Source organism: Erinaceus europaeus, chromosome 15 (assembly GCF_950295315.1).
Source record: "Erinaceus europaeus chromosome 15, mEriEur2.1, whole genome shotgun sequence".
NCBI classification, from domain to species: domain Eukaryota; kingdom Metazoa; phylum Chordata; class Mammalia; order Eulipotyphla; family Erinaceidae; genus Erinaceus; species Erinaceus europaeus.
This window is the reverse complement of record NC_080176.1, coordinates 54037913-54182091: the sequence shown is the minus strand read 5'-3', so window position 1 is coordinate 54182091 and position 144179 is coordinate 54037913.

Genomic DNA, 144179 nt, shown 5'->3' with positions numbered 1-144179 from the left:
CACTTTGTACTATGTGCACTTAACCAGGTGCACCACCACCCAGACCCCAGAAGTAGATATTTTCTTTTTTAAAAATACTTATTTATTCCCTTTTGTTGCCCTTGTTGTTTTATTGTTGTAGTAATTATTGATGTCGTTGTTGGATAGGACAGAGAGAAATGTAGAGAGGAGGGAGAGACAGAGAGGGGGATGGAAAGATAAACACCTACAGCTCTGCTTCATCCCTTGTGAAGCAACGCCTCTGCGGGTGGGGAGCCAGGGAGTCGAACCGGGATCCTTATGCCAGTCCTTGCGTTTTGTGCCACCTGCGCTTAACCCGCTGTGCTACCGCCGGACTCCCAGATGTAGATATTTTCTAAAAAAAATTCACACTTGGAGAAATTTGTAGAGTAATATTAATTATCCAAATATATGAACTATTGAAATAGATGAGCATAGGACTTAACAAGCACAAGGGCATGGAGTTAAATCCATGATAGACATTAGTGAGAGCAAACTGGTACTTTCAACTTTCACTTTTCCTTTTTAGGGCAGGAAGAATAGATGAGTAAATTGAACCCCAAGTTGACCAAATACATACTACAGGTAAGCCTTTGAAAAGGAAAACTAACAATAAGGCAAATTGGCAGATAAAAGAGAGTTTTTTGAACACATAAATATAAAGAATAAATTGTTGTGAAAATGGATTAGAAAAGAAGGGGGAAATGTATTATTACTACGGAAGTGAAAGAACACTATCAGTGTAAGTAACACAAATGTCCAAAAGATCAATAAAGAACTGATTTCTGTGAACAAGTTTAAGCCATTAAATTTAACATGAAATGAACAAATCCTTGCAGTTACAGCAGTTTCATGAATAAGATCGTTTCACTCAGAGTTCAAAGCTGTTTACTTAAACTGTTGATGACAAAACACAATCCAGTTCTGTTGTAGAAGGCAATAATGACATCCAAGGACCTAACACTGATAAATGAGTGAGTACTTAACAAAGTCTGTTTCTGAGTTGGAATTAGAGTAGCGTTTTAGATAGCATTCATTCCCATTTTTTTCGTTTAAAGAAATGGAAAAATGGAGTCATTTCTTTAAATGTTTCAGGGTCATCCTGGGAGTTGGGTCACAAAGTAGAATAAATTTCTTGCAAGCTTAATTAAAGTCTTTGGCTAGAGGACTTACAACACTAGCACAACAAAGAGTTATGCTCTGAGGTCTCTCTTTTTGTTAATGTAAATACATATGTCTTTTTTTTTTAAGTCATTCATTAGGAAAATAAATGCATGTGAATTCACCATTAAAGCTATCTGGAGTCCATCCCATTATAGAAAGTTATGAATAATCTTTTTTTTTTCTGATAAATGACACATTGATACTTTGACTTCTCTGTCTCAAAGTAAATCTAAAAATAAAATCAGTATAGGATTTTCAGGTACTATATTTCTCCTCTGTAAATTTTAGTTGACTGGGGCAGGGGCAGATAGCATAGTAGTTGTGCAAACAAGTTGTCATGCCTGAGGCTCTGAATTCACAAGTTCAATTTGCCCTACCACCATAAGTCAGAGCTTAGTAATGCTCTGGTAAAAATAAATAAATAAATAAATAAATAAGTTGATTGTATCATTTAAATAATTTATGTAAGTCATCAAATTTGTGAATATAAATTTCTTCATAATGTACATTTATCATTCTTTTAATGTCCACAGGAACTGTAGTTATAGCCCCTCCATTATTACAGATACTAGTATTTTGTATCTAGTTCTCCTTTTCTCTGATTTTCAACTAGAATGTTCTAGTTTCTTGTGGTTCCACACTACCTTTGGTCAAATTGTACATATAGAAATGGAAGATTATTCCTTGTTACTGGACTGGAAAAATAACCATTATTAAAAATGGTCATTCTACCAAAGGCAATCTATCATTTCAATGCAATCCCCATTAGGTGTCCAATGGCATTTTTCTAGCAAATTGTACAACTTGTACAAAGATTAGTGTGAAACCACAAGAAACTATGAATATCCAAAGCACTTCTGAGAAAAAAAGGAAAAAAAATGGAGATATCACCCCCCCAACTTCAGTTTATACTACAAAGCAATAGTGATCAAACAGCATGGTTCTAGAATAAAAATGGGCACTTGTATTAGTGGAGCAGAATCTAAAGTCCAGAAATGAGCCCACACATATACAACCAGATAATATATTACAAAAGGGCCAAAATCATTCAATAGGTTAAAGATAGTCTCTTTAACAAATGGTTCTGGGAAACTTGGATAACCAGGTTGTTTAAAAAACTGAGACTAGACCTAAAAAGTCATGTGTAAAAGTCAAATCAAAATGGATCAAAGGCATGGACATTAGACCAGAGATCCTAAAATGTATAGAAGAAAATATCAGTGAATCTGCAAGATCTTCACATTAAATATGTATTTGGAGACTCAACCTCATGGGCATGAGAAATGAAAAAAGAGAGTAAGTAAATGGGATTACATTAAATCAAATAACTTTTACATACTGAAGCCAAACTAGGTTAGGTTAACCAGGTAACCCAGTAAATGGGAGAATATATTTGCACATCACACATCCCATCCAATAAGTAACACAGACTTGGTACAGATATACAAAAGAAGCAAAAATAACCCAGTAAAAATGGATCAACACCCATGTTCAGTGAGGAAGCAATTGCAAAAGCCAGACCTTCCACCTTCTGCATCCCACAATGACCTTGGGTCCATACTCCCAGAGGGATAAAGAATAGGAAAGCTATCAGGAGAAGGGATGGGATATGGAGTTTTGGTGGTAGAAATTTTGTGGAGTCGTACCCCTCTTATCCTATGGTTTTGTCAATGTTTCTTTTTTATAAATAATAAAAAAGTGCGTCAAAGAATTAAACAGTTTTCTCAAGAAGAGATACACATGACCCACAGACACAAGAAGAAATACTCTAGTTCACTTATCATTAGAGAAATGCAGAGGGCTGGGGAATGAAACACCCAGTTAAGTGCACATATTGCCAAGCTCAAGAACCCAGGTTTGAGTCCCCACTCCCCACCTGCAGGGGATCTGCTTCATAAACAGTGAAGGAGGTCTGCAGTTGTCTATCTTTCCTCCTCTATCTCCATGTCCTTTGTCAATTTTTCCGTCATATATAATTAAGGAGAGAGAGAGAGAGAGAGAGAGAGAGAGGAAGAGAAAGAGAAAGAAAATAAGTGGGAGAGAGAGGGGGGAAGAGAAAGAGAAAGAAAATAAGTGTGAAAAATAGGCTCTGGAAGCAGTGGTTTTGTAGTGCTGGCACTGAGCCTCAGCAATAACTGCTGAAGAGGAGAGAAAGAGAGAGAGAGAGAGAGAAAGAGAGAGAGAGAGAAGATATAGATGGATGTAAAGTAAACAGATAGATGGATGTAAAGTAAAGCTGTACCCAGATACCATTTCACATCTGAGAGAATGGCTTACATCAACAAACCAGGAAATGACAGATATTGGAGAGGTTGCTACACTGCTGTTGGGAATGCAAACTTGAGCAGTGCCTTTGGAAGACTGAATGGAGAGTCCTTAAACCTTAAACAAAATAAAATAGGATAACTGTATAATCTATTGATACCACTCTTAGGTCTTAATCCAAAGGACACTGAAACATTAATTTGCAACCCTGTTTTCTCAACAACTGTCAAAGCAGTTTAAATTCCTATTGGCAGATGGCTAACTAAAGAATTTATGGGGCATGCATTTCATGGAATGCTATTCTGCAATGAAAAAAGATGCTATGTTCTTTGAGGTAAACAGGATGAAACTGGGGGATTATTGTTGAGAGAAGTAAGTAAACAGATGAAAGAAAATTACCAGGGAATCTCACTAACATGTAGGTAGGTAGATTCTAGATATCTGATGCATATTAACTTTTGAAAAAAATCAGAAAGAAACAAACTATTGTAAGATTTGTGAGAACTATGGTGGTTATCTTAGGTGGTATGAAACTATACACTGTAATCTCACAATCTGTAACCTACTTATGAAACTGTACACTGTAATCTCACAATCTGTAACCTACTATTAATCACAAAAAAGAAACTTTAAAAAGTTACTAAAACAAAGGAGATGAAATTCTTAGTCTCCAGGCTTGGTAACACAAAGTAAATATTTAAGAGAAAATAAAGCAATGCACAGAAACAAATTCTGCTGAAATATGAAATTAAAACTGAACTGAGAAGCCACACTTCCAATGGTAGCACCAACATCTCCATTTATAACACTGAACAGTCACACTGGACAGTATGTCTGGTTGTTGCTGTGGGTGACCTTTTGTTGAACCTTCTTCTGGTGGCTCATCACTAAGTTGGAGGTGGGCACTGACCAGGAGAGAGGATTTCTGTGCTGAGCTGCAGGTGGTGAGTGTAGACCAGGGCAGCAGCCTCTGCAGGTGAGGCCACTTGTCTTGTCAGACACACTCAGAATAGTAAGGACCACCCACTGTCTGAGGCTGGGTCTTCTTATTACAGAGAACTTCAGAACTGAGACTCAGCTGTTTGGTCTTTACAATTCAGCATTACAAAAGTATCAGCAGACCAAGAAGCAATGCAGGCAGAGGCTAAGTGTCCTTCCTGTCTGTTCTGGCAACATGAGAGACCCTATCACTATTGAATGTGGACACAACTTCTGCTGTTTCTTCTTCCAACAATGCTGGAAGGATCATAAGGACAGTTTCTCTTGCCCTATCTGCCATGATAAATGCAGCAGGACTGAGGTAAGGCTGAAGGACGAGCACATGTATGTGAGGCATGGCCAGGCATTGAGCCTCTTCTGTGAGAGGACCTGGAGTTGCTGTGTTCTCAGTGTACTCAGAACCCTGACCACCAGGACCATGGCTCAAGGCCTGTGGAGGAGGCTGTCTCTCATTACAAGAGATGGTTCTTCTCTCTTTTTTGTTTGGTGAGTCTGGCTAGGGGGTTGTCAATTTTGTTTAATTTTTCAAAGAACCAACATTTGGCTTCATTGATCTTTTGTATGGTTCTTTTATTTTCGATGTTGTTTATTTCTGCTCGAACTTTAGTGATTTCTGTCCTTCTGGTTGCTTTAGGGTTCCTTTGTTCCTCTTCCTCTAAGTCCTTGAGGTGTGCAGTAAAGTCGTTCATTTGAGCTTCTTCTTGGTGTTTAATATGTGATTGTATGGCTATAAGTTTCCCTCTCAGTACTGCTTTAGCTGTGTCCCAAATATTTTGATAGGTTGTGTCTTCATTTTCATTATTTTCCAGGAACATTTGAATTTCCTGCTTGAGTGAGTCTCTGACCCAGTGGTTCTTAAGGAGCATGTTGTTTAGTTTCCAAATTCTGTGTCTTTTAATAATTTTCTGTTTGTTGTTAAATGTTAGTTTTACTCCACTGTGGTCTGAGAAGATACTTGGGATGATTTCAATGCTCTTGAATTTATTGATGCTGTCTTTGTGGTCTCCCAATCCATACCAAATAATATTGCATCCGCTGATCACAACCTAACCAACGCAACGATTGCCACCTCAACATGCTTCACCTCAGACTGTGTCCAGAGACTTCACATGTGGAATGACAACCCTTCAGCTTCATTACTCGGGTGAGACCTTTCCTTTAATAGTACACTCTAATTTCATCTCAGGTGGTTCACTTTCTAACAAAGTTCCATAACCTAGATATACACCAGTTTCTGTGAGAGAGAGCTTATGTTCACACGTATCCATAAACTACTGCAAAATAGATACCTGAAAGCAGAAGTACACTAGGGTTTGCAGTGAGTACCTCCCTAACACTTCCTCTCCACTATTCCAAGCTTGGGATCCATGATTGCTCAACAAATTGTTTAGCTTCATATGTTAACTCTCTTTTCAATCACCAGGTTCCAGATGCCACCAGGATGCTGGCCAGGCTTCCCTGGATTGAAGACCCCACCAATATGTCCTGGATCTCAGCTTCCCCAGAGACCCACCTTACTAGGGAAAGAAAGAGGCAGACTGGGAGTATGGACCGACCAGTCAACGCTCATGTTCAGCGGGGAAGCAATTACAGAAGCCAGACCTTCTACCTTCTGCAACCCTCAACGACCCTGGGTCCATGCTCCCAGAGGGCTAGAGAATGGGAAAGCTATCATGGGAGGGGGTGGGTTATGGAGATTGGGTGGTGGGAATTGTGTGGAGTTGTACCCCTCCTACCTTATGGTTTTGTTCATTAATCCTTTCTTAAATACAAAAATTAAAAAAAAAAAAAGAAATGGTTGTGACTGGAATGAGACCTTGAGGAAGAAGGTGGCGGGGGTTAAGGAACTTGAAGCCACACAAGACACCAAAGCCCAGGAAATGCACAGACTGATGGCCAACCGCAGGGAGATATTTAGTCTCTAGTTTTGAGCACCTGGATGAAGTTGTGGAAACTGGGCAAGAGGCAGCTCTCTCCAGGATGAGGAGAAAGAGAGACATTCTGCAGGAAAAGAGCACAAACATCACACTGCCTTGGAAAACCACATCTCTATCATCAAGGCTCTAATCAAGGAGGTGACACTACAAGAGATTATCCTCAGAGCAGAATGTGCTGAAGGAAGTTGGGAGGGTTCATCACATGTATGAGATTGTGGAGCCCCCAGCTCTGAGCTCCTGCCAGCTGAGGAACTAGGTTTACAACTTTCCAGCACTGTACTCTATGCTGAACACCATGCAAAGGTTTAGCAAATGTGTGACTTTGAATCCAAACCTGCTTCTCCTGAACTGAAAGTGTATGACCAGAGGCAGGCTGTGATCTAAGTGAGGAAAAGGCATAAAATTCTTTGAAGGCCTAAGAGGTTTCCCCTTGATCTAGAAGTCCTGGGTTGTCAAGCCTTCAAGTGGGGCTGCCATTACTGGGAGGTGCAGGTAGAGGACTAGTCTAGCTTGGTTGAGGGGGGTGTTTGTTTACAACGAATGTCCATAGTGATAAAAAAAAAATGCTGGACTATTCAGCTGAAGGGTCGGAAGTGTGAGGTAGCTCATAATGTTGTTTCTCTTTCTTTGGAGGAAAAACCTAAAAGGACTGGGATTTACCTGGACTGTGTACTGGGTCTGATTTCCTTCTACAATTTGAATGATAGGTCTCATACCTATTATGTCTATGAAAAAAATTATCATCCACTGAAAGCTTATTTCTGTGTGGGACGAGGCCCCAGTCCTCTTAAAAATCTGTGACCTAGAAAGTTCTGATGAATGAACTGTGATTTTACTTCTTTTGCTGCCTAGAATATACTGAGAACAGATAGACAATTCTAGGGCTCACACTGTACTATCAAATTTTAAAATAATTTAATTTGAACTGGAATAACACACTCTGTCTTTCTCCCTCTCTACCCACCCCCCTCAATTTACAGCTGTCTCTAGCCATTAAATAAATAAATAAGTGAATTTAATTTAAAAAATTTAAAAAGTTAACTGAAAAGTGAATGGATAAATGTATCAACTAAGAATAAAAATTACATATTTTATAATAGTTTGATCTCTAAGGAGAAAGAATTTGAGAAATATATGGGATAGAGAACTAGGAAATGGGATTAGTCACTTACTCATTTTATTTTATTATTTGTGAAGTATCTATTTTAAGCTAGATGCTGTTCATGACTCCATAGTTGCAATGATAAACAGAATAAAGACTAGCTTTCATGAATATTTTATTCTGTTAATCAAATATCACACTCAAGGTCTCAGTTCTACATTACTACATAATATACATGGATTATATAGAAACTACAACTGATGTGTCTGGGTGGTGGCGTACCTGGTTAAGTGCACATGTTATAATGTACAAGGACCTGGGTTCGAGTCTTTGGTCCCCACCTGCAAAGGGAAAGCGAGCGTTGAAGCAATGCTGTGTGTCTCTCTGTCTCCCCCCCATCTCCCCTTTCTCTCTTGATTTCTGGGTGTCTTTATCCAATAAATAAATAAAATAAAAAAGAAAAAAGAAAGTACAACTATTTTTTTTTCCAGAACTGACTTGGAAATGATAGAATATTTCTGGATTTTATATTGTTAAGATGGAAGTCTTGCTTCTGACTATCTTTCCAACACTTGGTATAGTTTCAGTAACAATATATATTCAATAAGTTTTAATGAAATAAAATATAGGTTTTGGAGCCAATAGATTTTCTCAGATTTCATGCAACTAAACAGGGGATATGTATATATACACACATTTGGGGGGCTTGGAGGCACTGGAGAGATATATTTCCAAATTACTGCCTTTCTTAAGTCAGTTACTCTAAGGTAATTAGGTCCCATCAAATAGGAATAGAGTTAGAAAACTCCGTGATATGCAAATTGTCTTTTCTTTCCAATACTCTTTATCCAAGCTAATAGATTAAGGTGAAACGTTTGCCTCAGTTTCTGTCACATAATAATGTTTTTATTTGTTTTCATTTTTCTTGTTGAGCTAGGGCCTAGTATATGAACAATTTAATCTCTCTTTCTATGGCTGGCATTCTCATTCAGAGAGCAAAAGAAAAAGAAAGATACCATAGCATCAGAAATAAATACACTACACATATAATTAAAAGGCATCAAATGCTATTTCATCTCAAGCTACACTAGCATGAGTCCAATATAAGGATCAGAAACATTGACACATTAAGGCTGTACTAGAGGGGGTGTACTGAGTAGACCTCTGGTCTTCAAGGCATGATGTCTTGAAATTCAGTTCCTGACATGCTATGTATAAGAGTGACTCTTTTGTTTTCTCTAGTCTCCCCATCTTGTTGTAATATATATTTTTATAATGCAACAACAAAAAACAAAAAAAAGGAAAAAAAATGGCCTGGAGGCAAAAAAAACCCAAACAATGGACTGGTTCCTGCTTTCTCATCTCATATTTAGGATTACAGTTATAGACGTTGAATTTGCAAGGTACAAGCAATTTGATAATGCTTCTAATTAACATTTATTGTCATCATCATATTTGTCATTGTTAGAAGCACTTATTAAAATAGATTGCTGAATTTAATTAAAAAAGAAAATTTTCAGAGCATCCTGCTTCCTGAAACTCTACTTTTGCTTGAAAGGTGGGAAAATGGTACATAACTGATGTATGTATTATATAACAAGGTATTTTTCAGTCCCAGGCCTCATATGACATCCACGTAGATAAATATGAAGATATGAATTGGATTATTTTGGAACTTAATTATCATTAGCTGCTTACATGTTTATTATAGTGACAATTTCAGCTTGATTTTTCCTAATTTTTTAAAGTGTGTTTCAGAGCTCTATGTTAGATACTAGCCTTTTTAGGTTTACCTTAATGTGAAAAAAGAATCAGTTCAGAGATAGTTAAAATTTGGAAGGAAAGAGAAAGGGAGAGAGAGAAAGAGAAGAGAGGAGAAGAGAGGAGAGGAGAGGAGGGGAGAGGGGAGAGGGGAGAGGGGAGAGGGGAGAGGGGAGGGGAGGGGTGGGGAGGGGAGGGGAGGGGAGAGGACGGGAGAGGAGAGGAGAGGAGAGGAGAGGAGAGGAGAGGAGAGGAGAGGAGAGGAGAGGAGAGGAGAGGAGAGGAGAGGAGAGGAGAGGAGAGGAGAGGAGAGGAGAGGAGAGGAGAGGAGAGAAGTTTTGGCAAGATAACTCTTTACAGTAGTATGTTTATGCATGTGAACCAGTATCTCTGTTGTACTGAAGGAAGTTTCTCTGTGATGTTGTCTTTCCCTCATTCTCCTTTTTATCTCAACATGTCAGCTCAGAAAGATGAAGTCTTGGAGATGATAAACGAGCAACCAGACAAAGGCTTAACAAAAGGTACAAGGTAAAAGAGCTTTCGGGGGAGAGTAGCAAAGGTGAGAATCCAGTAGTACAGGAAAACGTCCTTTGGTAATGGTAGTAGTGTCAGGCGCCTATCACTGGGAAGCAAGGGACTACCTCATTAACTCTTGTAAATCACTATTTTCCCAAATAAAATGAAAGAAAAAAAAAACTATCATGTTCTCTTTGAAAAGAATAACCATTTAAATTATAGGTTTTTTACATGTACTATTAGTCAACTAGAATTAGGATAATTTATGTCTTTGATTATTCTGTTTCAGGGCAAGTATTTAATAATAAATAATATCAAATTAATAAAATCAATAATATTGGAGAAGTCGGGGATGGGAGGTAGCATATCCACTTAAGCACACATATTACCAAGTGCAAGAGCCTGGGTTTGAACCCCCACTCTGCACCTGCAGGAGGTCTGCTTCACAAAGAGTGAAGCAGGTCTGCAGGTTTCCATATTTCTCTCCCTCTCTAGTCTCCATTTTTTTCTATTTCTCTTTGTCCCATCTAATAAAGAAAATTAGAAGAGAAAAAAAAATGGTTGCCAATAAGGGCGCCAAGCCTTAGCAATAACTCTGGTGGCAATAAAAGTAAAAAAAAAATGTTGGAGATGTCAAAATACTGCATGTCACGATAATATTAATGGAGGCAGGTTGCTAATACTTTAGAATCAATGTTTAAGAAGCGTTTTTTTAAATTTTTTAAAATTTATTTATTAGATAAAGACAGAGATAAATTGAGAGGGGAGGGGAAGATAGAGAGGGAGAGACAGAGAAGCACCTGAAGTCCTGTTTTACCATTCATGGAGCTTTCCCCCTGCAGGTGGGGACCACAGGCTTGAACCTGGGTCCTTGCACACTGTGATATATGCACTTAACCATGTGTGGCTCCTTTTAAGGAGTGTTTTGTGGGACCTACAAATACTTGTAGATGAATATTTGTACATACTCACATAGATGAAATATAACTTTTATAGTCATATTTATGGTTGATGAGTTAGAATCACAACAGAAATGTGATTTTGTTCCAGTAATATAGGAAAACTACTCAATTATTAACTTCTTAAATAAAATTAGCATTGCATTTCTACCAGTTAATGTGATAGGTTGCCACAATAACACAGTGTATCCCAAGATCATATAACATTCCCATTTTATAAAAAATGGAAAGAAATCGAGCTGACTTGTTAAAAACTAATGAAACAGATGAGCAGAGACTGAACCAGGAATTAAATTTTCTTTAATTGAATCAGTAGTTTCTGTAATTCTGTTTTTCTCATACAGTCTGTCTTGACTCCATTACTTTGAAACTGACAATGTAGAACAAAGTGACTAAACAATTTCTCCAAAGTCCTTTAAACTTGTATTCTGTCAAGGTTGGACTTTTATTTCTAGTCTAAAGAACACATTTTCATGAATTGCCTATATAATTTCCTTAATTCAGAATGATTATCAAGTAACTAAAAAGGTAGTTTATATGATCTTTTACCCTTAATACAATCCCATTCAAATATAGATTGCATACAATGCTGAAAAGAAAATCACCAGGAAACACTGATAACTTATCTAGTTGTCATGAAATATGGAGTGAATTCTACAATTACTAATGTGGGTGTTTATCTTTGTGATAATTCTATACAATGCCAGGTTCTATTGACCATTTGTATCTTGATTCCATTATACTATGTTAACAGATGTTAAATTAGTTTGTAAGAATATATAGGAACAACAGTAGCAGCAGGTTAGTTATAAACAATAGATACGATTATAAAATTTAGATAACATGAAGTGCAATAGGTTTATATTAAGACAAAGAAAAAAATCCATATAAATACTAGTGACAAAGTATTGGATGGACCAATTTAAGATACAACCAAAACAAGTAGATTCACTATCAACTATTAACATTCATAATAAGGGCATTTCACCATGTATTCTCCTACCAGAAAACATTTATACTTCTCTTGGTATTTATTTTATTGTTATTATTTTATAGTTGCTTGTTTTTTAATTTTCTGGACTGACTTTTTCAGATAAAAAGAGACAGACACACAAGGGGGGAAGGCCACATTAGGGATGAGGTCTTCTACCGTGCAGTGGGGCAAAGCTGGAAGCTGTATTGCAAACATGGGTAAATCAGGTGCACTACCCACGTGATTCATTTTTCCTGTTTTCATACACTTTTGAAATGCTCACTACATAGGCTATCAAGATTGCTAATCCAGGTAGCATTTGTAGTCTATTATGCACACTATGCAGGCTTCAATCTGGTCACCATCACACTGGAAGCAACTTTGATGCATTGAAAAGCCTCTCTCTCTCTCTCTCTCTCTCTCTCTCTCTCTCTCCCCTCTCTCTGTCTCCTCTCTGAAATATCTACCTCAGAGCATACTGACAACAAAAGACACATGTTTACTACAACATAAAGATTTGAATTTATCGATGCCACATATACTTGTCTTTGTCTTAATAGAGAAAAATAATAGTTCATATGCATAATCTTGAATTATTAGTCAATCAAATTAGGACCTTTCAATCATAATTCATGAAGAAATCATTTCTACCTTCTCACAAACTACACTTTTATATAATAGTGTTGAACTTGATTTAATTTCTTACTAAATATTATATAATACAGTAAGACAATAATTCATCAAATTTTTATAATCAAAATAAAAATTACCAACAAAAAACTGATGCTTCTACACTGAGGAAGTTGTTCTAATTCACATTAGTATTAACAGGATTAAATTTTCTCAACCATAAATACAGATAAGTATTGGTATGAATAAAGGTATTTTTGAGATGTTATACTAGAGGGATTTCACTGTAAAAATATGCCAGATATTTTGGTGAGAAAGGTACCATCACTGAAACCCATTAATTACTATAAAATTTGATACCTGGATTCATAAGGGATGATAACAAGATCTTTTCGGTGAGAAATTTGAAAAACATGTATAGAGTAGGTTTTAAACAGCATTTTAATTCAGTTCAGTAAAACCGTTTATTAATCCTGCTACAAAAGAGCCAGCCCTGTTGATTTTCATTGCTTTTTAATGCATTGTGACTAGCATTACAATGACTGACGCAACACAATGAGTGGAGGAAAAAGTTCTCTCTCTCCCCCACTCTCTCTCAGATCAATATGCTGGAAGAAAATGTCACAGACTCCATTGAAGGTAATAGGTTTAGATCACCATTACACTTTCTATTCAGTGAGCTGAGGCTGTTTGGGCCATTTCTGTTGGAAAATTCACCTGTTTGAAAAGATTCATTTTATTCAATGCAGTAGAACAAACCTCAGAGCAGTGAGCCTGCTACACCTCCGGCTTTTGTCGTTCCTTCTTTCTGTTGAAGAGGTATTTTACTGCTGCCAGTGTCGTTATACAGTAGATCTAATTGAAATATATGGAAACCACTAAGCAGGTCTATTGAACAAAGCTGTAGACAAAGCAAGCATACATTTCCCTTTGCGGCATTTTCCATACTTTTCAGCATTTCTTCCTCCCATTCTGTCCTGTATATGATACCTTTCTTTTCTCTCATCTAGATTTTTCTGAACCCTGTGTTATAATGCTCACACTAGGCTGATTTTCACGAGAAGCCCTTGCTTAGGGTCATTCTGCTCCTTCTGCAGTCCTTATCCTGGGACTAATCCCATTGATCAGTGGTTCTGAAAATGGGTAAAACAACACTGTGTTTATGAACAGCTGGAATACTAATTTATGCTTTTCAGACATTCCTATACATTATTAGACATTTATTTATTTATTTATTTTGCCAAGTTTCAGAGACTCAGGTATAAATACTCCCAGAGTGTTAAAGAATAGGGAAGGCTATCAAGGGAGGGGGTGGGACACACAGTTCTGGTGGTGGGAATGGTGTGGAGTTGTACCCCTCTTATCCTATGGTTTTGTCAGTGTTTCCTTTTTATAAATAAAATAATAAGAAAATAAAACATTTTTAAAAAGGCATTAAGAGTTTTAACATGATCGCTTGCCAAATAAATGTGGAAAATGCCACGTTAAACCAATATAAGACTCTCTTGTTTACTGCAGCATTTCTCATTGCTTTCTAAAGTTTACAAGGAAACAACAGTATGTGCACATGCTTTTATGTGGTCTGTTGTATTTCCCAATAAATCTAATTATAAAAAAAAACCCTTTGCACAATTAGTATTTAATCCCCCAGCCCTGAGAAAATTATCTTTAGCAAGTACCTATTCTACAGACGCTAAGGAAGAAGAACCATTATACTCCATCTTTCATTGTGACTGACTTTAAGATGTTTGGCATAGAAATTGTGGTTCATTCTCTTCTTTACTAGGAAGGGGTGATGACAAGGGGGCATCATAGGTACTTGAGTATTGGTTTCTTCCTCCTTTTCTTTCTTCCCTTCTTTCTTTCTTTTTTAAAGATTTTATTTATTTATTGAGGAGAAAGGAGAGAGAGAAAGAACCAGGAGTCACTGTGGTACATGTGCTGCTAGGGATCAAATACAGGACCTCATGCTTGATAACCACCACCTTCTGGACCACTTGAGAATCAGTTTCTGAACTCCCTTGTTCTATTTCCACAAGTTTAGCTGGCATTAAGTAGACATATGTTTAAGTACAAATACAGTCTCAAATCTTTCTTTTAAATAAATTTTTGTCCTTAAAGATTATTAATCTACACCTGAAATTTATATGATGATGTAATATAAAGTCACTTCAATTAAAATTTAAAAAAAACAAAATGAACTGTAAGAACTCTAATGGAAAAAATGAATTAGTTTTACTATTATTGTTATGTTAGAACACAATCAGTGACAAATATTGAGAAATAAATTGTAAATGCATAAGTAAATAATAATAATTGTGCAGCTAATACTGGAACTGTGTAGCAGTTTTCCTTTTAGAACATGAAAATACAGGAATTACTGACTTGGTTATATGCATTTTATAATTTTGCATATTTTATGAGAGACACAGAAGAGAACACAAATACATCTTGGTGCCAGGATTCAAACAGAGGACCTCACACATGGTGTCTACTCAATTTTCGACCTCAATTCTGTGGCTATAAAAACAAAAGTAGGGCAGAGGGTAGACAGCATAATGGTTATGCAAACAGACTCTCATGCCTGAGGCTACAAAGTCCTAGGTTTTAGCCTCCCTTACCCTCCCCCCATCACATCACCATAAGCCAGAGTTGAACAGTGGTCTGGCAAAAAACAAAAGCAAAAGTGACCAAAGCCTTCCACAGTGTGCTGGTGGCCATGCTCAAAACTGTCATACACAGCAAAGGAAGTGTATAATCCACATGACTTATTATGCTGATTCTTCTCTTAAATATTTTCATTCAAATTATATTGAATAATAACATTATATTAAGTTTCAGATGTGTGTCCTTGTAAGTCAACATCTGTAATTTCTGGCTTTAAGATCACTACCGAAATCCCACTTCTAGCCCTCAAAAAGGACAAAAAGTAAAAGTGAGGGGTGGTTAACACTTGATTTCATTCGACATGGAAGTTTTGAGTTTCAGCTAGGTAACTTAATAGACCCTGGCGTAGCAGCCTTGAAGGTTAGCTGCTCCATGGACCACAGCTATTGATATTTGTATTTTGGATAAAATGCTTGGTTTCAGAGTTACTTGGAGTTTCACAGAGGTATGAATGCACTTCAAGTAATCATTTTAAAAAAATGTGTTGAAAATAGCCACTTTTGATTTAAAGAAAATTTAAATAAACTCATTTAAATTATAATTCTACTACTATCATGAATGAAATAATTAAAATGATCAAGTCCTTAATGTTGACATGACTGAGTTTGCCAGAGTGATTTTATCTGATGAACAGTGAGTGGTTACTTTGGCATTTTTTTATTTTTAATTTTTTTTCTTTTTTAATATTTATTTTTTTATTTATTCCCTTTTGTTGCCCTTGCTTTATTATTGTTGTAGTTATTGTTGTTGTTCTTGATGTCATCCTTGTTGGATAGGACAGAGAGAAATGGAGAAAAGAGAAGACAGAGAGGGGGAGAGAAAGATAGACACCTGCAGACCTGCTTCACTGCTTATGAAAGGACTCCCCTACATGTGGGGAGCAGGGGGCTTGAACCAGGATCCTTATGCCAGTCCTTGAGCTTTGTGCTACCATCCAACTCCCATACTTTGGCATTTTTATTACTCATAAATAAGGGGGGGTGGGAAATATGAACACCCCCTGACACATTCTTCCAAGACAGACATTGATAGAAGGATGCACAAAACTTAGTTATTAAAAAAAAAACAAACACTGACATCATCATACTTGAGTGATGTTTGTGCTGGGTAAGAGATCATTAAAGTTCAAATTGTAAAGCTCTAGATGTCCTTAGGTCCTCAAATCATTTAACCAAGCAAAGAGAATTCTCATGCTAATGAGGGCAAAAAATTGGATTCTCCAGTTTACAGAGTATACCAAACTGAACAAAATTGTCAGCATAACATTCAAATTACTTTTTTGATAAGCTTGGCTATTTACAAATCATCAGACAATTACATCTTCCAAAAACTATTTAGCATCAATTCACTCTGCCTTTTCAATAGTGCACTTGACTAATTCCAAATAAATAGAAAAAAATTACCTTGCAGATTGCAAGAAACTGACCAAAAACAATCGCTAAGGTTTTAAATGATATATATTTTAGCAAAAGAGGTTTCCTTTGCTTCATTGGCCATGTTCCTACATTACCTCTAGCACAAAAATGACAATAAATAAGTAAATAAATACATTGTCTAAGATAAAGCTCCATCTAAATAATCCATATTAAATTCTCATGGTCATTTGAATGTTCATATTCTGTGGAATGGCTTAAAGTTAGTTCTCAATGTGTCCCTGGTTCTTCAATTTCTAAGTATTAGTCAGGATCATTTTAGTAGTGGAAATTAGAACTCTCAAAACTATGCTTCCATGCTATCTAAATCTTGGTCTTAAGAATCATGGTATTCTCCAGCAAGACAAATCCTAGCCACAAATACTTTCAAAGGTTCCCAGAAGTTCATTCTTTAAAAACATATAGTGTGGGGGTCAGGAGATAGGCAGTGGGTTAAGCGCACATGGAGTGAAGGGCAAGGACTGGCATAAGGATTCTGGTTCCAGCCCCAGGGGCCCCCACCTGCAGGAAGGTCTCTTCACAAGCAGTGAAGTAGGTCTGCAAGTGGCTTTCTCTCCCCTTCTCTGTCTTTCCCTTCTTTCTCGATTTCTCTCTGTCCTCTCCAATAACGACAGCAACAACAACAATAATAATGACTATGATAAACAACCAGGGCAACAAAGAGGAAAATATAGCAACCAGGAGCAGTGGATTTGTAGTGCAGGCACAGAGCCCCAGCAATAACCCTGGAGGCAAAAAAAAAAAAAAAAAGTATAGTGAACTCTCTTAACCTAAGGCCTTTTGGAAGGGACAGACAAAATTTCTCCTGAAACTCTCAGGGTTTGAAAAATAACTCTAGATAAGGAAGTCCTGATGTCAAAAGGAAGTACTGATTTCAGGAGTCAGGCATGGCAAACACAGTTTTCTTGTACACAAAGCTCAGATTTGTGTAAAAGAGTTTGATAATGAATATTGTATTTTCAGATATGGGCTATAATTTTTATCAAATATATGCTGTTGTCATCCTTTCAATCAGTTGACAATAAAAAGATGTTACCTATCATTTCTTAACCTATGCATTTCTTTTCTTTATTTTGTTTACAGATAGAGATAAATTTAAAAAAAGAATTAGAAGAGAGACAGCACTGCTTTACCACTTAGGAAGATTTCCCCCAGTAGGTAACTACCTACAGGTACTGAGCTTGAATCCTGCTCATCTGCATGGTGGCATGTGAGCTCAAGAGGTGCATGACCACCTGGCTTTATCTTCAGCATTACTTTTAATTTTTTTGTATTATCTTCATATATTTATTAGATATAAAAAGCCAGAAATCCAGAGAAAGGGGAAGGTAGAGAGGAAGAGTGACAGAGATACCTCCAGCCCTGTTTCATCACTCACAAAGCTTTCCCTCTGCAGACAGGGAAAAGGTCTTAAACCCAGGTCCTTGAGCTTTGTAAGATGTGCGCTTAACCAGGTGTACCACCACCTATCCCCAACCTCAGCATTTATTAATAGAAAAAGTTCACTTTAGGGGTACCAGGTAGTGGTGACCCTGGTAGGGCACACATGGTACAATGTGAAAGGACCCAGGTTCAAATCCCTGGTCCCAAAAGGGGAAAGCTTCCCAAGCAGTGAAGAAATGCTGTAGGTGTTTCTTTGTATCTCTCTCTGTACCTCATGCTTCCTCTTAATTTCTCTCTGTCTCTATCCAATAAATAAATAAAATGTATGTTAAAGTTCCCTTAGAAAATAAAAAGAATAGTATATTAGCTAAATTATCAGTAATAATACATAATTTATTTATTTATTGTTTAGGTCATCATTGTACATTTTCTATTTATCTTTGCAAGTCACAGCCTTCCTATATAGAGACTGAACATGTCTTTATGGGCAAGTTACAACCAGACATTTTCTCTGATTCAGTGCATTGCCTTTCAGGAAGCCTTGTCCTTGAGTACGCATGTCCTTGTGAGCCGGACTAATCTGGTGTTGTGTCTGATATAAGCCATTGAGATGATAAATTCTTCTTGATCAAAGAGATAGAGATGTCAAAAGTCTTGTAAGTATAATGAACATCAAAGATGTTTAGAAATCCAGTCAAATAGAGGTATTCACAAGGTGTTGAAAGCATAAATACAGTTATGAGAAATAAAACTAAATAAATAAAGCTATCATCTTCATCAACTTCTTCAGCTTCTATTCTACTCCTAAAGGAAGAAGTGGGCTACAGAGGGATAGGCAGAAGCCTTCATCATTTGGCCAAACACTTATTTTAACCTTTTAAATCCTAAGTCTGAGGTGACTTAAGAATTATGAAAAGATTATTATTGCTTAGTTATCCCTTCTATAGGGAGAAAAACATTATAGGACAATATTAAATGAAGAGGTATTAATTATCCAGCATTGAGAAATCTTCTAAAGGAAAATTTTGGGCAAAAGTAATGGACAGTTTTGGGCAAAAGTAATTAATTTGATTTACAACAGTTACTAGCTCTAGGATACACTTGAGCCTAGGAAAAAAGCAGATAAACAAAAAAGAATAGAAAGAGAAAGACAATGAGCAATAATGATTCAAAAACAGATGGCTTGGTTTTAACCCTTTCTATTTATCACACAGTTGTCATTCTGAGTTGTGTTATTCATGGTGCCAGGTTTCATTTCATTCAGAAGTCATAATAATTTCTTAGTTGAAATACTGCAACTTATCATTAACTTGACTTCAGGGCAGGAGTACTTAAAAAAAAAGACTTCAATTAAATTTCAATTGGCTATTTTTAAAGCGGCAAACAGCAGAATACCCATTTCAATTTAATTAACTGGGAGAGGGCATTAAAGAAACAACAAGAAAAACTCCTTGGACTTATATTTTCATACTTTTCAAAGAAATTTCTCTGCTAAATAAATAGAAATTGAACACCAAAATCCAATAAGAAAACATTACTGACAATACAAAACTATTTCCATTAGTACGTACTTGTACTATCTTTTTGCCACAAACACTAACAATGGCTTCTTTGATAGCAAAACATACTTTTTTTGGTTTTTTTTTTTTTTTTAGTTTTGATGGCACCTTGAAAAACAAAAGTCTGTGCCTCCTCTATAGTCCAAAAATTTGTCAACCTATCCCAAAAAGAAACTCAAAGTTGACATTTTTTTAATGTATGAAAGAAATTACTCCTTATAGAGAAAAGAAAATTGCTGTATTGATAAAAAAGAAAATGAATGCAGGAAATTATTTTCCTTTAAGCCGTACAACTCATTTTATTCCTTTCTGTTCACATTCGTTTTCCTGCCAGGCCAAAGCCAGCTTTATGTTTAGGCAGATTATTCAGACCAGCAAAATAACATGATATGAGGGTTCTAAGTCTCTTATTTGACCTACAATAGCACGGTAATTTCTACTTTTACTTCTGTCTCTCCAAGAACTCTCTAAATAGAAAAGTCTTTCCAGAAATCTGAAATTGTTATAACTTAATGTGAATTTATTTACTGAGTACCTACAGAATAGTAAGGATAGTAAGTTTAAGTGGATAGATACTAGGAAGTGTGTTTTTTATTTTTTTTATTTTTTCTCCTTGGTGGGCAGGTACTAGAGTGTGTTATGGAAAAACTTTAGTTTAGAGAGGAGGAAGTCAGTATAAACAGAGATGGAAGATTCTGTCTGTCTGCCTAACTCACATGCTTATCATATATAACTACATGTCCCTCTGAAGAATGGAAAAGGAGGGAGTGTCTGCACTTCTAGGCAGTAAACACATATAGCACGTATGGCAGATAAAATGATCTATTTTTTCACTAACAATTCAAAACATGTAAATCCACTTGTAATAACCCCATTCACATTCCTCTAAATTTAGTTTAAAATAGAGTTCAGGGTAAGAAGAGAACCAGCTTGGATAGTACACTTACTTTGTAATCTTAGCACGTCCAACTTGAGTTAGGTGACTGGCCACTGAGTTTGGAGATACGGGAGGATGGGAGACGGGAGGGGGTTGGCTACCGGCACCCAGTCTGTGAAGAAGCTTCCAGGCCTTCCTACTTGAGTGGGTGAAGTTCAGACTTTCCGTGAGTTGTTGCCAGCGGGCTTGGCGTGCTGCATCCAGGGAGGCAATGAGATGGTCAGCCACATCTGGGTCGCCCGACTCATCATACTGCTTTAGTAGTTGCTCGCATTCAGCATCAAGACAAGGCGTATAGTTAGCACGTCTCCCACGAGGAATGGCTTGGGAAGCTGCTTTGAAGATGGCTTGGCGGAAGCGCCTGTAGGAATCTTCAGAGGGGATAGAGTTAATTGGAATTGCAGGAATAGATTTGTTGGTAAGATCACTGAACAGACGCCAGTTTGCTTTCTGAAAGTTCCATCTTAGTTTCTCCGAGCACAGAATCAGTGGGAGCTGGAGACCAATGTGGATGATAGCTGGGCGGTGATGACTGTGCGGGAAGATCTTGAGAACTTGTCTCGTAGCAGGAAAGGCTTGGCCTTTGCTAAGATCGACCCAGTCTGGAAAAGAGAAATTTCCCATGAATGGTCATCCCACTTCCGGTTATCTTGTCCATCTCCAAAAATCTCTCCCTTTACACTGTCTTAACTGGAAGACACTTTGAAGAGGGTTAAACCGGGAACAGCTGCTGGCTATGATAACATCACCCCAGAACTCATTCTTAACCTGGGTCCTGCAGCAAAGAAGTGGCTCGCTTCATTCCTGTCCCACATCTTGGAATCTGAGTCTATGCCCAAAGTTTGGCATTGTGCGAAGATTATAGCGGTTTTGAAACCAAAGAAAGACCCAACACTGGCCGCCAGCTATAGACCAATTTCTCTCCTCTCCATGTGTTACAAACTCCTTGAGAGGCTGCTTCTGTCACGTATTTCTCATCTTACAGAGAAATTCCTATCACCCGCCCAGGCTGGTTTCCGCCCAGGAAGATCTACCTGCGAACAAGCCCTGACCCTCTCAACTTACATTGAAAATGGATTCCAGAAGAATTTAAAGACGGGTGCTGTCTTTGTTGATCTCACAGCAGCCTATGACACTGTCTGGCACCATGGTCTCCTAGTCAAGATCTCAAGATGCCTGCCTCCATGGGTGGCCAACACTATATCGTTTCTTCTCCAAAACAGAAGATTCCGGGTACATCTGGGTGACAAGTCTAGCAGATGGAGACTTGTCTCAAGTGGCCTCCCCCAGGGCTCTGTTCTGGCTCCTATGCTATTTAATATTTACATCAATGACCTCCCAGAAACTTCTTCAAGGAAGTTCATCTACGCCGATGACATCTGCTGTGCAACTCAGGCATCCAAGTTCGACATCCTCGAGGAAACACTCACGAAAGACATGTCTCTGATATCTGATTACTGTAAAAAATGGCGACTAATCCCTAGCACTGTAAACGGTATCATCTGTTGTCCATCTACACCATGCCTCGGCCTCACGTGAGCTTAATGTGTAGCTTGGCGATACGAGAATCCGGCATGAAGCCCAGCCAGTCTATCTTGGCGTTACTCTCGATCACACTCTGTCATTTCACAAACATCTCATAAAAACTGCAGCAAAGGTGGGCGCGAGGAATAACATCATTGCAAGACTGGCCAGCTCCTCATGGGGCGCGAGCACTTCCACACTACGATCATCCTCTCTGGCATTATGCTATTCCACTGCGGAATACTGTGCCCCAGTATGGTTCCGTAGCCCCCATGTCCACTTGGTCGATTCCAAATTATATTCCTCCATGAGGATAATTTCTGGAACCATCCGTTCCACCCCGGTTCCATGGCTGCCAGTTCTTAGCAACATCGCCCCGCCAGATATTCGTCGGGATGCGGCATCATCTAAGTTCATTTCCCAAGTCTACGCTTGACCGGACCTGCCAATATACGCGGATATCTTCGCCCACCCTGTCCAATGCTTGACGTCTCGTCACCCAATCTGGTCCCCTATGCCTACACTGAACTTCTCTGTTCCAGTCTCTTGGAAACAGAGCTGGCAGTCAGCTGAGGTAAAGAACAAACACCTCATCACAGACCCCTGGAAGCGTCAACCCGGCTTTGACCTAGCACGTTATGATTGGGCCCTCCTCAATCGCTATCGAACAGGCCATGGCTGGTGCGCTGCTATGTTCCACCGCTGGGGAGCCAGAGACGACCCGAACTGCCCCTGCGGCTACAGACAGACTATGACCCACATAGTCAAAGACTGCCACCTCTCCAGATTCAAAGGAGGTCTCGAAACTTTACATCAGGCTCAAGCTGATGCTGTTGACTGGCTACGGAAGAAGGGCAAACGCTAGAAGAAGAAGAACTTTGTAATGTGCACAAATCAGACCACTACTGCACTAGGTAAAGTTTCTGTACTGTGTCTTATCCTCTCTTTGTGTCTTCACATCTCTATTTTAAACAAGCTGAACTGGTTTGGTGAATGTTCTTATAATGACGTAAGCAAACTCTACTATCTCTACATTTCTGTGTTAAGAAGTTGTATTTTTAGTATCCACAGCCTGAAGTCCTTCCTTCCTTCCTTCTTTCCTTCCTTCCTTCCTTCCTTCCTTCCTTCCTTCCTTCCTCCCTCCCTCCCTCCCTCCCTCTCTCTCTCTCTCTCTCTTTCTTTCTTTCTTTCTTTCTTTCTTTCTTCCTTTCACAACTCAGATTAAGTATTAGAAGATATGGGAGTCCTGCCCATTTCAGTCACACAGCTGTGGCTGGGGCAATTCTCTTGAAGTGATGCTCAGAATATCTCAAGGATTCTGAAAATAAATATTGAGCCCCTTTCTGTGTAAATTATCATATTAGATATGAGTCATCAAAGCTTCTTTGATCAAAGTGAAGTCCTTAATAGTTGAGGTAGATATCTGACACATGTAATTATCCATCAATATTAGGTTTTTTTTTTTTTAAATTATTATTGACTAGAGACAGAGACATTGAGGGGAGGGGGAGTTATAGAGGGAAAGAGAGAGGCACCTGCAGGTTTACTTGCCTCCTGTTGGTGGAGACCAGTGAACTCCTCTGTCTTTGCACATTGTGGTGTGTAGGCTAAACACCACATGGACCCAATATGACACCGCATGGACCCAATATGAGATGGTTTTACAGAAAAGGTGGATGAGGGATAGCCTCACTTTGAAGAAAAAGCTCACCAGATAGGGGTTCTGTATTACCATGTGAGAGCCTGGTTAGAATCTTGACACCAAATGGGAGGTGCTATGATAAAGGAAGAAACTTCAAAGTTTGGTTTAATTCATTTTTCATATCTTTTTTTTTCAATGTATTTTCTTGTCTGAATGGGAATGTAATAAAATCATACCTACACAAGTTATAATCTCCATACATACAACACAGGTTAGGTGAAGGGACAAGCTGTTTCAGATTTACTTTAAGGAAGTATTATAGGCCATTCTCAAAATCTTTGGTGTGAGAAGAGACCTAATTGATATATATATATATATATATATTAAAAAAAGGAAAATGAGGGCCAGCAAGGGAATTCATCTGAATAGCATGCCCATTTTTGCCATGCATATAACCTAGGGTCAAGTTAGGCCCTGAGCACATGGGAGGAAGGTTTTTTGTTGTAGTATCTTTCCTTCTGTCTCTACCACTTTTCACATAAAAATGTCACAGTGAGGCCCCAGCAATAGCAACAACAGTAAAAACTAAACAGGCAGTAAGTACTGTAAGCACCAAGTCCTATAGACAGAACAAGTACAAAGAGGAAGCAGTTGTGTCCAGAACACAAGGGCAGAGAGATAAATCTGAGATGAGGACCAAGAGAGAGACTTAGGATGTGGGAATATAAAACTGTATCTCATCAGTGTAGCCACTGCAAGAACTCTGTTATTACCAAGCATGGGAAGTAATTGAGCTGGAGATTTTGGAGTGATGGGTGAAATTGATTGTATTCACATGTGATGTGAATGTAAGTGATCATCATAGTTAAGTGTTGGGCCATTTTGGTAATAAAATAAGACAAGGCCTTAGAAATAAACACATAAATTTTGCCTTGACTTGATCAGTATCTGCTAAGTCTAAATACACAATGGTGAAACATGTTCTTTAGAGTCATTTGTTTGTTTTTGCTACCAGAATTATCCCTGGGGTTCAGTATCTGCATGTCAAATTCACTGCTCCTGGTGGACATTTTCCCCATTTTTATCTGATAGAAACAAAAAGAAAGGGAAAGGGAGAAGAGAGGAGAGAGAGAAAGAAACTTGCAGCGTAGTTCTACCACTCATGAAGCTTCCCCACTTGGGGTGGGGACTGGTTCACCTGCTTTTTTCAGTGTTCTCTATGTGAATTCTACTTTCTCACTAACCTGAAATCTTCTTCAAAGCAGAGTGTGTGCTATGTTTTTCTGTCTTTCAAATATGCTAAATTGCCATGTAGTGCAAGTGTTTCAAGTGTGCATTCAGTGCTTAGTGAGGTACCAGATAATCATACTAAGGATTATCGAAATATTTTTCCTAATTTAGAAGGAGTAACTTCTAATTAAATTTTGTAACTCTGAAATGAAGAATATTTTTTTCTATGTTTTTAAAGGTATAAGTATATACTACAGGCTACTTTCTTTTCATTCTAAGTCACATTAGAAACATGAAATCACTTTGAAGAAAATTTAGAAGAAAAGACTTTTAGGAAATATGGGCTTAAATGAATAATTACCAAGGGGTTATTTCCTATGTCTTTTCTCCCAAATTGTCCTCAAAGTACCTCCCGAAGTGTCCTCAAAGCACTTAAATATAATTTTAAATAATGTGGCTTAAGACTGTTAAAAAAACTACAATGAAAAGAAATGACCCTACTGTACATAGCTATCATTTTACAAACAGTGAAACTTTTTCTCCTACTCCATTTCAGAAAAAAAAAAACAAAAAAAAAAAACTCAGTCTAATTTGAAGATGCTACTTCTGAATTCACTCAGACTATGTGCTGTTGGGCTGTACTATACTTATCTGGGCACAAAAGCAGGGATATTAGACACACCCTGTCCTAGTGCCACACATCATAATGGAAAGCATCGCATCAGGGAAAGCAGGCTTTAGGCTGACTTGAGATACCTTGGGCAACAAGACTGAACTTCCTTGCCCCTTCTGTTTAGCTGCAAGAACATTTTCTGATACATACTACATGAATCATCACCATCATTACCACAGAATGTAGCTTGTAGGAGAGAGCATAATGGTTACACAAAAATAAACAGATTAAAAAGGATTTTTTTTTTTGCCTGAGGCTGCATGTGCCAGGTTCAATCTCCCAGCTCCACTGTAAACCAGAGTTGAGCAATGAATGCTCTGGTTAAAATAATGTACAAGAAAAAGTACAGGGGTTAGTGATAACCAAACTGGAAATGTATAAAGTCTTATCATAAATTTATCTCAAGGAATAAACTGTCTTATCACACAAATAAAGCATACACAGGGATATTTGTAATTAGACAAACACATACACAGGTAGTTAATATGGCAGTGACTTCTGCCCAGGAAAGATCAGTATGCACTTTATAATCAGAAAATTTCATATGAAGCAGGTAATCTTTTAGATAGACTGAAAAATACTTATTTTCCTTTTAATTCAATGGTAGATATTTGGCAATGCAATTCTTCAACTTAATATTCTTACTTACTATATCTAAGAAATTTAGATGTAAGTTGAAATTCTGCTTTTTTTTTTTCCAATTTGGTTTAAAGAAGAATATTTCATTTGTTATTTTTTTTTATTTCAGATATTCACAGATTTTTTTTTTCTTTTTAATTTTCACCTCCTCACTTTGTTTCCTGAATCATATCTATTCAAGGCTGTACCTCCAGCCATGCCTTCCCTGAGAAACTGCCAGAAATCCTAGTTTATAGGTGCACTACCTCAAGCAGCCATTTTGCACTTCATGTTCCCCTCATTAATATGCTATAAATGTAGCTGATTGCCTCTGTGGCCCCTTAATTAAAGGCAATTAAAAGTTGCTGGGTTACCATGGGGATGACTGATTACCCAGTGGAGTTCACATTTGAGAAGATGAGCCCTCAATAGTCCTCTTGCATGAGAAACAAGGACTAGCCCTCAGGCCCCTTCACTTCATTCCCACAACAACAGAAAGTTACCTCAGATTTTATTAAGGCTGGAACTCCAGGTCCCTTCTCAAATGGAGTCACATGGCAAAACAATTTCTCAAGTGTCTTTTTATTCCCCTCTTCAGGCCCCTTCTTGAAAGTGCCATCACAGAATATTAGCAATAAAATGGTATTTTAAATGTTAGTTAAAATATTTAAATAGGTCAACCAGCTAGATGTCCTTCTAGTATGCCATAAGATGCAGAGTTAGAGAAGATATTTCTAGTGGAGCACAGATTCCTCTAGTTCTCATTTCATTATTTATTGACAGTTACACAAAATAATATAGACGGTACCTAAATCTTTACAGTAGTAAAGACAACGTCAAGCATCAACTACTCTTGGATTTCTTCCCCCTGACCTATTTTTACCTGGGGCATTGTACTGGCCTTGAAATTTGTCCTTAATAAGGAGAAGACATAGAAGCAGAAAAGCTAATTCTTCTGTTTAGTTTGATTCTTTAGAACATCAATAACTGATCCTATTGTTGTTCTTAGCTCCTATTTACCCTTCACAGTCATCTCATAAATCATTAGTGCATACACACAGTGTATCAATTCCAACTTGACTCAGTCCTTTGAACACAGTTCAACAGACAGGACTTTTTTTTTTAGTTTCTTTCTTTTTTTTTCAATTTTTTGCCTCCAGGGTTATTGCTGGGGCTTGGTGCCAGCACTTCAAATCCACCACTCCTGAAGGCCATGTTTTCCCCATTTTTGTTGCCCTTGTTGCTCTTGTTGTTGTTATGGTTGTTATTGTTGTTGGATAGGACAGAGAGAAATTGAGGGAGGAGGTGAAGACAGAGAGGGGGAGAGAAAGATAGATTCTTGCAGACCTGCTTCACTGCTTGTGGAAGTGACCCCTCTGCAGGTGGGGAGCCAGGGGCTCAAACCGGGATCCTCACGCAGGTCTTTGGGCTTCCAGCCATATGCACTTAACCCGCTGTGCTTTTCTATCTTACACATCTAAATCTTTTGGATGAGTTAATTCTACCCCTAAGTCCGCTTCTTAACCACTTCAGTATATAGAAGCCCTGAAGAGGAAGTATTACATGCTCAGATAGCTTCCAAAAGTTTCTCTTTATAAATACATAAAATGCTTTAGCTTCAGGGCTGGGTTGTGGTGCACCTGCCTGAGCTCACATGTTATAATGCACAAGGATCTGGTTTCCTGAAGGGGAAAAGCTTTCTGAGTGGTGAAGCAGTGTTGCAAGTTTCTCTCTGTCTCTATTCTTCTCTATCTCCCCTTTCCCTCTCAATTTCTGACTGTCTCTATGCAATAAATAAATAAAGATAATAGCATTTTTAAAAAGTGCTTTAGTCTCAAATAATAATTAGAGATCCTTTGGTTCTTCTTATATTTATGTTTAAAAAAAAAACAAACAAAATAAAACCTCATACTTCTTCCTCATTTATTTGACAGGACAACCAAACCTCTGGTCTTCATTTTTTTAGTGAATTCTCTCTTCAGCAGTGAAAAGTTGATTCTTATTGTGATTGTGACTGCCTAGAAAACTTATTGAACACCATATCTTCTTTCTTCTAAAATGTGTCTTTCCTTTCTTACAGCACACAGTAAACCCTGTGTGAAAGTCAAGATAGGGGAGTTGCGAGGTAGTGCAGAGGGTGAAGGGCACTTGGTGCAAAATGCAAGGACCAGAGTAAGGATCCTGGTTTGAGCCCCTGGCTCCCTATCTGCAGGGGAGTTGTTTCACAAGCAGTGAAGCAGGTCTGCAGGTGTCTATCTTTCTTTGTTGTTTTTTTTTTTAAACAGAGTTCTTTTTTTTAATATTTATTTTATTTATTTATTCCCTTTTGTTGCCCTTTTTTTTATTGTTGTAGTTATTATTGTTGTTGTCGTTGTTGGATAGGACAGAGAGAAATGGAGAGAGGAGGGGAAGATAGAGAGGAGGAGAGAAAGATAGACACCTGCAGACCTGCTTCACCGCCTGTGAAGTGACTCCCCTGCAGGTGGGGAGCCGGGGTTCGAACCGGGATCCTTATGCTGGTCCTTGTGCTTTGTGCCACCTGCGCTTAACCCGCTGCGCTACAGCCCGACTCCCAGGTGTCTATCTTTCTATCCCCTCTGTGTCCTCCCCTCCTCTCTCCATTTCTCTCTGTCCTATCCAACAAGGACAACATCAACAACAATTATAACTATAACAATAAAACAACAAGGACAACAAAAGGAAAAATAAATAAATAAATATTTTTTTAAAAGTTAAAAAAAAAAAGCCAGATAGAAAATTTTCTAGAGGCTACTAGCCCTGGAACTGAGAGCACAAGAAGATCAACATAATTAGAGAAAGACCTTGCATGATCTAAATGAACCCCACACAATATTTCATTTGCTAAATTTAGCCACCTAATAAAGCACTTTTAATAAACAGAATCCTCTGCAGTGATTATTATTGTTTTTTATTAAAACTTAACATTTCTACTTAATCTCAGTCATTTTTAAGTTCTAAAACATTGTTTTGTAGGGGTGAGAATGTTAAGCCACAAATTTCCCAAGGGAAATAATGGAAAGATGTATTCGACTTAATGCCTCTGTTTCTTTCCATCCTTCCCACAGCTGTGTAAGTTATTCATCAAAATATATCTCATTTGAATTCTAAAAAGAAGACATGTGATTATTATGACACTGAGATTCTCCCATGCCCCCTGCACGTAAAAACTCAGCAACCCATGATTGATTTGCTACCTTAAGAAATAAAATGGTCTTAATAATTTTGAAAACCAATAAGCAGAAACTAATTTCAAAAGCACACTTTGTGCATGTTAGAACCAGGGCATGGCACTTAGTATTTTCCACAGATAATGGAAGCATAATAGGTGTGAAAGGCTGACAATTTGGACTTCTTAGGTGGTAAAGAAAGGGTCACTTGCGGGGCCACCTGTCCTTTGTTCCTGTGCAGTACTGCCATGTTTCAAGTAGTCCTGGGGTAAGGTTCCCTCGCAGTGTGCTCTCAGCAGGAGGCTAGCCTGACCTGTAGAGACCACCCTGGAGAGCGTGTGTAGTTCACTTTCCAGGACCGGCTCTGTCCTTGATCTCCGTGCTGTGACTGACATCAAGGTGACCAATTAGTGGGCACCATGATGGTGTTTTCTGTGATGTTGTAAGGGCACAGAGGTCACCCTGATTCAAGCCGAGCTAAATCCCAGGAGGCTGCACAAAGCTATGTCTCTGAAGTCTGACTTCAACACAGTATCCCACAAATGAAGGTATGGCTCCTTTTTTTAACCTGACCAGGAACCTGCTAGCTGAGTAAGGGACTGAAATGCAGCTGTTACAGCAATTTTGAATAGTGAAGATATTTGCTGATTGCCAAAACTCAGCTGTAGCCCATGACAAGGTAAACCAGCTCATTCCTAAAAGCAGATGAAGGTAAGACAACCAGGAAGCTACACTCAGGAGCAAGGGGACTCGAAAAAAACATATGCTCCAGTGGAAGGAAACACATTTGAACATTTTTTTTTTCTCTGAACTTCCTCCTCTACTAAATAATCTGTCAATATTCATTTTACCGCAGCTTTATCATGATGGAATTTTATTTTATGTCTCTTATGATTTGTCAAGAAGTTGGTCATTTTGCCAGCTTAATGGTTTAAAGAGATAACCTTCAAGTGTCTGATGAAACACGTTAAGATGTCTAGAAGTTTCCAGTCTTTTCTCGCCACTCATTTCTACTCTTTGCTCCTATTAGTTGAACACAGGACAGGTTAAGTCCCATAAACCCAGGATAAGGAGTGGAATGATACCCTGGTAGGGATGGCAAAGGACCAGAAGAACAAGGAGCTCTGGGAGAATCAGATAAGAGGCAGGAGACAGGAGACAGCGCTGCTGATCAAATAATGGCATCTGAGAAATCAGAACATCTCAGCACACCTAAGTCAAAGAACAGTCCAAGGGCTAATTGTAACTCATAGACACACATCCTGTATTGTGTTTTTAATATACTGAGATGTGATGTTATAGGATTGACAGATTTTTCAAATAAAAATATAATTTTGGGTCTGATTGAGTGTGAGTCCAATATATGGCATTTTTTCACTTGCTGTTTGCTCTCCTTTGCCCCCCCCCCATTTCCAGAGCTTCCATAGTTTCTTTGAGGTCTCCTTTTCCTTCAGCCATGCTTTCTCATTCTTTCTCCATAGATGTGCAGACAAATTTGAGTTTCTGATTGCCCCCGATTTTCACATATTTCCATGAAGTAACTGCAAGAAATTCTATAGACTGAGCCACGCTAACTCTTCATGAATTGTGAGAGCTGAAATCCACAATGCAGATTAATAAAATCCTTCAGGGACTTATCTTCAAGTAATGGGTAAGATATGATTCTCTAGTGATTCTTAAAAAAAAACATTTTCAGAATAGAGAACCTTTCACTGTTTATCCTCAAATCATTTTAGAAGTTGGACCCACTCAGCCTTCAGATAATGAGGACTACTCTGGATTCTGTAGGTACAGTTGCTTAACTTCTAAATAACAGTGCCCTGGGGTGCCAGGCGGTGGCCCACCTGATTAAGCTTACACATTACAATGTGCAAGGACCTGAGTTCAAGCCCTGGTCTCTACCTGCAGGAGAAAGCCTCGCTAGTGGTGACATAAGGCTGCAGCTGTCTCTCTCCCTCTCTTCTCAATTTCTCTCTGTCTCTACCCAATGATAAATAAAACAAAATAATAGTAAAATAAAATAAATAAAAATGCCTCAGATACTCTAATCCTCTGACCTCTTCAAGAGCTCTGGTATCACGCATTTCCTCAAATGAAGAATCTACTTTTTTTAACAGAATATGTAAATATCTGAGTGACAATACTTCAAATACTTATACCTATCTTTCAAAGAAAAGAAAAGGAACACTTATTGGTATGTACTTCACTAGGACACATTGTAAACAGCTACAATATAATCACTCCATGCTTTTCAGATGATGAAGTCTACACAATTATCGATGTTAAGAGTCTTCAGATTCTCAGAGTTCATTCCCATAAGGAAGGACATAATATCTTGAACAGTCACATATCTCTGCCCCATAAACTCATAGATCATAAGGTATTGTCTCTGAACCAAACTCAAAGGGACAATGTACAAGAATATGCTGACACTTTATTTTTCTTTATCATGTGTGGCGACTGTATCTAAGAAGTTAGGCACTAAGCAGTACATGTCTTTGAAGACACTTTAACTAATTTTACTCTTTCTCTGATTATCATTTGTATAGAAAAAAATCATGAGTATCATTTCAACCCATATTTTCTTTCTTTTTTCATTGAATATTTACTCTTTCTCCCTCCCACTTTTGTTGATTTTCTTCTCATATCTGTCTTCCCTTCTTGTTTTCCTTTTCCTCTTAGCAGGTTTTTTGTGTTTTTTTGTTTTGTTTTTTTCTCTGTGACATCTCTCTACACCCTTCTTTTTCTTTTTCTGTGTTCTTGCTGTGACCCTCCTAGGTAATGCCAGAGGACATTTGTTCGCTAACTGACAACTGAATTGCTAGAGTGAGTTTCTAGTGCTCTGGTTTATTTTCAGTCTGGGTTGTTTTGGTAGGATTTCAAACTGTATTTACAAAAAGGGAGAAAGTGAGCCCATTAATCTCTTCTGTTTTCTCATTCTAGCTTGGTCTATTTCTTCAACTTTTTTTTTTCCCTTTCTCTGAAATAGACTTTAAAAAATAGACTTTGGGGCCAATAAAATTAACCTGGTCAAGTTGTGTCAAACGGAATCCCAAGATGTGCAGAGTCCAATTATCATCCCTCTCCATGTTATGTGAACACTCTGGCTTTCTTGTGCAGGTGAGAAACCCCGGGATGGTAAGAAGAGAGAAGATGAAAGTGGGCTCCCTCTCCCTTACTAGTTCTGACCTACATGTTTTTATGACTTTGGTTTGTGTTCTTATCACTAGGTCCCTCTCCTTCAAAGGCATTATTTTCTGTACCATCAACTTTCTCCTTGATATTTGGTCATGCTTGTCAATAGCAGTACCTTTTACTACTTAAAAGAAATCAACTGAATAACATCAAAAATAACTTTCTCTAAGCTTTCAGATAATTTTAACTACGGTCTGCTATCTCTCTCTTTTCTTTTCCTTTAGAATTAAGCTTCTTAGAATATTGTTTGTACAACCACTTTTTAAAAATTTATTTGTAAAATAAAAAATAGACAATATCAACAAAACCATAGAGTAAGAGGGGTACAGTTCCACACATTTCCCTCCACTAGAGTTCCACATCCCATTCCCACCACTGGAAATTTTCCTATTCTTTATCCCACTGGGAACATGGACGCAAGATCATTATGGGGTACAGAAGGTGGAAGATCTGGCTTCTGTAATTGCTTCTCCACTGAACATGAATGTCGACAGGTCAATCCACACTCCCAGTCTGTTTCTATGTTTTCCTAATGGGGCAGGGCTCTGGAGAGATGGAGTTCCAGGGTACATTGCTCGTGAGGTCCTCTGCCCTGCGAAGTCGAATTGGCATCATGGTGGCATCTGCAACTTGGTGTCTGAAAAATCATTAAAATATAAAGAACAACAAATTGCTTAATAGTTAGGGACCTAAAGGTAAAAATATAGCAGATGAGATTTGGTCTCCATTTTGGAAAAAGTTAGTAGGTCTATTTTAGGTATATTCCAGGGGGTCAATGACTTAACTAATTTTTGCCTGAGCCCAATAGCTAGCATGCAGTTGGGCTAAAGGCATTGTCTGGGGGAAATGGTGTCAGCATTGGAAATAGGACCAGAAAGCTGGATCAGGGAAGAAAGTATCTCCCAAATCTGGGAATATAAATATAAATATTGTTAATGGTAAACCCCATCAATTAGATCTGGAGCTTATATTCATTGCAGGAGCCTGTGTAGCCTCTGCATGCCTGTAGGTCTGAGCTCACATTCTATGGTCATAGGTAGGAACATTCTAGGCTGCACCCATTGCTGGCCCCATATTCCTCAAGTAGTAGTTTTTTGGCCCAACCACCCTTCCAAGAATGGGGCAGTCTCTACCATCATTGATCCACATTGAGGGAAAGGTCTTGTAGGGGTCCACAAAGGGGTCCATTATGTTGTTCCTGATGGAGATGACCAGTGACAATAGAGAGAGGTATCTGTTAGAGGTCTAGATCTATCATGTCTGTGTGGGAATCCCAGGACTCCCTAACTAGGTCCCCGAGAGATGAGGTGGCCTAGTAGTAAGCAAGAGTCCTCATTAAAGTATGCTGGTCTCTTGTGCCTTGCACTTTTATACATACTGCTGAGAAACTAACCATCCTAATACACTTAAATTTGTCTTTTTTGTTTTGCTTTTGCCACAGGGTTGTTGCTGGAGCTTAGTGCCTGCAGGACAAATCCATCACTCCCTGCAGAGATTTTTTTCATCCTTTCTCTCTTTATTTATAAATGTTATTTATAAAAAACATTTATTTTTTCATATTTTTTATTTAACAGGACAGAGAGAAATTGAGAGGGGAGGGGAGATTGAGAGGGAGAGATGTGGGGGCAGATAACATAATGGTTATTCAAAGAGACTCTCATGCCTGAGAGTACAATGTCTCAGATTCAAAATCACCAACACCATCATAAGCCAGAGCTGTGCTCTGGCGAAGAGAGAGAGAGAGAGAGAGAGAGAGAGAGAGAGAGACCTATAGACTTGCTTCACTGCTTGTGAAACATTCTCCCTACAGGTGGGGAGAGGGGACTTGAACCTGGGTCCTTCCACATGGTGATATATATACTTAACCAGTTGTGCTACAATCCACCCCCTTTAAATTTGTCTTTGTGAAAGTTGATAATGACTAAAAGTCACTCAACCCAAAGGAAAATCTTTATGTCTTTGTCCACCTTTAGAAATGTGGCCTAAAGCATGCAACTTGAGACTGACATCATATGGTTAGAAAGTCTTCCTGGAAAGAAAAACTTGATTCAGCATTTATGTGTCAGCACTGGAGGCATGACTTAATTTCTGGTTATGTTTTCAGCCTTAACGGCTACAAGAATATAAAGCTGGAAGACTAAATTGGCATGAGAGCTCACATAGTGGGTGTCTGCTTTTTCATGCATGTCACCCAGGTTTGAGCCCAGTTCCAGAATTAGAAGAACCATTTGTCTAAAATTACCATAAGGTATTGGGAATGCAAACGTGGGAAGGTGGAGTTAGAAATATGTGATACAGGTTAAGTGCACCTGGCGCAAAGTGCAAGGTTCGGCATAAGGATCCTGGTTCGAGCCCCTGACTCCCCACCTGCAGGGGAGTCACTTCACAGGTGGTGAAGCAGATCTGCAGGTGTCTATCTTTCTCTCCCCTTCTCTGTCTTTCCCTCCTCTCTCCATTTCTTTCTGTTCTATTAAAAAAAAAGAAATATGTGATATAAGTGACTGTATCAAGGAAAGTATCATTAGTGGTTAAACATAGCTTTGTAAGTGCTAGGAGATATCGGTTATTTTTCCATATTAGTTTCTAATTTCTTTATTTATTAATCAATAAAAAAAGAGATAAAGGGAGAACCAAAGAATCACTCTAGCACATGTGATGCCAGGGACTGAATTCAGGAACTGGTATTTAAGAGCTTAACCCTTGATCCACTTTGTTACCTTCTGGGTGTCATTTTCTAATCACTTTTTTACGCATTTCAATATGTATATTCTGTCTTCCAGTGGAACCATGATTTAGTACCACGTAAACCTCTTTATTGCAAAACCATGCACTGACATGTGAACGTCATGTTTAGTGTTGCTAGGCTCCAGGGTGTATTTGCCCACAGGCTGCTAAACTCAGGAGTCTGATCTCTGCTCTTTGCTGGATTTCCACCATACTTAGCAGGCTGTCACTTTGAATTGTCAGAGTTCCTATTGCAGATAATCTGCTGTAGACTGAAGAAACAAAAGGCAGCAAGCCGAAATTGTGTCTGAAGCCAAGACGGAAGAAAGTCTGGATACAGATCATGAGAAGGACATAAGAAATTTTGATTATTTGGAAAACTCTGCTTTCCTAGTCTGCCCAGAAATAAGCCCACTCTATTACTTATTTATGTCATATGCAGTTTTATGTCTGTGTGTTTCTGTCCCACTCAGTATCATGTAATTGACTAGAGATCTCGTATTTAGATTCCATCCCAAACTATTAATTTCCCCAGAGTCCTACAATACAGATTAATCCCCCATCTTCTCAGGTACTATTGCTTTCAATGTCTACAATGTATTGACACTTAGTATAGATCTCTTTATGTCTTTATCTTTCTCTAAATTTATACAGCCTCCACAAGTAAATATGGGCTCCTTGAGGTCAAAAACTGGTTTTGTTTTACTTTGCGTCACTTTATTTCTTTTCAGTATTTGTGTTTACATTGTTCCATAAAGGATTTTAAACACCTAGCACAATTACTCACATTTTTGCAAGACAGCGACATAAAGAAGGAAAAATTAGGAAGACATAAAATAAAGGGAGAAAATAAGATGAATTCTAAGGTGAGATTAATACAAATGAGAGTTTGCTTTCAAAATTTTTTGTCTTATTTTTCTAACAACCAGTCCAAAGATGGATTCATCTCAGGCACTTCGTTTATAGTAACTGCAACACAGTCACGTAAACAGACAATGACCAAAAAAAAAATCCAGTTGTTGATTTTCAGGTGAAATATGCCTCCAGGGATCTTCATAAACCTTAGTTGTGCCAAGTAGTAACAGCTTTTTAATTTAATGTGTACAGCATCTGCACATTAAATATCAGGAGGAAGAAAGAAAGGAAGGAAGGAAGGAAGGAAGGAAGGAGGGAGGGAGGGAGGGAGGGAGGGAAGGAAGGAAGGAAGGAAGGAAGGAAGGAAGGAAGGAAGGAAGGAAGAAAGGAAGGAAGGAAGGGAGAAAGGTTTCATCTGGTGATATTGTATAATGTCTATCAGCTCAGTCTGGCTCACGATCAAAGATTGGGTTTTCTACATTGTTACACTCACATTGATTCAAGCTATTGATATAAACAATATTCAAAGGAAAAACAAGCTGCCTTCTGCCCCTGGAAGAAGCCAGCACAAATTGAACACATACCCTGTGAATGTTCATTTTAGATTAGTTGTGCTTTTATTTGGCTCTGAGAGTAAATGGGACATTTCTAATGAGTGCTCATCATCTTGGCAGCCAAACTACGCACAGATGATATGAGCCGCTAACCACCAGGGACAATGTTTGCCCAGATGTGACTCTATCTTATGCTACAAAGCGTTGTAAATGTCAAACCCCTGGTTGGTATGCAATTCTCCATTTACCATGCACAAAGCCTGCTGGAGAACAAAAGGTGCCAGATATAGATGTGTAAATCATTATAATGGGACCAACAGATCAACAACATCACCCCTTAGAAATAGGATGGCCCGAGGTCACTCTTCTTAGATCACTGGCCCCTTTTCAAAATGTCCTTTTTTGTTTGTCCTGTTTTTCAAGAGGCACAGGTTCTTTTCGTAATTAAAGTTGTATTGATTTTGTATTTTTTTTTAAAAAAGGGATTATAAAAAACAGCATGTATCACAACAAAGGCAGATAATGGATTCTAAACATGAGGAATGAGAACAGTTCACAAATATGCTCATGACAGTTCCCATGAATTTGGTCCCCAAAGTTGATTAAGATGCCACTTTGTCTCATGTGCCTTCCTGTGTGTGGGCAGCTTTCATTAGAGAGCCCAGTCAATACCTTACATGGATTCTAGCAATTATAGGCATCAAATTTATACAACTTTTAATTTAACTTAAGTGATATGTTTGTTCAAACATCTCAGATATAATGGTTGATATCTAGACATGAGAAAAAAGACCCTTTAGTACTTTGAGAACTTCTTTTTTTCTAATACTGCTACCCAACAGCAGAATGGTCAGGTTATGATGTCCACAGAAAGCATATGATGGTATCAGAATTTTTTTTTTTAATATTTATTCCCTTTTGTTGCCCTTGTTGTTTTATTGTTGTTGTTGTGGGATAGGACAGAAAGAAATTGAGAGATGAAAGGAAGACAGAGACGGGGAGAGAAAGAGAGACATCTGCAGACCTGCTTCACTGCTTGCCTGCAAGAGGGGAGTCGGGGGCTGGAACCTGGATCCTTAAAGTCGGTCCTTGTACTTTGAGCCACCTGCGCTTAACCTGCTACGCTACCAGCGGACTCCCAAGGTAACAGCGAGTTTTCTAACAGTATTGAACTGAGAGCACTGAAGAGTAAAACCTAATGGACCTGGGAAATAACCTATTGGGTGTGGTGACTGTACACATCCAAGCTTTGATCTTTGGCCCTAGAATGAGTTATAGTAACAGATAACTGGCATAGTTTTCTCTCTCCTTCTCAATGAAAAAGTGACCAGCAATGTTCAAGTAGCATGTCCGTAAGGTCCAGATTCCACAAATAAAAATGTAAGCTCTGGCCACTTGTGCAGCTCTGTTCTCTCAGTGTTTCATGTAACTATATAGCTTTTTTTTTTTTTTAATATTGATCATTAGATAGAATACAAATTCCTCCCATGTCTTGAAACTGGAGATAAAAGAAGACAATCAGTCTAGATGCATCTGCAGTCCCCATTCAATCCTCTGTGAGTATCCCCTGAGTTGCATTTGTACTGTTCTTTTGAATGCATTTTTTTTCCTGGTCAGCTAAATTCTATCTCTTTTTTTAAATTTTTTTATATTTTATTTATTTATTTTCTCTTTTGTTGTCCTTGTTGTTTTTCATTGTTGTTGTAGTTATTATTGTTATTGATGTTGTCGTTGTTAGATAGGACAGAGAGAAATGGAGAGAGGAGGGGAAGCCAGAGAGGGGCAGAGAAAGATAGACACCTGCAGACCTGCTTCACCGCTTGTGAAGCGACTCCCCTGCAGGTGGGGAGCCGGGGGCTCGAACCGGGATCCGTATGCCGACCTTGTGCTTTGTACCACCTGCGCTTAACCCGCTGAGCTACAGCCTGACTCCCCAATTCTATTTCTACTCTGTTCTTTTCTGCTTTTCTTACTATTGCTCATAAAGGTTATGTTGCAAGTCTAGACAAGACAAGGGGGTCTTAGTTCTGTTTTGACCAGTATAGCAAAAGGTGATAATTACACATTTGTAATGGAAGGGGTAATTGATACAACATCCAGATTCATTAAATTCTAGTTTCTCACATGGACTATTTTCTATCTTTCTTTTTTAAATTTTCATTTATAAAATGGAAACACTGATAAGACCATATGATAAAAGGGTTCAATTCCCATCACCAGAACTCTGTATCCTATCCTCTCCCCTGAGAGCTTTCCTATTATTTAACCCTATGGGAATATGGACCAAGGGTCATTGTGGGATGCAGAAAGTGGAAGGTCTGGCTTCTTTAACTGGTTCCCTGCTGAACATGGATGTTGATAGGTCAATCTATACTCCCAGCCTGTCTCTCTCTTTCCCTACTGTGGCAGAGCTCTGTGGAAGCTCATACATTGTTGGGGCCATCTGCCCAGGAAAGCCCCACTGGCATCATATTAGTATCTGGAATCTAGTGGCTGAAAAAAGAGTTAACGTATAAAGCCACACAAATTATTGATTAATCAGGAATATAAAAGCTAGAATATTGCAGGTGAAGATTTGGGGTCTCCATTTTATAAATAGCTAGGAGGTCTATTTTATCCCCAAAGGGCCCATGGCTTTATTAGTTTTGCCTGAGCCTAACATCTGATATGCAGGTGGGCCCAAGTTATTGTCTGGGGAGATGATGTCATGGCTGGAAAAAGGGCTAGAAAGCTGGATGAGGGAAGAGAGTAGCTCCCAAATATGGGGAAAGTATATAAATATTGTTGACTGTAAACTCCATTGATTTGATCTGGGGCCCCTATTCAGCATTGGAGCCTATGTAACCTCTGCATCCCTGTTGGTCTGACCTAGCATTCTGTGGTCATGAGTAGGAACATTCTAAGTTGCATTCCATGTTGAGCTATTTTCTAATGAAAGTTGGAGATTTCTCCCCACACTCCATCACCCTTTCTCTTATTGACACCCATGTATTGCTAATTCCTCAGGTGATATCAATAATCTCAAGCATTAGGTCATAGAACTGAATCGAGTTCAGAGTTCAATGAGCTCCTTCTGTTTACCCTATTTCTCTTCCTACTCCTCTGAGGCTCACTTTCAAATTTTCCCCTCAGGCAAAACCAAGGACCTTTCGCAAATCAATTTGGATAGGTAAAATATTATTGTTTGTTTATCAGTTTGTGTAGGAGGTTGAAACTAAGGAGAAAATGACATGTCAGATTAGTAAAGGCTTCCATATATCTATTTGTTGCTTGCAACATGCGTGATGGGGATGTAACCGAGACAATCAGTTGGGTAGCTGGAAGAGCTCTGTGAAAATGATTGTTGTGATGTTGGTGAACATTACAAAAGGAAACTAACACTTACAGTCAGGAAACTCATGATCTGGTGATGACTTTGCTACTAACTAGTTATGGAACCTTGGGAAACATTATTTGAATTTCTGGGCACAATTTTTCTTTATTAAATGCAGAAAACTATAATATTTCAGTCACTTGAAGTTTTCTGGTTTTAGGAGCTTACATTCTGCTTCCTTGACACCAAGCAAATATTCAAGAGGCATTCTCAGAAATCCAGAGGGTCCTAAGTTTCCCCTTAGTTTCTTTTTTATTGTTATCTTCATTTATTTATTAGATATAGACTGCCAGAAATTAAGAGACATGGGGGAGGAAGAGAGGGAAACAGACAGAGAGACACCTGCAGCACTGTTTTACCACTTGCACCTGCAGATGGGGGTTAGGGGCTTAATCCTAGGTCCTTGCACACTGTAACGTGTGCTCAGTCTGGCGTGCTACCACCTAGCCCTTTCCTCTTAGTTTTCAAATAATTATTTAATGAATCTTTAAGGATTATCAACAAAGACCATACACACAACTCCATGGAAGATATACAGGATTTCAAGGCACAGGCTTTGCTAAGTTATTTTTAAGATACTAAGGAAAGAATCCATATATTAAAATGAAATCATCAAGTGATTTTTAAAGCAAAATGAGCAGACCACAGTCATCCGTGCTTTGATGTGAAATGGTAACAGAGATTCTGGAATTAGTAAATGGGACATGCAGAGGGAAAGAGTAAGCAAATCATTTAGTAGGGAAAGATCAATAGCATGAGCTTTTAGTATGTTAATAGGAGGTGGATTTTTAGAATAGAGTTCTGCTGGCTTGTGGCTGTCATAGAATTGCAAGAGAAGACATTTAGAGTTCATCCCATTCCACCTAACGAGCAACTGGAGATTTCTATTCTATCAGTGAGAAAGTACAACTGTATTCTCAAGATAAATATTTCCCTGTGAAGATAGAATGTTGATTCCTTATTAACCTTTAAAATGTGAGGTGAAGCTGAGAAAATCCAACATAAAAAATAATAATAATAAAGGAGTGACATCACCAGAATCTTTTCAAAACATCTATGAATGTCTGTAGGTTGAAAAAGCTCATGGGGGGCCTCTTATCTGGAAGGGAGAAATGAAGAAACAAACATGCACATAAACTCTACATTTGGCTTATGCCTTGAAGCCACTGGCATTAATTAAGATTCTATGGCTTCCAAACAATTATGACATAATTAAAGTAAGATTCTTTCTACAGTAAAACGATAAGAAATGACTTTTAGAAACCGTGGGAACCATTAAAACAGCACATCAGTATCAAAATGAGCAATATTTACTAGTATTAGCACTATTAAAATGCCTTTTGAAGACAAACTTGGGCAATTATTACTCAGAAAAACTCACATTTGGAGATATAGAGCAGTGATAATTAAATCCCACTCTCTATATATCTCTCTTTTTTTGTGTTTGACAGAACAGTCTTTAAGATAATCTGTTTTAATGGCATTGAATTAGCAAGAAATTCAAACAGAGAAAGGGCACTTAGCAGGAGGTTGGTTTTCAAGGAGACACCACTCTCATTATTATTATTGTTATTTTTTATTATCCTTCTTTCTCTTTTGGAGGTGCTAAAGCTCCACTTATAGATTGGTGCACACATAGATAAGTTCAGCCTCTGGCTCATAAACTTTCTTTAATGGGTGTAGCACACCCTTAATTAAAATGGACAATGTGCAGTGAGCTGGGTGATTATGCAAGTCTAATAGATGGAACACTTGAGACTTGGGTCATTGGTTTGAATCAAATGGTAAACCTGTGTCCAGCTGATCAAAAGCATCTTGCAAATAATAATAATAATAATAATAATAATAATAATAATAATAATAATAATGAAAAAGTCAGGCCTTCCAGTGAATTTTGAAGTTTTTTGAATGTTGGGCAGAAAAAAATGTGACTACAAGACATCTTGAAAATTATTTATTAGTAGTTTGGCATGTTTTCACAATATTTTAAAATGACGAGGATACAGTTCCATTCCTGTATGTGATGTGTGCAAGTTAACACACCATCCACCAAGATTCCATGCCATCAGATCCTTAGCAGAGACTAAGTGTGTTTTGTTTCTCTCTGGTACACGTGAGGCTGAGAATATGCACATGAGGCCAAATCAACTGATTATTAGAAGAGAGGTCATGATGAGCCAACTCCTTTAATAGTTGAACCTTATATTTAAATCATGCTTGCATCTAGAACAGTAACTTAAGAATAGTGAAGGAAATTCATCTAATTTATTTCTTTATCTTTTTAAGAATTTTGATTAGTGCTTTAATAATGATTCACAATATTGTAAGATATTAGGGTTACAATTCCATGCATTTTTCACCATCAGAGTTCTGTGTTCCATCCTCTTCATTGGAAGCTTCCCTATTCTTTATTCCCCTCTGGGATTATTGACCAAAATTCTTTATTGGGTGCAGAAGGTGGAAGGTCTGGGTTCTGTAATTGCTTCTCTATTTAAATTATAATTTATAAGTCTAAGCAACCATTCCATCTTTAAAAAAAAAAAGTAGAGATGTTCCAAAAGATGAAAAATAACAAAGTAATTAATTTTCTGCAATATATTAAAGACCTAAAACAAAATAAATGTATAAATATAAAATATGATAAGGAACAAATGTAATTTTTAATATTTATCTTATGAGTGAGAAAGTGAGAAGAGTACTGTCATTGTTCCATCATATGCTGTGGAGTAAAACAAATTTGTTTGCTAGGGAATCACTCTGCCTGTTGGGCTACCATCCCAGCCATCAATCTATCTACCTATCAACCATCTATCAGTCATCTATCTGAACACAGTTAAGAAGAGTCAGCATATATAATGGATTAAGTGCTCAGTTGAGAAATTTGTCACTGGGTCAAATTTTAATTTAAGTTTACCTCTAAGTAATTGGCCCAAAATATGTTGATAGCTGTAGTTTCCATCATACTAATCTAAATGAAAGAAAAGGCACAATTCTAAAACTTTTTTTTCATTTAATTTTATTAGTGAGTTAAGAATGACTAACAAGAAAGTAAAATAACAGGGGTACAGTTCCATACGGTTCCTGCCATCAGAGTTTCATGTCCCAACCCCTCCACTGGAAGCTTTACCATTCACTATTCCCCTGAAAATATGGACTTAAATTCTTTAGGTGGAAAGTCTGGCTTCTGTAACTGCTTCTTCATTGGACTTGGGCATTGGCAGGTCAGTCAATATCCCTATCATGTTTCTGTCATTCCCTAGTGGGGTAGGGCTCTGGGAAGGTGAGACTTTGGGAAAAATTGGTGATATCATCTCTCCAAGAAAGTTAGGATGGTATTATAGTAGCACCTGCAACCTGGTGACTGAAAGACAGTAAGATAAAAAGCATGACAAAATATTTAATAAACAGGAACTCAGAGATAGAAATTGAGCAGATAAGGTTAGGGGTCTTCAGGCAGGAAAAAGTTAGGAAGTCTAAACTGGTTTCTATAGGTATTCAATTGTTTTTGTTTTTCAAATCTCTTTATAGGAGGAAATCATGACTTATAAGGCAGATGTTGTCATAGTTGACAGGTGTCTTTCACCTCTTCCATCACCAATGTAATCTCCTACCATAATGCACAGGGTTCCCCACGTCCTTTGAGTCCATTTCTTCTTCAAATGTCCTTAGTTCTGATGTACTCATTTACAGTGGGAACTTAAGGGACAAGGAGGGAAAAGCAAAACGCCAACTTGGATTAGGTGTGTTCTGTTTCAGTAAGGCCAACAATTTGAAAACCAGGGAGCAGAGACTGAGAGAGCATTGGGGAACTAATGCATAAATTGGTGGTGGAATTGCTGTGTAGACACAGGTCACAGAATGATATGATACTGCACCCATGTAACAACTGTCTTGTAAACTGTTATTTCATTAATAAACCATTAAAAAGGAGAAAAAGGAAATATCTAAGTTTCATCCTGTGATTTCTTTCTTTGAGCACTTTTCAGTTCTTGCTATCAGTTATTTCAGCAATAGAACATAAATAGTTATGACTGAGAAGGTACTACTGACTGAAATACTTTTGTAAAATAATTGAGAATAGATGATCAATTAGTGTATGCAAGCCAGAATGTGCTGAAAACAACAGAAATGATCCAGTGAATTAATATCAGGAAGATTATTTTTTCTTGGCCGAAGTGTCTAGAAAATTCTTCTATGGCCATGACAACTGTCCTTTATGCACTAGACTATACCCAGAGCCGCCAATGCTGAGAGAGAATTATACAGAAACATCTTATACAGGAATTAGGTATTTCCACCACTACTTCCCTTTTCTTGATCAAAGTGAATCAGAAGGAGATGCTAAGACCAAGGGCTTAGGGAAAGTCATATCCCTTAAAGACTGAGGGTGAGGTCTAGAAATAGTGTTAAGCAGTTCTTATACTCGTAGTTTTAGAAACTATCAAGTCACCAAAATTAAAAGAAAAAGCACTCATATAAAGAGAATGAGAATCTGTGGAAATATGCTAATAATTGATAGGTAGGAATATGTATCATTTGTGCCTATATGTAAAGTGACAACTGGTTCTAAAGAAAATGCCACATTTGTGTTTTAGAAAACAAAACAAAATAGATTCTTACGTCTCAGTGATGAAATCATTTTGGTGAATCAAAAGTGATAAAAGGAATATAAAAGTATGAATAAAACTAACTAGTGTGTTAACAACTTAAATAAGAACAACATTTGAAAAAACTAGGCTGGTTGCAAATTAAACTCATGAAATAGAAGAAAGCCTTATGTAGAAAAACAAAGTTAAAAAGTGGTTAATTAGATGGTGACTTAGACTTGGGATGAGCAGCATCTGACAAGAAAAGATAAGCAAACACCTTGAATTATTGAGTGTGTACAAATCAGCATGTCTCCACTTGTTCCTGTCAAGGTTAGCAGGAGTCAGACAAAGAGATGAATGGCACACACCTTCATTATTTAGGCCAATTCTCCACTCTGACTGGATGTGATTGAGTTGCTCAGATAAAGCATTTAATGTTTATCCCCAAGCAATGGGTCAGATAGCAATTTATCTCATTTGGTCTCTAAAGGAACTTGAGAGAGTTGAGAAAGAGAACAAGGGTGGGAGGGGAAAAGGGAGGGAGCAAGGGAGATAATGACATTTCCAGATCTCTTATCCAAACATCTGAATGAGTCAGATTGATTCCTCACAATTAGCTTGATTGAAAACTGGTTCAACTTTTGCCATTTCAAATGTAACAGATAATTTATAAATGAAAAATTAGTCTAAAATATGTCCAAGTCTGGGATGGAGAGAACCTTTCAGAAACATTTAAAATCATTCTATCATGCTATTTTTGACACATATCATGTCCATGGAATAGTTCAGATATATATTATTAAAAACAAAAGTTCATATCCCCTAAAAACAAACTAGACAAATGTATTTTTTTAATCTCACAGAATATTCCTTTGCCTCAGTCAATAATGAATGATGCCACTTGTGGGTCAGCAAATTGTGGAATAGAAATCATTATGGCTGCACCCAGGTGGGGAAGGGGTTTTGATCTTGCAAGCATGAGGTCCTGAGTTCTATCTGTGGTACAGCATGTGCCACTATAAGCTTCTGCTTTCTCTGCTAAAGTCTACTTCCAGATTGTGGACTGCCTACTGCAGATGTTTCTCCTTGTGTTCTCATCTAGCAGACAGAAGAGAGCTAACATTGCATTTTGGTGTAATAGATTTATCACATACAGCCTACATTTTAGGACAATTGGAGCATTATTCCCCAGCATCAACTTTTCTAAAAATGAACACATTTTCTTAAACCACAGCCTACCTTCAGAATTAGAAAACCAGCCTTATGTTTACACACATTTATTTAAGTTTACATTTTGTAGGGGATAGATGCATGCAATATTTGTTTTCAGATAATCCAGAGGCAAACGCTAGAAGAAAAAGATAATCCAGATATAACATTGTACTCAACAAAAGATACCCTGTGCTTCTTTCATTTGCTAGTGGTCTTGATTTGAAGACCTTTCGCTGCACATGTGGTCTTCATTCTTTTTTTTTAAATATTTTATTTTATTTTATTTATTTATTCCCTTTTGTTGCCCTTGTTGTTTTATTGTTGTAGTTATTATTGTTGTTGTCGTCGTTGTTGGATAGGACAGAGAGAAACGGAGAGAGGAGGGGAAGACAGAGTGGGGGAGAGAAAGATAGACACCTGCAGACCTGCTTCACGGCCTATGAAGTGACTCCCCTGCAGGTGGGGAGCCGGGGTTAGAACCGGGATCCTTATGCCGGTCCTTGTGCTTTGCGCCACCTGCTCTTAACCTGCTGCGCTACAGCCCGACTCCCCCGGTCTTCATCCTTGATTGCAGGTTCTTCTTAGGGGGAACTGTGAATTGCCTCCAATACTCTCGGCAATGCCATCTCCTCAGCAGTACTAGGTAAATCCTACCGAGTGAACTGACTCAAGGTGGGCATGATCTTGATTTAAAATGCCCTTTATCTAATTTAGTTTTTCTTCCAACACGAAGAAGCAAGCCTTAGGAAAGCAACATATTCATGGGGCTGAAATATACCCAGAGCAGAAGAGGCAAACTAGGGAATGAGATTAACACCAGCCCCTCCAGCTGCTCCTTCTTAACCTGTTATGAGTCTTGATTGATTTAAAGTAGAAAGGTTAAGTGATTCCCCCCCCCCCCCCAAGGGCTTGGCCATATTGTCTTTTCCTTCCAATGTATATGCTGGCAAACGCTAGAAGAAGAAGTGTATATGCTCAGGTGGAATGCTGAAGTAATTTTCCACTGAATTACACATAGATACTGTATTCACTTTGTTGTTGTTGTTGTTGTTCCTAGACAGGGTTACTAATGTGTATCTAGGTGACACTTAAATGACCAATTAGTCAGTGGCAGTTGCTTGTGATTCCATTCCACTTCAGAGGGCTATTTACTCCATCGTTTTTGCTTCAACAGACCCGGATGCCATGGGCCTCATTTGGCAAGTTGGTGGCTCAGACATGAGATCCATGAAATCCTGCAGAGGAAACCCAGTGTTTATTTGATGTGAGGTGAAAATACTCATGTACCCCACGGTTTAGTAGGTGTGGAATGTCAGACTCTGAGTGCCTTCACTCTTTCAGCTAAGTTCCAAAGCTTCTGAAAGCAATAAAAGGCCTCCCTGGCTACAGGAGAGTAAATGAACATCCCATTTCCTTTTAGCAAACTCTTTTAGTTTGTTGCCCCTTGCCCTTCTAAAGTGCAAGCTTCTCTGTGGTTTAAGCTAAGTATATCATGCCTCCAGCCAGCTCCGTGATTGGTTCTCATTCTGTGTGCTTTATTTTTGTAAGTTTTAATGAATCTGGTTCTGCATGCAAAAATAGCTGGGGAAAAAATGAAAATAATCATAACAAAACACAAAGCAGCACCTACTTTTTCCCAATTAGAGCCAACAGTTTACCAGCAATGGAGCACATTTCTGGCACCAGCCAGACTGTGTTTGTTTTTAATAGCACTATGCCTTGTCATATAATATAACAGCTTTTTATTTTCAATGATATTAGCTGTCTGCAGGGAGAAAGAGGCAGAAGACCTCTCCAGGACCTGAGAGTCTTATAAATAAATGAGTTTTTTAACCTCTGCTGTAATACAGATATCTTTTCAATATAATATTAAGACCCTTTGTGACAGGATCTGTCACTTTAAATACAAAAAATACTATGCCTATGGAATAAAAATACATACTTGGCAGTCAAAAAATATTTATGTTCCACTTTTACTTCCTGTGGCTGACAATACAGAATTCTTTGTTCTTTTATTCTGCCACAGTCACAGGGAATGCATGAGAAGGTAAGACACAGCCAGACCACAACTAGATGGGTATCTGCCGAATGATAGGACATCTCAGTGCAGAAACTTCTGGTTTTCTTATAGCCCTAGTCTTTAATCATCTTAACCAATGAGTATAAAGTAGTGTCAGACTTCTGCAAATGCTGTGAAGTTCTAGGAAAGCTCCATGTCAACATGGAAACTATACTGAACATCAGTAGGCGTATGTTTCTGTTCATTTCGTAGTTGTCCAGAATATTTTTAGTTAGAAGCACAACCCTTATAACAAAACATAGTAGGCTCCTGACAAACCAAGAAAAGAAATTCCAAAAAGGAGTAACCAAACTGTCTCTTAGACTTCTTAGACTTTTAGATAACTATGGTTCATATAAGAAGGAAACTGAGGAGGAGGGCAGGATTTGGGTAGTAAGTGCCGTGACTTAAAACACACACACACACACACACACACACACACACATAAAAATATACCCCTGAAATGTTATGATTTTGTAAACAACTGTTAAGTCACCAGGAGTAAAATAATAACAAAAGAAGACAGCTGACATAGGATATTAAAAATTAACCAAGCGGGGGGTTGTATTGTTATGTGGTAAATTGAGAAATGTTATGTATGTAAAGCTACTCTATTTTCTGTTGACTGTAAGACATTAATCTCCCAGTAAAGAAATTAAAAAAAAAAAGGCTAACTATAACATTTTTTGGGTTATGGATTTGTCAGCATTGAATGAATTGGTTACTCCTAAAGCCTATACACCATTTGATAGCTTTGATATTCAAAGAGTTTAGTAAGATACTATGGATGTAAAAAAAAAAAAAAAGATGATCTTATTGCTTAGAAGTTTATAGCAAAGGTAATATTCAGTTTAATACCTGCTTGTTTTTTGATATTTTATTTCTATCTATTTGATAGAGACAGAAAGAAATTAAGCTTTCTCCCTGCAGGTAGGGATCTAGAGCTTGTAGCAGGGTTCTTGCTCATTGTTGTTGGGTTGTATGCCACCTCCCCCTGGCTTCTGCTTAACCATATACCTATATAGGGATTTACTGATCACATTCAAAGCTTTGATCTATTTACATAAATCACTTTTACATTTACATAAAGCACTCCCTCCAGGGCATTGGTGGTTCAATGATAGGATTCTCGCCTGTTCCGCCCCCTCCTTGTCACACTCTGATTTTCACCAGTCACTTTTCTCTCCACCCTCTCTATATCACATCCTGTTTCCACCCTACTTGGAGAATATAAAAACAGCTGCTCTTCTGATTAAAGACACTTGGAAATTGCTTTCCGGCTCCGAGAGTTCCAGAGTGTATCTCCTGCAAAGTTGGTGTGGCACGAGTTCCTGATCTCTCTCCCACGCAGCAGCCTAGATCGGCTCCAGTTGAGTTCTCTCCAACCCAGAGAGCACTAGCTCGGGAAGAAGTACCCTCAGGCTATCCCAGCAATTGTAGTATATGCTCTCAAACAAGTGTGCGACCACCTGCCCCAGTCTTGATAAATCTTTTTTTAAGGTATTTATTTTATTTTATTTATAAAAAAGAAACACTGACAAAACCATAAGATAAAAGGGGTACAACTCCACACAGTTCCCACCACCAGAACTCCGTATCCCATCCCTTCCCTTGATAGCTTTCCTATTCTTTAACCTTCTGGGAGTATGGACCCAAGGTCATTGTGTGATGCAGAAGGTGGAAGGTCTGGCTTCTGTAATTGCCTCCCCACTGAACATGGGTGTTGTCAGGTCGATCCATACTTCCAGCCTGCCTCTCTCTCCCTAGTGGGGTGGGGTTCTGAGGAATCAGAGCTCTAGTACACATTGGTGGGGTCATTTGTCCAGGGAAGTCTGGTTGGCATCATGCTAGCATCTAGAACCTGGTGGCTGAAAAGAGAGTTAACATACAAAGCCAAACATGTTGTTGACTAATCATGAAACTAAAGGCTGGAATAGTGCAGATGAAGAATTGGGGGGATGTCTCCATTTTGTAGATAGCTAATAGGCATATTTTAGTTATATTCCAAAGGGCCTGTGGCTATACTAGGTTTTTTTTTTTTTTTTTCCTAATCCTGAAATCTGATATGCAAGTGGATCCAAGTTATTATCTGGAGAGATGATGTCATGGTGGGAAAAAGGATCAGAAAGCTAGATCAGGGAACAGAGTAGCTCCCAAATATGGGAAAGGTGTATAAATAAATCCCTCTCTGTGTTGTTACTGGTTATCTCTATCAGGAACAACAAAACAGACCCCTTTGTGGGCCCCCATAGGACCTTGCCATCAATGTGGATCAACAATAATAGAGAATATTCCATCCTCTGAAGGGAGGCTGGACAACATAGTCTATGCTACACCTGAGGAAGATGGATCCTGATAGTAGGACAGCCTGGAACATTCCTACTCATGACCACAGAATGTGAGCTCAGATCTACAGGGATACAAAGGTCACATAGGCTCCTAAGCTGAATATAACCCCAGATGACATCAAATTGATGGGGTTGATGAATCTTTATACCATAACTTCTCCTCCTTGTCTTCTTTCCTTCTGTTCAAAATTCCCTGTCTTTAAATCTAACTTATTTCATTTTGGTGTAGATTTATTTGAGAGAGAGAGAATAGTGATTCTTTTAGACACATGGCCATATAAGTTTTCAAATTGGAGACTTCTGGAGCCATAGATGTGTAAGTCCTGTGCTCAAATGCTAAGCTCTTTCATGGCTCTCAGCCATGATTCAAACAAGATCATGGATATGTTCATGCCATGGTACTGCCCATTTGGACTATCCTCTTAAAAGTTTGTACCAGTAGGGAGCCAGGCAATAGTGCACATCATTGATTATACATTATTGCAGTGCCTAAGGACCCTAATTCAAGCTACTAGTTCCCACCTGCAGGGGTCTGGGGGAGAGCTTCACTAGTGGTGAAGCAGTGCTGCAGGTCTCACTCTCCCTCTCTATTTTCCTTCCCCCTCTCAATTTATGTCTACCATATTAATAATAATTAATCAATTAAATTGTTAATATAATATAAGTTTGTACCAAGGGCAAGCAAATCAGTTCAGTTGTAGAGTTTGTTACTTTGTCATGTGCACAGCTCAGGCCAGAGTCTGCCCCTGTTGTTACACTGAAGGAAGATTCATTGAGTTCTATTTCACTGTCTCTCCTTGCCTCACTACCTGAAAAGACTCAGAGAGAGAGAGAGAGAGAGAGAGAGAGAAAGGGAAAACAGCAGACACACATTTGTACCAAAAACTGAAGAAGAAAAACAAACTCTCCAGAAGACTTTTGATTAGTCTGTAGTGATATACTGTACTGATGTAGTGTTCCTGTCTCCACAGATCATTCAGTCTTTAGGATCAGAACAGATTATAGTTTATTTTAGAGTCAGAGGATTTCCAGATGTCATTATTCTTCATCATCTTCCTTTATATCCTATTTCACCCAGGCTTTGTTTCAAATACACTGTTGAAGAGATATATACTAGTTGAATTTTAAATTTTAGAAATAAGGTCTTCTGCCCAGCTATATTGTATACCCCCCATGCTTATAAAAATACCTAAATGAATCTTTTACTGCAGTGACCTTTCCAAATGGTTAGGTTATTAAAACAGGTTTAAATAACCTTATTTTAATTATTGTACTCTAATATAATATTAAAACCAAGCTTATTTTCGGTAGCTAAAATTGGAACGATGTTTTAAGACTATTAAATGTGGCCTTTAAAAAAGACAGAAAGGACAATCATCCATTTTTTTCATTATTCCAGCCTCAAATGAAATTGGCATTTTAAATCAAGTGTCCTGAAATGTCATCCGGGACAAGACTAGAACATATGGTTTAGAGGCACACTGACTTACTCTGCTGACACCCAGGAAGGAGGGAGAAAGAGAGTTTTGAAATGCATTAACCTGCTATGAATGTTCATTTTTTGCATTAGACCTCAAAAAATTTACTAGAGCTCTGTACAACCACATTCCCTCATTTACTTACTGCTTGATTTGAATGAATTATAGTGACAATGTTGATGTCTAGCTTTAGAAACAAAGTTTATTTACACATGACAAAAACAAAATAGAAAAAAAAAAACCTATAATGGTGGTAAAATAATGTTTGATGGAAGCCCCTTATTGTCATTCTCCTGTTTGACATCACCAAAGCAGGCCAATTTTATTCATTTTTTAATATCTTGCAGTAACTTATTTTATGGGCTTATCTATGAATGTCTCATATAAGAGCCATTCTTAGGTGCTCGCATTCTGAGTATCTCCCATTGTCAAAGTAGTTTTAGAAGGTTGTATCCACATCTCAAAAAAAAAAAAAGAAAAAAGAAAAGAAAAAAGAAAATTTAAAAGCTACACTAGAAACTGGAACAATGTCTATTTACTCTTTACATTAATTTTGATATTTTGGTGAGAAAAAATACATTCAACATTTAGAATTGTCTCACTCTTAATTAGTTGCTTATATTATAAACCACGAAGTTTTTGGAAACATCAGTCTTGTCTTCATATTTTCCCCTCTCTTATAAGATGTTCATAGAATTCAGCTTTTTGCGGAGTCAGGCGGTAGCTCAGCTGGTTAAGTGCACGTGGCACAAAGCACAAGGACAGGCATAAAGATTCCAGTTCAAGCCCTTGGCTCCCTACCTTCAGGGGAGTAGCTTCACAGGTGGCTGTGAAGCAGGTCTGCAAGTGTCTGTCTTTCTCTGTCTCTGTCTTCCCCTCCTCTCTCCATTTCTCTCTGTCTTATCCAACAACCACAACAATAATAACTACAACAATAAAAAAATCAAGGGCAACAAAAGGAAAAGTAAATTAATAAATGTTTTTTTTTAAATTTTTTATTTAAGAAAGGATTAGTGAACAAAAGCATAAGGTAGGAGGGGTACAACTCCACACAATTCCCACCACCCAATCCCCATAACCCACCCCCTCCCATGATAGCCTTCCCATTCTCTAGCCCTCTGGGAGCATGGACCCAGGGTCATTGTAGACATATAAATCAGTAGTTAATTAATATGAGAGGGGGAAATCAATTGTATGTCTCAAAGTTTCTCAAAAGACAAACTGAATCTTTTTAATATATAGGCTACGTATTTGATATGCGGACTCTCTCAAAAGCCTAGACCAAGTAGATTAGAAGCTTCCAATAGCACAGCTATATACAAGATACTGGGTACTGTCCAGCAAACCATAACAAAGGGACTTTTCAAAGTTAACCCAATTAACAAATAATGTGATAATAATATTAACTATTGATTGTCTTTTTGAACCCTAAGACAGCAGGAACCTCACATCTTCACTATAGAGCCCCTACTTCCCCCAGTCCTGGCACCCTTGGATAGGGCCCACTTTCCCGTATGCATCTCCCAATCCAAACCAAATAATATTGCATCCGCCGATCACAACCTAACCAAAGCAACGATTGCCATCTCAACATGCTTCACCTCAGACTGTATCCAGAGACTTCACGTGTAGAATGACAACCCTTCAGCTTCATTACTCGGGTGAGACCTTTCCTTTAATAGTACACTCTAATTTCATCTCAGGTAGTTCACTTTCTAACAAAGTCCCATCACCTAGATATACACCAGTTTCTGTGAGAGAGAGCTTATGTGCACACGTATCCATAAACTACTGCAAAATATATACCTGAAAGCAGGATTACACTAGAGTTTGCAGTGAGTACCTCCCTAACACTTCCTCTCCACTATTCTAAGCTTGGGATCCTTGATTGCTCAACAAATTGTTTGGCTTCATATGTTAACTCTCTTTTCAATCACCAGGTTCCAGATGCCACCAGGATGCTGGCTAGGCCTCCCTGGATTGAAGACCCCACCAATATGTCCTGGAGCTCAGCTTCCCCAGAGACACACCTTACTAGGGAAAGAGAGAGGCAGACTGGGAGTATGGACCCACCAGTCAACACCCATGTTCAGTGGGGAAGCAATTACAGAAGCCAGACCTTCTACCTTCTGCAACCCTCAATGACCCTGGGTCCATGCTCCCAGAGGGCTAGAGAATAAATGTTTTAAAAAAGAATTCAGCTTTTTATTTTATTTTATTTTTGAGAGAGAGAGAGACTGAGCCATAGAATTCAGCTTTTAACTTACCACACAAACCTCACCTGTTTTCTGTGTCCATTATTCATTAAGCAAAAAAGAGAATGACATATACAAGGCACCAAAGACATTTTTAATCCCACTATCATGGAAACTTAATCTCCATAAATAAAAACATGGGGAATTCTGCCAATCACATTTCCCAATTGTTCCATGAATTCTCTAGCCTCCCAATTTTTTGGAGTCAAGAGCAGAATTGTATTTTTAAAATCCTGTGTAGATCAAAACTTTTTTTTTTTCATAAGTAATATTAGTGATAACATCTCTACAGTCAGCTCTCAGCAAGACTGGAATTCAATAGTGCCTGTTGTTTTATTGATATTATCTGAAGGGCTTTCCAGAGTGCTCCCCTTATTTCCCTTCTTTAACCCACCAGAACTAAGAGCACATGCAACAAGCTACAGTGTTTGCACATCGCTTCTAGAGTTTCTGTAACACAAGCTCCCGTTTTCATTTGCAGTAATGAGAAAAGCTCACAACAACATTTATTGCGACTTCCCTCCTTATTGTTCTTGCTTGGAAATGGGCTATAAAACTTTACCACCTCATCATTATAGATCACTTTAAAAAATAAAATAAAATAAAATCTAATTTACATTTTGTTCCAATTGGTTTTCTTGACTGACAGTTGTCCACAGTTCAGTGGCTGCTCTGTTCAGTGTACTTTAATTTTGAGCTTTCAAGTATTTCTGAAGCCCATTCAGAAGTAAATTCTCAGAGAAAATTGAGCTTTGTCATGGATGGATTAGTACTATAATAGTTGGTCACATATCTTGCATGAAACCTTTCAGAAGCAAGGCAAATGAGAAGGAAATGAAATTCATTTCATACTTCTTCAAGCACGCTAAGAGACTTTCTCTCCAAGTAATCTGTGAAGTAGCACTGGTTTATTGGAGGTTCGCATAACTACCATTACATTATACCTTGTCACAATCTTATGTATTGGGTGACTGCTTTTTCTGAACGGATGGTACCTGCAAAGTGCTCTCAAAGGCATTGAACGGTGAGTGTCATTTCTTTGATCAAAATGTATAGGTCTAAGGAATAGCATAAATAAAAGTACTTGAACTAAATTGGAACATTTTAGGTCAGAGGTGAATGAGATCTGAAAAGGAGATATATGGAGGGGGTCATCATATTTGTTATTTGATATATTGATAATGCAGAAGTCCACAAAGGGAGAAGGGAGGGAGGGTAAAAGATAATAGGTGACTGGATGAAGAAGAGAAAACACACACACACACTAGGTAAAATATGAGAGAAAACAAAAAGCTTTACTGATTTTAGCAGTACTTCAAAATAGCATATGGTATATTGATTACTTTGTTAATTGGATTAATTTCAATTTTTATTAGAAATTTTGTGATTATGTGCTTGTTATATATTATTTTGTCATGTTAAGGAGATTTTGTATTAACTAGAAAACACATATTATGTAACGCAAATAGAGAAAGTGAAAGCACATATGTGGATTTTATTTTTATCTATCACTTTGTGTTTTTCAGCACCATTATTTCTTCAAGGACAGCAAAAGCTATAGAGGAAATGAAAGGTTCAAATAGCTATTTAAAAAAGTGATGAAAACAAAAAAGAAAAGGTGTGATTGATTTCTGTTTTTTGCCATAATTGATTAGCTCTTAGGCTCATGTACATTGCTGTCTCACTGCAGATGGATGGAACAAGCTGAGAAGTTGAAGCTTGCAGATACTGACGGACACATGTCAATGAATAGAGAGTAAGTGACAGTGACCAGATGGTTGCATACCCAGTAGAGTGCACACAGTACTAAGTGTGAGGACCTGAGTCCAAGATTCCAACCCCCACCTGCAGGGAGGAATCTTCATGAATGGTGGGGAAGTGCTGCAGATGTCTCTCTTTGTCTACATCTCTTACACTCTATAGAAAAATAAGTGGGGAGTCGGGCGGTAGCGCAGCGGGTTAAACGCAGGTGGCGCTAAGCACAAGGGCCAGCGGAAGGATCCCAGTTCGAGCCCCCGGCTCCCCACCTGCAGGGGAGTCACTTCACAGGCGGTGAAGCAGGTCTGCAGGTGTCTGTCTTTCTCTCCCCCTCTCTGTCTTCCCCTCCTCTCTCCATTTCTCTCTGTCCTATCCAACAACAATGACATCAATAATAACTACAACAACAAAACAACAAGGGCAACAAAAGGAATAAATAAATAAATTAATTAATTAAAAAATAATTTTAAAAAATTAAAATTAAAAGAAGTGGTCACTAGGAACAGTGGAGCTGTATGGGTGCTGATCCCCAGCTATAGCTCTGCTAAAAAAAAAAAAAAGAAAAAAAAAAAAAGAAAAAAGGGAAAAAAGGGAAAGGAAGGACTAATTTTCCCCCCCAGTTTTGTTCCAGATAGATCTTACAGAGGAGCTACAATGAATATGAGAGCAATCAAAGTTTATGTAAACTGTAATACAAGAAGGGTTATTCTTTTAAAGGGGTAGTGAAATCTGAGCATCTGAAAGTGTCATCCCATAGGTCATGAAGCCACAGAATGTTCATTGGCTTAGCAGGAAGTAAACCTGAAAAGTAATGTTTAATCTCCAGTGACTGGGTCCCTGATTCCAAAATTAGAAACACTCTCATCAGTATCTTTCTTGTTTGCTTTTCTTTTATTTGCTTTCCTTCTTTTTCTTAATTTTTTTTCTACCACCAGGATTATAGCTGGGCTCAGTGCCAATAAAACTTTATTAATCCCGGTAGTCTTTTTTCTTTTTCCCTTTCCTCTGAGTAGAAGGTAAGAGACAGAGGAGAGAGAGAGAGAGAGAGAGAGAGAGAGAGAGAGAGAGGGAGAGAGAATATCAGAGGTGGAAGAAACACCACAGAATTGCTTCACTCCTCACAAAGTTTCCACCTTCCAGGTACTCCTATGTGGTGGCACTGGTCACAGATGTAGGTTCTCCACACATGGTCATGTGTGTGATCTACCAGTTGAGCCACCTGCTTGCTCCCCTCTCATCAGAGTTCTTACAGACTGTTAGAGAACTAGTTGAATGTCTAGGGTTGTAGTATGGAGATACAGAAAGTGTTTGATGCCCTGCAGAATAGCTCACTCATATAGTATGCTAGTTTTATTAAGTATAGTACTCAGTTCCAAGATCACACACCACTGTTTTGAAAGAAGTTTCTGTGCTGTGGTGCCTGTGTCCCTCTGGCTCGCTGTTTCTTTCTGTTTTTCTTTTTATTCTTGGTATTTTTTATTTATTTATAAAAGTCAAAAAAATATTGACAGGACCACAGGATAAGTGGGGTACAATTCCACACAATTCCCACAGCCAGAGTTCTGCATCCCCTCCCCTCCTTTGAAAGCTTTCCTATTCTTTATCCCTCTGAGAGTTTGAACCAGGGTCATTATGAGGTGCAGAAGGTGGAAAGTCTGGCTTCTGTAATTGCTTCTCCGCTGAACATGGGCATTGGCAGGTGGATCCCTACTCAAGCCTGTTCCTGTCTTTCCCTATTGGGGCGGGGCTCAGGAGAGATGGGGTTCAGGGTATATTGGTGAGGTTCAGAGATCAGGGTATATTGGTGAGGTCCTCTGTCAGGGGAAGTCAGGTTGTCATCACGGTAGCATCTGTCTGAAAAAGCATTAAGATATAAAGCAGAACAAATCGTTTAATAGTCAAGAACCTAAAGGCAAGAATATAGCACATGAGTTTTGGGATCTCCATTTTGGAAAAAGCTAGTAGGTCTATTTTAGGTACATTCCAGAGGGTCTATGGCTTTACTAATTTTTGCCTGGACACAACAGCTAACATGCAGGTAGACTAGAGATATTGTCTGGGGAGATGGTGTGAGAATTGAAAATAGGGCTAGAAAGCTGGATTGGGTCCAAGAGTAGATCCCAAATATGGGAAAGATATGTAAGCATCATTTTATGGCGTCTTTTTTTTTTTTTTTTTAGGCCTTTCTGCTTGTGTTCTGTCTCATGGACCCGGATCTATATTTAGGTTCTGTGGCTTTGTTAAGAGGTGCACCACCCAATAAGGAATTGAGAGGTCTTCTGAGCTAAGACTAGATTAACCAGAGTGCTGGAGCTGAAGGGTGCCTGGTGTCTCTGGACACAATCGAAAAATGTTGGCTTGGGGCAGTGAAGCCTCACTGACAACAACAATAAGAAAAACAGAGGGCAAGCCTTGAAAGAAAAGTGGGAGAATATTGAAAATAAATGTCATCACTCATATTTTAAGGTAGCTATGCATTTTGGGAACACGTTAGAGATAAACAGATACATACAGAAATTAATTCCACCTACTTCAGTTCAACTAGCTTATGCCAATTTGAAATTCTTTTAAAAGGTGACCATATGCCATTGAACTTAAAGGAGGATAAGACCTCCTGGGCTGCACATATCTGGATCTCCCTTAAGGTGGCTTCCCCGTTAGAATCATTACATGGGTTCAAACTTTTCACTGATATCAGACAAAGACCTGTGTATGAAAATCTTGCACAATCTAACATTTCCTTTTCCTCCTCCTCGCTAGGCTGGCTATATAGATTTCTGCTTCTGGTGACATTGTTCCAGACTAGTAGAACAATATTGAGAAATGCATAGTGAGATTAATGTTACAAGCACACAAACTAATACAATCCAGAGATACTTAGGTAGGGAGTGCTTCAAAGTAGGCCCTTTGAGATGGCTGCAAAATGCAGTTATTTGCATTTAATCCCACACTTATTTTAATTTTGTGTTAACTCCCTTTGTGTTAGATCTGTAGACCATACATTTTAGTGAACCCCTGATAACTGTGATAACAATAGTCTACAGATTTCCTTTTTAGTAACAACTAGTTATGGCTAATGGCAAAAGACTAAAGTTTAGAATTCTAAGTTATGAACTCTGTAACCAATTTATCTATAGAGAAATGGGATAGATAGTTCCTGTGCTTTCCAAGATCATGTATAAAGTAAATTACATGAAAGAGCTTTGAAATAATAATCACTGTAAATGCATCAAGTGAATGTTAAATTAATATCACTACAAACTTAACTGCTGTTTCACTTCTTTTTTTTAAATTTTTTTATTCCCTTTTGTTGCCCTTGTTGTTTTATTGTTGTAGTTATTATTGTTGTTGTCGTCTTTGTTGGATAGGACAGAGAGAAACGGAGAGAGGAGGGGAAGACAGAGAGGGGAAGAGAAAGATAGACACCTGCAGACCTGCTTCACCGCCTGTGAAGCGACTCCCCTGCAGGTGGGGAGCCGGGGTTCGAACCGGGATCCTTATGCCGGTCCTTGTGCTTTGCCTCACCTGCGCTTAACCCGCTGCGCTACAGCCCGACTCCCGCTGTTTCACTTCTTGCACCTATTTTTTAAGAAAAAAACATATCATCTAGTCAGTGTTTAAGTGCTAAGATATATAAGATTAAAAATATGTTTTATTGTGACTGTATACTCTAAAACCATTAAAAAAGGGAAAAAAAGGAAAGATGTTGATTAAGTTACATTTTTGACTTATTCTTCTAAATGTCTGAAGTACTTGAAAAGTTGATAAGCTTGAACCTTCATAAAACATTTAACATGGCAGGTCAAGAATGTAAAATAGTCTTGTCATAGTAGAGAACATTTTAAAGAAACAGCAACAACAAAATAAAAATGAATAAAATATCCGCTTGAAAAAAACAAGAACTTTCCTTTGGGTTTATTTTATTTGACTCTAAAAACCCTGGTAAAGTTTGACAAGTAGACTTTCTATTTCCATTTAGACATTGGTGGGCTCACAGTTTTTAACCGTGGCATGTCAATTGGCCAAATTATTTAACAGTTAAGTCTGAAGTGCAGTACAAGCCTTTAATGTTATACTTGCTACTCTCTAGGCAGGAAGTTGCTGTCACATACTTCTTTTCTATCCTGAAGTTATCCCTAGCAATGAAAAGTCCCTTCTGGTTGAAATGTTGCAAAACTCTGTTCATAGAACCAACTTTCACTAAGAAATATTTTATTCATTTTAGGGAATATAAGCACAGGGTAGTTTTTAAAAACACATTAGAATGTACTAGAATCCACCAAAAAAGTTATCTTTTTTGCAAATCCTTGTGAATTTGTGCAAGTATTCTTTCCAGCTAGGAAATGTCACGGCAGCTGAATTTTAAATCAAGTGTTCATATTTCTTTGGGGAGTTTCAGATCAGCAAAAGAAATGGAATATTTACAATTTGGTGCATAATTCATTTTCTGTGTGTAACTTCTTTTTTTTCTTATTTTTAAGCTGGATTGTGCTGAATTTTAGACAAAAATTGAGATCATAAATTATTAAGAATCATTCTAGAAGCAGGGATAAGTAGATTATTATTAGCATCATTATCATTATGGCTAATAAAAGAACTTAGAAAGAAAGGAAAAAATACAATCTAAGATTTCTGACAAAGGTAGCATAGTGTTTTAGTGCTTGCATATTTTTCAGAATCCATGTGGGACAGGATTTTTTGAATCACTACTCTGATCTATGTATTTTCCAGCTGCAAAACCCTGGGCACATTTCAGGGCTGTCAGCCTGCTCTCCTTATCCCAGAACAGCCTATCTCCTTCAGAGAGCTGGCAGGGTGATAACATCTTTTAGCAGGTAGGTGTGAAATCAAGGCAGGTTTTCATAACAGCTCTTATTCAATGGGGATCTGAATTCACCAGCAAGGCACTGGAGTCCTATAATCCCCTAGGTTCTTCTGTTAGATATGCTGACAAGTGAGTTGAACAGAATTAAATATCTCAGTAGTTGGCTGTACTTTAATATCCTCATTCAGTATCCTTCTGTTTAAGGATTCCAGCCCTTAAACCAACCCCCAACATCACTGTGTGTCTTCACCTGAAGTGCAATCATTAGCAATGCATTCCTTGTTGCAAAGGGATTGTCTTCTAAAAATGTTAACTCCCACCCACTTTTTGATTATCATTGTTGTTGTTGGCTGTGGTCTGGAATTTCTAGAATCAAGTTGTTTTGTTTTTCTTTCTGCTACTCTAGCTGCAAAGAAGATGCTCTGGTGAAAGTTAGCTACTTGTTTGATAACATGCCTCCTCATTGTCCTTAAAACTTGCACATAATATTGCATGAGTGTAGAAGGATGTAGTGAAAGCTAGACATATTGAAACTATTGGATATTAAGACACACGGAGAAGATAAGTTTAAAATGTCTACTGATAAAAAAACAACAAACAAACAAACAACAACAACAAAAACGAGGGAGTTGGACAGTAGCGCAGCTGGTTAAGAGCAGGTGGCACAAAGCACAAGGATTCATGTAAGGATCCGAGTTAGAGCCCCCGGCTCCCCACCTGCAGGGGAGTCGCTTCACAATTAGTGAAACAGGTCTGCAGGTGTCCCCCTCTCTGTCTTCCCCTCCTCTCTCGATTTCTCTAAGTCCTATTCAACAACAATGACATCAATAATAATAATGATGACTACAACAATAAAACAAGGGCAACAAAAGGAAATAAATACTTTTTAAAAATTAAAAAAAAAGAACTGCCAAGATCTGGAAATGAACAAATGAATTGAAAACTATTTCCACTGTATTTCCTTTTAATGAAGTGTTGGACATTGTATAGCAGATATTTCTGGAACTTAGACAAAGCTATTAGAGTACATACTATTGACTGAAAAAATGTGGGGTATGTAAGTCAATTATTTTTAAAAGAGAGCAAATCTCCATGGTTTTTACAGATTTGTTTTGTTGTACCCATCAGATGTAAGAAATCAGACCCTCCATACAAAACGGGGAACAAATTTGTGAAATGACAGTAAAATTAAAATCTGAACTAAGGCATCATTTTTCTCTTTAATCTTTTGCTATAGGAATTAGATGGTTTTATTCTTCCAGCTATGTAACAAAAGTCTGAAGTAAACATTCTTTGAAGTTTAAGAATATATGTTTTACAGTAGAAGTGTTAAAGACTAGAGATGAATTGTATAGTGCCTGTGAATTTTGGAGTTCTAATCCAATGTTATCAGTAGTATGTACTTATACCATAGTAGCAGATACATATAGGAGCTTGAAAAAAATGTTTCTCTAAATTGTACTTCAGATACAATTAATCTGAATGTCTGATTTTGTGGTCCAGAAATTTGTTTTTTAGCTAAAATTAAAATTGATGCTAAGGCAAGCATGACGTTTTACAACCACAGATTTCTATCATTTTTTCTAATAAAATAGAAAAATAATTTGGAATAAAATAAAAAATACTGTTGCATGATTTATTTATTTATTTATTTATTAATAGTATACAGTCTTATTAGGGAGACAGATTAGGGCATAACATAAGAAGGTTAAGTCAACAGATTTCCCATCCCTCCTCAAACTCTCAAATGCACAGATGCTTTTCTTAATACATTTAAGTAAATATCTGCATTGAATGTTCAGATTTCTATACAGGATAACTATGAAAGAGTTGCCTTAAAAAAAATCTCAATCACATTTTTTGCCGTTTTTTTTTTTTTTAATGATATTAGGGTCTGTTTTCTTTTTGGACTTATAAAGATTCATTTATTTTTGTGAATGAGCATGAGACAAAGACCAGAACACTGTCTAATTTTGAAATAAAACGGTGCCAGAATGATTGAACTTGGGACTTCGGAAAGCTCAGACATGCAAGCCTGGTGTGCAGCCACTGTATGATGTCCCTTAACCCTGCCAGTAGGTCAGATTGTCTTATCAATCATGTAGTTTGCATTTGGAGGCAAAGGGAATACTATGGAGAACATCAGGGAAAGAAGAAGAAGAAGAAGAAGAAGAAGGAGGAGGAGGAGGAGGAGGAGGAGGAGGAGGAGGAGGAGGAGGAGGAGGAGGAGGAGGAGGAAGAGGAAGGAGGAAGAGGAAAGAAGAAACTAGCCAAAAGGAAGTCTTCTTGTTCAGTTTCTATATACCTTCATTGTAACTCCAATCCTGTCTTATTTCCAATTATAAAAATATGCTAAAAATGTACTGAAAAAGATAAACAATATTTAGCAAAATGTACTCACGTGGTGGAGAGCAGACATCACCATATACAATGACTGGGTTCAACCCCTGGTCTCCACCTATGAGTGACACGCATCATGAGCAATGGAGTAGTGTTTCAAGTGTTTGTTTCTTTCCCTGTTTCTCACCCTTTATCAATTAAATGACCACCCATGTCAGGCTGAGTCATGGAGGAGAGAGAAGGGAGAGAAAAGAGACCCCAGCAGAGAGGGAACACAAATCTTTATTCACTCGGGCACTTCAGAGCTAGGTGAGAGTACAGTGGCTGAGGCTAAGCAGAGCTAGCAAAATGGCTGTATCCCACTATGCGCAGCAACCCTTCCCTGTGTCAAGTCACTGAGGTGAAAAGAGTCAAAGAGGGCTAACCTGGAACAGCATTGGGCTTTATAAGATAAAAGCAGGAAGTGGCAAGTTGGGACGGGATTGGCTAGGAAACAAGACACTCAGGGATAGGGTTGCAGCTCTCACCAAATGCGAAGGGGGAGGAGGAAACAAGGCACTCTGGGAAGTTTGGGTTTCAGCTCTCTCAGGAACCGGTGATGCCTGAGGGTATCTGCACAATACTCAACATACCAGAAACAGTAGACTCAGGCAAGCACTGAGTCCTAGCCATATATAAAAAAGAACTATCAGTGGCTGGGCAGTAGCACACTAGGTTAAGCGCACACGGAAGAATAAGGATCCCAGTTCAAGCCCCCTGGCTCCCCACTTGTAGGGAGGTCGCTTCACAAGTGGTGAAGCAGGTCTTCAGGTGTCTATCTTTCTCTCCCCCTCTCTGTCTGCCCCTCCTGTTTCCATTTCTCTCTGTCGTATCTAATACTGATGACATCAATGACAACAACAACAACAACAAAAATGATAAACAACAGGGACAGCAAAAGGGGGAAAATAGACTCCAGGAGCAGTGAATTCGTAGGGCAGGCACAGAGTCCCAGTGATAATCCTGGAGGCAAAAAACAAAACAAACAACAACAAAACCAAGCTATCACTATTTTTGTGACATGAAATGATAAGTTTAAGAGAAAAGGGGTATTCAATGAAGCAGCAAAATAAAAGCTATAAAATTGGATGTATTATAAGACAAGGCCAGACAAAATTAAAGCAAAATAGTAAAGTGAGATGATTGTAGCACAATAAAAATAAAGCTATAGACTTGTTAATTTGAATCAATTTAACAGATTTACACATTACGGTTGAAAACTGATGCTTTACTTTAGTAGCAATATCAAAATGAAGGGTTATAAACTACAGCTATACATGCATTATAACTTATAATTAAAAACACAGTTTGATGTTAGACAAGTTAGTGTGCAAATTCTACACTTATAACTTATTCTCTGACAATAGAGTTTCTTCTAACATCTCCAAGATCAGTTATATACTTGCTAAATTAACAGCAATCATGGTATCTGTTCTAGAGAGATGATTCTTGATTTGAATGAGATAATATGGTAAAACTCCACAGTGCTGGTCTCTTTGAAAATACCTACTGAGCTTTTTTTAAAAATGTATTTACAGAGATAAATAGAGAAGGAGGAAGAGGAGGAGGAGAGAGGGAGAGAGAGAGGAGAGAGAGAGAGAGACAGAGAGAGAGAGTCTTGCAGTGCTTGTTTCAGATTTCTAGAAGCTTCTCCCCTGCAGGTGGGAAGTGATGCATGGAACTGAGGTCCTTGCTGGTGATAATGTGTGCATTCAACTAGATATGCATGGCCCCTAAAGTTTATTACATTATTGATAGGACAGAGAGGAATTGAGAGGGAAGGGGATATAGGGAGAGGAAGCGATAAGAATAGATACCTGAAGCACTGCTTCCCTGCTTGTGAATCCCACCCTTCCAGATGAGGAGCAAGGGCTTGAACCTGGATCCTTGCATGTGGTAACATGTGTATGTCCATCCTCCCTGACCAGCTTTATAAAGCACAGGCAGCACCCCAGGCCTCATTGCCCTGATCTTAGTCGTTTCTTTAGTTCTGGGGGCAGAATAGGAGTCTGGGTTCTAGTATGAGGGCCACAGGCTCACACCACATTCCGCCCGCTATTCAGGTCACACAGTGAGGTTATGGGGAAAAGCCATGGCCATCCAGGCTTCATTTTCCACCTGAATGTGAGTCATTCAGGTTGAAAATGATCAGGGGTCACTGATATGTGCTTCCCAGCAGGCCAAAACCTGTTGGTTAATGAATCCACCCTCACCCAACCCCACCAAGCCAGGCCTTGTTCCTGTACAAGCTTCTCAGACCACCAGGAGGCCCAAAGAGCTCCTGAGATAGGACAGTAAGGCCCAGCCTCTGTTCATCTCCTTCTTTCCTCTCTCCCTACTGCCTTCTGGCTCCTTTGCCTTGTGTTCTCCTTTTTTCACAAGGGGGTCTGAAAGTCTGCAGCTGGATGGAACCAAACAAGTACAGGCAAAGCATTTAAAAAGAAATTGATAGCTCAGAGGGAATTTCAAAAACTCCAAAAGGTTAAGTACTGCACCCATGAAGAATGAATGTCTACTGTGAGGATTCAGAGACCTGGAAAAAAAGGAAATTATGTCAGATGTGGATGGGGTCAGGTCCTGAAGAGGTGTGTGTGGGTTGGGGGTGGGTGGGTGGGGGTTATTCACACAGAAGAAGGTCCTAAAATAGATGTAAATGCCCAAGCGAGTTTACTGGTTTGAGAATCCAAGATGGTGCTGTGGCTAGAGCCAGAGCATGATAACAAATATTAGCTGAACTCCCAATGGGTTGACCTAGCAAGAGATATAAAAGTCTAGTCAAGGTAAGAAGTGGAAAAAACTCTACAGAAATGCACTAGTTTGAATGCAATGAGGTGGTCATCTGCAGGAGGGCAGGGGTTTGGTGGTAGAAGTAAAGACATACTAGCAGGTTCGAACCCCGGCTCCTCACCTGCAGGGGAGTCGCTTCACAGGCGGTGAAGCAGGTCTGCAGGTGTCTGTCTTTCTCTCCTCCTCTCTGTCTTCCCCTCCTCTCTCCATTTCTCTCTGTCCTATCCAACAACGACAACAATAATAATAACTACAACAATAAAACAACAAGGGCAACAAAAGGGAATAAATAAATAAATAAATAAAATTTAAAAAAGACATACTAGCAATAAGCACACGTATGTTTCTGACAGTCACAGAAGTATAGTTGTATTATGCATATATATAGTGAAGATTTATGAATACCGATGAGTGAAAAAAAGTTTACAAAGCACTTTTTGTAACATGATACAGTGTTTAAAAAGAATGTACCACAATTATAACAGTATATGTGTATTGTATGTGTAAGATTGGTGAGATTTTGTTTTCTTTTCCTTTTTTATTTTCCTAAAACACTGATGTTTCATATAACTAATGTTAACATATTATGTAAATATATGTTTTGCCTGCAGGGTTAACGCTGGGGCTCAGTGACTGCACTACAAATCTATTGCTCCTGGAAGCCATTTTTCATTTTTACTGGATAGGACAGAGAGAAATTGGGAGAGGATGGAGAGGGAGAGAGACAGAGAGACACCTGCAGACCTGCTTCACTGCATGTGAAATGACTCCCCTGCAAGTGGAGAGATGGGACCTCAAACCAGGATCCTTGCATGGGACCTTGCACTTCATACTATGTGTGCTTAACCTAGTGGGACACTGGCCCCCTCCTAGTAATGTTAATGTCAATTCAAATATGTATTGAATATCTATCATACTTCAGAAATGCTCTGCTGATATTTTATGAAGATTATTACTTGTTTATCTTTGAGGGATGTAGCAATACAGTTTGGATTCTAAAAGAAGAAATGCCTGAATAATTATGTTTTATAGAATATGTTGAATTGATTTAATATAATCCTCCATCCATTTCCCATAAGTAAGACAGGAAGAGCCAACCATTTTTTGTTGTTGTTGCTGTTGTTGACAAATAGATCCATCCCCATTTGAGTAGATGGACTTTACTGAGGATAGATAATTTCAAATTCAGTGTTGAAGTTCATAGTACACACAATGGCATTGTAAAGAAAATCTGTACCCCAAGGATGCAGCAATAAATATAACAGCTCATTAGTTGCAATTTTTGATACCTACAGACTTTTGTATGAATGTGACAACTGTGAATGTTGAAGCAACTTTTCAATAAGTTGATATGTTCGCACACATGGACTTTAACAGGCAGATCACCTATGGCTATATCTACAGAATATAAACTGAAGTGGGAGTTTGTGAGCTTTAAGGTTCTAATTTGATCTCTCTATATAATCAGTTCTGGAAGTTCTGGAAATAACTGCTTTGAATGAGTTATTTATACTGAATTATCTGGTTAGACCAACCATATATAAACATAGATCAACATAATAAGATCATTGTCAAACTGATCCTTCAATTTGTGGTGAGTGAACTTGCTCCCAGGCCATAATTGGCACTCTGGGACAGTCAAACTCAAAAGTGAGTAAACAGTAACAATAATGAATGGAAACTCTGCTGAATCTAGTACAAAATGCAATTTGATATGACTATGCCCAGAAATAGGGATTTTGGAGCCAGATATACAGAATTGTTAAAATTAGTCTACATTCAACAATAAATCACTACCAAAGTTTCCTAATACTATATCTGCTTTTCAAAATCAAACACAGAAACATCAACTTTAATTCCAACTTATAGAAGGAAGGGATAATAAAAAGTGATTTTAAAATGCACTGGTAAGAAAGAAATGGGCACTACACACAGGTCAGTTAAAACACAACTTTAAATAGCATTAGCTAAAAATTTCCTTTATTAGATAATTGCCCTTTGGAAGCTTGACTGTCAAAAACGAGTTTATGAAAAGAGTAATACAGGAATACAATAATTATGTTCTCAAAAATGACATTTATCAGGACTCAGCTCTCATTATGGATTCTCAGCAAAACACACCAAAAAATAAGTGAGACTGTGTAAATTATAAGGCAAAGACAAGATTTTCCATTATAGAAAATTTAGAATATTCCTAGAGAGTGTTTCCAAGGCAACTGTCTCTGTATTAGCCAGCAAATAAGCATGAGGAAAAGTTTGTAGGTATCATTATTTGAGAGATGTTATTTGGTAGACATGATAAGATAAATAGCTACATATGCTCCCTTTCATTCCCAAGCAGTCATCTGAGTTCACATACAATAGAAGCTTTGGGTGGAATTGCCACAAAAGGTGGAAATGGTGGGAGAAAAACTGTCACTGAGTGCTTGACAAAGCAATCCAGCAATCAACAAGACAAAGTAAAGCACATTACTAGACACCTACTTGTGAGTTTTATACCATGTTATCATCTATAAGGAGGTAAAATGAATGAGCAGGCTTATCTCAAGGAATAAGTGGAACATAATAACTGAAATATTAGCTAATTTTAAGGGAAAGCGTTTACCCATTGTTGATAGAATGCCATGCAGCACTCACTGATTACCAGAGAATGGTCCCTAGATGAACCGCAGTGCTTTGATGATCATCTAGAAACTTAAGAACGTGCACATTCCTTGGGGCTATTCCAGGTTTTAAATGTTAATGCGTGGGAGTGGCTCCTAGTGTATCACAATAGGTTCTTTAGGTCTGCACTATAAATCATGAAATAATTTAAATAAGACCATAGTGTATATAGAGATATAGAAGAGGAATGTAAGGGAGTCGGGCTGTAGCGCAGCGGGTTAAGCGCAGCTGGCGCCAAAGCACAAGGACCGGCATGAGGATCCCGGTTCGAACCCCGGCTCCCCACCTGCAGGGGAGTCGCTTCACAGGCGGTGAAGCAGGTCTGCAGGTGTCTATCTTTCTCTACTCCTCTCTGTCTTCCCCTCCTCTCTCCATTTCTCTCTGTCCTATCCAACAACAACAATAATAACTACAACAATAAAACAACAAGGGCAATAAAAGGGAATAAATAAAATAAATATTAAAAAAAGAAGAAGAGGAATGTAAGTTGGAGCTGAAGTTGGAAAGATAGAGATTAGGATCTGATAACCTGGAGAGAGACAGAGTAAGAGTTCTGTGTGGGAAAGTAAATGTGAGAAACAACAGTATTTTATTCATATCCCTGTTAGAGAAGTCACTAGTTATATTTTATGCATATTTTCACATGCTTTTGGCCTTCAATAGATTCAATTTCTGAAGGCAGAAATCTAATTTTAATTATACTTTCACTTCAATGCTTCACCCATAGGGAGTGCTCAGAAAAACACAGCAGGAGGAGACAGTGAATGAGAAAGAGGTGCAACAAGGAAGGGGGGGAAGCAAACATGTGAAACACACATTCAGTTTAGAGTCAGAAGATAATATATTCGAACAGTATGCCAATTCTTTATATTTCATACACTATTATTCTGCCTTTGTTGCATTATCAGAAAAATGTCAGTAAGGAATTCCACATCAAAGTTATCGGTGTAAGATGTGTTTTCTTCCATAATTTGGTAATGGCTGACATTGTATAAGCATTTGTTAAATCTGGCATAGTTATTTCAGTATAAAAGGTTGAAAGCATGATGTCCTTTTAATTCTTTTCCTTTGTATCTTAATTGCTTGATATTTTGCTATAATTTCTCTTTATTGTACATTTTTTTCTCATGTTTGCCATTTATGTTTGAATCTTTTGTTTCAATCTAGCCAATTTGCCTCCCATGCTTCTTAAATTGCTAATATCTGTGAACCTCTTTGGAAGTGCCAGTGCGAAGGCTAGATATTTTTCATGGACAATTTTATTTAAAAAATCACAACATTGTAGTAATTACAGTTATTCCATTGTGTATATGATCTAGACTTTTAGCATGATTTGAATAAGATTTCAGCAACACATGCCTTTTCAATGTTGGATAAAACTTGAGTCAAGGCAGTTTGACTCTCATGACTGACATGAACACTACATGAAACTGTTCCTTCAATTCTACTGCTCCACTACATAGCAAGAAAGGAAGTTAAAAAATAATGCCAAAATATTTAAATTGTTTTTAATTGAATCTCACTTAGGTTTTAGATATATAATTTTTGTTCTCTTCCTTCCTCTCACCTTTTCTTTTTCTTTCTTTCTTTCTTTCTTTCTTTCTTTCTTTCTTTCTTTCTTCTCTCTTCCTTTCTCTCTTTCTCCTTTTCTTCCCTTCCTTTATCTAGGGTTTGGTGCCTGCCAAAAAAATTCATTACTCCTGGCTGCGACTTTTCCCCTTCTTTCTTTTGTTGATAAGGACACATAAATTGAGAAAAAAGGAAAAGATAGAGAAGAGAGACAAAAGAGATACCTGCATCACTACTTCATGGTTCATAAAGTGTGTCTTCCCTATTCCCCCTCCCCTGCTTCAGATGTGGACTGGGGACTTGAAACCGCTTCCTTGAACATAGCAATATGTGTTTTCTACTGGGTTCATCATATCCAGGTCCAGTGATGGCATTTGCTTTTTATTCCTTCTTATCAGCAGTACTTATGTAAGAAGCTGTTAATTATTTTAATCAATGGCTTATGATACACCTAAATGATCCCATGTCATTCTTATGTAGAAAACAGGGATTAGTATGTGAATTTGATTAAGAGTCCAGGTAGAAGTTTCTGGGTTAGTTTTCCATACCAAATCTTTTGTTAAGATTGGCTTGTTTGTTTAAATGAGAGAACTATAAAAGTAGAATCATATATTTAGTTTGTTAGAAAAAGCTAAGGAATTAGTAATGCATTTTTAAGTAAGATCTAGCCACAGTGAATACATTTCGAAAATGAAACATTTGGTGTTTCAGTGCTAAATATCTGTATTCTGAAATATTCAGTTACTCACAACTCTTCCTTCCCAAACAATGCTCAATAAATAACAAGTTGTGCACATCTTTTCTTTTTTTTTTTTCTTTTTCTTTTTTTTTTTTTGTAGGTCTATTGCCTCAATTATCTGTACAATCACTTCATTTTGTAACTTCACTTTGCCTGTGTAGGGCATTGCCCTGGTTGGTAATTGTGTGGCCTATTGTTTGCAGCACATGGATAATTATTATGCTGTGAACATCAATTTGTCCTATTGTGCCGAATGGCTCTACTTCCCCAGGGACGTGATGATAGCTATGATTCTCCTCAGTAGGGGGTGGGATGTTGCTCAGGGCTAGAGCTCTGCCCAGTAATTCCCTCTTTACAAGTTAGACTATACATAGTACATGCTACAAGTCCTTCATTATAGCATTTGTTTTCTGCTTGTTAACATCATTTCACGCTGGATGGGCACTAGTGTAATTTTCCATTTTGTTTCATCAAATTAAGGAAAGAAAGAAGACTGTCTTGCAAGTCTTTTATAGACAGTTGGTCATTTCATTAACACTTTTCATATTCTTGTTTGTCATGATGACTGACGATAGTAAAAAGATTTTCTCCCCATTAACTTATGAAGGAACTGTACTTTTATTTATTTATTTATTTGAGAGCTAAGAAGTATTGATTGACCAAAGAGGACATTTATTAAAATGTAACCAGCATCTTGGCACTCGCAAGTGGCTCACACTTTAACTGATTAAATAATCATGAAGAAAGAAATCAATACATCTTGTATTCCTCTACTCTAGTCTCTGCCAAGAAAGTGGCCTTGCAAATTAAGAAATAAACAAATGTGTTTGCGCTGAATGTTTAAAGCAGTTTGTGCTTTAATCAGGAAGTAAACTGACATTACTGTTACTAGTCAGGTAGGTGGTTTGCATGTGGTTACTTTCTTACACACCTGGTGACAAATGGGAAATCCACTACTGAGATTCTCAACCACAACAGGAGTAAAGTGTGTGTGTGTGCCTGAAACCAGTAAGGTCAGTTGTCCTGAAAATGCAACAGGAACTTTATTGGAAGTTACAGCAGTAAGTGCTTGCTACAGTTGTGTATTTTGGTTTGATATTTTTGGGTAAGGCTAGTGCATATAAACAGAATGCTCCACATCTTTTAGTCTCAGGCTTGAGTAGTTTGATAGCTTAGGTGTGCTACATGTAATACTGATGCAAAATAAAATTTAAAAAGTCATTTTACTGGATGAGGAATAATGGTTTATAGTATGGTTGTTGATACATGAGTTCAGTTACTCATCTCCCTGTCACACATGTCTGCAGAACAATCGCATATCCAACTCAGGTACCTTTCCAACAATTATACAATAGGATCCCGGTTTCCTACCACCTCCATCTTCCTCTCCTTTCCTATTGTTTTGTTTTGCGCCTCTAGGGGTTACTGCTGGGGGTCAGTGCTACCTGCACTACAAATACAAATCCGCTTCTTCTGTGGCCATTTTTCCTTTTTTTTCTTTTTTTTCTTTTTCTTTTTGATAGGACAGAGAGAAATTGAGAGGGGAGGGGAAAAGAGAGAGAGAAATAGAGAGAGAGGAACTTTGGGCCCATAGGTTTGGTCCACTTCTAGTGTTATAAGAAATTTCTAAGTTGCTTTCCAAAAGAGTGAGGCCAATTTACATTCCCATTATCACTGTAGAACTGTCCTCCCCCCACCCCCACACACAAACATCCTTGTCAACATTTGTTGTCTCTATAGTGACTTCAGCAATCAGTCGTGGTTAACTTCTGACAAATTATTAGCACAAAAGTCTCATCATATATGTTTGGATATTTTTATTTTTGTCTTCAGTATTTTCACTGGGTCTTTCTGTCTGCACAATTGCATCACTCCTCACAGACTTTTTTTCCTTGTTTGATAGCAGGTAAGGGACAAAGTCAGAAACAGAGACAGAATGACATAGAGATAAAGAGACTGATATTTAAGGAGAGGTATACCAATACTCCTGCATCAGTTGTGAAATTTCTTAGCTGTGTGGTGATCCTCAGTGGTGTTTGGGGGCACAAACTCCCCAGGCTCCTGCTAACTGAATATCTGAGAAATACTAACAACCCTTAACATAATTATGGAACATTTTAAGTCACAAAATTCCAGTGTTTCCCAATTAGGTTTTGTTAAAAGTATTTTTGGCATCATCATAACCTTTCATTATCCTTAGTTTGATAATATGTTTATCCTAAACCAGACTATCTTTTTTAGCTGAAAAAAAAAAAAAAACAACACTTTTAGTATATAATCCAAATTTAGTCACAAAAATGTACCAATATTTATTTATATTTAATATAGTCTGAGGAGGCAATTATTAAAATGACCTAATACTGGGGAGTGAAATAAATTTAGAACATCCATATTCCAGATAAACAGGGTGCCAAGGAACCCCTTATTATATATATTTATAATACATCATATTGAGGAGTATAAATTTGAGGAGCATATACATATATATATATATATATATATATATATATATATATAAATTGACCTTACAAATGTCATGAAAAGAGTGATGTGTATCAGGTAAGAACACATTTTATTTATATTAACAAGACATGTTGCAATACACAAATATATTTCATCATATTTACTTTACCACATGTATTATGATGTCTCATGAATCAGTCACATTATGTGATTTTAATTGATCTAGTCGCATGATATTTTGTGAGGGATATAATATATAAAATGTATATATAACATAATGTTCATATAATATAGATATTGTATGTAATATGTATTATATATAATATCTAATAAATATACATATGTCTTCATTATGTCTGCATGAGAACTCTCAGTGCCACACACACACACACACACACACACACATATATATATATATATATATATATATAGAGAGAGAGAGAGAGAGAGAGAGAGAGCCAGAAGCCTAATTAGCAATTAGAATATTCTTACTATGTTTTACATGTCTAATTTAAATTGCTTCCTTCTTTTCTCTTTCTTTCTTTTTTTGGCACCTGGCCTATCACTGGAGTTCAAGTTTGGCATGGCTCCCTTTTTCCCAGTAGCTATTTTAACCCTTTTCTTTCTTTTTATTGATAGAAGGTAAAATATAGAGAAGGAGAAGAAAGATGGGAATAAAAGATAAGGATAAGAAGGAGGGGGGAAAGAAGAACAGGATGAAGGAGAAAAGGGGGAGAAAAATGGGGAGAACTGCTAAAAATGAAGAGGAAAAGGTGAAGGAGAAAAAGAAAGAGCAGGAAGAGGGAGAGGAGAAGAGGAGAAGGAAGAGGAGGAGGAAGAGTAGAGGGGAAGAATAGGGTGAGGAGAAGGAAACAGACACAGAAAGGATACCTGAAACACTACTCAGGAACCTTCACCCTTGCAGATGGAGATTGGGGCTTAAACCTGGGTCTTCACATTTTGGTGAGTTACTATTTGGCCTCATTCATTAATTTCTATAATGCCTTTTTAGATAGTGTTACCACATGAAATAATCTCTTTTTGTTTTACATAATTAGCCTCCACTCCATATTTTCTACTTAATTGTATACCTGTTGGATCAGTTCTATTCCTGCCTCATGTTTTTAATCTCAGTTCTTCAGCTTGGTCATAAGGTCTTTCAGAGACAAAGTATAATAAGTGTCGATTGTATCTATCCCTTAATGAAAGTATTACCTTTCTGGGCTTATAGTGTATACCCGGTTTGTTGGATTGAACTTAATCATATCATCAGGGTTAAGTATTTATTTGATTCCTTATTCAAAATCTCATCCATTCAAGGGGTTGGCTTTTACAATTTATGCAATCACAGTCTCCTACTTCAGTTATTCTCTAACCTTAGAATTATAAACCATTTGTGCATATGATTCCATTTATTACTATTCTCCAGGTTGACAGTGATATTAAAATTGGCTTAAGATATGTGGCTGACTCACTGGTACCAAAGGGTAATATAGACAATCATGTCAATTCTTAGATGAGTAACTCTTGGAAATATCATTTATGTATGAAACACAACACAGACAAGTATGAGAGATAACATAATTCAATAGTGAAAAAGTGAGATAAAAGTAGTTACAAGGACATCAAAACATGTTATACTAATCCAAAGTTATCTTGTATGAAACATAGCTAACAATGTATGTCTTTGTTGAAAGAAACTTTGCTTTGGACGGGAAAGATAATGAGTGTAATAGTATCACGAAATGACCAAAAGACTCCATAAAATAAATTTCAATTGATATTAGTTTCTAAAGAAAAATTGACTCTATAGAGGAGAAAGAAATTAATAATTTTGATATGTCTTGAAAACATCCTTTTTAAGTTAGCCAGTTAACAATGAACAAAGGAGGGAATTTGAAATCAGTAAAGATCTCATAACTTAGAGAGATATAAAGAAGCAAAACAAAGCTAAAAAAGTAAAATCATTAAACTAAAGAACAGACTGAGACACAAGGAAGGTGGAGATAAAAGGAAACTATGTACAGAGCCAGCATCTTATCTCACTTAAACAGAGCAACAATAGAAGCAGTCTGTAGGCCTTTCCACTAGATAACATTTTGGTATGGACTGCAGAGATGAGGGTGGGGGAGTATAGAAGTGCAAAGACTGTTGAAAGACTTCATTGTTCAGTTCTGCATTAAACTTTTTGGGCCCAACTGAGTGGCACTCAGAAGCTTGTGTATAAGTGAGGGCACGAGTGCTATCTTATGTTTGTTTCCTTGAGTATTTACCAGTATTAATATTACCACATTTTTTATTAGAAAATTATGCAGGCCAAATGTCTATCATGGTATCCTCACAAGGCCATACAGAAGTCAGAGAACAGCTGAGTTTGAGTTTGGCTGGACTTAACACTGTAATTTTTTACTTTCATTCCCAATTATACTTTTTACTTTTCATTCCAATTATACTTCTGTGTTATATTTTAAGTCATAACTTTTTCTTATGGATTGTTACATCAATAACAGTGTACTATAATATATAATGTATATGTAATAGATAATGCACATATAATATAAAATAATATATCCTATGTATAGTATGATATATATGATACATATCTTCATTATTTATAATCAGTGTACGTACATGAGAACTCTTAGTGCCAAGGCTGAGGTTTCTCATTCTCATTGCTTTAACTAGATTCCCCCCCCCCCATAGTTGGCTCTATAAGAAAATAAATCTAGGGGCCAGGGGGTGGTGCACCTAGTTGAGCTCACAGGTTACAATGTGGAAGGACCTAGGTTTGAACACCCAGTACCCACATGCAGAGGGAAAGCTTTGTGAATGGTGAAGTAGTGCTGCAAGTGTCTCTCTCTCTCTCTCTCTCTTTCCTTCTCTATCTCCTCCTTCCCTCTTGATTTCTGGTTGTCTATGTCTAATAAATAAAGTAAAAAGTGAATCTAAATGTTAAGTATGTAAGTCTCTTTTTATGCTACAAATGCTGAATGACTGGCAGTTTTACAAAAAAAAAAAATCTATGTCAATGAAGTTCATAGCATTTTAGAAATCCGAGAATGATATTGCTATTCATTCAATGGCAAAGACCTTTATGGAGAGACAAGACATAATTAAACTACTTCGGGTGAATAAGTGGAGAGGAGGTCTGTGAACCATATTCTTTATTTCTTGTGTCAGTTATCATACTTGTGTAGATGAGGGCTCTTCCTGTATCATAACTAGGACTAGGAAGCTCATGTTTATATAGACCTCAGTTGTGTGTGTTTTATTCAGATGATGGGGCCAGTGGAGCTATAAATAAATAGAAGTTAAATTACTATTTCCATAAACAGCATTCCCACCACCAAAAGACTGTGTCCCATCCCATCTGCCCACACCCCCACACACCCCATGAAGCTGAACATCTACCCTCATCCTCAAACCAGTGTTGTTACTTTGATGCCCTACTCCAAATTTAGTCAATTTTGCTTTTAGTTTCACTTTCTGTTCTTCTTTCTTAACTTCTGTTTATGAGTGGGATCATCTTATACTCATATTTATCTTTCTGACTTAGCTCACTTAACATAATTCCTTCTAGCTCCATCCAAGATGGGTCAGAGAAGGTGGACTCATTGTTCTTAATATCTGTGTAGTATTCCATTGTGTATATATATACCACATATTTCTCAGCCACTCACCTGTTGTTGGGAACCTATGTTGCTTCCAGATTGTAGCTATTACTAATTGTGTTGCTATGAACATAGATGTACACATAACTTTTTGGTTGGGTGTTATGGATTCCTTGGGGTATATCCCTAGGAGAGTAATTACTAGGTCATATGGAAGGTTCATGTCTATTCTTGTGAGAGTTCTTCAGACTGCTCTCCACAGAGGATGGACCAATTTACATTCCCATCAGCAGTGCAGAAAGGTTCCTCTGTCCCCACAGCCTCTCCAGCATTTGTTGCTGCTGTCCTTTTTGATGTATGCCATTCTCACAGGGGTGAGGTGGTATCTCAGTGTTGTCTTTATTTGCATTTCTCTGACAATCAGCAACCTGGAGCAATTTTTCATGCACTTGTTAGCCTTTTGGATCTCTTCTCTAGTGAATGTTATGTTCATATCATCTGCCCATTCTTGGATGGGGTCATCAGTATTTAATTAATATGAGAGGGGAAAATTGATTGAATGTTTCAAACTTTTTAAAGCACAGACTGAGTCTTTTTAATAAATAAGCTGAATCATTGATATGTTGACTCTTAAAAGTTTAGATCAGGGAAAACAGAAGAAACCAGTGGAACAGCTATATACAAATAATGTCAAAGGATATAAACATACTGTTTGGAACCACCCAATGATCTTTCTGAATCAACTGGTCATAGACTGCCATTGCCTTGCTTACATTTTCCTTGTCTTTTAAAGATGTAATTTCCTTCTTTTTGTATTTCTAAGAATTCATTATTTCTAAACCATATAATGTATAAATTAATATCACACCATGATTTCTGTTAAAATGTTTTATTTCTATTCATTCCACCAATGTGTTCATAAGGCATTAAATATTATTGAGTGACTAATGAGATATTTATTTCTTTTTTAATTCTCCTTCAATGCTACTGATTGAATAAAGATGAAAGACTCACTTGGGGGCTAGGAGGTCATTATTGGAGCTAATATCCATTCTTATCAAATATGTTGTGGATTTTAGACTAAGTTATAGGTCAGCAAGAATAAGAGCTACCTTTTGAAATATATTATTATTGGGGGGAGTTGGGCAGTACTGCAGAAGGTTAAGCTCAGGTGGCGCAAAGTGCAAGGACCGGCCTTAGGATCCCAGTTTGAGCCCCACCTCCCCAGGGGGCTCACTTCATAAGTGGTGAAGCAGGTCTGCAGATATCTATCTTTCTCTTGCCCTTTCTGTCTTCCCCTCCTCTCTTCATTTCTCTCTATCATATCCAACAACAGCAATAACAACAACAATACTAACTACAACAATAAAACAAGGGCAACAAAAAGAATAAATAAACATTTTTTGAAAGATAGAAATATTATTATTATTGATGTACTTTATTTATCACATATGAGATACTGTATATGTGCTTTGCATAAGACAGAAATAAAGGGAAAAAGATAGAGAGAAGGCAAAACACCACTCTGTTACATGTGACACTGAGAATCAAACTGAGAACCTCAGATATGTGAGTCCAGTACTCTGCTAGCTAAGCTACTTTCCTGGACATAAAACCTTACCTTATTGATGCTGTTTTTGTGCTTGTTGTCTCAACAGTTTAAATGAAGAACATTTCTGTCAAGTCATTTATTTCAAGGATGTTTAATTTCCTGGAAAATTTTATGAAGTTTAAAATATGATATTTATTTATAGAACTTATTTGGAGGGTCCATCAGGCACTCATAGCTACTCTTATACCCTCCACTAAAGACAGGTTTGTCTCTATTCCAGAAGGTCATCCTCTTGGAAGGAGCACACAGCTTCCAGAGGCACATAGAGCAGTGAGGAAGGAAGAGAATGTCCTGCTAACCAACAAGAGCAGTGGACTCAACCCTGGCAGCCAACAGGGTGACACATGCTGTAGCTAGATTGTCTTCAGCCCTTATATACTTGTAGAAAATACAGTGGGAGAGACAAGGAAAGCAAAGCACCTGGCTGAGTGCACATATCATCATGCTCAATTATCAGGGTTTGTACTCCAGGTTCCCACCTGCATGGGGAAGCTTCAGGAGTGGTGAAACAGTGCTGCACTTATTTCTCTCCATCTTACCCTCTCTTTCTCTGTTTCTGTCACTCTTAAGTTAAATTAATACAGGGGGGTAGGCAGTAGCACACCTGGTTAATCACACAAAGTGTGAAGCACCAAGACTGGCTCAAGGATCCCACCTTGAGCCCCCCAGCTCCCCACCTGCAGGGGGAGGTCACTTCATAAGTGGTAGAGCAGGGAGGTCCGCATGTGTCTATCTTTCTCTCCCCCTCCCTGTTTTCCCCTCCTCTCTCCATTCTCTCTTGTCCTATCCAACAAGAACAGCAGCAACAACAATAATAAGAACAATAACCATGGAAAAATTAAATGAATACATGGATTTAAACTGAGAGATAAATGACTGCAAGAAGCAGTGGATTCAATACTCGATTTCTCTCTGTCTTATACAACAGCAGCAACTGTAACAAAACAAGGGCAACACAATAGGAAAAATGGCCACCAGGAGCAGTGGATTTGTAGTGCAGGCACCAAGCTCCAGTGATAAACCTGGAGGAAAGGGAGGAAGGAAGGAGGAAGAAAGGAAGGAAGGAAGGAAGGAAGGAAGGAAGGAAGGAAGGAAGGAAGGAAGGAAGAAAGGAAGGGAGGAAGGGGCAAAGAAAGAAATTTAACTGGCAACTAACTGCCAAAAAGAAAACCTCCTGTAATTTATTTTGCCTCGAAGAATACACTGCTTTTAAACCCAATTCTATTGCAGTTTAGTGTATATGAAGAGGGGGAGGATGTGAAAATTTTTGCTCAAAGTGTAAGTAAAAAAGTTAGGAGACTTTCAACTATTGTATAAAAGATAAATACTTTGTAGAAGTTAAATGAAATTTTCTGACATAAGGTTCTCTGAGTTGCTGGACTTGTATTCAATATTGCTCTTCTATATAAATGATCTGCCCTTTTTTTTTTACTGATATGCCTATATACTAATCATAAAAGTAAAAAATCTACAGACTATCACATACTTGGTGAAAATCAAATATAACAGCTAAAACCATGTACCATGAGTTCTGAATCAATACAAATATAGTACTATCACAGGGTGATACAACTCAAATAGATGAAATAAACACAGGGTTTCAAGTAACAAAAGCCTGAATTTGAATATCAATGTTAATGTTTATTGGCTGTATAGCTTTGCATAGATTATTAATGAATAATACTTAAGTTATAATAGCCACAAAAAATGGACTCTTTTGTATGCAACCCATCTGGTTAATGTGAAACATATATTTTATAGTCATTATAAGTGCCAGTAAATATGCCCAGGTCACATTAGACATTGAAATAATAACTAGGTGCTCACCTGACATTACCACATAATTGATTAGCTCCTAAACCAATAAAGCCCAGGAGATGCACTACTGATGGGAATCAGTGTCATTGCTATACTCTTATAGCATTGAGTCAGAGAGAATATTTGGTTCTCTCACCATTAGAGCAAGAGTAACCAAAAGATAGAAATACTACCAAGGCAGTGTAATATTTGTATTGTATAACATCTGAACATAGCACATCCATATGTTATACTCTCATCAACTAATCTAGTACATTCATGGACAAGTCATAAATTTCTCTCTACTACAGACACAACACCACTGAGTGGTACAAGTTTCAGGTTTGGTTCTTTCATTTTACAGAGGAAAACATCACAGCTATGACAGAAAGCAAGTGAATGACTTGCCTCAAGTTGATCTAAATAAGTAGGAGATCAACAATAAGCCCACAGTTTTCTGACAGATTTTTATTTACATGGTATTTTCTACAAGCTTTTGCATAAAGAGAGTTTTAGTCCTCAAACAATTTGAGGTCTGGAAAGAAAACCAAAGAATAAAAATGAACATTTGGTAAGTATAATATGGATACAAACTGATGGTGTCATCTAGAAAATCTCTATAACAAGGGGGAAAAAAAAGGCAAAGCAAAAGCTAGAAGTTGTAGTTTATCACCAGGATTATCCCAAATGATTCAGGTATTGAAGTGACATAGAAATACCTCCACTGGGAGTTGGACGGTAGCACAGCTGATTAAGTGCATGTGGTGCAAAGTACAAGGACCAGTATAGGGATTCCGGTTCAAGCCCCCGGCTTCCCACCTGCAGGGCAGTCGCTTCACAAGTGGTGAAGCAGGTCTGCAGGTGTCTATCTTTCTCTCACCTCTCTGTCTTCCCCTCCTCTCTCCAATTCTCTCTGTCCTATCCAAGAATGACAACATCAATAACAATAACAATAATAACCACAATTAAACAACAAGGGCAACAAAAGGGAAAAAATAAGTAAATATTTTTTAAAAAAGAAAGAAATACTTCCATAAAATTGGGCAAGGGGATTTCAGGTTTCTGCTGCAGGGACACCTAAACAAATTTAGCAAACACTATAGGTAAAGAACAGATTTAAATGTATATAATAAAATAATAAATAAAATGATACTTGAATGCAATTATGTATTTAAATTGTATTTAGGTTAACTGCTTTGCTAATGTCTTGATAGATTTATTTATTAGTGTGTATATGTGAAAAATCAGAGCATCATTCAACACATGTACTGTCATGGATCAAAACAGACCTCATAGTTTTCAGTCCAGTACTCTCAGCAGTGCACCACCTCTTAGACTAAGAATTTAGGTTATTATTTTTCTTTATTACGACAGCATAAATAAACTCTGACTTATAGTAGGATGATAGATATCAAAAATGGAAATGGAATCTTAGGCATAAAGATCTTTTCATAACTACTATATTATCTCCCTGCACCTAGGTTACTTTTATTTTTATTTATTTTTTATTTGTTGGATAGAAACAGGGATAAATTAAGGGGGAAGGGGGAATGGAAAGGAAGAGAGAAAGAGAGACACCTGCAGCCCTACTTCACCATTCATGAAGCTTTGCCCCTGCAGGTGGGAACCTGGAGGTTAAATCCAAATGTTCATCCACTGTACCATGTGAGCTCTACCACCTGTTTCCCATTACTATTTTTTTTCCCAGAACATTGCTCAGCTCAGGTTTATTGTGGTACTGGGATTAAACTGACACTTTCAGTGCCTCAGTCATGATAGTATTTTTACATAGCCATGTTCTATTTCCCAAGCAACTCTAGGTTTACTTTTAAAAACTAAATACTTCCATTAATTTAGTCAGAACATCCAGCAGTATTCTATCTTAATGTAAAATATCTGTTTAGACTAATGCTAGAGCTTTAGACATAGACTTTATTACCCTCTTCCAAAAGTCACATCACACACACACAGCATATATGCATATATATATATATATATATATATATATATATATATATATATATATACTTATATATGTATACATATGCATATGCACACATAAATACAAGCAAATATGGATGTTTTTAATTATAACTGACTTTTCCTGTCAGAAACATATTTATGAAGTACTTTGTATTTTCTTCCCTTCGTTATTCTTCATTTAAAAATCTATGCAGGTCAACTAAATAGGTTTCCTGGAAGTGTGTCTTTGCTATGCTTATGACCCAGGTTTGGGTCCCTAAAACACCTCATGACAGTATCTCAACACTGAGAGAAAATTTGGTGTTGCTGTGTGTCTTTTTCTATTTCAAAATGTTGGTTCAAAGAGAAAAAAACCTCAATTTCAACAACAACAAAAAATGAACAAATAAAACTAAAAGTTGTATAAACAGTGTGGTGAAATTACAAGTGATGAAAACATACTTCATTCTAACAGGGCTATCATATGACCTTAGGCAATTTCCTTAACATTCTGAATTTCAGCGTTCTAATGAAATGACAATAACAGGGACTTGGAGAGAAGACACTCAAGAGACTGCAATCACTTGAGAGCACCATAATGTAGCGTCATATGTCACAGATGATAGAGTGATGCTGTAGTCTCTCTCTCACTCATTTTTCCCCTCTCTTAAGTAAATAATAATAAAATATCAGTTTCATGAGTAGCAGCATTACACATGAACAAGTCTGGAAATACAGAACTGAAAGAAGTGGTAGGTGGTGTTCAGAGACATATAGAGTTAGAGAAAGAGATGGGAGGGAAAGAAGGAGAGAAAAGGAGTGAGGCTGTTTAGGGAGAAAATGACAATCATAAAAGTAACCCGATCCTATGTTCATGCTATGAAATGAACTAATGGGTATGAAAGGTTCAAGTCAGAATTATTTATCACGCAAAATCTAAATAACGATTAAGTCAGCAAGTACTGAATAATATCAATGGGTGTTAAAACATATGATAGGTGCAACTATAACCATGGTTTTATTAACAAACCAGGATGAATGTAGGCCATTATATACTGGTGATGTAGTAACTTGAGATGGTAAGGGTTAGAAATGGAAAGGAAACAAGTTATAAGGAAGTACTTGAAATAAGCTTTCTAGCCACCATATTGCAGATGCTACCATGATGCCAACATGAATCCCCCTTATCCAACAGACTTGCCAATCATTATTAAATCAATTAAAGAGAAAAAGAAAAAAATATGAAAAAAAGAAAAGAAAGGAAATAAAATGTCTTTGTCCATAATTTAATGCACAAATTATGCAATAGTTAATCTACATGGAAAAATACAGACAAACAAGATTGCAATCAATTGAATTCAAAAAAATAAGCAACTTGGACCAATAAAGTAGCACACCAGAGAAAATGTATGTTTTATTGTATGTTCAACCTAGTTTAGATCCTAACCTTCACAGACCTGGGGGAACTTCAATGCTGTAGTGAATTCTTGTTTCCCTTTCTAACTGAAAAAAAGTTTCCCCAAAGGTGTGAAGTCTTGGTAATGAGAAAACTAAATAAAATAAGAAGAAAGAAAGAGAGAGGGAGAGAGAGAGAGAGGAAGAAAGAAAAAAAGAAAGGAAGGAAGAAAAGGAGTTACCTCCTGTACATACTGTAATTGCTGGTTCCCAGGTATCTGCAGGTACTTCTATTTTTAGAAGATCTACTTCAAAATTCCCATGTTGCCAAAATTATATATAAGGAACTCAAAAAAAGACTCACAGGCTTATAGGTTGGTATAAAAGTATTGAAACAAAATGAAGAAAATGTGTGAATGATCTTATCATGAATCTTTATGAAGTTTTGCAAACAAAAACAATCATAAATGAGTCAGTTAACAGAAATGAAAGATAACGTTTGGGGAATTAGCATTTACATTTTAAGATGGCAACTGTTCTTCAGTTTTATTCAGTTGTTATCCCGAAATCCATGCTCCATTTTGGCACCTTTCCTAAATTTTAAGAGAAGCAAAAATCTAGATCTTATGTGAAACTTCACTTTTTGTTTTTTCAACTAATTTTAGATCTAAAAAAAACATAGAATGGCAATATGAAAAAGCACATCTGCTCTCTGAATTTGGGCCACCATCTGTGGTTTGCAATAATCTCCTCGTGGAATGGAAGACAACTCATACTCTAGTCCTTGACTACTTATTAAGTCTTGTTGCTATTACCAAACCTATTTTTAGCCTTGATCATATTTAATGATTTTATTTATACTGTTAATATTCCCCCTAAGACATTCAACCCTTTCCTCTCTCATAGTCCTTGCTGTGTCTTACTGTGTACAACAGTAATTTATCAAAACACTTCTCTCAAAGGCTCAGAGCTTGTGCTGAATGCAGTTCTACTAACCTATCTTTCTCTAAAGGGATGGCAGATAAATATGAAGAATGACGTTTAGCACATAGTTGTTGGGCTTTAAAGCCAGCCCCCCCCCCATCTGCTCCATGCTCCATTGCTGACACTATGGTCTGTTTACATAATCATTGTTTTGCCTGAAAGATCCCCACTGCTTTATCTCCTCAGGGTATTGCTAATGCCTGCCAGTTGAAACCATCGCAACAGTTGCTAAGGACGCTTCCACCTTCCCAGCATGTCTTTTGCCTCTCTCCACCCCCTTTCCTAGCCATTTCCATTTCCGACTTGCCACTTCTGGTTTTTACCCAATAAAGCCCACTTCTGTTCCTGGTTTTTTTCCTGACCTGGAGAAGGGCTGGAGTGCAGAGTGGGAGGCGGCCACTGTGGTTTGGTGCCATGTGGCCTAACCCGCTCTGCTCACGTCCAACTCTGGAGCCTCACATCAATAAAGAATTGTATTACCACGCTGCCATGAGTCCCTGGATCCTCTCTCCTGCCCACAAACCTAGTCTTTTATTTTGTTGTCAGTGTCAGAAGTTCATTGGTCTGAGTAGGTATTTTCAGAAAGAGAGAGAAAGAGATGGACAGAGAGAGAGATGAGAGAGATATACTACAACAGTAAAGCTTCCACCAGTGTGGTCAGTCCAGGACTTAAACCAGAGTCATATATATTACAAATCAAGTGCACAATCCAGTAATATTTTTGTATGAATAAACAGTAGATAAAGGATGAAGATTCTTGTTCCAAGTAATGTCCAGTTACAGTCTTAGCTTTTGCCTATGATATAAGCTGGAAATCCATGTGTTTTCACATGAAGTAGTTTAACAGTAGCACAAGAAGAGACTTGCTTTTATTTATTTTGTCTCCGCCCTTAATTATCTCTATTGACTTGCAAAAATGCTTAATGTTGTATTTAGTACTCTCCACTTATTATCTATGAAGTAGTTGTAATAACAGGTGTCTAACAGTATGATTCTAAAGAATGAATAAAATGCTAGAAATAGTATCTTTTAACAATCACAGGTATAGATGGCATTCAACTCTTTTCCTATCTGCTTACACTCTCTACTTTATCATCAGCACCATCTATCCTGTTTGCCACTACAATCTTTCATTATAATATATCTTAGCTATATTAAATCTCCCATTTGCTGTTGTATACATTTTGTTCACAAATGCATGAATTTGTATATACTGTTTAATATACCTAAATTTTAGAATGCACTTCATTTTTTTTTTACCTACTTGTCCTTCAAGAGTAATTTTGACTCTGTCATTCCTCATTCTCCTGGGAAATGTATCTCTTTTTTGTCATTTAGAACAGCATATAGTAAATACTAAGTGACTAATAAATTGTCCATGTATACTATTAATTTCTTTCATATTCTGAGTTCTCTAAGGAGATTGAGACTGTCCCTGCAAGACTGTCCATGCACATGCACCTAATTGGTTGCATTAGGTCACACTAATAAAACATATGTTTTAGTGTGCACTTGATAAATGGAGAATAGACCAAATTCAATTTTGAACTGAAAGATGAAAAAATACTGTGACTATTATTAATGAGTAACTTATTCATAGCTGGAAAATTCTCATAAGGATTAATTCCTATACAGTTTTCAACTAGCAACAAAAGCATCAGTAGGTATTTATAATAACATGAACTTTCCATTTCTGATGTTGCACAAAAATAAGTATGTATATATCTTAAATAACTAAATAATTATTTTTTTCATATATAAAGTGTTCCAGAACCAAACAATTATATGTAGATTTCACTGTATAATATTCAGTGACAAATATCAAAACCACCTCATGTCACTAAACCATTTTTTAGTGGCTTATGTATATTGCTCAAAATCTCCAATCTCTTTAGTTTTCAGAGTCATGTTCCTTATGTATCAGCAAAACAATCATTTGATTTCACATCTCCCAAAACTTCAGGAAGTTTAGTTATTATTAGACTTCCCTAAATCTTGCTTTCCAGATATTTCTAGGGCTCTTTAAGGAATCCTAAACACATCCTGCAAATTAGACTTTCTTATCATATCAATATAAATGGGTGGTTATTTTGGTTAAGATCACTGCTCTGCTGGAGCCAGGCAGTAAAACAGCTGGTTAAGCTTACATGGTGTAAAGCCCAAGTACTGGAGTAAAGATCCCAGTTCTTTTCCCAGCTCGCCACCTGCGGGAGGGGGGGGGGGGTGGTTAACCTAAAAAGTGGTGAAGCAGGTCTGCAGGTGTCTTTCTGCCCTGCTCTTTCCATCCTCTCTCAATTTATCTCTGTTCTATTCAGCAACAGTAAAGATAACGACAACAAAAATGGGAAAAATGGCCTCCAGGAGGAGTGGACTCATAGTGCAGGTACTTCTTCTAGCGTTTGCCCTTCTTCCGTAGCCAGTCAACAGTGTCAGGTTGAGCCTGATGTAAAGTTTCGAGACCTCCTTTGAATCTGGAGAGGTGGCAGTCATTGACTATGTGGGTCATAGTCTGTCTGTAGCCGCAGGGGCAGTTCGGGTCGTCTCTGGCTCCCCAGCGATGGAACATAGCGGTCCACCGGCCATGGCCTGTTCGATAGCGATTAAGGAGGGTCCAATCATAACGTGCTAGGTCAAAGTGAGGTTGACGCTTGCAGGGGTCTGTGATGAGGTGTTTGTTCTTTACCTCAGCTGACTGCCAACTCTGTTTCCAAGAGTCTGGAACAGAGAAGTTCAGTGTAGGTACTGAGCCCCAGTTATAACCCTGTGGGAAATTAATTAATTAATTAATGATACAATAATGATTTCTGCTTCCCCAAAAAATATATTTATAAAGGGCAGAGCTAAGATGGAGACAGCTCACCTAATGTGAGCTAAAATAAAAAAAAAATGGCTTACAACCTGGGATTCTCTGGAGAGAGTAGAAAAATTTGCATGTCTGTGAAAGGGTGAATGGGGGTGGTCAGGTGATACCAAAAAAGAGTCCTATAACCCAAACTTGGGCTGACAAACAGAAGCCAAACTGACAAAGAAAGGAAAAGTTTTAGCTTCACTATTTCTGAACTCACCATACCCCCCCACCAAAGAAGTGCTGGTCAGCTGCTCCAAACAGATTTCCTGCAGAGCTATTTTCTTTACCAAGATTCCTAGCACAGCAACAGTGTCCTTCCAAACCTTTTTCTTTTTTTTTTTTCTTTAGGTGGCTGAAGCTCTATTTGAGTGACAAAATATCTGACCAATGAGAGCCTCAGCCTGCCTGGGAAAGACTACCTGGAGTTTTTTTATTTTTATTTTTTTCTTTCTTTTGATACTTTTTGTAATTGGTTGTCATTGCTCAGGCTAGGTGCAGCCAATCTGGAATGGTCCAAACTGCGACTGACTGTTAGAGTTTTTTACTCTATCTTTTTTTATTATTACTATTATTATATACATGTGTTCCTTTTCCCTCCTCTTCAGGTAGACCAAAATTAACTGCTGTCGCCTTTTACATTGATAGGTAGTCACAATGAATAAGGTGTCCTATTCATTGTGAGAGGAACTTGTTTCTCTCTCCCGCTTCCCTCCACCCTCCATTTTCTGTCCTCCCAGCTGATTAAAAAAAACAAAAACAAAAAACCAAAAACAAACAAACAAAAAAAACTCTTTCCTTTAAATGCTTCCCCCACCACCCCTTATTCTTTTCCCTTCCTAATTCACTGACACTTGTTTGTGAATTACTATGTGGAGGAAACTTGACTTGGAGTGAACCGTGTGTGTGTGTGTGTGTGTGTGTGTGTGTGTGTGTGTGTGTATCTCTTTTCTACTTTCCTATCTCCTCTTGCTATCTCTAGAACTTATAGTGGACAGTAGATTTTCCTAATTATCTACTCTTGCTTTCCCTTTTTTCCCATTCTCTTTCTTTTTCTTTTGGTTTTGTTTGTTATTTTTTTCTTGGACTGGAGGTGCTGTTTGGCTAACTGGTATTGGTTGAACTGCATCAATCCTTACTTCAGTTGCTAGTGTAATTTCTGAGGTTTGTGACTGCATTTGTGAACAGTCTTTAGTATAGCATGGCTAGTACTCAAAAGCAAACAACTGAAGAATGACAGAACAGAAGAATACAAACCACATCAATAAAAAAAGTTAAATTAAGAGAAAATAAAACTGCTACCACAATTAATCAGAACCTGAGTCCAGAGGAAACTCTAAATCAGTCAGAAATAACCATAGATAAGAAAAGTATGCAAGCAATAGTAAACCTAATAATCAAATAAATGAAGACCACTTTGGAGAAAAAGGCTATCAGAATTAGGGAAACAACAGATGCAACCATCAAGGAAAATATTAGCTACTTTTAGGGAATCAGAGAACTGAAAGCTGAAATAGCTGAGCTAAAAGGCCAATAAGCAGAACAAGCTAATACTATAACTGAACTGAAGAAAGAAGCTGAGGGAAGGGAAAGCAGACTAATAGAAGAAGAAAACAGAATTAGCCATACAGAGGAATGAGCTAGAAAAACAAGAAAGAGGTAAAAGAGGTCAAAAGAGATTGAGAGACTGAAAACAATAACAGAGACATACAGGATAAGAAGTAACATTCATATAATTGGCCTCCCTGAAAGAGAGGAAGGGGTGTAAACATTCTAAGGGAAATAATAGAAGAAAACTTACCAGATCTAAAGAACAGAAAAGGCATTAAGATTCAAGAGGCTCAGAGAGTCCCAAACAGAATCAACCCAGACCTGAAGACACCAAGGCACATCATTGCTAAAATGAAAAGAAGTAAGCATAAAGAAAGGATCCTAAAGGCTACATGAGAAAAACAAAAAGTCACATACAGGGGAAAACCCATAAGACTATCAGCAGACTTCTCCACTAAAACTCTAAATGTCAGAAGAGAATTGCAAGATATCTAAGGAGCCCTCAATGAAAAAGGGTTTCAACCAAAGATAATATATCCTGCTAGACTTTCATTCAAACTAGATGGAGGGATCAAAACCTTCTCAGACAGGCAACAGTAATTGGATGCAACCATCACCAAGTCTGTCCTGAAAGAGGTTCTAAAAGACCTCTTATGAACAAGAACATCAGCATAATACTTGCCATATATATTTGCAAATAAAAAATTGTTGCATACTGGCATTACAATACATTAAATCCATAATATCAATAAATGTCAATGGCTTAAACTCACCCATCAAAAGGCACAGGGTGGGGGTATGGATCAGAAAACATAACCCAACCATATGCTGCTTGCAACAATCCCACCTGACCCAATAAAACAAACACAGACTTAAATTGAAAGGATGAAAAACTATCATACAGGTTAATGGACCAAAAAATTAGGCAGGAACAACCATTCACATCTCTGACACAATTGAATTTAAATTAAATAAAGTAATAAAAGTTAGGCAAGGCAAATACATAATGATTAGAGTATTAATCAACCAAGAAATTTTAATAATTATTAACATCTCTGCACCCAATGAGGGATCATCTAAATATATCAAACACCTACTGAAAGAACTACACAAATGAATCAATAGTAATACAATAATAATGGGAGACTTCAACACCCCACTCTCACACTTAGACAGGTCAAGGAAGCAGAGAATCAAGAAAGAAATGAGAATTAAATGAAGAGATGGACAGACTATACCTCCTAGACATTTTCAGAGTTCTTCACCCCCAAATACACATTTTTTTTTCAAATGCACACAACACATCCTGAGTATGTTGGGCCACAAAGACAGTATCAACAAATTCAAGAACATTGAAATCAATCCAAGCAATAAACAGAAAATTACTAAAAGTCAGAAAATTTGGAAACTCAACAATATGTTGCTTAATAACTGCTGGGTCAAAGAAGCAATCAAGCAAGAAATTTAAATGTTCCTGGAAACAAATGAAAATGAAGACATAAGCTATCAAAATATTTGAGATACAGCTAAAGCAGTACTGAGAGGGAAACTCATAGCCATACAATCACTCATTAGAGAACAAGAAAAAGCTCAAATAACTGACTTTACTGCACACCTTAAAGACTTTGAGGAAAAAGAACAAAGGAATCCTCAAGCAACCAGAAGAATGAAAATCACTAAAATTAGAGCAGAAATAAGTAACATAAAAAATAAGAGAACCATACAAAAGATCAATGAAGCCAAATGTTGGTTCTTTGAGAAATTAAACAAGATTGGCAAACTCCTAGCCAGATTTACTTAAAAAAAAAAAAAGAAGAAGACTCACATAAACAGAATTGTAAACTATAGAGGAGATATCGCAACTGACACCACAGAAATCCAGAAAATCACGCAAAGCTTTTTTTTATTATTTATTTTCCTTTTTGTTGCCATTGTTGTTTAACATTGTTGTGGTTATTATTGTTGTTATTGATGGATAGGACAGAGAGAAATGGAGAGAAGAGGGGAAGACAGAGAGGGTTTAGAGAAAGATAGACACCTGCATACCTGCTTCACCGCTTGTGAAGTGACTCCCCTTCAGGTGGTAGCCAGGGGCTCGAACCAGGATCCTTAAGCCAGTCCTTGCACTTTGCACCATGTGCACTTAACCTACTGCATCACTGTACAACTCTCCCTTCAAAACTTTTATGAAGAACTATACGCCACCAAACTAGAGAATGTGGAAGAAACCGAACAATTCCTAGAAACATATACACTTCCATACCTGAACTAAGAAGAACTACAAAACCTAAATGCACCAATCATAAACAAATAAATCAAAACAGTTATTAAGAATCTTCCCAATCCAATCGGACTGGGTAGTGGCGCACTTGGTTGAGGACACAAGCTACATTGAGCAAGGACACAGGTTCAAGCCCCCAATTCCAACCAATAAGGAGAAATATTTACAAGTGATGAAGCAGTACTGCAGGTTTCTCTCCCCTTCTCTGTAGTCCTGATCACTCTTGATTTCTGGCTGTCTCTATCCAATAAAGTTAATTTTAAAAATATATAAAAAAGAATCTTCCCAACAACAAAACTTCTGGACCAAATGGCTTTACAAAGGATTTCTACCAAACTTTCAGAAAACAGCTAATACCTATATTTCTAAATCTTTTCCACAAGACTAAGAAACAGGAACACTCCCTTCCACCTTCTATGAAGCCAACATCACCCTGATACCAAAAGCAGATATGGACACAACAAAAAAGGAAAACTACATACCAATATTTCCTATGAACATAGATGCCAAAATGTTGAACAAGGTCCTGGGCAAAGGGATACAGCAGTATATCAAAAAAGGTTGTTCATCAAAACCAAGTGGGATTTATCCCAGGAATGCAAGGCTGGTTCAACATATGTAAGTCAAACAATGTCATTCACCACATCAATAAAAGAAAAACCAAAATCACATGATTATCTCAATAAATGCAGATAAAACCTTTAACAAAATCTAACACCCATTTATGCTCAAAACATTTCAAGAAATGGGAATAGATGGGAAATTCCTCAAAATAGTGGAGTCCATATATAGTAAACCTATAGGCAACATCATACTCAATGGACAGATGCTGAAAGCATTCCCCCTCAGACCAGGGACTATACAGGCCTGTCCATTATCACCATTACTCTTCAGCATAGTATTGGAAGTTCTTGTCATAGCAATCAGGCAAGAGAAAAAAAATCAAAGGAATACAGATTGGAAAGGAAGAAGTCAAGCTCTCACTATATGCAGATGATGTGATAATATACATAGAAAAACCTAAATAAACCAGAAGAAAACTACTGGAATTTATTAGGCAATATAGCAAGGTGTTAGGCTACAAAATGAATGTACAAAAATCAGTGGTGTTTCTTTATGCAAACACTAAATCTGATGAAGGGGATATCCAGAAATCACTCTCATTCACTATTGTAGCAAAAATCAGTAAAATACCTAGGGATAAAGCTGACCAAAGAAGTAAAACACTTGTATACTGAAAACTATGTGTCACTATTCAAGGAAATAGAAAATGATACCTGCAGGCTTGCCCCTGTTTCCACCTGACTTCATGACCACTGGGATAAGGCAGTCAAGAGCAGCACCCATCGGTCCCAGAGCAGCTCAGCATGTTGAGGGAAATATGCACAGGGAGACAAATAGTCAGGCTTGCTAAAAGCCTCAGAGAGGGATTCATTTATTTGGGAGAGAAAGCAAGGACGTATACCCATTGTCCAAGTAGAAGGTCAAGGTAATCACTAACTCAAGCACAGAGCAACACAATGCATAGCCGCATGTTGACCTATAAACTAGTTGATTACAAATGAAGAATTACCGTACAAGGTTTGATCACAAGCTTCACAATGCATATTTCCCTGGGGATAATTACAGGCACTTCAGGGTAAATTACAGGCACTTCAGAGGATGGGGAGAAGGTGGGACAGTTTAGCAAAAACAAATGTGGTGGCTTTCAAGTTAGGCCAAATACAATGTACAGTAATTCATGGCCTTTATTTTAAGGGGAGAGGAGAGGCATACACAGAAATGTAGCCCCCTTTCCGGGGAAGCCATGCATTCATTAGTTCAAGAGGTCAGAGGATCCTGTCCTTCTCTTGACCTGAAGGGACAGTTGGATGTCAACCCACTTGAACCTCATGGAAACAATGACCTGGACTTCCCTGGACAGTGGGCCCCGCTCTCCAACAGTTACCAAGAAATGGAAAGATATCCTGTGCTCATTGATTGGAAGAATTAATATCATCAAAATTAATATTCTTCCCAGAGCCAACAAACTTCTTTAAGAGAACAGAACAAAAATTACAGTCATTTATCAGGAACCAGAAAACACCTAGAATTGCCAAAACTATCTTGAGGAAAAGTAATATAAATGGAGGCATCACACTCCCAGATCTCAAACTATATTATAAAGTCATCATCATCAAAACAGCCTGGTACTGGAACAAAAATAAGCACACAGACTCTCTTAAAAGCATAGACCAGAGTGAACAGAAGCAACCAGTGGCACAACTGTATGCAAATAATGTCAAAGGACAGCAATTATGATGATGTTGTGTATGATACAGTAAATGCTAACAAAGGGATTTTTCAAAGTTAACCAATTACCAAATAATATTATTATAACAATAACTATCTATTGCCTTAAACTTTAAGACAGCAGGAACCTCCCACTTCCTCTATAGAGCCTATATTTCCTCCAGTCCTGCAACCTCTAGGGTGGGGCTCACTTTCCTGCATGCTTCTCTCAGTTCATACCAAGTGATATTGCAACTGCTGATCCCAACCTAATCAATGCAATGTGTACCACCTCAGCATGCTTCACTTCAGGCCGATGCGCCGCTATGTTCCACCACTGGGGAGCCAGAGACGACCCGAACTGCCCCTGCGGCTACAGACAGACTATGACCCACAAAGTCAACGACTGCCACCTCTCCAGATTCAAAGGAGGTCTCGAAACTTTACATCAGGCTCAACCTGACGCTGTTAACTGGCTACGGAAGAAGGGCAAACGCTAGAAGAAGAAGGCATGGAATGTCAATAGGAAAGCTATCAGGGGAGGGGGTGAGATGCAGAGTTTTGAAGGTGGGAATTGTGTGGAATTGTACCCCTCTGATGCTATGGTTTTGTCAATGTTTCCTTTTTATAAACAAAAAATATACATATTTATAAAATTAGTTACATAATTTCACCATTCTGTTTGTCTCACTTTTCCCCAAATTTATACATGAACTTTACAATCATACCAAAGCAGAATTTCAGAGCATCACAAGCAAATGAAGTTCAAGAACATTTTCTCATAGTCTGTAGAAATTAAAATAAATTAGAAGACAGGAAATCAAGGCCATTGTTGACTATGAGATATGTCTGTTGCTAGAGTCACAGAGTATATTTCCTCTTAATATGCCCGTACCAAACAACCCTCTGTTTTATTTAGCTGTTCCTATGTCTGGTAAGGAGGTAAGTAGTCGAGAGCTAGAGTCTTTAATGATTATTTCATGCTTGGTTTGTCTCTACTACCTTAAATCTCTGAGGACTAAAGAAAAGGAGAAAATTGACTCCCATCTTTTATCATTTCAATTCAACCAGTGTCACACAAGAAAAAAAAATATATTTTGCATTTGTAAGAAAATTTGATGTGACATTATGTTTTCCCTTATTTTAAAAGAGAAGTTATTTTTTCATAAAGCACAAACTAATTTAAGGTGGTCACCATTCATCTTCCTCAAACAGTAAAGTAGTACAAATTCAAAAATGACTATGTATCTTTATTTAGAAAAAGAGAAAAGTTGCTATAACTTCAGGTATCAATTTTGACACCTCTTTATTGGAGGATGTCTCTGTAATTTCAGACAAAAACATTTCCAAACCATCCTTTACAGAATCCCATTACAGTTCCATAACCTAAGTCTAGCCCGAGGAGGCTAGCTACCTGTCCAAACCAGTGGCAAGAAAGAACTCAGAAGCTTAAGTGCCATTGTATCACTGAAATAATGCATGAAAATAAAGTTTTTAAGTTCATTAGAAGGGTAAAAATGTTGAATGTAGTGTTTTATTTTATTACTTTTAATTTTTGTGTTTTATCATTTCACTGCTCTGGGCCCACTTTCTCAAAAAGAAATAGAAATGAAATGAAAGAGGAAAGGGCACCATTGCACTAAAGCTTCCCCCAGTGGGGTGGGGTTTGTGCTTGAACCTGGGTAGTGTGCATGGCGAGTAGGCAGGAAACTTTCGAGGGTAGTTCTTTTGCCTGTCAGATGTTTTGCTTTATTTTAAAATGATTTTCAATAGGTTACCACAGTAGCTTTAGTTATTGAGAATAGTCTCCAAGGAGACCATGAATCAAATACACCACCAATAACTTCACTGCCACAAAGAGCGTTGTACTACTCTAAAACCCCACTTGAAAATTAACCATAGTGTACTGACTATAGTTGAATTCTCAAATGGCCCAGGGAGAAACTTTATCTTAGACAGCACATGATGTATCAAACTATTTAAAAGTAATTGGCATGGCCAGTGAACCATCCACCTGCAGATTCATGAATATCATAGATACGGCAGAGGATGTGCAGGTGAGGTTTCTTCAAAGTAATAAGTGCAGGTCAAATAATGCTCTGTAGTTTCTATTTACAATTCATGATTTCTGAAAGGTTCAAACTCTGATAACTTTCTATTTCTAGACAATGGGCTATATGGATTTGTAAATAGTATTATAATGACACTGAAATAATATCTATTTCTAAATATATTTGCATATTGTTCCTGGAACACCTAATAAAAATGTGATGAGCAGTTACAAATAGTAATAATAGTACTAGTAATAATGAAATGTAACACTATTTCTATATAGTGGCTTCTGTAATTGCTTCTCTGCTGGACATGAATGTTGGCAGGTTGATTCATAACCCCAGCCTATTTCTATCTTTCCCTAGTGGGGTAGGGCTCTTGAGAAATAAGGTTCTAGGACATATTGGTGAGGTCATCTTTCCAGGGAAAAAAGGTTAGCATCATGGTAGCATCTGCATAAAAATACCATATTGTTGATTTGTATGTTTTATCTTTGACAGTGAATATTAAATAGGTTATTAGTAAAATCAGCAATACAGCTGCCACTGGCAATATATTAAAATGCAGGACTTGCAACAGAACTTAAGAAACGGGAGTCGGGCTGTAGCGCAGCGGGTTAAGCGCAGGTGGCGCAAAGCACAAGGACCGGCATAATGATCCCGGTTCGAACCCCGGCTCACCACCTGCAGGGGAGTCGCTTCACAGGCGGTGAAGCAGGTCTGCAAGTGTCTATCTTTCTCTCCTCCTCTCTGTCTTCCCCTCCTCTCTCCATTTCTCTCTGTCCTATCCAACAACGACAACAACAATAATAACTACAACAATAAAACAACAAGGGCAACAAAAGGGAATAAATATTAAAAAAATTTAAAAAAAAAGAACTTAAGAAACACCTGTTCTTTTCAGCTTATTTCTCCAAGATGACTATATAGTCTTTTAAAAATATTTTATTTATTTTATTTTTGAGAGCAACGCATAAGAAGAAAGAGAAAGAGTGAGAGAAAGAGGGAGAGGGAGAGAAAGAGAGAGGGAGTAAAGGAGAAAGAAACACCAGAGCACTGCTCAGCTCTGGCTTATAGTGGTACAAGGAATTGAACCTGGGACTTTTGAGCCTCAAGCATGAGAGTCTGTTTGCATAACCGTTATGCTGTCTCCCTGCCCATGCCTATGACTGTATAGTCTTTTCCACAAAAACACAGATATTGTTATAGCTATGTCACAGAAACTTTGCTAGAAAAATTTAGTATATAGACACTATATTATTTTCGATGTTTACTCCTTAATTCCTGTTTTTTGTTAAAAAATGTAGTATAATTACAGAGGGAAAACTACAGGATATACAAAAATATTATACAGTAGAAAACCACAAATCCATATCTCAGGTAAGGGATAAAGTTATGATAAAAGTTCTACATTGAATTAGCTGAAAAATAAGTATTTGATTTAATGGACCTGAAACAATTGACTAGCATGTTTTTATTTATTTTTTTATGATTTCTATTATTTACAAAATTCATTTTCCAGGAAACACTAAAAGTTTTATAAATGCAAAATTTTAAGTAAATCCAGGAGTAATCTGTTGTTTGTGTCTGAGGGTGTATTAAAGCAATAAGGTACTGACTATTATTCTATTCTTGCTTTTTCAGCATCATAGAACACTTTAGGTCATTCAATATTTATCTTTAAAACCACTGAATCATTTGTTCACTTCCTCTTAGCAAGTGTTGAAGGAATTTTTTTTAATCTACCTTTTACAAAGTTCATGCAAAAAGAATTGCGAATATTATTCTGGGAAAGAATAAAAAGTAACAAGGGTGGACCTGTATTCACCCTTTCAGATTCTGTCTCCAGAGTGTTGTCTACGTGTGTAGTCTACAGGCTTTCCCCCTCTCTTCTTGACTCATCCCACCCAATACTTTACCTTCAGATTCCAACCCAGGCAAGACAAACAATGGGATTTTACAGTTTCTGCTCCAGAATTTGGTCTTTTGATATTTGTTCTGGGTTCACCAAAAATGTTTACAGTTCTCTATCTTGTCCTCAGTTTTCTGATGCCTTTGATTTGTTCGTTGCTGCTGTTTGTATTTCCAATTCTATTCTACCGCTGAGTAGGTCATATAGAGTTGAAATTTGTTTGCTTATTTTCATGTGGTGTTACATTCAGTAATTCTTTCAAGGCAGACTTGGTGGAGGTGAATTTCTTCAGTTTCTGTATGTTTGGGAGTGCTTTAATTTCTTCCTTATATTAAAAAGATAATTTGGAAGCAGAGAGTATTTGTGTCTATAATCTTTATCCTTTAGTACAATGAATATTTTATTACTTTGTCTTCTTCAAGTGTTTATGGAGAAAATAACTTGATTGTTCTGCATTTCTCACAGTAACATGGAATCTCATGGTCATTTTTTTTTTCTGAATTTCTCTGGTAATAAATGACCTTAGGCATTTTTCATGTCTATTGGCTCTTTGAGTCTTTCCTTTAGAAGATTCTGCCCTATCCTCCCTCTATTTTAAAGTGGTTTTTCTGTCTCTATTTTAATGTGTTTTTCTGTCTCTATATTCTACTGACTTTAGTGATCTCTTTATGTGGTTTGGTTATTAGTTCTTTGTCTGATGTATGGTATGTAAAGGTCTTCCATTCTGTTCTTGTGGTGGTTCGCTTGTGTGCTATGTTGTAATATTGTGGAACTGAATTACAATGATCTTTAGGACAGTTCATTTTATATTATATTATCCAGTATACAGAACCAAAACTATCTGGGCTTCCATCCTAGTAATTATGTTTTGTGATGACATGTTTCTATAACATAGTATGAACTTGCTTTCTATAAAATAATTTCCTTCTCCATGCTTTTTTTTCTATTTATTTACTTATTTTCCCTTTTGTTGCCCTTGTTGTTTTTTATTGTTGTAATTATTATTGTTGTTGTTATTGATGTTGTCGTTGTTAAAAAGGACAGAGAGAAATGGAGAGAAGAGGGGGAAGACAGAGAAAAGGAGAGAAAGACACCTGCCGACCTGCTTCACTGCTTGTGAAGTGATTCCCCTGAAGGTGGGTAGCCGGGGGCTCAAACCGGGATCCTTGCAATGGCCCTTGTGGGCTTTGCACCACATGTGCTTACCCCACTGCGCTACCGCCGAACTCTCTATCTCCATGCTTTTTAAAGTTATATTTTAATTTATTATATATTTTATATTTAATACTAGAGGGGGTCAGAGCACCACTTTGGTATGTGGGAGAGAAAGATAGACACCTGCAGACCTGCTTCACCACCTTTGAAGCAACTCCCCTACAGATGGGGAGCCAGGGACTCAAACCTGGATCCTTAAATCAGTCCTTAACACTTTGCGCCACGTGTGCTTAATCCGCTGCGTTACCTCCCAAGTCCCAATATCTTTCTTAAAAAGAGGATGAAGGGAACTTTCAAGTAAAATCATGTAGATAATTCTCATTTTCAATTCAGCATGAACGTTAGAGTGACAGGCTAACGGGCTTCTCTATTCTGATAAGCATGTGGGATCTCTAACCGCACAGCATGCATTCAATACTGTCCTATAATCAACTTTAAATTTAACATTTGACTAAATTTCAATACTAGCTTAACTCATAACTGAATTACCATCTTTACCAGAGTTCTCATAGGAATTACCTGTGCAATTTGACACTTATACTATAGACAATTTTATAAAATTTTGATGATTTTTGGAATATGATTTTAAAATGTGTCAAAATCTAGAAATATATTTAAGGGTCCTGGAAACATTTCTTTTTCTAGGGGGAGAGGCGGTGAATGATTTCCCACACCACCAGACAATTATCAGAAACACCACTGGCTTACCTACAATTCAATCGTGTTACTACCTACAAATATCTGAAAATATTGTGGGAGTTCAGTCATATAAGACTGTCAACTCTCAGATACCATCACTGCCACCCACATCAGATGTCATTTGTAAAGTCAGATTATCACTTGTGTTTCTGACTGACAAGATGTAGATTGGAGGTTCCAACACACCCTCTATTTGAGACTTACTAATTTTCCAGAGGGTTCACAAAACCCAGAGAAATATTTTACTTACTGACTAAATTTCTTGTTTATCATTAAGACTATAACTCAGAATGATTACTTGTGAAAAGGGAGTAGGGCAAGGGGCCAGTGTATGCAATTTCTGTGGAACTGCTTGGTTCATCAGCCTGGATGCTCTCTGATTCCATTTTTTCTGAGTCCCTGAAGAGACTTCACTACATGGGTGTGTATTCTTAAATCATTCACGGGTGTGTATTCTTAAATCATTGGCTGCTAATTACTGACTCAGTCTCCAGATCCACCTCCTTAGGCTCAACCTGACGCTGTTGACTAGCTACGAAAGAAGGGCAAACGCTAGAAGAAGAAGAAGGAGATCAAATTCTTGTGAGAGTGTTAATGTATGTGTGTGTGGTGGGGTGTCACATTTTTATGACATATTTTTACTTTTTTATTTTCCCTTTTCTTGCCCTTTTTATTGTTGTAGTTATTATTGTTGTTATTGATGTCGTCACTGTTAGGACAGAGAGAAATTGAGAGAGGAGGGGAAGACAGAGAGGAGAGAAAGACACCTACAGACCTGCTTTACAGCCTGTGAAGTGACTCCTCTGCAGGTGGGAGCCCGGGGCTTGAACTGGGATCTTTGAGCTTTGTGCCACGTATGCTTAACCCGCTGTGCTACCACCAGACTCTGTGATAAGCATTTCAACCTTCAAATCACATGGCTTTCTTGGCAACCAGATCTTATCCTTAAGAGTAATATAGAGTTCTCACTAACATAAAAAAGAGATTTCATTTTTTTCTTTGTTTGTTGGTTCCGCCTGCTCCAGGGTTATGCCTGGGACTCAGTGCTGGCAATACAGCTCCTGGCAGCCTTTTTAAAAAACTATTTTAATTTTTATTATTTTTATCTATTGGATAAAGATAGTAAGAAATTGAGAGGGGAGGGGGAAATAGAGAAGAAGAAAAACAGAGAAAGACTTGCAGCCTTGTTTCACCACTTGCAAAGCTTTCCCCTTGTAGGTGGGTGGGAACCGAGGGCTTGAACCAGGTCCTTGCATTGTAACATGGGAGCTCAGCTAGGTCCACCCCCACCCACCCAGCCCCCCAATACTTTTTCTGTTATATTGTATAGTGCAGTGAGAAATTGAGAGAGGAGAGAGACAGACAGAAAGACAGATAAACAGGGCCTGAAGGCCTGCTTTGCTGCTTGTGAATTGCCCCTCTTACAGGTGGGGACCAGGAGCTTGAACCCAGATCTTTGTGCCAGTACTTATACCTTTGTAATATGTGTACTTAACCAGGTGTCCTACTTCCCAACCCAATAACAAAAAGAGATTTTTTTATTGTTCCTGTCACTTGAAAAATCACTATGGTTGTAAGGACGCTGCTCCAGAAATGGAAAAGATAAGATATTTCTTGTTATAAACTATAAACCATATTGTCACAATATCAAAATGTAACTTGTTAGAGAAACTTTAATATTTTTATTACTGTGTTCAAAGACACTTGAGTGCTAATCTTTTTTATATATTTATTTATTTTCCCTTTTGTTGCCCTTGTTATTTTTTATTGTTGTAGTTATTATTGTTGTTGTTATTGATGTTGTTGTTAGATAGGACAGAGAGAAACGGAGAGAGGAGGGGAAGACAGAGAGGGAGAGAGAAAGATAGACACCTACAGACCTGCTTCACAGCTTGTGAAGCGAATCCCCTGCAGGTGGGGAGCCAGGGACTCGAACCGGGATCCTTAGTATGGTCCTTGTGCATCACGCCATGCGCGCTTAACCTGCTGCGCTATGCCTGACTCCCCGAGTGCTAATCTTAATAAGATCACAGCTTCATCCTGGGCCAGAGAGACAGCTGACTCACTGCTTAGGTTGTGTGAATTGTTATACCCATGGCTCAGATTCAAGTCCCAGTAGTAAAATATACAAATAATAGTTGCCACATCAAAAGATAATCAATATCACTATAATTAAGGAAAAGCAGATACAAAGTACAATTCATTTTACATCTAGTATCTGTACATTTTACACCTAATAGGATAGCTATAATATAAAATGAAAAGAGATATAACAAGTGTTGGCAATGTTATGAAAATTCTGGGAAACCTGAGCACTGCAGGTGGAAATATCAGATAGTAGTAGTTATCTTGACTTGGTATATAATACTAGTTGTTCTTCAAAAAGATGAATTATATTTGAGTCCAACAATTTCACTTTAAGAATTATAAATAGTGACTCAATTAGATGTGTGTTTAATGATATTTATTTATTTACCTTTTAACTATTATTTGCCATGAGGGTTATTGCAGCTTCTGCATAATGACTCCATCTCTTTCCATGACCATTTTTTTCTTCCTTTTCTTTCTTTCTTCCTTTCTTTCTTTCTTTTTTTTTTTCTTTTCTTTTTTTTTTTTTTTTTTTGCTATAATGCAAGGTGTGTGGCAGAGAGAAATATATAGGTAGAGAGAGAGAGAGAGAAAGAAAAGATAATGAGAGAGATACAGAGGAGATATACCTATACCACTGGCCCACCACTCATAAAGTTTCTTCCTGATGGTGGAGATGAGGATCTGAACCTGAATCTTTGAATGAACCTATGAACCCTTCTGGGTGCACCTTTGGCCTCATCTTCAACATTATTTATTGCAGCATTATTCACAATACTCAAATTAGAACCATTTAAGTGCCCATCAACATATAATTGAATGAAAAGTGTGTGGTATAAAAAATGTAGAATTTTGAGACATGTTATAACTTTGATTAAGCTTGAAAATATTCTATTTATATATATCTATATATATATATATATGTACACATATAAAAGATCTTCTCTGAGTAGTTTCACAGATACTGTAATTAATTCAGAGCTTTCCAGGAAATAGAAGTGGGTACAAGGAATGGGAGGTTATTGCTTAATGGATGGAGTTTTTTTTTAAGTTATGAAAAAATGGTTGGAAATTCAATACTGGGAAAGTTATTTAACAACACAGATGTAATTAATGATACTGACTTATTCAGTTAAAATCATTTACATGGCTATATCTTTACATATATTTTACTGAAGGCAGCAGGATTATCTCTCAACTTCTGCTTAGGTCTAATAACAGTGGCTTACAGAACTGCAGGCAGGGTAGAATTTCACACCTATCTGTGGTATGTATTAAGTCACTGCATGTATGTATTAAGTCCACTAGTAGGCCTCCTGTCTCCTCCCTCAGAACTACCATAATTCATAAAGTCTTAGAGAGTCTGTCTATAATTTGTTTTATTTAGTTTTCTTCATTCCACGGAGGATTGAAACCATCCTGTATTCATCCACTACTTCTGAATATAGGTAACTTAGCATAATAAGCTTTAGCTCCATCCATTTGCTCAAACAATACAGTCTAATTTTTAAATTGCAAAATTGTATATGTCTGATAATCTCTGTTATGTAGTCATCTATTGTTAGCCATCTAGGTTTTTATTAGTATAGCCATGAACATAGGAGCACATATATATATTTCATTTTAAGCAGTGCTAAGAATAGATATAATTTATTCCCTTTTTAGTTCTGCTGAGGGATTAATGGTCTACAGTAGTGTTGGTAACATATGGATACAACTTTCTTATCCCCTAAAGGTAGGTATTTGCAAACACTTTCTCCCCCAGTCTAGGACTCCCACCATATTATGCACCAGGGCTCCAAAACACACCTTCCATCAAGCCCTTCACTATTTTTTTTTTTTTGGCGTTATACACCAAATACAGTACACATTTTACTCCATATTTTCCCTTTTTGAACTTTAAGGTTTACCTATAAGTAGAACCATCTAATATTCATCATTCTCTTTTTGACTTGATGCCTTTCTCTCTCTCAGAAGTAAGTGAATATGTATTTTCTTATTTTATTAGTGATTTAATATTGTTTTATAAAATTATAAGATATAAGGGCACAGTTCCACAAGTAATGTTTACTTGAGCTTGATAGCCAACTATCAAGGTGGAAGTAGACTAAAAATATCATCTGGGAAGATGGTGTCATTGTTGATAACAGGACTAGAAAGATATATTAGGGCAGAGTAGCTCCCAGACTTGAAGAAAACATTTAAATACAATTGACTGTTTACCACATTGATCTAACCCATGTCTCATATGTATTCATATTTAACAAAGGAGTCTGTGTAGGCTTTGAGTCCCTTTCACTTGAGCTCATAATCCATGGTTACAGATGGGAACATTCTGGGCTTCACTTATTTCAGGACCAGTCTTCATTTAGAGGCAGAGGAGGATGAGCCAGCCTCCCTTCAGAGAGTGTGGCAGTCCCTACTATTGCTGCTCTACAGTGAGGGCAAGGTCCTATAGAGGCCCACAAGGGGGCTCAGGATGATGTTTCTGATGGAATTGACCAGTGATAGTGGAGAGAAAGGGATCCAATAGAGTTGTAGGCCCATCAATCAATGGGAAAATCTAAGGATTCTTTGATTAGGGCCTCAGGTGATGGAGTGACCTGGTAGTGACCAAAAAGGTCATCATTAAAGTGAGTCAACCTCTTACTCTTATTCAGCTTTTGTAGTCACTTCTTTTTCTAGTGAGCTTAGACTTTCTCATTAAAATGTTGAATGTAATTCATTGTATTCAAACCGGTATTAGATTTATTGGGTCTGGATTCAAGTTGGAGAAGAAATACACCTAGGATTTTAGTAGGGTCTTAGTTAACTTTAAGTTTTACTGTACTTATTTGTTTAATTATTATAATAAATCTTGTCACAGGAACAATAATCATCATTTAGTTGATGTACATATATATATACATATATATAGATATCTGTATATTAGAGCTTATTAGGTCTAAATCTAACCACAGCAAACTATTAAGCACTTTTACTTTGATTTATACAGTTATAGATATAGACTTATAAGCTTATAGATATGATTAAACATGTACAAACACCCTAGGCCCTATAACTAGAGTCTGTAATTCTATTAGAGATTGTGCCATCTGAAATGTAGCTAGGTACTCCCATGTATTAGGAAAGGTCTTACCAGATTGTTGTATTTCAAAGGTTGGCATCTCTGGATACAATCCAAATCGAAAAGACAGTGGTAGCATAGCATGGAATGGTGATGCTGGTTACATTGATTTAGCTAAGGTCAGCAGACACAATTTAACAGAGTAAGGGATCAAGAGGAGAGCTATCAGAAAATACAAGCCAAGTGCCAGAAGTTCCATAACTGGGTAAAAATATGGATTCTAACGAGAATGGGGAAGGTTGCTTGAAGTCTCAGAGTTTGAGAAGACAATAGGTAATTATTATTATAATCAAGTTACTTGGAAACTTGTTTTTTTTTTAGAAGCCTGTGATTAGGATTTACAGTACTATACTTGACCTCACTGTGATTTATGTCATTTAATGCTATCTACTAATAACTATACCTTAGATATTGACAGAACCAGATGATTCTGATCTATTTAATCTAAGGTTGTAGGTAACTTAGTATTAAAAAAAAGTTATTTTGGTTATTAGCCTCTTGTCTGATGTATGTCATGTAAAGATCTTCTCCCATTCTGTGAGGAGTCTCTTTGTTTGGGTGATGGTTTCTTTTGCTGTGCAGAAACTTTTGGCTTTGATGCAGTAGCACTAGTTTATTTTCATTTTAGTGTTCCTTGCAATTGGGTTTATATCATCAAAAATGTCTTTGAGATTTAAATGGGAAAGTGTTCCACCAATATTTTCCTTAAAGTATTTGATATTTTCTGGTGTAACATCCAAGTTCTTGGTCCATTTGGAGGTTATTTTTGTTTTTGGTGAGATAAAGTGGTTGTTTCATTTTTTCTGCATGTTTATTTATTTTTTTTTAAGAAACGAGACATTAACAAAACCATAGAATAAGAGGGGTACAGTTCCGCACAATTTCCATAACCCAATCTCCATATCCCATCCCCTCCCCTGGTAGCCTTCCCATTCTCTTATCTCTCTGGGAGTATGGACCCAGGGTCATTGTGGGTTGCAGAGGGTGGAAGGTCTGGCTTCTGTAATTGCTTCCCCACTGAACATAGGTTTTGACAGTTGGATCCATACTCCCAGCCTGCCTCTCTCTTTCCCTAGTAGGGTGGTGCTCTGGGGAAGCGGAGCTCCAGTACACATTGATGGGGTCCTCTGTGCAGGGAAGTCTGGTCAGCATATTGCTGGCATCCGGAACCTGGTGGCTGAAAAGAGAGTTAACATACAAAGCCAAACAAATTGTTTAACATGTCATGTAGGAAAGTGGGCCCCTCCTATGGTTCCAGGACTGGGGGAAATATAGGCTCTATCTATAGTGGAAATGTGAGGTTCCTGTTGTCTTAGGTTTTCTGCATGTTTTAACCCAGTTTTCCCAGCACCATTTATTGAAGAGAGCCTCCTCCCTCCATTTAATGGTTTGAGCCCCCTTATCAAAAAATAGATGTCCATAGGTGTGGGGATTTACTTCTGGGCTTTCAACACTGTTTCACTGCTCTTTGTATTTATTTCTGTTACAGTACCAGGCAGTTTTGATAACGATGGCCTTATAATATAGTTTGAAATCTGGGAGTGTGATGCCTCCAATTCTGTTTCTTCTCCTCAAGATTGTTTTGTTAATTCTAGGTGTTTTCTAGTTCCAGATAAATGACAGTAATTTTTGTTCTTTTCTTTTAAAGAAAATTGGTGGGACCTTGGTAGTCATCACATTAAATAGTTTGCAGTAACTTAATAAGTACAGTGAGGAAATAGAAAGAACTAAAATAGACAACATAAAGTACTTAATCAAATCATTTCTACTTAGACCCATATACAGTCCTTACCTACTTCCTGTTTCACTTCCCTCAATTACTCTAAGGCTAATCTTGGCAGATATAGTAAGGGCTACAAAAGCTGGATAAGGAAAATATACTGGCATACTTTAATGGTCACTAGGCCTCCCAATATCTGGGACCCTTGTCAGAAAATCCTTGGATTTCCACATAGATATGATGGGTCTAGACCTCTAACAGGTCCCTCTCTCTCTCTCATCACAGGTTATCTCCATCAGGAATACTATCATAAGCCCTCCTGTGGGTCACTATAGGACTTTGCCTTCAATGTGGAAAAATAATGGTGGGGACTGCCCACTCTCTGGAGGGAGGTTGGGTCAGTATTCTCAGCCACTCGAGGAAGACAATTCTGCAATGAGTGCAGCCTAGAATGTTCCTAGCTGTAACCGTGGAATTCTAGCTCAGACATACAGGGATGTGGAGATTATACAGGCTTCTGTGTATGGGCCCCAGATCCTATCAATGGGGCTTATTGTTGATGCTATTTATATACATTACCCATATCTGGGAGCTCCTTTCTTGCCTGATCCAGCTTTCTAGTACTATGTCCAACACTGACACCATCTCCCAGACAATACCTTTAACCCATCTCCATATTAGCTGTCAGGCTCAGGCAAAATTTAGTAAAGTCGTAGGCCCCTTGGAATATAACTAAAATAGACTTAGTATCTTTTTCCAGAAAGGAGACCCTAAATCTTATCTGCCCTATTCTTACTTTTAGGTTCATGATTATTAGACATTCTGTTCTGCTTTCTATCTTAGTGCTTTTCAGTCATCAAATTGCAGATGCTATCATGACACCAACCTGACTTCCCTGGGCAGACAACCTTACTAATCACCCCATAATGATCCTGGGTCCATATTCCCAGAGGGGTAAAGAATAGGAAATCTTGCAATTGAGGGGATGGGATGTGGAACTCTGGTGGTGGGAATTGTACACCTCTTATTCAACAGACTTGTCAATCATTTTATTAAATCAATAAAAAAGAGAGAAAAATGTTATTTTTAGAACTCCTTTAACATTTTAAGTCCAGTGCCTGAAATGAGTTTACAGATGTGAGACTTAAATGCTTAGACCAAATAAATACATTCTCAGAACTGAAATCTAGGCAGTTAAAGAACTTAAAGTATTGAATCTATTCAGTATGTCAGGGAAAAACAAATAGTGATTTATAAGGTTATAAGTAATTGAGAGTATCATTTAACACCATTCCCACCACCAAACGGTGAATACATATTTTCTTAAAAAGTGGAACATATTCTACCAGCTCTACAGATGAGAATGAAGGAGATGAATTCATCATTTTTAAACAATTGTGTAGCATTTCATTGTGTGTATATATAAGTTTCTTAGCCACTCATCTGTCACTAAACATCTGTTTTTCTCACAAATGGAGGCAATTATAAACCGTTCTACTATTAACATAGATGAACATAGATCTCTTTGAAATGACGCTGAGGAATTATTCTGATGCAGTCTCCGCCCCCAGGTTTTACCATGCCCCGCGAAATCCTAGCAGTGCCCCCTTCAACCAATCCTGGCCCCACACGTCACCCCTGGTTGTCACCCAATAAAAGCCCCCTCACCCCCCTTACTCTCTCTGGGCTCTCGGCTCCCCCTAATTCTCTCAGCTCCTTCGGCTTTCTCTCAGATCTCTATGCCTTCTCTCGCCCCTTGGTCAGGTAGTGGAGACGGCCATTGTCAGCTGACTCCACGTGGCCTGAGCCACCCCCCCATCCTATAATAAAAATTTGTGTACCCCATTTGCTCTGGACTTCCTCTCTCTTCTCCGCGGTGCAGCCCGACACCTGACCACAACAACAACATTGAATGAGTGTTTTTACTTCTTTTTTAAAATTTATTTAGTAAAGGATAAATTAACAAAACCATAGGGTAGGAGGGGTACAACTCCACACGATTCCCACCACCCAATCTCCATATCCCACCCCCTCCCCTGATAGCTTTCCCATTCTCTATCCCTCTGGGAGTATGGACCCAGGGTCGTTGAGGGTTGTAGAAGGTGGAAGGTCTGGCTTCTGTAATTGCTTCCCTGCTGAACATGGGCACTGACTGGTTGGTCCATACTCCCAGTCTGACTCTCTCTTTCCCTAGTAGAGTGGGTCTCTGGGGAAGCTGAGATCCAGGACACATTGGTGGGGTCTTCAGTCCAGAGAAGCCTGGCCGGCATCCTGGTGACATCTGGAACCTGGTGACTGAAAAGAGAGTTAACATACAAAGCCAAACAAATTGTTGAGCAATCATGGACCCAAAGCTTGGAATAGTGGAGAGGAAGTGATAGGGGGATACTCACTGCAAACTCTAGTGTACTTCTGCTTTCAGGTATATATTTTGCAGTAGTTTATGGATACGTGTGAACATATGCTCTCTCTTACAGAAACTGGTGTATATCTAGGTTTTGGGACTTTGTTAGAAAGTTAACCACCTGAGATGGAATTAGAGTATACTATGAAAGAAAAGGTCTCACCGAGTAATGAAGCTGAAGGGTTGTCATTCCACACGTGAAGTCTCTGGACACAGTCCGAGGTGAAGCATGTTGAGGTGGCAATCGTTGTGTTGATTAGGTTGTGATCGGCAGATGCCATATTATTTGATATGGATTGGGAGAGGCATACGGGAATGTGGACCTTATCCAAGGGTTACAGGACTGGGGGAAGTAGAGACTCTATAGTGGAGATGTGAGGTTCCTGCTGTCTTAGGGTTCCAAAAGACAATAGATAATGTTATCATCACATTATTTGGTAATTGGGTTAACTTTGAAAAGTCCTCTTGTTAGGGTTTGCTGTACAGTACCCAGTATCTTGTATATAGCTGTGCTATTGGTTGCTTCTGATCTACTTGCTCTAGGGTTTTCAGAGAGTCCACATATCAAATACACAGTATATATATTAAAAAGACTCAGTCTGTGTTTTAAAAAACTTTGAGACATACAATTAATTCCCCCCCTCATATTAATTAACTAGTGATTTATATGACTACATTTTACTAGAAGTGTACATAAACACCATTCCCACCACCAAAAGACTGTGACCCATCCCTCCCACCCAATCCCAACCCCCCACTGGCCCAGGAAGCTGCATGTCTACCCCATGACCACAGCACAATTCATAATAGCTAAAACCTGGAAGCAACACAGGTGCCCAACAACAGATGAGTGACTGAGAAAGCTGTGGTATATATACACAATGGAATACTATGCAGCTACCAAGAACAATTAACCCACCTTCTCTGACCCATCTTGGACAGAGCTAGAAGGAATTATGTTAAGTGAGATAAGTCAGAAAGATAAAGATGAGTATGGGATGATCCCACTCATCAACAGAGGTTGAGTAAGAAGATCTGAAAGGGAAACTAAAAGCAGGACCTGACCAAACTGTAAGTAGGGCACCAAAGTAAAAACTGAGTGTATTTACTTCTTTTGGATATACCCCTAAGAAAGGAGTTGCCAGGTCATAGAATAGATTCATTTCTAGCATTCTGAGATTCTCTCTCTCTTTTTTTATTACAACATTGGGTATTTTATTTATTTATTTATTTGGCATGGTCTTTAATACATATGCAAATCTCTTATCTCCCCTTAATTGGTATTTAGGAGACAGGATAGGATCATGATGTCTCTCTTTTCTTTATTTGTTTCTTTGCTTATTTATTTATTTATTTATTTATTTTTGCCTCTAGGATTATCATTGGGGCTTAGTGTCTGCACTATGAATCCCCTGCTCCTGGTGGTAATTTATTTTTCCATTTTATTGGAGAGGACAGAGAAAAATTGAGAGGGGAGAAGAATTGAGAGAAAGATAGACACCTACAGACCTGCTTCACCACTTCTGAAGCCCCCCTCCCCCCGCCAGCAAGTGGGAAGTGGGAGCTCAAACTTGGATCCTTGTGCAGGTTCATACTATGGCACTTAACAAAGTGCACCACCACCTGGCCCATACTACGTACATTTAACTGTGTGTATCACCATCCAACCCTCCCAATGTCTCTTTATCCTGTTTCATTCCCTCCTTTCCCATGGTCCTTTGCTTTTATGCAGTATGCCACATCCACTAGTTTTTTAAAGAAAATATGTATTTGTTGATTTCTGAGATAGAGAGAAACTAGAACACCTCTCAGGTACTAAATATGCTAATTAAAGTCTCCAGACCTCATACATGCAGAGTCTGCTCTCTGTCTATTGAGCTACCTCCCAGCTGTCTTCTTTCACTCTAGTTTTTAAGCTTTTTATACATGTGTTTATAAGAAATTACTTATTAGGCTTAATTCTAGTTCTCTGGTGGCATTTGTTATAAAACTACTCCTTGATAAAGAAAAATCTTCATAGACTTTAGAGAAAAGCTGTTGAGTTTTACATGTATAAATTAATGACTGGTTGTCTAGTTATTAAATAAAGTAATGACTCTGTGTATTGATTAAGGATAGATATAGAAGTATCTGGATTTCTGAAATTGAATATCGCAATGACTATATTTGATGCCTTGTGTTTTGTAAATGATTCTTACCTGGCATTTCAACAAGTTAAATTATGCTCTGATAGTTTGCATTATATAGCAGTTTTGTTCTGGAAATAAATAATGTGTAGTATGGTACATAGTATATAAAGATCTCACATTTATACATTAATAAGACTATATTAATAGGTTTCTACAACTTTCTACAAGAAACCTTCAAAGACTTGCCTAATTCATTTATACAGTTAACACCACTGAATTAGCAGATTATGAATATGACATCCATCCAAAAGAGGAGTAACCAAAAGTTAAGATAAATTTAATGATTTACCAAATCCATCTAACAAATTAATGATGGAGTCAAAACAAGATTTCAACTAGCAGGCACTAAGATAAGTTGCTATGAATTCCTATCTTTAACAGAGATGGTGGGGTGTTTATTATGAGACAGTAAGCTGTGAGAGAAAAGATGGTGCTGTGCATGAGTACCTCTCCCTGAGATACTATCCTGTGACTGGCTTGTGCAGTCATCAGGAAAGAGAATGATCACAAAATAGCCATGGTACACAGCACGCGTGGAGCATATACCAGCATGCTTCTGTCTGCAGCTAGCATCAATTACAGTGAAAAATGAGGTATTAATTGGCATTCCCTCCATAGTCTTAATTCTCCTCTTTGTGATCTGTGGCATATCTAGGGAAGGGGAAGTCAAAAGGTTTGTGAGTATGTAGTCCCCATTGGGGAAATCAGAAGAAGCTTATGTAAAATGGTTTCCTGGCTTTTTAAGGTAAGGCAATCTATCAAATCATTTAAAGCTAGCTACTTGAATTACAGGATGGTGTTTTAGGAATTACATTTTTCCCTCCCACTTCTATTCACCGAGACAAAGAGCAGAGATAGTGCTTAAACACCATCTCTTCTAGAACCCAGCAGTTTGCTTTTAAAGTCTGTAGCCAGACTCCTATGTCCTCTGCTACATACCTGATAGGATGCCAGGTTGCCTGAAATGATTGATAATGATGAGACTGACTGCTCTTTCAGTGTCCTTGAGGATTGACTCTTTTCCCATCTTGTTTCCACTACCTCAAGTTTTCTCTCTTACAATCATGCTGACCCAGCAACAAGTTTTCTCCTTTCATTTTTATTTTCTTTTATCCTTACTACATACACACACACACACACACACACACACACACACACACACACACACACACACACACATGATTTCTTACAATAATATTTTTATCTTATTTACAACCCTTAAAGGATACCCATTTTGCCTATGGGGCACCCAAAAGCTTTCAATGTACACAGCCACGCAATTTCTAATGATTTTATTTCCCTTTAGCATGGCCATATGGATTGCACATGTTCTTGGAAATTTATGTCAAGATCATTCACCAAGGAATATGAGTCCACATATCTTAGAGTATCCAGAGCAGCAAATAAAAATAATTGTATCTACAGCCCAGATCATCTCTTATTTTGAAATTATTTCTGACCAGTTGCTCATTATTCTTTAGTCTCCCAGAAAAATATCCTAGGGGTCCTAGATTAAATTATTACTTTCTCTCTTCAAAGTCCTACCTATGATAAGAAAATTGTTGTGGAGGGGGGCAGACAGTAGCACAGCCTGTTAAGCACACCAGGCACTAAGTGCAAGGACCAGCATAAGAATCCTGGTTCAAGCCTCCGGCTCACCACCTTCAGAGGGGTCACTTCACAAGCAGTGAAGCAGGTCTGCAGGTATTTATCTTTCTCTCCCCCTCTCTCTCTTCCCTTCCTCTCCCCGTTTCTCTCTGCCCTATTCAACAACAACAGACATAACAACAAGAACAACAAGGGAAATAAAATGCGAAAGATGGCCTCCAGGAGCAGTGGATTCATAGTGCAGGCACCAAGCTCCAGTGATAATCCTGGAGGCATAAAGAAAAAAAAAAAAAGAAAAAGAAAATTGTTGTGATAACTATATATTATTAAGCACAGTATTGTACAAACCTAGGCTGACATGGAGGACTTGTTACTTGAAGATATGCTTTGAATATGTTGAATTAATGACAGAAGAAGTGAGATTATGGCACACTTTTGCTAGGTCATCAGACCAGGCCAAGGTCAGGATGAAAACATAGTAGCATTTGCAACTTGGTAGTTGAAAAGCAATATTATATAAAGCAGGACAAAATGCTTATGGAGAGGAACTAAAGAGCAGGAATAGAGCAGACGAGAATAGGGACCCTACAGTGGAAAGAAACTAGGAAGTCTACTTTAGGAATGTTTCTAGGAGCCAGTGACTTTAGTAATTTGTTTGAGCTTGATAGCTAAAATCAAGATGGAGTAGAAATAGAATCTGGGAGGATGGTGTCAGATTGGAGAACAGAACTTGAAAGCTGGTTTAGGGCAGAGAGTGGCTTCCAAACAGAGATCTATTAGAGGTGCAGGCCCATAGTATCTATATTGGGTCTAAGGATTCTCTGATTAGGATCCCAGGTGACGAGGTAGCCTGGTACTGGCCAAAATAACCATCATTCATTGAGACAATATCTCATGCTCCTTTCCAATTTTTATAGTCCCTTCTTTCTCTAACAAGCTTTATATTTTTTTATCCTAGTTTTTCAGATCTTAATTCTTATTTGTTATTTACAAGAGTCTGCCCTTAAAGACCTGGGGGAAAAGACCTGGGGTTTTAGTGGGGCTAACATTAACTTTTTTGCTTTTTTTTTTTTTAAGCCTAACCTAGAACCAACCCAGGTGTTCAATGATAGGGAGTGTTTAAGAGGTTAAGTAAGTTGTGGTATATATACACAACGAAATACTACTTAGCTTTAATAAATGATGAAATTCTTTCATGTCTCTAATTTTTAAAAAACTTGAATGAATTGTATTGAGTGATGTAAATGAGAAGAAGAAAAATTAATACCAGAAAAATCTCACTTATAAGCAGTAGTTAAGAAATAAAGCAAGAATGGAGAAACGTGGGGCAGAGGTTAAGTTGCACTGGGTGTACTGCAGCAAAGCAAAGGACTCTAGACTAGAGAGAGAACTGGGGGAGGGCTTCAGTGCTCAAAAGTGAAGAGGGACTTCCAGTGGTAGTAGGAATGGTGTGCAGACACCTACCATAGAGAGATAAGAAACTATATCTGGGCCAGGTGGTGGTGCTCCTGGTTAAGCTCACACATTACAATGTGCCCCTGGTCCCCACCTTCAGGGGGAAGGCTTCACAAGTGATAAAACAGGACTTCAGATGTCTCTCTCTCTCTCCCTCTGTATCCCCTTCTCTCTGTCTCAATTATAAATAAATAAAATATTGTTTAAAAAGAAACAGTATCTGTATGTCAATTACTATTCTGTAAATAATTATTTTCTCCCAGTAAAATTGTAATAAAAAATCAAGATGTGCTTCAAACTCACACAGAATAGGTTTTACATATTCTTACTCCAGATAAGAATTCCTTTGAGAAATATTTCTAGCAACAAATTTTTTTTTAATTCATAAGGCAAAATAGTTCATAGGATCTTGCCAAACTATATAAATTGAAATGCATTTTATATTTAAAAAGTTCTGCATATACATTTTTTAAAGATGCTGCTAGGGTCTCTTTTGTCTGCAATATCTCATGGCTTGAAGCCTCTGGAAGACTAGCTGCTTTTCCTGAGCCTCCCCTTCCAGCCTATGTTCCAGTTTATTATGAGGAAGAAAGATAAACCAATTCCAATCCATCTACCCCAATCCTATTCACAGCCAAGCAATAACAATTATCTCTGTCTTTACATTTTCTCCCATCTCTTGCTATTTCTTGTACAGTAATGAATTGTAACAGCTACTTCTTGCTGACTTCTCTCCCATATAATTAATGTTCTAAGATATTCTATTTACTGGTGAAGCAGTTTGAATCAAGAAGTGATTACTTTTAGAGTAAACAGAGCTGCTAAACCCTCTCCACAAACAAAGCTGACAGCAGTTTTATTTTTTAAAATAATCAAATTGAAATCCTAAAAACCTTCAACTTTAGGACTTATTTATTATGTGAAGGTAGGTATTTGGGTATGTGAAAATATATTAATATTTAGAGCAGCAGATAGAAAAGCACAGAGATCAAAATAAATGGATTGAAAAGCAAAACAAAACACCCTAATAATGATGTCATTGTTTCTGCATTCTTGTTTGGCCTAATCATAAACCTTCATATTGAGTAGAAGTAACAAAGATGAGAAGTTGTTTATTTTGGACCATAGATTTAGCTGTTGAAAGCATCCGCATTAGATATAAGCTTTATTAGTTGAGGCCAAAAAAAAATTAAGTATCAAAATTCCAGTAATGACTGAAAAGAAAGAAAGAAAATCATTTTTACAGAAAATCATGCAGAATGGATTTTGCTATTGTCCTTTTTTTTAAATAAAATTTTTCAAATTTTTATAACACTGTTTAATTTTTATTCTTGCTTCTTGCCCTAACAACAAAAACAAACTTAAAATACCCCATAGTTTCAGAGACCACTGAAGGATAGCCCTTACACTGATTGTCATATTAGCCACAGTTATCAGTTGAGTAACACTCATTAACTAAGTAACTGTTGATTGACCTGATAATCTTCATATATTCAAGTCGAGCCATATCTGTGCTGCTCATAAACATAAACCCAATCCCTGAAAACATTCTCTTCTATCTAAAACCAATGCCTTTAATCATAGCTTTCAACTCATCTCTTCAGACTTGTTCCTTTAGTCTCTTAGTGATATCACAAGTATTCCCCAAACTTAAAAACTTATTTTAGATGTTTTTCTTTCACTCTACTTTTTGAATAAATAATTCACTTTTATTATTTCACATAGTTTCCTATTTCCAATCTCTGTCTACATTCATATTTTCATTATCTCAATTGCAGATGTGAAACTGTCTTTCTAAACGGTCTTTATGTCACTAGGTATTGTCCTCTTTATGTAAGCCTTCACTGCTGAATTAATCTTGGATCTTCTCTAGTCAAGCATCAGAACTAGTGACATTCAGAAAATAGATCATTGGAGGCAGAGCAGTTCAGGTATATTATTCTGAGGACATGGGCTTTAAAGTATGAATAGAAAGGATGTGGATAATCAAAACAGAGGTTGGAAAATATTCTTGAGAAATCTAAGAGCATCACGTAAACTACGGATGGTGAGTCAAACTCATGCTTTGGATTATTTCCATGTCTCCTTTCTGCCCAGATTTAACACAAATTCAACTCATTTGCAACTTCCTGACAGACGTGCTCTTTTGCAAGGACAGAGAAATGATGTGACAGCTTGACTTTTGTGAATGCCATTATTGCCCCCCACATATGACCCTGTCACATTTGTATGCTGCCTTACAGGGAAACTGAAATTTTCTAAACTATATTCTCTTTACCAGCTATCCTAGTTTAGTCACACTCCTCCAAACATAACTCGACCATTTTATACATGGTGAATTTTTAAATCTATCAAACTCTCTTTTCAAAAGTCTACTCTCTTCCTTTATGAAATTCTAGCCTAGAAAATCTATCCTTTTATAATCTTTATGAAATTTTCTTTCATTTAGCTATATTTCACATTACTTTCAACATGCAGCAAGTATCCTGTGTGAGCTGTTTTTTTTATTATTTTTTTTATTTAAGAAAGAATTAATTAACAAAACTATAGGGTAGGAGGGGTACAACTCCACACAATTCCCACCACCCAATCTCCATATCCCACCCCCTCCCCTGATAGCTTTCCCATTCTCTATCCCTCTGGGAGCATGGACCCAGGGTCTTTGTGGGTTGCAGAAGGTAGAAGGCCTGGCTTCTGTAATTGGTTCCCCGCTGAACATGGGTGTTGACTGGTTGGTCCATACTCCCAGTCTGCCTCTCTCTTTCCCTAGTAGGGTGGGTCTCTGGGGAAGCTGAGCTCCAGGACACATTGGTGGGGTCTTCAATCCAGGGAAGCCTGGCCAGCATCCTGATGGCATCTGGAACCTGGTGACTGAAAAGAGAGTTAACATACAAAGCCAAACAAATTGTTGAGCAATCATGGACCCAAAGCTTGGAATAGTGGAGAGGAAGTGTTAGGGAGGTACTCACTGCAAACTCTAGTGTACTTCTGCTTTCAGGTATATATTTTGCAGTAGTTTATGGATACGTGTGAACATATGCTCTCTCTCACAGAAACTGGTGTATATCTAGGTTTTGGGACTTTGTTAGAAAGTGAACCACCTGAGATGAAATTAGAGAATACTATGAAAGGAAAGGTCTCACCCGAGTAATGAAGCTGAAGGGTTGTCATTCTACACGTGAAGTCTCTGGACACAGTCTGAAGTGAAGCATGTTGAGGTGGCAATCGTTGCGTTGGTTAAGTGAGCTAAGTCAGAAAGATAAAGATGAGTATGGATGATCCCACTCATCAACAGAAGTTGACTAAGAAGACCTGAAAGGGAAACTAAAAGCAGGACCTGACCAAATTGTAAGTAGGGCACCAAAGTAAAAACCCTGTGGTGAGGGGTAGACATGCAGCTTCCTGGGCCAGTGGGGGGTTGGGAGTGAGTGGGAGGGATGGGTCACAGTCTTTTGTTGGTGGGAATGGTGTTTATGTACACTCCTAGCAAAATGTAGACATATAAATCACTAGTTAATTAATATGAGAGGCGGAAAATCAATTGTATGTCTCAAAGTTTTTCAAAACACAAACTGAATCTTTTTAACATATAGGTTGTGTATTTGATATGCGGACTCTCTCAAAAGCTTAGACCAAGTACATCAGAAGCAACCAATAGCACAGCTATATACAAGATACTGGGTACTGTACAGCAAACCATAACAAAAGGACTTTTCAAAGTGAGCTGTCTTTTAATGTCCATTCTTGTTTCTCCCTGTAACAACAAAGACAAACATAAAATACCCCATAGTCTGCAGGCAACTGACAATACTTGAAGAGTCAAACTTCATATTTCATCTTTTTTGTTATTGAAAACCACAAACTGAGGTCCTCAAACTCTTTCTAGGTCAAGCTTCATAGTAACAAATTTGTCATGGTAAACTGTAGTTGCATATATAGTGCAGTGCACTGGTGATAACTAAAGACTTTTAATCGTTCAGATTTCCCATTTGCTTAAAAACAATTTCCAATATAAGGGGCATCATTTTTTGTCACACATTTGAAATAATTTCTTTTAAAAGTCTAGTCTAACTAGAGGGGTATCTTTTATCATAGATAATTGAATAAGACATCAAGATTTCTGAAACAGAAAAATGGGTAGTCTCTTTAATACATGGTATTGGAAAAATCGAATATTCACAGGCAAAGTTATATTAGAACTTTTACCTTACATAATCACAATGCAAATTAAAAACTAATTGAAGACATAAATGTGAGATCTGGAATTATAAAAATCCTATAAAGGCTAGGCAGTGGCCCATCCAGCACAGAACACATATTTTCAATTACAAGGATCCAGGTTCAACCCCAGCTCCCTACCCGTAGTCTCTTCAGGAGACTCTTCAGGTGTCTCTCTTTTTCTCCTCTCAATCACTCTCTCTCTTGAGTGATTCTCTCTCCCCTTCTCCCATCTCTATTAAAGTGAAAAAAAAAATAAAAGAAGAGGGACGGAAAGGGAAAGGAAAGGGAGGGGAGGGGAGGAAAGGAAAGGAAAGGAAAGGAAAGGAAAGGAAAGGAAAAGAAAGGAAGAGAAAAGAAGGGAAAAGAAAAAGCAGAGGAGGTAGCCACTAGCAGTGGAGGAGTCATTTTATAGGCACTGAGCTCAAGCAATGACACTGATGGGAAAATAGATGAGAGATAAATAGATAGATCGATAGATAGATAGATAGATACATAGATAGATAGATACATAGATGATAGATAGGTAGATAGATAGATGGTAGATAGATATACATACTTATATGCATACATGCAGACATACATACATACAAAGATCTTACAATAAGGTCTAGTATAAAAGTCATTAATGATTTATTGTATATGACACCAAATGCACAGACAGACAAGATGATAAAAGGGTCCGGTAGACTATATCAAACATAAGATCTAAAAATTAAGAGTTTATTTTATAGCAATTGAAACCATTTTCAAAATGGCATCTGGGAGGGAGTCTGGCGGTAGTGCAGTGGGTTAAGCGCAGGTGGCCCAAAGCACAAGGACAGGCTTAAGGATCCTGGTTCGAGCCCCTGGCTCCCCACCTGCAGAGGAGTCACTTCACAAGTGGTGAAGCAGGTCTTCAGGTGTCTGTCTTTCTCTCCCCCTCTCTGTATTCCCCTCCTGTCTCCATTTCTCTCTGTCTTATCCAACAACGACGACATCAATAACAACAACAATAATAACTACAACAATAAAATCAAGGGCAACAAAAAGGGAATAAATAAATAAATAAGTATTAAAAAAAGAATTGAAAAAGATAAAGGCCTCTGGGGAAATGAGAAAATATTGACAACCTATATAATTCAGGAAGGAGTTACTATCCAAAATATATAGATCGGTTATACAATTAAATAAAAAATAAATAATCCTATTAAAATAGCAAAGACCTGTATTTTTATGATTTTAGGTCTAACATATGAATTAAAAGGTTCAAACTTTCACTTATACCATGACTAAGTTCTGAGCATCTAATATACAGCATAACTACTATAGTTAATACTAATGTATCATATGCCTGAAATTTTATGAAGAAGATCTTAAATGTTATTGACACATGCAAAATGATAACTATGTGATGTATGGATATGCTAATTAGCTTGATTAAGGTACTAATTCCACAATCCATACATATATAAAAATATAATACTGTATACCTTATATCTACATGATTTTAGTTATATTGATTTAACTGATAAAAAATAGCAAACTAAAAGAAAATCCAGAAGATATGTTCTACAGGTTCAATGTTAAAGTTTTTGTAAAAATGGTACTTACAACTTGTGGAAGAATCACTTCACACAGGCAGTTTCTCCTCTACCTCTTATCAAAGTGTCAGGAAACCACCATGAGAAAAATCATGACCTAGACTTGGGTTAGTATCTGCAAGTGAGAATAACATTTATCTGTGATGGTTGTGGCAGGAATTGGCACTGTAAGTAGAAATACAAGGATCTACAGTGCTGGAGATAAGATTTAGCAAAGATAAGAAAAGAAGTGGCTCCCCTGCCCTTCTTCTTAGACGGTGACTGTAGGGTAGAATTATTTCCCTAGTTATAGTGTTTCGTGTCATGTTTTTATATCCTGTGAGATAATTGTGAATTAAGCTTGATTGTGATTATATATAAAGGTGTCTATATAGTAAGCATTAAGTCAAGATTTTTTTGAAAACCTTGTCTCTTAAAATGATAATAAGAATTTTTTTTTTTATCCATCAGTGGAAAAGAAACCACAAAAATAGTTGCTATTTTAATTTTATTTTGTTTTTATTACCAGAAGGGTTATAACTGGGGCTCAGTGCCTGCACTACAAATCCACCACTCTCTGCAGCCATTATTTCCTTCCCCCTGCCTTCTCTTCTTTTTTTTTTTTTTTTTTGTATTTGATAGGACAGAAAGAAATCTAGAGGGGAAGGAAGGTAAGATAGAGATGGAGAAACATACACCTGCATATCTGCTTCTTTGTTCATGAAGTGTCCCCCTGCAAGTGGGGAGCCAGAATGGAATTGGGTCCTCGTATATGGTAAACTGTATTCGACTGCATGCTCCATGGCACCCCCCCCCACCCATTGCTTTGCTGTACCATGATTCACTTTGTTGAATTACTCCTAATTATCATACCCATCTGTACTAAGCAAAAATTCTAGGAATAATATATGTGACTAGATAAAAAGCTTCATTACACTATCATTAACATCAGAGTTTCCTTTGTATTATCAAACTGGGTGGTGGAGTGGGAGGAGGGTGTTGGACTTAAGAACAGAAAATATCTACTTGGTCCTTATATTGTCACATACAGATGCATGATATTCATTAGGTCGTTGGACTTTGAGCCTCAGTTTCCATTCCATGCATTCCATGGCTGTTTTGAGATAGATTTAGAAAGAAATGGAGGGGTGAAGAGAGACAGTGAGAGATAAACACCTTTGGAAGTGCTCTACTGTTTGTTTTCTTCCCTTACACAGTTGTATACATGGGTACTTGTGGTAGCACCCAGGTTCTTGACCATGACAACATGCACATTGTACTAGGCACACCACTACGTGTATCCCAAAACAATATTCGAAACTATGTTTTTCTAAATGTGAAAAACTGCTTATGTAAGAATATCCTATATTCATATATTGAACACAATATTAGGTTGCTATGTTCTCCCTCTGTCTTTTTATCTTTAAAATGTCAACTCAGAACAAAGAAGCTCTGTTGATTACAAATACAATAATAATAACAAAAATAATTTGCAATTATTTGAACTATTTTGCAATCAGTTATGCAACTATTACTCTGTCAAGAACTAAATAATTTGTAAATACATGTTATTAATTTATTCATCTTCTTTTCCTTTTTAAAATAACTTTCTTTTTAAAAGATAATACATTTTTCTGCCTATTTTATTATTTTTTTATTAGATAGGACAGAAAGATATTGAGAAGGGTAGGGAAGAGAAGATTTAGAGATAGATGATTGATTGATATATTGACAGATATACCTATAGCATTGCTTCACCACCAGCGAATCTTCCCTCATGAGGATGGGACTGGGGGCTTGAACCAAGTCCTTGTGCTTTGTAATGTGTCTACTCACCTAGGTGTACCACTACCTGGCCTCGTTTATTATTTGTCAAAATTCTGATTAATGCTTCCTCACTGAAATGATTGTACTTCACAGTGATGAACACTTTTAATTTGTGAGGGGAATGAGGAATAATTAAGTTAATAAGGTGAAAGCGCTTCACCTGTGTGCCACATGCAAGAATCTATTTGACATTCCCACTGATGTTATAGATGAACAGACTTTGTCACCACTGAAAACTATAAAGAACATACATGAAGTGCTCTCTGCAGAAGACCCCAATCTGTAGATTAGGCATCTCACAATACATACCTAAGGCTAGCCAAAGTATTGAAGTTGTAAGTTCTTTTATATTGACAAATATGTCATGCTTTTGCTCAGTGTGGATAGCTTCAGTTTTCTTTCTATTTAAACAAAAAATTATTATTTCTCACAAATTGGTTAATTACTTCATTTGATTGGCTTGTTAGCTCTATTTGGCAAAGAATGGTGTTACTTAAGAAAAAAATTATTAGTGATTTAACAATGATTGGCAAGACTGTGGAACAAGAGGGGTACAATTCCCACCACCATAGTCCCCTATTCAGTACCCTAAGTAGGAAGTTTCTCTATTTTTTATCCCTTTGGAAGTGTGGACCAAAGATCTTTATGGGGATCAGATGTTGAAAGGTCTGTCATCTGTAATTGCTCCTTTGCTGGACATGGACATTGACAGGTTGATCCATACCTCCAGCCTGTTTCTTCTTTTCCCTAGTAGGGTAGAGCTCTGGGGAGGTAGGGTTCCAGGATACATTGGTGAGGTTGTCTGCCCAAGGAAGTCAGGTTGACATTATGGTAGCATCTGCAGCTTGGTGGCTGAACAGTGTTGAAATATAAAGAACAATTTGCTGAATAATCAGAAACCTAGAGGTAGAAGTGTAGCAGATAAAATTTGGGGTTTTCATGTTGGAAGGAGCTAGGAAGTGTATTTTAGGTATATTCCAAAAGGTCCATGACTTTAGTCATTTTTTAAAAGATTTTATTTATTTATGAGAAAGATAGGAGGAGAAAGAAAGAACCAGACATCAATCACTCTGGCACATGTGCTGCCAGGGACTGAACTCAGGACCTCATGCTTGAGAGTCCAAAGATTTATCACTGTGCCATCTCCCAGACCACAACTTTACTAGTTTTTCACTGAGCCCAACATCTAACATATAGGTTGGTTAAGAGTGTTGTCTGGGAAGATGGTGTCCAGGCAGCTTTATCATTCACATAAAATTACAAAGTAAGGGGTACACACACACACCTATGTCCATGCCCATATCAGTATCTATCTACCTATCTATTTATCTATCTATCTTTATTTTTAATATCTATCTCTATAGAGAGAGTAAGCCACCATAACACCAAAGTTTCATTTCCCCCCATCCTGTACCTGGACTGCTAACATTGCAAGGCCTATATTGTACCTGGAATGCTGTCTTTTTAGTCCCACAATTTGTACTTCATGACCATGATTTTTAAAGTAAACTTTTTATTTTTACTTACAAATATATAGTTACAAGTTCCTTTATGCTGAATATTATGTAAGATCACATGTAACTCTTCCATCCTTTCTTCTTTCTTTCTTTCTATCTTTCTTTCTCTCTCTTTCTTTCTTTCACCACAGCACTGATCAGATCTGGCTTATGGTGGTAGTAAAAACTGAATCTGGAACTTTGAAGCCTCAGGCATGAGAGACTATGCATAATCATTATGCTATTTCTCCCATCCACATATAATTCTATACTGTTTTTAAAAATATAGTTTACCGTCAGAGTGTTATAGGGCATTCAAAAGAACATTACTCAGACCCAGAAAGCATGTGCCCTTTACACTTCTTATTAATTAATAGACATTAAAAAATATAAATCTAGATTGTAATATATATTAATTTCAGTAAGAGTAAAATATAGACAACAAATTTAGATTTCTACAAAAAGGAGAGAGAGAAAAAAATATTGTAGGTCTTAGAAGCAAAGTTTTCCAGTGGGGATATCACATTCAGGAGTAGGTACCTACTCCAAAGAGACTGGGCAATGGTGGAAAGGGGAGATTAGATAATACTTGGGAGCTAATTGATCTGAGACTTGCCTTCGCCATAGGGGAAGGGCAGGAGCATTAAATTTCCTGAGGGTTCCATCAACCCCCTTGATCAACAGATCGCTAATAATTCCACATCACCTAGTGCCGACTGGAGAAGATCTGATTAAAGATTGGATGGCCTAATGAGGAACCTTTCCATCTTCCAGTCTCAGCAGTTCTGCAGGTCACATTGATTTCTTTATGGGCATGTCAGACAAAAAGATAGCCCCTGTATTGAGAATAGACAGGCTCACCCTGAATGTCTTGCATCTGAAATCAAAGAGCAAACCTTGCTTTCTAGGGGCAAGATTAATAGATAACAACAAAGGTCTAAACAGTCAGCCAAATCCACACTCAATCCTCAAGCAGAAAAAAGTGAAATCAAAGACCAAGGGAACTGACTCTCAGCCAAATTAGAGTAAGAGATGTTTTGGGCAAGGTAATCTAACTGTGATCAGGAGACACAGGTGCACAGAGACTGGACTTTTGCCTTGTGCAAATGGCTGCCAAACATTTCACTGTGGCTTCTTGTAATACAAAGGGAGTAACAGCATTGCACAAATAAGCTGAAGGGACTTGTGAGTATGTAGTGCTAGTGGGAGCTATACAGTCTTTTGTAACACAGGTAATATCCAGGGATATATATGGGAAAACCAATAGAGAATGTGGAAATTGTAGGCAACACAGAACACACTTAATGCTCATGTATTGTTAAGCTACTGAACACAACTATAATGAAAAATTGAATTCTCCTAACAGTGTGAAAAATATTTTCTTTTTTTAAAATTTTTTTAATTAATTTTATTTTTGAGAGAGATGAAGAGAGGAGAGAGAGAGAGAGAAACACCAGAGCACTGCTCAGCTCAGGCTTATGGTGGTGCGGGGGATTGAACCTGGGACTTAGGAGCCTCAGGCATGAGAGTCTGTTTGCATAACCATTATGCTGTCTCCCCCGCCCGAAAAATATTTTCTATGTTGTAGATCCAGTATTTATTTACAATATGGCTTTCCATAAGTTCCTCCATAAGTGCCCACAATATCCAACCAATGCATTCTAGAAACTATCATTCATATGTGTGTGTGTGTGTGTGTGTGTGTGTGTATGTGTGCACACAATGGAATTATTTTCCTTTCATTGAAGTTTTATTTACTTATTCCAGTCAATAACAACTCTCTTTATTGAATTAATATTTTATATGTATTGCTCAAAATAGTCACTTGATGATTATTATATTAATCCATATCTTGTTCTATATAACCTGGCAGCCAACGATGTCTCCTGCACGTAAACTTATATAAAGGATAAAGCTAGAAGTGTATTAAAAGAGCAAAATTATTTATTGAAATCTTTACCAATGTTTTAATTTTATACCACACTATCAAATAAATCATACTCAGATGTAAATTTCCATGAAATTGTATTAGGAAGTTGTTTTATGTTTTAATCTCTATAATTACTATGAAGGTATAAAAGAATTATAAATTTCAAGACTGAATATAATTCCAAGAGATTTCCATAATATTCTAGTTTCTTGTTAACTTGGGGTCCATACAATAAATGTTATCACTTGTTCAAAGTATGTGTTCAGGAAAATGAAATGGGTTCAGCCATATATAGTTTCTCTGATGAGTAAACCTTCAATGCCTCCCTTCCCTCCCAGGAAGGAAGTCTACTTTTGGCTTGTCCTTTGAGTAGGATTTATTTGCCTGAATACGCTCCTCTAGCTATTTGACAATCCCTCTTTCTTTTTTAATTAGTGATTTAATATTGATTTACAAAATTATAATAGGGGTATAATTCCATACAGTTCCCAGTTCCCACCACTAGAGTTCTGTCTCCATTGGAAACTCTTGTAGTTCTCCCAAGGTCACAGATTTGAGTTGATTCTAATATATATCCCTATTTTTTAATGATCTTTCCTTCATTTACTTTCTAATTCACCCTTATAGCTATTACTACTTCCTTTCTTTTCTTTTCTTTTCTTTTCTTTTCTTTTCTTTTCTTTTCTTTTCTTTTCTTTCCTTTCCTTTTCTTTTCTTTTCTTTTCTTTTTCTTTTCTCTTTCAGATAAGTAAAGCAGTGTCTGGCTTCCACTAGTGTTTTCCAGATCCACTTCCCTTTCATTGATGGTATAAAAACAAGATTTTTGGTGACAAATATTTATGGTCCCAGTGGAATGAACCAGTCTTCCTCAAGTGGCAGAGTAGAATGATCCAGCCTCCATTGGAAAAGTGGAGCACAGCTTACCATTACTATTCCATAGTGAATGTAAGGTCCTGAAGAAGCCCACAAAAGGGCTTGTGATGACATTTCCAATGAAAATATCCCTCTCTTTATCATCTACTATATCTTGTTCTTTTCCTTGTGCTTGATTCCAAATATCAATCTTGTTTTTTTTCTCCTCTACCTTGATTTTATTATGTTTGCCTTTCAACCAGAATTGAGGACCTAGAACTGAAATAGGTTTGTGGCTAAATGATCACCATATCCAGGCTATTTCTGCAAGATTGATGAGGACCTGTCCTCTCTGAGTACATGGTGTGATAGCAGATCAAAGGACTATAACTGCATTGATAATACACATAAAAGACCAGCAGCAGAATCCATTACTCCAGCAATGTTCCTAAGCACTTTATTTTGAGAATGATTAACATTGTGCTATGGCAAAGCATGCACAAAATTAAAGAGCTTCTACTATCACATAGCATGCACTGAGCCATAAATTTGGAGCAAAGAAAATTTTCATAAAATGTTATCATATAAAATGAAAATTTTCCTCAGGAAATGTACACTAATTGATTTATTAAAAATCAAATACAGGTCTAATTATATTGATGAATGTCACTCAAATGGTTTTGAAATTTAATAGGTTGTTTTAGAGATCCCAGGGGAACTTCTATTTCTTCTTTCTTATATACTATCATAAAATGTAAAGCAAAATTGGTTATATATAATCAAAATGTCTATATAACTAAAGTTTATAATAGACATTACAAGAGTGAAAAAAGGAGATTCTTGATTGAATAACTGTCTATTTAAAAACTAAATTAAAAATACTTAGGACAGATAATTAGTATTAGTAAAAAAGAAGTTTTGGAATTTCACCTTTAAAATTAGTGCTTGACGGAGTTTGCGGTCAATAATATTTATACACCTTTCCCATATTTGAGAGCTACTCTCTTCCCTGATCCAACTTTCTAGCCCTTTTTCCAGCCATGACATCATCTCCACAGACAACAGCTTGGAACCACCTGCATATCAGATTTCAGGATCAGGAAAAAAAAAACTAGTATAGTCATGGTCCCTTTGGAATATAATTAAAATAGGCCTACTAGCTATCTCTAAAATGGAGATGCCAAATTTTTACCTCCAATATTCTTGCTTCAGTTTCATGATTAGTCAACAATTTGTTTGGCTTTATATGGTAACTCCTTTTTCAGCTACCATGTTCTAGACACTACCATGATTCCAACCGGACTTCCCTGGGCAGATGGTCCCACCAAAGTGTCCTGGAGCACCTCTTCTCATGATCCCCACCCCACTAGGGAAAGAGAGAGATGAGCTGGGAGTATGGATCGACCTGCCAAAACTCAGGTTCAGCAGAGAAGCAATTACAAAAGCCAGACCTTATACCTTCTATACCCCATAATGTCCCTGGCTCCATACTCCCAGAGGGTTAAAGAATAGGAAAGCTGTCAGGAGAGAGGATGGGATATGGAGTTCTGATGGTGGGAATTGTGTGGAATTGTACCACTCTTATCCTGTGGTTTATCAGTGTTACATTTTTATAAATAAATTTTTTTAAAAAATGGTGCTTGAACTTAAGTTTTATATGTAACACAAATTTCACTTTTATACAATTATATTATTTAAAAAGTGTACTGATATTTATTATTAAAGATGAATTTAAGATTTTGTTTACTAAGTGTAAAAAACATCTGAAATAAATTCATAAGCTACAGGGTCTATAGTAGAATCATGAGAAATATAAACACATATGGCAAGAAAGACCCCTTCTCTATGAGGAAATCAATGTAGAAGAGTGCATAGATTAATACAATTCTTATTTAAGCAGTATTGATATACCTACAGTGAAACCAAATTGGCCCCAGTTTGCCTTAAGAATCTGTTTAGCCACATTCCTTGACTCTTTAATCAATGACAGACTAATATAACTTTAAATATATCTGGAAAATCTAGCATAGACCATCCTAAGGTTTGAGGTAATTGTGACCTTTCTTACTAGGAATTAGAATTCCCCACTTTCTCTGAGTAGCATCTATCTAATTAGCTGCAGAACAGACAACTATCCTGACTCTGTCATGAGGATACACCTGTGGAATAAGGTGGTACTTTAGGATTTCTAATGTTGTCATAGAATTAGTAACTAGGCTATAAGCCTGGGAATTAGAAGATGTGATTAGGCAAGCCTGATGATCTCTAAAGAAAGAATTGCAGTAAAAATTCAAGGTTGAAGGGAGGCTGGGTTGTCTGCCACTTTAGGAGTACTGACCCTGTAATATATAAAGCCTAGAATGTGCCCAGCTGTGACCATGGACTGTGACTTCAGACTAACAAGGACCCAGGTTTCACACAGGGTTCTGTGTTAAATATGTATAAGTATTATATACAAGGGCCAATGGTCACATAGATGTGGACAAAATTTAATTGAATTTCTATACCCATGTCTAACAGAGGAGAAATTACAGAAGTCATAGTACCTTCCTACTGTACCCCAAAACAATATTTTGTCTGTAATCTCAGAGCTAGAAATGTTAGGGGAAGATGACCAGAGAAATTTGTATCCTAGTTCCACCAAGACCCAAAACTTTTGTGACCAGGAACCTTTGTTTTTGCACCATTACTGAGAGGGAAGAGATTCTGAAGAACACCTGAGGAAGTCAGAAGCTGTTTCTATTACATGAGAAAGAAGAGAAAAATGGAAAGGCAACTATGGGATGAATTCACTTATAAGTGTCCCACATTAAGATCATTCCTTATTCTATAGACTAGAGCAAGAGTTGGAGGTGTAAAGGTCTACACTTTCACTTCCACTTTCTTGAGTCACATGCCTGGCTACCCCTGCAAGAAGATAAAAATGGTGATTTTTTATTTTTTCCTATTCTTTCTCCAGAATCTTGCTTTGGTGCAGTACACTCTTTGGGTCAGAATTTGTAACTTCTAATGGAACCAGACTTTTAATATTTCAAAGTGACAGAAAGAAGTTGAAACAATGAATGGAGAAAAACAAAACTTCACATCCACATGTCACTTAATTGAGGCTTCTTAACACTATGATTAAAACAAGTTTGCTATTAGTGCAAAACAAAGAAACAAACAAGAGGGAAAGAAAACAGGTGTGTGAAAACCCAGTCTAGAGATCACTCTAGAAGAAACAAGAGGTGGGAAATAAAATGTGGCTGGGCATTGGTTCTACAAAGTGAAGATATAAAATTCTAGCCATTCAAAGTAATTTTATAGAGTTATAACTTGAACAAGTCTTTGGGTTCACTTTCAGCCTTTTCTGAGTGTCATTCCACAGCAGAATGGTAGATAGAGTTATTTGAGAGATGACTTTTTTTTAATTGGGTAGGACAGAGAGAAATTGCAAGAGAAGGGGAAGATAGAGAGAGAAATAGAAGATAGAGAGAGAAATAGAAAGATAGGTACCTGTAGGCCTGCTTTACCGCTTGTGAAGTGACCCTTCCTCCCTCCCTCCCTCCCTCCCTTCCTTCCTTCTTTCCTTCCATTGGATAGGACAGAGAGAAAATTGAGAGGGGAGGAGGAGACAGAGATAAAGAGAAACACCTTCAGGTATGTTTCACCACTCATGAAGTCTCCCCCACTCCTTGCAGATGGGAAGCAGAAGTTGAAACCATTGCCTACCCCTTGAGTATCTTTTCTTGAATGGTTTTGCAATGGCTCATCTAAACTATAAATGTTGACACATTGTGTTACCTTAAACAGGCATCCTTTTTGAAGGTCAGTCATGCCTACTAAGGATATATTTGTCAATACCCAGATTTATTATTACCAACAACATAATCTGTACGTCTCACAAAGCTTTTTTTTTTTAACTTTTCCTCTATTTAGTTCAGGCTTCATTTAGATTTGTTATTATTTATATCACTAACCTTTGTCTTTTTAAAAATATTTATTTATTCATTCCCTTATTTGTTTCCCTTGTTGTTTTATTGTTGTAGTTATTATTGTTTTTGTTATTGATGTCATTGTTGTTGGGTAGGACAGAGAGAAATGGAGAGAGGAGGGGAAGACAGAGCAGGGAGAGAAAGATAGACACCTGCAGACCTGCTTCACTGCTTGTCAAGTGACTCCCCTGCAGATGGGGAGCCGGGACTTGAACTTTAAACCTTACGCAGGTCCTTGTGCTTTGTACCACCTGCGTTTAACCTGCTGTGCCACTGCCCTGCTGGGAAATTGTGCATACGCAGTCACATCTGCCATGTTATCCCCTCAGGTTATTGCTAGTTCCCGCGAGAGTTGGGGCATTCTCAGAGCGCCTGTTCCACCATATTGTGCCCTCAGGGCATTGTCTATTCCCACAATGGTTGCAGTGCTCCGGTTGCTCCTCCCCCTTCCCATTCTCAGGAGAGTTGTTATCCTACCCAGGAATGCTGTGGTTACTCCTGCCCCTTCCCATTCTAGATAGAGCTACTCCCATAAAAGCCCTTCTTCTTCCGCACCTGGCTCTCTTGCTAGCTTCTTCACTTCAAACACACAGGAAAGGTATTTTTGCTACCTCCACGTGGCCCAACCTGTTTCTATCTCACCCATCTTTGAGGTGCCAGCACAAATAAAAATTTGTGTTTCCTCTTCACTCCGGATCTCCTCTCTCTCTTCTCTGTGGTGCAGCCCGACACTGCCCAATTCCCTCTAATCTATATCTTAAAACCACCCTGAATAGTGATCCTGGGTCCATACTCTCAGAGAGATAAAGAATAAGGAAGCTTCCAGAGGAGGGGATGGGATATGGAACTCTGGTGGTGGGAATTGTGTGGCATTTTACTCCTCTTGTCCTATGGTTTTGTCACTATTTTATATTTTTTATTATATAAATTAAATTCAAAAAAACATTCAACACACACACACACAACTTGAAAGGGCCATTGCTGTCTTGCTTTCTGTTTGTTTTGTGGGGCTGGGGTCTAGTCCATATACAATTTTATATTACCTGAGGCAACATTTTCATTCAGCTAGAAAGATGAGACCAGAGGAAAAGACATCACAGCAAATAAAATTTCTCCAGTTTCATAGCACCTCCCACATGGTGCCAGTATAATAGTGATGTAAACCACCACCCCACTGTGATCTCTCTCTGGATTTCCAAAGTTGTCTTTAAAGAAAGACATCATACATTGAGATGTATTATGATATAAAGAAATTAAAACAATTAGTGGAAAGCAGTCTTCCAGAGTGACTGCCCCCAAGTAATTTATATTGCTATTTTTATTGATCATTTCCTTAGACACAGTGTCAAGATTATTTACAACTCTGAATAATACACTGTACAAGGTCAGGAAAAAAAAAGTGCATAAAACACACTTTTCCTTGGTAAATATCTTCACACTTTTATAGTATTCCTGTTTTATAAGTTTTGTGGTAATGCCCCTTCCTGTCTTCTCAAAAAAAAAAAAAAAGTAATTTTCAAGAGCTAAGTTTTAGTACAGGAGACACAATACCAGTCTCATTCCTGTCATTGGATTGTTGTAAGGACCAGATAAAAGAGTGTAAGAAAAGGTATGGGGCAAACTATAAAACAGTTTATATATATTAGTATTCAGTGTGGTGTGAAGGTGAAATTGGCTTCTAGCTTGCTTTTATTTTATTGTTTAATTGGTGCATGTGTTCCTCACATGTGTTTTAAGAATTAAGGGCAAAAGGAATCAGGAAAAGATATTGTACTGTTTTTAAGGCAGGCTTTTAACTTCATCTTTGGATGTTCCACTTCAACAGAAGAAACTCTTTAGGAACTGAACAGATTGCTATTGCTGAAATTGTCTCTGCTCTTTGTTCTTTAAAGGAACTAATATTAATTCAACCTTCAGGGATGAATGACCAAAATCTTTAGGATCTACTTCTTTGTTAGATGGGCATATAAACACAATAATGAGGATGAAAGGGACTACTCATTTTAAGACAAGGCAGAATTTGGGGTAATATTGAGATAAATGGCTGAACAAGATTCTCTTACACTAAGACTAAATCACAACACCCAGCATAATTATGTCTTCAATATGGGACTTGAAATTATTCAACTTGTATTAATATACAAAATACCATAACAAATGAATTTATGGGAGGATAGGCTTCTATATAAATTTTTGTCATTTATTCTTTAGAATCTGTACACTCCCTGGAAAAGACAACCTGTTAAACACTGGTGTCAAAATTTTTTAGTTACATAGTTATGAAAGAATTTCCTCTTTAGTTGGATAAAGCCAGCCGATCCTTGAAGGATCATCAGAAGCTCTTTTCCTTTTTCAGTTTGTCCGTCTTTATCTTACTCCTGCCCTCTCCCACAATGGCTCCAATTTTTCACAGTAAAAGGTAATCCTTGCTTTTTAAAAGTTATTTCACATCACTTTTACGAAAGACCTACATTGTTAGTAGCAGTATTTGTTGACCTATATAAATCATAAAATTATTTTTGATTTCTTGACAATAACTAAAACAGAAAATTAAATTGCCTTGTTAGATTTGCAAAAACAATTCTGGAGATAGTATGTGTGCCCTTGATTAGTGAGATAATAACCACCCTGCTCTTCTTAGTAAATATTTCCTGAACACTGTATTTTTTCAGATAAGTTCTACTTCTACTAGGTGTAATTTGAGATTCTTCGTGCCATCTTGTCTTATTTAGTAGGTTAACTCTGAGGTTTGGTTAGTAAAGTTTTTTTTTTTCTTTTTTATTTAAGAAAGGATTAATTAACAAGTAAAGTTTTTTTTTTTTACCATCTATTTTTCATATAAGCAAATGGTAGCTGCCAATTACGTTTATAAAAGGTTTCACAGAAATGGGTCTATATTCAGAGAGTGGGGGGATATGTATTGTTATTGAAAATTTTATGTAGCTGAGAGACATTGAGTTGGTAGTAGTGCATAAGACTTGATAATGAAATACCCAGTTTGATTCCCAGCAACACCAGTATAGAGGTTTTCTGACCGGAAAATAACAACAGGAAAAATAACATAAAATAATACTTTTGAGTATTTTGTTTAACCAGTAGCATTATGTTAAAAAATAGAATTATATGATAAATCAAAATGCTTTACATATGTTTCTCTCAATGTTATTTTTATGAGATTAAGTCTTGTCATTGCCAGTTTTTGCTATTATAAGCTGGCTTTAAGGGCCAGGTGGTGGAGCAACTGGTTGAGCATATATGTTACAATGCACAAGGAAGCATGTTCAAGCCCCCAGTCCCCACCTGCAGGGGGATTGCTTCACAAGTGGTAAAGCAGTGTTGCAGGTGTCTCTTTCTCTCTCTATCACCCCTTTCTCTTTCGATTTCTGCCTATCTCCAATAAATAAATAAAGATAATTAAAATTTAAAAATAAACTTGCTTTATTTTTATGCATTTTTCATATATATATATATATAGAGAGAGAGAGAGAGAAAGGGAGATAGATAGATAGAAAGAGATGGAGAGACAGAGAGAGAGAGAGAGAAAGAGATCAACAGTGAAGCTTCCTACAATGCAGAGGGAGAGCCAGGCTTGTTCAGCACACTATCCAAGTGAGCTATTCTGCTGGCCCTAAGCTAAATTTTTCAGATAGAAAGACAAGTAAGCAGAGGGAAAGACATTAATCCCATTACTGACATTTCCTCTAGTGTGAAGGTGTCAGGTGTGAACCTAGGCCAAGTGCATATCAAAATAGGCACATTTCCAGTTGTGCTATTTTTCTGACATGAGATAAGTTCATTGTGTCTATAGTCATTTTGTCTTTCCTCAATTAATTTTAACACTATCATTCTGTTATTTTGATTGGCATATATTTTTACTTTTATTTCTGTTATTGGTGCAACTGAAAAATATAGTCAAAGTTCTGTTTATTCAAAAGTGGGATGTTGAGCATGTGTGCTCCTTAATATATATTTTTTCACAGTCAGGGAGGGAGAGGGAGGGAGGGAGGGAGAGAGAGAGAGAGAGAGAGAGAGAGAGAGCAGCATCAGAGTTGTGCTTGGTGTCATAAATCTTCCATGTGGTGCTGCGACTCAAAACCAGGCATTGAGCATGTGACTGGCAAGTCACGTGCCCTACCTAGTGCCCTACTCTATCTCTCCTACCGTAGGGTTCATTTGTTTCCCCACTTTCAATTATTTTATTTAGACATTTTCAACAATTTGCTTATAGCTGGTGAAAGAGCTCATCTATTCTGGCACAGGACTTACAAGCCCAAGGTTTCTAGCTCTATCCTAGGTTCCTTAAACTTGTTCTTCAAAACTATATTGACAATTCAAAGACCTTAGCTGCACTCTATGAGATTTATCTTAAATCCACAACCCTTTTAGACCTCTTTTACAAGCTCATCAATATCCTGGGAGAGATGCACAGTATCTTAGAAAACATATGTTTCATACAATAATGCCTTAAATTTTTCTTCATGATTCTCTGAAATAATTTCAGATAAGCCTAAATAAATCAATGTGCTAGGGACCAGTCATCGGCGCACCTGGTTTCATGCACATAGCACTAAATGCAAAGACCCGCTCAAGGATCCTTTTATTGTGTCCCTGCTCCCCCCGCTACAGCAAGGCTGCTTCATGAATGGTGATGCAGGTCAGCAGGTGTCTTTCTCTCTCCCTCTCTACCTCCCATTCTCTCACTTTCTCTCTGTCTTGTCAAATAAAAAATAAGGAAAAGAAAAAAGTGGTCTCCAGGAGCAGTGTAGGCTCACCTGTATGAAAGGACGGGGGGGGGGGGGGCAAGAGATAGAAAGAGAAAGACCTACATCCCTGCTTCCCTGCCCCTGAAACTTCACCTCATGCAGATAAAAAACTTGGGCTTGAACCCAGAGGAGGAGGAGGAGGAGGAAGAGGCGGAAAAGGAGGAGGAGGAGGAAGGGGAGGAGAAGAGAGGGGAGGGGAGAAGGGGGGAAGAGAGAGGAGGAGAGAGAAGAGGGGAGGGGAGGAGAGGGGAGGAAAGGGAGAAAGGATGATCAATTTAAGAAATCACAGGAATCGGGCAATAGCACACAGGGTTAAGCAATAACTACAACAATACAACAACAAGGGCAACAAAAGGGAATAAATAAATAAAAATTAAAAAAAGAAAGAAATCACAAGCTCTCAGGAACTACAAACTTGGCACTTAAAGAGTGATGTTCAGATCATTTAATCTGGATGAGTGATCTGAAGCCCAAAGAGATTAGATTACTTGCACAAATTTACTAGGCTGACTAAGAGTGTGGGCTTAAATAGGCTTCTTTGTAAGGGGAGATGAGTTCAATTTTATAACATATTGCAACTTAAAAGTGAAGTTTCTCAGAGGAGGAGGCATTTCGGCAACTAATATGCAATTTACAATTCGTACAAATTCTTATAATCTCAAGCAATCAACAATGCATTACAGTGCCATCTTAGTTATTCTGTGTTCTGAGCTGCTGATGAAATAAGATTAAAAATAAACTTCAGGGGAAATAATATTTCATATCTATTCTTTTGTATCTCGCAATATCCTTTCTGGTCAAGTACCTTATCTTGGAAACAGGCACTTTTTTTTTTCAGCTACAGTACAATGCTTCACCCTTACCCACCACATTCCAAGAGTTTCTAACTAGTAATTAAAAAGTGTTAAAGTCTCAGTAAACCATAGTTTCCCATACTTGTTTAGTGCATCAAACAGTTAACTGAAGCTTAGTAACAGAATAGCAATAGTGACCATAGCAAGTTTTTATTTTTTATTTCTTGTGGAGGGAAACAGCAATTTGCTTGCCTAAATGATTCTGTCCCTTTCCACAGAGTGGGTGGTTTGTAGACAATAGTCAGCAGTTACTCACCAGTCTACTGATACAGTCCCACTGCTTTTATTTTTTGCATATAGTTCTATGTTCCTGTGGGCTTCAAAGTGGAATTAAACATAGGAAATATGGACTATAAGAAACAACTGATTTAATGTGAGAATATTTATTTTCTAGTCCTTTATCTATTACCAAATAGTGTTGTAACAATAGAATTGACTTCACAGATAGAAGTGAGGAAAAACCTAATTGTAATCTATTAGATAGAAAGAATACTTTCTCTAACCATATTGTAAATATTCTATGGAGAGCAAATATAAATACTTTGAAGAATATAGGATTGCATTTTTTTCTTTGTGTATAAACTTGATTTCCAAAGATTTATGTGTATTAGGTATATCAATATTTTACAGATCACCTAAAACATACATAGTTCATATTTCTGCAACTGAGTAAGAATATATATACATATATATGTATGGAACCACATAATTCTATTAAGAATTGTGAGTTACATGACTCAGAAATTATAAAATAAAGGTCGAGCTTTTCTGACTAAAATGTCAGTACTTTAATCCCCACTTCTATGGTTGGTGATAAAGAAGTATTTTACAGTATGTTTCCATTCTATTAAACTTATAAGGGTAGATCCCAAAGAATGTTTTACATTTAAAAAAGTCCATTTAGGGGCCGGGTGATGGTGCACCTGGTTGAGCACACATGTTACAATGTACAGGGGCCTTGGTTGGAGTCCCTGGGCCCCATCTGCAGAAGAAAAGTTTTGCAAGTAGTGAAGCAGTGCTAAGAGTGTCTATCTTTCTCTACCCCTCTGTTTATCCCCCTATTTTCTCAAATTCTGGCTGCCTCCATCCAATAAATAAAGGTAACACAAATTATAAAAAATAATTAAATTCTGGTTTTTTTCTATTTAAAAATTCATTTAGTGACTGAGGGCTGTTAAATATGAAAGTCATCTCCTTTGCCTCATTTTGGGTTGAAACTTGAAGGAATTATGTTGAATGAAATGTCAAAAAAAATAAAAGACAAATAGTTGATCTTACTTATAGGTGGAACTTCAGAAAGGAGGACAGAAAGGGGAAAACAAAAATAAAACTTGGACTAAATGGGATGTATTGCACCACAACAAGGGGTTCTGGAGAAGAGGGAAAAGTGAACAGTATAGAAGGTGTGGAGTCCTGGTACAGGATTGTGGAAATTGACCTAAGTGGGGCATGAGAGTGGTTTTTAGACGCCTATCACAGGGAGATGAGGAACTGTATGGACATCTCAACTATAATACCATAAGCCATTAAGCCTCCAACAAAAATATTTTCTTTTCCTCTTCACTTTACAGTTTACAGTTCAATCATTGACACATGGGCATAATTTTATTATGCACCAGTACCCCAAAGTTCTCTTCTCCTTTGCACTGGCGCAATACACTGTGCAAAGTCCATGTTTCACTTTGTTTTTTCTCTCTCTCTGTTCCTATCTGTTAAGTCCCACTTAAAAGTGAGATCATTCAGTAATTGTCCTTTTCTTTTTAGCTTATGTCACTTCACATGATGTCTTAAAGTGCCATCCAAGATGACACAAAAGAGATTGCTTCATCATTTTTAACAGTTGAGTAGTATTACAGATTAATTTGTGCTTTCATTTGCCAAGTTAATTTCAGTTCTTCACATTTTAGTGGACAAAAATCTCAGTTCACAAAAATAGCAGATAAAAGAAAATGAACACAGAACTCTATAACAGGAAGATAAAAGTGTGTCAATGTCATGAAAAACCCTCCATTCAAAAAAGAAAGGAAGGAAGGAAGGAAGGAAGGAAGGAAGGAAGGAAGGAAGGAAGGAAGGAAGGAAGGAAGGGAGGGAGGGAGGGAGGGAGGGAGGGAGGGAGGGAGAGAGAGAGAGAGAGAGAGAGAGAGAGAAAGAAGGAATGAAAGGAAAGAAAGAAAGAGAGACAGCATTTTGCAGCAGGTTAAGTGTGTTATGCGGCAAAGCTAAGGACCTGCAAAAGGATCCTGCTTGGAGCCTCTGGGTCCTTACCTGCAGGGGGTCATTTCACAAGCAGTGAAGCAGGTCTGCAGGTATCTGTCTTTCTCTTTTCCTCTCTGTTTTCCCATCCATTCTAGATTTCTCTGGTTTATCTCTGTCCTATCCAACAATAGCTACAACAATAACAACAACAATAAGAAGAAAAGGGGGGGGCAACAAAAGGGAAAATTAGCCTCCAGGAGCAGTGGATTTGTAGTGCAGGCACTGAGTCCCAGAGATAACCCTGGAGGCAAATAAACTAATTAAATTAAAAAAAAAAACTTAAAAAGCATTTTTAAAAGACAGCATTTAATTACTTAGATATTTAACCTAAAAACCACTAGATATTAGAGAATCAGAAATAGAAAGATAACTTTTTATTTCTTTTTTCTTTTTATCCAGGACTGATTTTAAATTTCCCCTTACAGTAAAAAACTGCACATCTGTGATAACTTAGCAGTCACTACTCTTTTGGAACAACCAAGCATTTGAGATGTAGCAGACTACAATTAAGGAACTAAGTCTGTCAATTTTATTAGCTGGTTTACATTTTCATGTGGCTATGATTACCATACTGAATAGAGTGGAACTGGATGCTCCCTTTTATCTTTTGATAAAAAAAAAACTAGGAAACATATTTATAAATAATCCCACCTAATGGCTGATTAGATAATCATTACCCCCCTCATGCTTTTTTTTTTAATTTCACATTCAAAAAATAGAAAATGATTAGAAAGAATCCATCTCTAATGTGAGTTCCATCATCTAAATCCGATTATGGGGAGTTAATCCTTTCAAAAGTAGCTGCTTTTATTTACTTAATGATCTTTATTATTTTCAGTGTAAAATATTATTACACTTCTCTAATAAAAATAGAAGTTAGCAAAAGAAAAAAATCTCTGTTGACTTTTACATGATCTTATCACTGAATATTTGTGATGTCTTATGGGAAAGTCATCCATCACTCCCACAGACCGATGAGTAACCTGCTTTGCTACCACAAATGCTTTTCAAAAAAGGCCTGTGTTCAGGACGCAATCCATCACAGTTATCCCAGGTCACCACGTGTTCATCTGTGTCATTTCACACGGGGAACATGACATGACATGACATGATGTAATTAAAGGAACCCACTGTGGTGGGTCCCATTAGAAAGAAAGGACGCATTTTCCAGATCAGCTCATAGGTCTCTACTCCAGCTGCCACAGAGAGGCTCTGAAGCTACTGTGATGAAAGCTGGCCTGTCCTGTGTTTTCAAATGCACAAGGTCTCTACATTTCTGCCCATTTCTATTAAAAGCCAAGTCAAACACTGTCAGAGAGTGTTACAGACCTGCTCCCTCAAACTGTGATCTTGTCAGATCTCATAAAACAGAAAAAAAAAAGGATTGGGACTGTGTACATTCTTGGGTAAGAAGCCTATCAGGGGAAAATGAAGGTATTCTTGCTTGACCTCAAGAATCCAGTCTGCTTTCTAGTCTAAATGAGATCACACTTGAGTCAGTCCATACCTTCTCCTGTGAGCTTACTCTGGGAATGTGTTCACGCATCACACGTAGCATTCTCCTTCCCAGTGTTGAGGAGAATCTTGCCTTGCTTTCTTGGCCCAGTTCCAGTTCAGCTAATTACTTCCTCTAGCTTTAAATTCCCCCTGCAGTGTCTATTGAAGGCTGTCTTCTCCATTTATGATTCTATACTGGTGTACCATGTTTCTGTGCTCTTGCAAGCAGCTGTTGCTCTCCATTCTAGCTGTGGTGGAATTTTTGTAGTGGCTAGAGTGAATTGTATATATGCCACACTCAATCAGGTAGAGAGAAGTCATAAAGTCCTGGAGCTCATACTGATGATGCATGACATTTTAGTAAAAAAATTATTCTATATAATCATATAGATGCAAATGCAGATATATACACCCACAGTCTAGACTTGTTAACTCTCTACCATCTGTTTGAGAGAAATTCTCAAAAAGAATCCAGGGTGGTATGGCAAAGCATAGGTTGGAAATTGTGAAATTCGAAATCTTTCATTTTCACAATTTTTATTTTTCAGTTTAGCAGGAGGGCTCTAATTAAAATTAGTCATTGACTAAATGTGTGCATGTCAGTTTACAGAGTTTTGTTTCAATATTATTTCTCTCGTTCTGCTTTGACAAAAGGGATACTATATTGTCACCTAGTAAAATAACATAACGAGTCAAAGAATACATATACATACACATACACATACACATACACATACACATATACATATACATCATATACATCATGCATTATTTGGCCTGGGCACATATATGAGAACTTGAACAATCATTTGAACTGTTTCTATTTTTGACAAATATCTCCATTACTTTACCTACTTCAAAGTCTCCATTAGCTTATTAACAGCTATCTACTGTGTTTAAAATGTTAATAGTCTGCTTAAAGTAATTTCTATTAACATGAAAGTCACTGTGTCTTTTCTATGGCTTTTCCTATACAGCTCAACACATAGAACTATGGACTTTGGAACTTTCTATTACAGTATTTCCATCACAATCTCATGTTTTCCACCTCCATTACCTTTATAATGAATTTTCCAGTAAACTTTAAAATCCTGGTCTGTGATGCTTCTTATAATTCTGTTTCAGACACTTCATTTTTGGGGTTCTATCTTCCTCATTTTTTAGTCTTGGGTTTCCATCCATTGAGACTGAGCTTGGTTGACTCCTATTGGCAATGCCATGGACTGTCTACTTCTGCTTGCCTCCCATGGAATGGAAGGGTGCAACAGAGGGAGGATTGAAGGATCTACTTCAATTATAAAATTCTTTTTAACTCCCACAATGATTTTGAGGAAGTGCTTTAGATTTAAAGTAATACAACATGCTTACTAATATTCTGTGTATTTCAATGTCAATTTGTTTGAATTGATAATTAAATGCATGTACTAGAATTAGAAATTTTAAGATTTGGAGCCTGGGAGTTAGCAAAACAGACTATATGATAGACTTTCACACCTGAAGCTCAGATAACCCTGGTTCAATGCCCAATATTGCCAGAAACCAGAAATTAGTAGTGTTTTGGCAGAGAGAGAGAGATTAAAAGTAAATTAAAGTTAGAATTACCACAGATTAAATAGTTAAAAAGTATTCACTTTGAGCTGGAGATATAGCATAATGGTCATGCAAACATCTTCCATGCTTGGGACACCGATCTCAGAACCACTATAAGCCAGATCTAAGCAATGCTAAGCAATAGTCTGGTGTCTCTCTCTCTCTCTCTCTCTCTCTATCTCTCTCTCTCTTTATTTAATATTGTATAGAGACAGAGAGAAGTTGAGAGGGGAGAGGGAAAAAGACAGGGAGACACCTGAAGCCTCACCTCTTGTGAAGCTTTCCCTCTGCAGGTGGGGACTGGGGGCTTGAACCCAGGTCCTTGAGCACTATAATGTGAGTGCTTAACAAGGCGCACAAACACCTGGCCCCTCCAGTCTCTTTCTACATATCTCTCTGTGTCTCTGGCTCTATCTATTTTTCACTAAAATAAATAATCTTTTTAAAGAAATATTTATGTATTTATTCCCTTTTGTTGCCCTTGCTGTTTGTTGCAGTTATTACTGTTGTTGTTACTGATGTCGTTGTTGTTGAATAAGACAGAGAGAAGTGGAGAGAAAAGGGGAAGACAGGGAGAGACAAAGATAGACACCTGCAGACCTGTTTCACTGATTGTGAAGCGAAACCCCTGCAGGCGGGGAGCTGGGGGCTCAAACTGGGATCCTTAACGCCTTGCATTTTGCAACACTTGCGCTTAATCTGCTGTGCTACTGCCCGACTACCAATAAATATATTTTTTTAATTTTTTATTTAAGAAAGGATTAATGAACACAAACATAAGGTAGGAGGGGTACAACTCCACACAATTCCCACCACCCAATCCTCATAACCCACCCCCTCCCATGATAGCTTTCCCATTCTCTAGCCCTCTGGGAGCATGGACCCAGGGTCATTGAGGGTTGCAGAAGGTAGAAGGTCTGGCTTCTGTAATTGCTTCCCCGCTGAACATGGGCGTTGACTGGTTGGTCCATACTCCCAGTCTGCCTCTCTCTTTCCCTAGTAAGGTGTGTCTCTGGGGAAGCTGAGCTCCAGGACACATTGGTGGGGTCTTCAATCCAGGGAAGCCTGGCCAGCATCCTGGTGGCATCTGGAACCTGGTGATTGAAAAGAGAGTTAACATATGAAGCCAAACAATTTGTTGAGCAATCATGGATCCCAAGCTTGGAATAGTGGAGAGGAAGTGTTAGGGAGGTACTCACTGCAAACTCTAGTGTACTTCTGCTTTCAGGTATATATTTTGCAGTAGTTTATGGATATGTGTGCACATAAGCTCTCTCTCACAGAAACTGGTGTATATCTAGGTTATGGGACTTTGTTAGAAAGTGAACTACCTGAGATGAAATTAGAGTGTACTATAAAAGGAAAGGTCTCACCCGAGTAATGAAGCTGAAGGGTTGTCATTCCACATGTGAAGTCTCTGGATACAGTATGAGGTGAAGCATGTTGATGTGGCAATCGTTGAGTTGGTTAGGTTGTGATCGGCGGATGCAATATTATTTGGTTATTTTTAAAACTATTCACTTTATACAGGTACTTTGGAGTCAAACCAAAGGCAGATATTTACATAAATGAGAATACTTAAGAATAGTCAGATATGTGATAATTTCTATTACTTCAAGTTTCAAGAATTTGGTCAATTCCTTCGTTGATAGGTGCTCAATGATGTATAGGAAGGTAATTGATATTTGTAAGACATTTATTATTATTGCCTTACCAGTTTATGCAATTTTATTTTGATGTACCACAACCTGTTTCATTAGATGCTATTTGCTGATGGTAAAACTGAGACAGATTTTTAAAGAACTACCCATGGGACTGCTGAAGTGTGAGGACAGCGCTTTAATCCAAGTCTGTGAACCCAATTTTGCTGGTATTTCAAGGCTTTCTTTCTGTTGACTAAACCTTTACATACTTCATGCTTTTGAAATCCCATTTAGACTTTTATAAAACATTTAATTTCATATTTTAAGCTTTCTGTTCTCTTATTATTCTTTCAAAACTAATAGGAACATTTTGTGTGGTGTGACTGTGAGTTGTTTTGTTGTTAGTTTTTAGAGACACACAGAGAGAGATAGAATGTGAAAGACATCACAGCACTGAAGTTTCCTTCAGTGTACTGTGGGTTGGACTTGAATATGAATTGTATACTGAGCAAAGCAACACACTATCCAAATGAGCTATTTGTTCAGCCTGTGAGTACTTATTATGTAACTGTCATGTAGAAGGCTCTCAATAAATCATAGCCAAATAGAAGCCACATATTTTATTATGTACTTGTAGTCTCTGAAAGAAAAATAAAGAGCTACAATACCAATGCCCATTTTAATAGACCAGGGGTTCTAAACATCAACGTATATTGTGGTTTTATGCTACCTTTGATAAAATATAGTGAGGGATTGACATAGTCTTTCAAGCCACTGGTGAGCATCTAAATACTAACTGCCCTCATTGCTGAGAGAAATGATTCCACACTTTCTGAGTGGTACATTTCTTCCCGGATCAGGCTGTCACTCTCCAACGGGCTCTTCTATCCATATATCCACTAGATCTACATGAATTATTTTAACTGACATCCTTGTTAAGTGAAATTGTTTTTCTTACCCTGACTATAAACAACCTCCACCTTATTCATCATTTGTCTCTTTGGTGATCACACTGACTGCATTTATAAAGTCATGACTTGGCCAAAATATAGGAAGCAGCCCTCTTCAGGGGCAAAGAAATTTCACAGTTCTTGGAGAGACACAGCTTATTTTTTTCTTGACAACACACCCAGGACAAGGCATTAGCTTGCTTTTAAGTGTGAGAGATTGCTTTTTGTAGTGTTTTTTTTTTCTTGCAGTTCAAGGAGGAGACAAAGCAAAAAAATAAAAATTAGTAATAAGGGAGGGCAGAGAAATAACTAAAATTAATACCACATCTTCTTCCATCACCTCATTCTATTCATATAAACAAAGAGAACATTTCAAGTTTAAAATTATTTTCAAAGAAAAGGTCAAAATGAAACAACTGTTGTGACCGTATGTAGAAGGGCTAATATTAGTTCATAACTAGGTATCTATAGTGCAATGAAAGAATAAGTAGCTCAAAGAAGATGAAGTTCACTACAGAGTAAATTCCAAGAAATTCTAACCCATGTGACTGTTTTTCTGTTGCAAAATGAAGAATCTGTTCTGTCAAAGCTTGATTTCTCTATAATGTCAAATGACCATATATTTCATTTCCTCATAAGAACTTCATATTTAATTATTGCTCATGCCATGTCTTCACATAAAATTAACAGAGTTTTCTGTTCCATGTCATCCTTGATAAGACACCTATTGAGATCTCACTATTGAGAATGTTGCTAGTCACCAGGAAGGGTAGGGGTGGACAGCAAACCGCATGTGGATTTTTAGAACTTTTCCTGTAAGTATCTTGGCATGTGTGCCAATATTGTCTTAACCAATATAAAATACCTGTTTTTGGTGTAACTTCAGATGAAAGGAAAGTACAGGCTTCAAATGACCCTAGCAAGGAGAACCAGACATTGGTTAACCAACATGAACTACATTCAGGAATCACATCTCTCAGTATATTTTTATTTACAGATTTTAT